Genomic DNA, 128,104 nt, shown 5'->3' on the forward strand with positions numbered 1-128,104 from the left:
AAGCCTGTTGGTGAACACTCTATATACCAGAGGAAACATACTCAAAACCTGTTGGTGAACACTATATATACCAGAGGAAACATACTCAAAGCCTGTTGGTGAACACTATATATACCAGAGGAAACATACTCAAAGCCTGTTGGTGAACACTCTATATACCAGAGGAAACATACTCAAAACCTGTTGGTGAACACTATATATACCAGAGGAAACATACTCAAAGCCTGTTGGTGAACACTATATATACCAGAGGAAACATAGTCAAAGCCTGTTGGTGAACACTCTATATACCACAGGAAACATACTCAAAGCCTGTTGGTGAACACTATATTATATACCAGAGGAAACATACTCAAAGCCTGTTGGTCAACACTATATTATATACCAGAGGAAACATACTCAAAGCCTGTTGGTGAACACTATATTATATACCAGAGGAAACATACTCAAAGCCTGTTGGTCAACACTATATTATATACCAGAGGAAACATACTCAAAGCCTGTTGGTCAACACTATATATACCAGAGGAAACATACTCAAAGCCTGTTGGTGAACACTATATATACCAGAGGAAACATACTCAAAGCCTGTTGGTGAACACTATATATACCAGAGGAAACATACTCAAAGCCTGTTGGTGAACACTATATATACCAGAGGAAACATAGTCAAAGCCTGTTGGTGAACACTCTATATACCACAGGAAACATACTCAAAGCCTGTTGGTGAACACTATATTATATACCAGAGGAAACATACTCAAAGCCTGTTGGTCAACACTATATTATATACCAGAGGAAACATACTCAAAGCCTGTTGGTGAACACTATATTATATACCAGAGGAAACATACTCAAAGCCTGTTGGTCAACACTATATTATATACCAGAGGAAACATACTCAAAGCCTGTTGGTCAACACTATATATACCAGAGGAAACATACTCAAAGCCTGTTGGTGAACACTATATATACCAGAGGAAACATACTCAAAGCCTGTTGGTGAACACTATATATACCAGAGGAAACATACTCAAAACCTATTGGTGAACACTATATATACCAGAGGAAACATACTCAAAACCTGTTGGTGAACACTATATATACCACAGGAAACATACTCAAAGCCTGTTGGTCAACACTCTATATACCAGAGGAAACATACTCAAAACCTGTTGGGAACACTATATATACCAGAGGAAACATACTCAAAGCCTGTTGGTGAACACTATATATACCACAGGAAACATACTCAAAGCCTGTTGGTCAACACTATATATACCACAGGAAACATACTCAAAGCCTGTTGGTGAACACTATATATACCAGAGGAAACATACTCAAAGCCTGTTGGTGAACACTATATATACCAGAGGAAACATACTCAAAGCCTGTTGGTGAACACTATATATACCACAGGAAACATACATTACTCAAAGCCTGTTGGTGAACACTATATATACCAGAGGAAACATACTCAAAGCCTGTTGGTGAACACTATATTATATACCAGAGGAAACATACTCAAAGCCTGTTGGTGAACACTCTATATACCAGAGGAAACATACTCAAAACCTGTTGGTGAACACTATATATACCAGAGGAAACATACTCAAAGCCTGTTGGTGAACACTATATATACCAGAGGAAACATACTCAAAGCCTGTTGGTGAACACTATATATACCAGAGGAAACATACTCAAAGCCTGTTGGTGAACACTCTATATACCAGAGGAAACATACTCAAAACCTGTTGGTGAACACTATATATACCAGAGGAAACATACTCAAAGCCTGTTGGTGAACACTATATATACCAGAGGAAACATACTCAAAGCCTGTTGGTGAACACTCTATATACCAGAGGAAACATACTCAAAACCTGTTGGTGAACACTATATATACCAGAGGAAACATACTCAAAGCCTGTTGGTGAACACTATATATACCAGAGGAAACATACTCAAAGCCTGTTGGTGAACACTCTATATACCAGAGGAAACATACTCAAAACCTGTTGGTGAACACTATATATACCAGAGGAAACATACTCAAAGCCTGTTGGTGAACACTATATATACCACAGGAAACATACTCAAAACCTATTGGTGGAATATAAATGAACTTTCAATGAACAAATTATGGTATTTTTTTAGACAGCTACATATTTCCAAAGGTGTTCAAATAATACATCAAATTTTCACTTTCTGTCATATTTGACTACTTCTACAGCTACAGCAAGATGAGAATCTTACACCGGATTGACTCTATCACACTTTCTCCCAATTGATTCTGAGCTGTGATTTTATCATAACATGACTCAATTCCCACATTGTTATTGTAATTAGATTAAAACTTGTTTTAATCATCAGCAAACTTTTATCGATTTTGCTTTCACTCTATGCAATAACTGATTTGTCAATTTTAAGATTTTTTCAATCTCAGTTTTTTATATTGCAACAAATAATCCATGTGACCTTTCATCATTGAAAATGTTCAGAGAAAAAAGGAGTGTAAATAAAGTGTAAAAGATCTATGATTAGAACTCATAAAAAGCTTTTCAAATTGTATGCTTCAGTCTATCTAATGTTTCCATTTACTGACTGCCAGTCTGATTGCTACAAAAAGGACTGCACAAAATCAGCCCTAATGAAGTCAAATGAAACTGTCTGTGACAGAGTTAACACAGCACTGAGTCTTGTATTTGCACATTTGTGATTAATAACGGTGTCTGGACTGAACCTTGTTGTCAATTCAACGTAGACACCTGCAATTAACGCTCTGTAGTTAAGCATTACTTCAGGCTTGAAAGTGGTTGTCAATTTACATTCTCACACGTCAATGTTAAGAAGGGATTGCTATTTACTTTGCTTTACTTATATTTACTTTACACAAAGCAGTTAAATTGGTATGACTAATGGGTGATCCGCATGCAAAAGATAACACCTCCTACTCCAAACAATCTCTTGATTCTGATACTATACATACAAACTATCAGACTGTCTAAGTGCAAAATAATTCAAGAATTTATATAATTTGTATACTGTAAACTTAGATATATTTGCTATCTGAAAATTTTGCAAATTTGTAGTCTTCAACTTGTTCTCAGAGAGTCATTTTTACCACTTTCTAAACCTGGTAAATTGACATAATTTGTATACTGCAAAACTAGATGTGAAAATTTTGCACTTTTACAGTCTTTGATTAGTTCTAAGTTTTACAACTTTCTGGTTCACTATTTATGTACAGAGAATTAATTTAGTCACTATTTATTTTCACATTGTTTGTTTTACAGTGAAATAAGCATAAATGTGTCTAGTAAAAATTTCCATGTTTACAATAGTTTCCATTCAGAAACTAGAACCATGGAAAGACATTTTTTTTACAGATGTCTCCATGACTAGGAACTATATCTATAATTATGAACCTATCAAGGGTTTAGTAGTCAGGTCATGAGACACTTAGAGCCATTCTAAATTATAATGAGTAGTTAAATATTCCACATCAACACACATCCTTGCCCTATAACATCTATCATGGAATAATCACTATCTAGCTATCAAAATCTGACAAGTCAGCAATTAATAAATTTTTCTGTTTTTTTTTTTGTTTATTTCTGAAGAATTTTTGTAGGAGTTAGACTCAGTTTTCCAACACACTAACCTGACAAGATGTTTATCGATATATTCTTGGCACTCTGCCAGGGACTCTTCAGCCATTGTAGTTCTTGTTAACAAAGCTGCCCTCTCTGCTTCTAATTCTTGCTGTAGACAGAAAAGAGAGGAAGATAAGTTCCTTTTTAAGAACCTTAGATGATTAGTTTGTGTCTAAGTTGTAGCGTTCCTGTCAGAGATTTATCTTTTTAGCAGCTTTAGTGATTGTGAGCAACATGTCAAAAATCTAATATGGAGACTTTATGTTCGAGAAATGAAAGGGAAGGTTGACCTCACATTGTAGAAGTACCGGGGGGGTAATGGCAATTTGCAAAATTTATGAAAATTGTCAGACAGATTGGCACCATTGCCATGGTAACATTAAACCACGACAGCTTGTTTCCTTTGCTGAAAGCTACACATGGTATGTTTTCAAAGAGAACCGACCACAGGCATCTTTAAGACCTCTGGCAATTGGATTGAATCTTTTTCTCAAGAGATATTATCGATTTTACTCTTAGACAAATATATGAGTAATCCATACAGCCAAAGTGCATCATAATATATAAATATACTAGTATATACATTATATATTTCACCCATATCACGTGAAATGGAATTTTTTGAACTTTGAACTTCATAGAACTATACCGTTAGTTGTCTGATGATCACAACAGCGTGAAATACTGTGTAATGGATCCTGTGTATCTTGCTTGATATTGTATATATATGTTAACGTATGGAGTGTATACATGATGCTTGGTAGTGCAGTTACCGATACTGTACATTATCATATACCCGTATACCTATGCCCGGATCAATCATTCTTGATGACGTATCACGAAATATCACTTCTGATATGGGACGTTAAACATTATGATATTCAAGTTAAACATCATCAGAAAACAACTTTCTGATTGGACAAAACACCTAGATGCCGAACATAAACAAAATGGTGGGTGATCTTTGACACTGCATGTTTGTGCAAGTCTGGTGTTTGCACTGAGCTAACCTGGTGTTAACATATCACAGGTGCAGGCATTAACCTTTCTAGTCATTACATACTGGTGAGCCGTTTATGCCAGTCTGGTGTTTGCACTGAGCCGGTTTGATGCTAGTCAAGTTAGAAAACAATTCTTGATCTGGACTAAAATGGTATGGTATGGATAATGAATGTATTTTTATACAACCTGATGAGAATGCCTTTTGTTTTGCTCACCAGTGATGTAGCCATGGTTACATCTTTAATGTTTATTTCAACAGTGATGCAAACAAAAATTCAATGCTTCAAAGAACAAATTTGCATCACTGTTATACATGTATTACCTACATGGTGTACAACTCTAGAGGGCGCTATAACCAGCCGTAAGCAAACATGACATGATTGCAACTCATGACAAAATTTCTTAAATCACATTCTCATCAAATATTCATATTTTTAGCCATTTATTTTTATATAATATTATCATAACTGATTTCCCCCCCCCCCCCCCCCCCCAAGGTTTTCACATTTTACTGAATGTGTACATGCATGGTTTTAAGGCTCAAATCAAGTCATGTGGGAAAAAATAAAGTGAATAATGGGATTATGTAGTTTTAGTCTCATACATTATTCAAAGTGAAAAATGATGGAACAATTTGTCTTGTTTCTCATCTTCAGCTATGGTGTGTCCTGATTTTTGCTCAGACACTGTCTCAGTATTGGAAACATTCAAAAAGCTAAGCCGTTACTATCAAAGCTGCACTAGCTGCAACTGGAATGTTTCTTTGAAAATGTATTGTTAGGCACCATGAACAGTTTTTGCTCTGTGTACATCTCTTTTTCTTACCTGTGTATTGAGCGTGAATTCCCGTAATTGTTTTCTTAATGATCCCCAATTAGCTCCCTCGTCAAAACTGTAAAATGTAAACAAATAATGTGTTAATATATGAATAGATAAAAGTAATCTTCTATTTCATTAGAACAGGGCACTTTTATTTATGCCATAGGGTGATGTGTACACATGATGATGCTGATGATGATGATGATGATGATGGTGATGGTGATGATGATGATGATGATGATGATAATAATAATGATGATGAAGATGATGATAATGATGTTGATTATGATGATAAACATGATGTTGATTATGATGATAATGATAATTATGGTGATGATGATGATGATGATGATGTTGACTATAACGCTGGTGATAGTGATGATTTTTACAACTATGATGATAATAATGTTCTTGAAACTGATGACACTTTACACTTACGTAACAGATTTCTTAGCATCTGGTCCTAGTGATCTGAGCTGTACTAAATCCTCTTTCAGTCTGTTTATTTCTCTTCTATTAGCTGATTCTAATTCTCTCTCTGACAGTCTTAGGTCATATTCATCAGGACCCATGTCAAGGTTGCTAATCCTCAGCCCATCAATTTGCTCTCGCATTATTCTGTTAAATTGGAAAATATTGCACTGATTTTTTGACATTTGTGTATGTACTGAACACATCAACTTATTTGCCCAAGTACTCATGATATTCTCTGCTGTACCGTAATACTCGCAGAAGTGAAGCAAACAAAAACACAACAGAAAACACAACAAAAACACAAGTGCAAGTATCTTTACTTTCCAAACACAGCAGCATTCACATGTACACTATAGTGTTCTCATCTTCATACAGGGACGCAATAATGTTTTCAGTACAAATGCACTACAGTGCAAATACCACTTAAGTATGCTTAGAACTCATGCAAGTATTAACCGAAACATATTAACTGATAATGATACTTGTAGAGGTAGCATGGTGTCAAGTCTATAGAAGTCAACTGGAGTAATCGGATATATATCGGTAACATATGACATACAACATATGACATATACACCTTTGTCTCACCTGTAAGCTACCAAGAGTTCTTCATGTCTTGTAGCAACCTTCTGTGCTTGACTTTTAAATGCCCTAGCAGCGTTGCTCAGTTGTTCTTCTCTCAATCGATGTGATCTCTTCAAATCTTTTAGCATGTCTTCAACGTATTTCCTCATTTTTGGATCATCTATGGTACCATCCCTTCCTTGCGGCATACCACTGCCTCCATCAACGAAATCCTGCCAACAAATAGTCATTTCGTCAACTGGTCATCAGAGATTAAAAATCTAATATTTGCAACAATTTCTACCTTTTTTTTTGAAAATGTTGACAGCTGTAAAAATTATTTAGAGTATTTTTGATTGATGAAGTTCAGTTTTATTACATATACATTCAGTTTTCAATGTATAGCTGTCAACAACACTGATCATGGAAGCAGTGAATCATTATTATATTAGTTGACAAAAATCATTATTCATAAATTAATTGATTAATTTAGTTACATATTCATTCATTCATTCATTCATTACAGATGTCTACAGGTAACCCCAATTACACTGAGACTCTTGAAAATAAATTCAAAAAAAGAAAAGTTATAGAAAGATTTAATGTATTTTCTGATTTTTATATCGAAGGTATAAGATTGTGGTTTACTGTGGTGTGTGTGTGTGTGTGTGTGTGTGTGTGTGTGTGTGTGTCTGTCTGTCTGTCTGTCTGTCTCACGTCTTGTCAGAGTTGCAGTATACTTGACTTTATTCATTGCTTTGTCATGATCAAAACTTTGAGGATTTACACTGGGAATAAGCACTCAGGAGTCATGAATATTCATTCTGCAAACATGAATATATTAGTTCTGCTGACTCCCATGAAACAATGGTCCACAGCAAAGATACTCTGTAAAGGCACAAGATCAACTTCATGTTTTGCAAGTAATGTACATGTAGGTGATGTAAAATCATGAAATGACTCTCCGGAACTCATAATTTATGAAAATGCAAATTTCCTGGAGTTATTTTTCTCTTTAACGAACAACTTTTCATATCTTTGTAACATTATATTAAACTTACTGCAATATCTTCTACATATTTTACCAATCTTGATCGATATTCTTCATTTAATTCTTTGAGTTGTATTTGTAATTTAGTGTTTTCAGTTTCTAAATCTCGACATCTACTGCCAACTCGAATCAGTTCCTATAAAAGAAAACAAGACATTTCAATCTCACATCAAACATGGACAAAACAGTCTGAAAAAGTGAAGAAATCAATTGTGTTAATATAATTATATAAACAGTCTCATAGCTACAATTCTCAGCTTTTTCTGCAGTAAATAGTTTCATTTTAAAGTTTTGTAGGTAATAATTGTAGGTAATCACAAATTTACTTATCAACTGGATAGGGTTATCGGTAGCCAAATAGTTAAACCAACTGCCTCTTAGAGGCTTACCATTATGGTCTAGGTTTGATTAAATCTGGTATGCTGTAAGTAAGAGGAGTGTCATTAACTTTGACTCTCTTGAACAAAGCAGATTTTCCCTGAGAACTTTGGTTTCCTCCTACATTAACACTGAACCTATGAAGGGTAACTCTCACTGGACTGGTTGTGAAACAAGCACTGAGATGTACTTGAAGAACTACATCAAAAAGACAGCCATTAAAATGAAACACAGAAAGTTCATGTAATACTTACTGTTGATTGCTCTGCTACTCTATGCTGACCTGCTCTGGCTATCTTTCTTGCATCTTGCAGCTCTTTACCAAGCGATATTCTGTCAATAACACACATGAATAATAATGCTACATTATAAATACACACACACACACACAGACACAGACACAGACACAGACACACACACACACACACACACACACACACACAGACATACACATACATATACAAACACAGACAGACACAGACACAGACACAGACAAGCGAACACACATGTGCACACACACACACACATACACACAAACAAATAAATAAATAAATAAATAAATGCAAAATAAGAAATGTATGCTCTTGGACTCTCTTTCACTAGCATTTGCATTTATGTTATTGTTTAGAGTATTAGTTAGCTGATATTATTTTTTCCATATCATGATAGATAACTCACAATTTATCCTCTATCTTTTGTTGGTCTTCATCGTATTGATTCCTCATCTTGTTGATCTCTCCTTTATATCTTTGAGATGTACCAAATAGCTACAAGAAATGTAACAAACAATTCATAACACAACATTTAACAGAGGAATCACTACACTTAAGAATACAGCAACTTGTCTTAAACTTGTCTTTTCTGTTGAAAAAACAAAGACCAATATTTGACATATTAAAATTAGAGGTTAAACAGGTACAGAGATTAAAGTTAAACAGGTACAGAGATTAAAACATTTTATATCAGTGACAAAGGGAACAATGCCTATTTACATATCTAAATGGGGAGATTTTTTAATATAAATTACCCTTTGTTGTTCTATTGTAATTTTGACTCTGTAGAAGATGTGATGACCTTTAATTTTTTGTCTTTGCCTGCTTTTTGTTCACGTGTTGTTTTCCAATAAAGTTCATTAAACATAAAAAAAAATTGTCTTTTCTTTCTGTATCACAAGCAAATATTTGGAACAAAGAACAAAAAGGAAATAACAATTCACAACATTAGAGGGAAGCATAGCACTCTACAACACATCAAACCAGTCTCTTTGAGTAACAAGCAAAATATTTTGAACACAGAAAAAATTTATCCTACATTCATCGAAATCAAAATGGCTGCCTAGTATTAATTAAGTAGAGAATATTAAACGATTGGTTTTTGAATCCTTACCCTTTTTTCAATTTCCAGTCTTTCCTTTTCAGCTGATAACAGATCCTCTGCCTAGATTTTGAAGAGATAGTGAAGTAAATGATAATGAGGATAATTAATCAGACCATATCATATCAAATTTAGCTGTAAAGTAAGGCTAAGAGCCTATGAGCTGATCAAGTGTCTAGTGCTGGAATCTGTTAAATGTTCAAGGATGAGTATATACGGTACATATCTGTAAAAAAATATCAATCATAGATTTACTACTACAGCTAGTAGCAACTAGTACAGTAGACAGTTCATGGTTAAGTTCTAAAGCCATACTACAAATAAACATTTTCAGGAAATGATAACATATCAAACACTCAGAATTTTTAAGTTTATAAGTTCCAGAAATTGTCACAGGTCAAACATTGTCTAAGTTCATATTTGCTATTACACAGTTATTACCTGGCTATGAGGGCACAAGCAGATGTCTATTACCATGACAGCTGTTATGCAGCAGCCTGAGGAAATAGTTGCTATGTAACAGCATGAGGGGTAGTATGACATCTGCTAGTGCCCGAATAAGGTCAGGCAATAAGTGTTATATAATATATCACATTCTCAAGCACATATTCTTTCAATAGTCAAAGCAATCAAGGATAAGATTTCTGTTTTACGTGAATCGTGCCCTTGGGTAAATAGTACATGAATAGTGCCCTTCTATGCAAAGTGAGGTCACTATGGGTCACTAGGCCATACCATGTGACATGATCTAAGCCAATCACTGAATGCTATATTATGGTAATAATATTTAAAAACAGACAATGACAAAGAAAATGACCTCCATGACACTGACAGTTACCTTTAACCTTTTTGTTGTAAGTCGGCTGACTATGGCTCGTATTCTTTCTAACTCAGCGTTAGCCTGACCGTACGTTCCATGTGCTCGTTCTATGTTCTCCTGTTGTTTAAGTAATGTGGCCCTGGCGTTTACTAGATTTAACAGTTCAATGCCTAACTCTTCATTCTTGGCAAGCTGTGTGGGAAAAACCACGGAAATGCAAGGAACACCCATGTAATTATTAGCTTATATTCACATGCATACTAAAAACATGACATGCATTATATGCAACTTGGTCTGAAGTGATATGGTCCACTAAAAACATGCACATGCACACATGGCGTACAACACCTGTCATTTCCGACAACATGGATCTATCAAGGATTCATGTCATTGTAAGTTGTAAAACATACATTATACTTTTATACTCAAGTATACTATGTGTATCCAAGATAAAAGATGTGATGCAACAATAGAAGGGGAGAACACATTATGCACGTTGATTACAGAATTAGCATGTTATGACAATATTTAACACCATATCTTAAATTATCAAAACTTACCTTTACTGAATAGTCTTAAGCCTTTTTGTCTTATTTTTATCTTATTGTACGGCATCTCCTTGTAAGACATAACTTTCAAAAGTTTGTGTCATTTTTCATTACTCCAATAACTTACCTTTCAACTTTCAACCTCATTCTGATTTGCCAGCCACATTGATCATAAAGGGTCTCTAGAGGGTGCACTCTATTGAACAGGGGCGCATTGGATTTGCCCAAACATGATTGTGATTAATCTGACGTCATTTCTCGAAACGAGGTTGTAAACAAAATGCTCAATCACGATCATGATTACTTACATGTAAACATTTTTTTAAAGTTTCACATATTTCCGATAAATTAAATGATTTTACATCGTCAAAATGATTACAATGATAACAAATTACCAATCAGACCGAACACAATTTATGTACATAATGTTTTCCGTCATTTCAAACTTGCCGTCAGCCACAGGGCACGATCCCCTAGTATGATTACATTGTCCGCCATCTTGTAATCACGGCAATCATGGTTTGGGGCATGATTACTATGATTACCAATCATGATTGTGATTGGTATTTATCAAACGCAAAATCATGATTGTGATTGATAAATCATGATCATGATTGTGCAAATCGAACGCGCCCCAGGTCTACCATAATCATGAGTACAAATACGCCAATAACTCACATTTCAACTTTGAAATTTAAAACCATTGGATTTCTTGTACAAAAAGTAGAGGGCGTACTCCATTCAACAGGTCTATCACAATCATGAGTGCAGATACTTCATCTTCAATAAACTCACCTTTCAAGTTGAACATGTACATTTGGATTTCTCTTACAAATGGTAGAGGGTGCACTTCATTGGACAGGTTGATTGTAATCATATTATTATCTAGAACTGCTAGACATGTAATAATCTTTATCCACGCTGGAAGATATCTTACCTCTCGTTCATGTTCTTTACTTAAAGCGACATAGTTAGATTTTAACCTGACATATTCATCAGCTAATTCTTTTCTATCTCGTTCCATTTCATCCATTCTTTCCCTAGCATCTCTGTATTTCTTGGCAGCCTTGTCCTTCTCAATACCAAGTTCCATCAATTCATTCTCAAGGGACAGAATCTGAAAACCAAACCAAATAAGGCAAAAAATTTGCATTACTTGCAAAAAAATGACACTTACAAAGATTCCTGGATACACCTGAAGGGCAATATATCCATCTTTCTATGTGATAGCAAACAGCAATTTTATCAACATGGCTCTGTATGGTGTCTAAGATTAAAGGGTTATGGGTCAGAGGTGAATATTTTTTTATGTCAATTTTTTGTTTCCTGTGAAGATTTACACATTACTGAACTAACTGAAATAGGACTGATCATATAATAACTGTAAGATTTGTAGCATAACACTGTAGTTACATTGTAGGTAAACACAGATCTTGGAGGGGACCCATAGATCTCGGAGGGGCCCCTCCAAGATCTATGGGTAAACCAAATAATTGATTCAAAGAGATAATTTTTGGGTGCACCCAAAGGAGAAAAATGAGCAAAAATGACTGTAATGATTTTAGAAATAAATATTTATTTCATGTTACTAATTTGTCACTTTTCAGATCCCCAACAAATCAAAGAAAGAAACTTTCTACAAATTCTACAGTTCAGCAAGTGTACAAACTATTGTAACAATATATCATCACCATCTGAATACCGTACTGTTGTTAGACAGCTAGCTTAGTGTACCTATCTCAATGTAAACATACAAATAACAAAAGGTGATTTCAGGTCACTGAGTGACTAGCTAAAATAAATTGAAAAATTAATAGTCATGCCTCATTTGGGAAAAATATGAACATTACAAATAATGCAGCTAATTCCTGTCAAAAATGATCAATTTTCCCTCAATTATGCTCTCACCTACCAAAATGGACTGGGGTACATCTTACAGTTTTAATATCCACATAATTTCTGTTTTGTGGCTACAAAAAAGCAGCTGCTACTCTGCTTCCAAGTTGTATATATAAAATGTAGGTTAATACCCTCAATACACTACACTATTCACAAAGTACTGTCTAATTGATAACACAGCTGGTGCTTGGTACATTAGGTGAAGTTCAACACCTCATCAAAGTTACAAGTCAAAAACATGCCCATTAAGACTAGTTTACTTTAACTCCAAAACATGCCTATAGACTCTCAAAAAACATGCCTGTAGACTTCTTTACTTACTCTGTTTGTCAGCTCAAACCTGGCCTGTTCTGCATCTTCTTTGATTCTATTATTGTCAAGTTGAAGGTCAACCAGTGTCTTTGACACCTGTAAGAAATCAGCCACATGTTCAGAAGAATCAGTTGGTTTTAAAACAAAACGGTCCATGTCCCCGCCACCGGCGACAAAGCTAGATGTACATGTTACTAAGACTGTACATATCTATCCACAGAAATGCTGGGGCCATTCGTGTAAATAACTGTGCGTGTTGTCATCATGGCAACAGGTGGTAATGCTATCACTGTACACAGTAAGTAACATCAGGGTAACATGACACCACATTTGAATTAATTACTATGTAAACAAAGTAAGGGGGATTCTACTCAAGGCCAAAAAGGCAATGCTACACATGAGATGGCAAAAGGTAAATCATTCATGGTTTTGTAACATGTGTTTTGAACAAATAAAAGTCACCAACTGTGCATATTTTGCCTTCTACTTATAAAATTGAAACCATAAAGGATATTACAATGTCACTTTATAACAGTTTCAACACATTCTCTAACGCAGTGACAAATCAAACTCACAATTTTAAGTCTATATACTATTGTAAAACCACTCAGATCAATAAAATAATGATTCATGCTATCAACAAAACAAAAACATGGAAAAAGCTTAATAACTAGATATTGAAGATATTGTATTATATTGTATTATAATAATTTATCTGGAAATATCATTAAAATTATCAATTTTATTGTTGCAACCAATTTCTAGCTACTGCAGGTTAAAGCATTTTTCTGCCAAAATTATTGCCAAAATTATATCACATGATTCCACACAATTTTTTTTTATTAGGCCTTTATATACATTGTAGTTGATATGCACTGCACCTGATAGAGCAACACAAGTATGTATGCTTGAACAGAAAGACCTCTTAACTTAATGTCAACAACTGAACAACACTTCGGTGGAGATTTCAGACCACAAATAGCTGTAATGGGGACAACCTTAGTATACAGTAGTCAAAATACTACTGTTATTGGTTGGTTACTATGGCAACTATAGTCAAAACAAATAAGGGTAGGGATTTTTCTGCAACTCCTGCTGCTAGCGTATGAAGTGAAATGTAATATATCATTATCTGAATACCCTAGAGTTGTTAGAAAGCAGAGTGTAAACCAATCTCAAAGTAAACAAACAAACAACAAAGGGTCACTTCAGGACACTAAAGCAACCTGAAGTAAATTGAAAATTAATGGTTATGCCTCATTAGGAAACGTCAACATTTATCAACCACTTGCAGAAACACCAGGAGTCTACAAAAATATCGGTGAACAAAACAAACATTACAGTAAAATGTAACCCCAAGACGCTATCCACACAATGTCTGTCAATTGTTTAGATTTCATTATGCTATCTTTAAAAATTCATCTGGAACATTTTATGGGTTTTCAGAAGTATGTAAGTTTTCAGAAGTATGTAAGTTTTTATACTATGAAGTGTTTTCAGAAAGTGTTTTTTTTTCATCTACCAGCTGTCAAAGAATAAACTGTAGAACCATATAAGCCGAACAGTAAACTAGCAACACCAACACAACATATAAACAAATCTTGGACTGTATGTATGAAAAGTCACGGTTTGTGGCTGTTACATTGTACATATAGCTACAAACCACTTCAAAACTCTAAGATAGTTGATTGAAAGTGTCTTACCTTAAGTTTTTCTTCCTCACTCATGATTAGCTTACTTGAAAGATTTGTTTTATCTTCAGCGATGTCCCCAAACTTGCTCTGCAAGGCTTCTAGTTTGCTTAACAACCTCTCGTTTTTGTCCTTGAGTTGAATCTATAAGAACAATGTTAGGAGAAGAATGAAAGTGCTCATTTCTTTGTTGCCGTGGGACGTTACCTATTGTCAGGGAGAACAATACTGTGAACAGTTATCTAGACTGCAAGGAATACAAATCACAGACTTACTGCGAACAACTGTAAAGACGCTAGATCAAGAGGTCAAACACTTCACTGCTGGAGTACTCTATTTCTATAAAGGGGTGGTAGAGTATATGGAAAGGGTGAACTGGTTTCCTGTCTTGTATTGGTTGTAAATGAAGCATGACAAAGGTAACATGTACGGTACTTTCCATACTCAACTGAATTGTAAACTTATCAAACACATGAGAATCTTAGACAAGCAGTTGAGCAAGTGATTTTCAAATTAAATGTTTGTTTGTTTTTTGTCTGAGACTGGTATTCTTTCTAATTTTAATAATATTCCTACTTATGAAATGAATCAGCAAAAACCTATAAGATGAAGTATGGAGCACAGAAAGGAACTTCAAAGGGAGAGGAGGCAAGTTTTTTTATTAAACAAACAAACAAACAAACAAACAAACAAACAAGAATTTGAGTAGAAAATTTATTATAAGTCGATAATGAGAATATAATGAATGTGTCATGTGACTTTAAAGACTGCAAAATCTGCTAAAAAATTTATGAGCCAAAAACCAACAAACCATCTAAAAATATGTGATTACCATGGAAATATTTTTATTCTGAAAGGTAAAATGAGACAGTGTGTTATTTGGTAGTCTTCTTGAAACGAAAGTAGAGAATATCCCAATACCTTTTACACAAAGACCTGGCAAGAATTTGTAAAGTTCCTATACAAATTTAATCTACTTTGATTTCATCGTGGAAAATATGTCCCCAGGTGTGATTTCATTCTTCAAAATGATACTCACATTTTCCAATGCTAGTTTTTTGTGGTCATCTTTGAGTTCTCCAACTGTGGCTTTGACTGAACTTGGTGATACTCCTAGTCCTAGCATGTCTTCCAAACTAACAATCCTGGCTCTGTATTGTGTCAACAATCCCTGTCATCAAAGTAGTCACATTGGAGTTAATTTTGAATAAATACATGAAAAGAAAAGGCTGTGATTTTTCTGACAAGCATATTCTCCAGTGATAATACATAAAATATGTAAAAATTCCCACTGCTTTAAATTTGGATTGGATATGATTATTATCAGTGTGCATAATCTTTACACCATATACCCAGATAAAAAGGTAGCTTTGTTATTGAAAGTTGAATATGAGGCAGCACCCCCCCCCCCTTCTCTCTCTCTCTCTCTCTCTCTCTCTCTCTCTCTCTCTCTCTCTCTCTCTCTCTCTCTGAGACTCGCTCCCTCACTCAGTCATTCACTCACAGTCACTCACTCACTCACTCACTCACTCACTCACTCACTCACTCACTCACTCACTCACTCACTCATTCATTCATTACATCCTGAGTGACTGACTCTCACAAGTACAGCAAGTTTGATATTTTAACTTACCTGTGATAAGCTATCATTTAACACAGGGAAGTTCCTGATCAATGCTAACTGACTGGACATACGTAACATAATGGACAGAGTATGAGGGTCTGATTGTGGTCGGAAATGTACAATAGTTGCTGTTTTACAGTTACCTCCCAAGATATCATGAAGTAAGCTGGTGAACTTTGAATCCCTATCAATGGAAAAACAACAATATTTATGCTACAACCAGTTTTAAAAGCATTTGCAATGAGAAACAAAAGCATTCTCAATGCACACACTGAGGGCACCATTCAATTTGAATGCAAGAGACTCAGGTGTATATTTTCAAGTTGATACACGTTTTATCAAATCACTTGCTTAAAATGGTAAGATTACAGAACTATGCAGCTTTTGATTAAAGAATTTACCTTGCAATATTGATGATAGCACATGTATGTGTCTTTAAAAAAATTATGTTTTGTTGTCAATCTTTGCAAGCTGTAAATGTTTTTGAAAACCAACCTGTAGTTTATAACTCTCTCTGGGTTTGGTGCATTGGCAAGGTTAGCTACTAACTGTCCAAAAGCCAGAATTCCTTTACTCAATGTTGGTCCTTCACGTAATCGGATCTGTTGAGAGTCCTCTGCTAGTTTCTCAGCTGCTGGCGTGTCAATAAATGTGAACTTTGACACATTGGGATGTGGGTTATCGCCATGACGCTGGAACACAGAACAACAGAGTTGCAACATTTAGATAGAAACAAATCTAAGAATTATTTCCTGTTGTTTGTTGCTGTTAAGATCTCGAAGAAGTTTGAAACTCGAATCAATTTTACCTGCAATAAAAGGCATTTAACATGTATACCAGAAATATTGTGACTATTGGAAAACATGTCAAATTCATCTAATTTTCCCCATCTCTGTGGCCAGGGTGCCACAATCTTTGTAGAAATATCACAACTTCACTTCAGACAATGATTTTCACTCTACTGAAATGATCTGGTATGTCATAGTAGCAGTATGTAATAGTAGTATGTTTATTAGAGTGACATGTAATCACATAACATATTAGTAACAAAAACAAGTCGAAACAAGGAATTACCCAGCCCAATGGGCTAACAAGTCACTACAATCAGTGTACAATATATACAGGTAACACTGTTGAAAAAAAAATGTTATATGTACTGTAATAATACATGTGTTTGGTCCATTACTTTTCTTAAGGTCCTCTGATGAATTGTAAGTACATTTTACACCCAAACTCCATTCAAACCATGGCATGTTTCCTTTAACTTGAAATAAACCACTTTCCCCAAAATGACATTGCATTGCATGCATGAGGGAAGACATATAACCATTTGCAGATGTTGGATATTATTTGCTATAATTACAATCAAAGCTGTACACAAGTACATGTGTTGTCTAAGCTTCTTTACAGGGAAATTGAAGTTAACTTGGTGTTTCACTTATGGGACATGACATTTCTTATACACAAACAGATACCTTCAACAGCAAAATGCACAATTATTATTGAGGTGCTGTACACATTTGGAATGTAGACACAGATAAGTAATCATGTTGCTTATCAGTAGCAAACTAAACAGATGAAATCACAACATTGTCGAGTCCATGTGTAATCATTTCTGCAATAGCCAGTTTCTACTGCACTTTAGAAGAATACCAATGCTTATCCAACTTTTTCAATGTGATTATGCAAATGATCCTGTTGTGTGTGTGGTGCCTCTGTTATTGTTAGTATGGAGTTGAAATGTGTCTATCTTTATCCAAAAATCCAAAAAATATTGTGTTCCATGAGTGAAATGCCAAGGTAACTTCATTTCTCCTGTAACTCAGATTACGCCATAGTACCAGATGGGATATTTTCACAAAGAAAATACCAGTGCCATGCATAATTAAAAACTTAAACACCCCATTACATTTAGAGCTAAATACACACTTTAATATAGGTTATGGAAATACAATATTTTCAATGTTTAATATGCCTTCTTCTATTATGAAGATGTCACTGTTTGTAATTTCTTTACTCACCCCTTGAAATATCCACTGCCACTGGAGGGCAGTATTGTCAAATTACAAATAAAAAAGAATAGAATAAGAACAATATACATATAGTGTATTTGAATGTGGTTACCCATGTGCACATTTGTACAGGAATTTTAGAAATACAAAGATCTAAAGATTTGAAAAGTTCATTAATGGGATAAGGAATAAGACGAGGTAATCAACTAACTACTCTTACTACTTACAGGGCAACTCAGAAACTATTCAGGATAACTCAAAAACTATCCCAGATAACTCAAAAACTATCCCAGATAACTCAGAAACTATCCCAGATAACTCAGAAACTATACAAGATAACTATACAAGATTGCTTGATTTTATTGAGACATGGCGATAGAGAATTATAAAGATATTTTAATTCAATATTTCTAACAGCTAAATGTTTCATACACTTCTAAATAATTCACTGTCTGAATTGCCCTGTAAGTGACGAACAACTTCAACAAATTTTTACAAAAAAAGGAAAGTTTGATTTAAATCACTTGACTATTCTGACTAATTAATACATTACCATTTGATAAATGTATTCAGTGTATTTTCAAACAAAAATTTAACTGATGACAAGTAGTAAGACAATGTGAATTTATTTTACGTGCTCTCTCACTAGAGTTACAACTACATATAGCTAATGAATACTTTCTTTAAAATAAAGTCTCTGTGTTACTTACAGCCATGAGTTCTACTGTTATCATAATAGTGGCATAACTATGAGCTGATCCGTGGTCTGTTTGGGAAATAGTCTTCTTACCCCATCCTTGACGGAATAATGCTGTTGCATCGGCAGCACTTTTGATTGGTGTCTTGAAAACATTCTGTGTACATAGAATGAAATTACAAATCACTACAGATAATTATCGAAGACCCAGTAATTACAACAGCACTGAGCACTGTAAATATTTGTTCATTCTTTTTGTTGTGTATGCTTCAATACGTTCATTGATTTACAAGCTTGTAATACTGAAAAGATAAACTTTCAAAATGTGACCAGGCAAGTCCAACTTGTTAGACAACTGCGCCTTTGTAATTTTCTTTGTCGGTGGCCGAGCGGTTAGCGGTTAGCGGTTAACCAGGTCTGTATGTAGGAAGGGTGATGCTCAGTTTGACCCTGCCGAACAATGCAGGTTTTCCACTGGCACTCCGGTTTCCTCCTGCTTCTTCAACACTGGGGCACTAGGGCCCTGCTCTTGCGGCGACCATTCAACAAATTTCCAAATTTATTTGGACGAATAAAGATTATTTTCTTTACCTTGACATGTGTTCCTTCATGAGCTGAGTTTTTCAAGGGCAGTGGGTTCCTCGATGAAGGAAGACTTAACAGATCTTTTATCGATTCATTATAAATTTCTACCATTGACATTGTAACTTGACCTTTCTGTATCTTCAACTTTTCATCATACATGTACGCTTCATCTGTAAGTCGTAAATGACATGTATGTTACATATGATGTACTGGTCCTTGCTGCTTTGCAATACTTTTGATAGGCTGAAGTTTTTAGGCAAAAGTTGATGACCAGTCAACCAAGGTGTATAAATGGGGACCTGGTAGGACAGATTGTTATGCTAAGGATTTACTTTCAAATTGGCTGTTCTACAAGCCATTTCAGTTAGAGGCAGTATGGATTGTATATGCTTATATCTTCACATGTGGTTCAAATACTAAATGAATAATACAGTGTATATATTTCAGAAAAAGTCTTAAATTTGGTCTGCTAGAATTTATTTATTACTTTTGGGGTCAAAATGGCATATTCCCTCCCTACTACGGTAAGTGGTAAACACAGCAAATATTATTAATTTCTTTATATATTAAAGATATGAGGTAACGATAATATGAAACATACCCAGAGGATGCCTTGCAAAGAGTCAGTTGATCTACTAGTATGGTGTAAATACATTTAGTATTATGCCAACATGTACAAATTCAATAAATGAGATAGACACTCGAAAAGAGGTTCACAAGTGAGCTCAGCCTGAATGCATCTTAGCTGCTATTCTTACAGAAACACAGAAAGTTATTTCTCCCAACTCTGTACTGAAGTCCCTCTAGACAGAGTTATGAAAATGGACAATATATTTGTTATTCCTCACAGAATTATTCCACCAATACAATGTACTAACCTGGTCTTCGGCCGTCATCTAACTTATCAAACAGGGCATCTAGAAATAACGGAACAATGCCGGCTTTGTTAGTAGTCTCTCCTGCTAAGGTGTAGGATTTGCCAGAATAACTCTCTCCAGCTGCCAGTACAGCACAGTTATAACCTGCTAGGAAGATATTCAACATAGGTTCTACTGTCTTCCTGTACACATCAAAGTTAGACGAGTCCTGCTTGAAGAGCATTTGATAACTGTAAACAAGAAAGAGATGAAATCAATCCTCATGTTAAAGTTGCTAGCTGTAAGTTAACTAAGGTATTATTTTTGGATCAGTTTCAAAAATATTCACTGATTTTTTTTTTTTTAAATAGCAATACTTAAACATTACATGTTAATTAGAGGTCAATTTTATCCAAAATTACTACAGTATAAACCAGTTGAAATTATGACCACGTTGGGGTTTGCTGATTTTAAGGTGGAGACTCAAAAAAATCAATTTTATTGGATTTACAGTACCTTCATCTATGTTATGTGGTTAGTGACATAAAATTGTTTATGTATAGGTGATTCAATACTATTCTGGGTGTACAGTATTATGAATATGTAAATTATATTGTATTGTATTGGAAATTTAAAAAAAAATGTAAATTATAACATTCCAGTTGCAGCTTGTGTACATGAAGCTTCAACTAAAAGTGTTGAAGTTACTACATGTACCTAGGCATATAGCAAAAAGAAAGGTCACTTTATTTCTTAGTCAATACCAGACTTCTACTTCATATTCTACACATCATCATGCATTGTGAGAGTATGTCAACTTTCTTGTTCTATTTTGACTGTCTAGATAAGAGAGTGGTAAAAAGGTACTAAGAATGTGAGACTGACACACTGACACAGTTAACTGTTACTGAGTTATCTTATACAATGATATCTGATACAATGATATAACTTTATAACTGATTATATGGAATACATCATCCATTGTAGTATTCTCAATGAGGGGGTGGTTGAGGGACACACTGCCCCTCTATATGTATGCACCACCCCTTTGCCCCACTACTACAATCCACATTCCCACTTATAGTTTTTGGTGTGAACGTCTCCATAGAATTCTATGAATGCTATCATTTGCATATAAATGTATCTTCTCAAATGAAGCCCACTGAGGTATATGAAACAAGTTGTTCATTCAATTAGTTTTTACACTCAATTAGTAAATGTCCAAATCAGTCATCCCAAGAACCCAGAATGTCTATTTTAGTTGACATAATACAATATATACAACAATACACTTAGACATTATTAGCCAGTAGTTTTCTTTGTTCAGTCAAGGACAGTTACATAAGCAACTAAAGTTAATACCTACCCACAGAAACAAATAAACAAAATATAGTATCTAAGAGACAAATAACAGTCTTATTATATCAGCAGATACGATTTATAAATCATCAAATGTTCCTAAGTTTTTGGCATTGAAACCATTAACTGTACCTGTCTGTTTTATATCTTGTTAAAGAGTTTCTCTCCAATGTCTATGTATGCGGTTTAGTGAATAACTTGACTTCAAAAATGCCACCATCTTCATTAATTCAAAATAGCATATTTATGCAGTATTCATGCTATACTTTTAATTCATGAACTACCATTAGTCTACAGTCCAGCCATTGTGTTTGAATCTGAAGATATCTTCAAACCTAATGGATAACCTCCAGACTACATGTAGAACTATCGGTACATTCATGAAATTACAGTAATTGTGGTACCATACACTTGGTTAGCCCAGAGATTTTGCTGTCTGGATTAACAAATGTTAGTCTCTAGGCTAGCTAACAGTCAGCACAAACATGTTTCAATCACCCAAGTTTGACATACTGGCATAATGTAATGGTGTTCCTTCATTTCATTACTTACTAAATGATTTAATTTGCCTTTATTTATTTTCTCTTTGCCTGACATTTTTTCCCCATCATGCTTACCTGTGTCCATGACCACTTTCTCTTCCCACAATCCTATGGTGGCCAGTGATGTCCAGGTTATGGGGTCCCTCACCTCGTATTGAAGGCCGTATACGGGCAATAGTTTCCACATTCATTTTGTCTTTTTATGTTGCTCTCAGTATATGGATTCAGAAAATGTTCTGTAAGAGACATTATACAAGAATGTTTTAGTTTAGTTTAGTTTAACAAACAAACAAACAAACAACGGACAAGTCTTATGTTTGTGGAAATATCCAGAATTTCTGATGAAAATTCTCAGTTTAATAGATTTGGTCCTTCTACATCATGTACATTGTATCACTAAATAAGTTCACTACGTGCTTCAAATTTGAAGGAAAATGCATGAAACCTGGAAGAGCACAATGCCAGTGATCACATAGCAACTGTACTATTAACTGGGTAACACTGACTGTGAAGTCATCATGGTTGAATGGTTAGAGTGGCCAGCTTTGATTCTGCAAGTTGAAGATTCGAGTTCCACCTCTGCCATTGTTACTGAACGGCTAAAGTCATTTGGCAAGATCTGAACCACCACTGTGCCTCAGTCAACCAAGTTGTATAATAAGGGACCTGGTAAAGTTGGAAGGTGGAGGTTGTGATGTGAATGCATTAATCCTGTGTGTAAAGTGGCTGCAATGGATTGTATGCTCCCCAGGGAGTTGAGGAAGTAATAATAGGTCTTTATGCTAGTATAGATCCATGCCAGGGGCAATACAACATGTAGTATTTGTAAAGTGCTTTGACTCAGTGTAGAAAAGTGCTATATGAAAACTCACGTTACTACTAGTATATCATTGTTGTCCAAGGAAGGGACACAATTACATCTTTTCACAATAGAGGTTTTCTGTATCCACACCACAGTAATATTTCTAGAGAAACGAATGCTTTGAATGATCGGGATGTATTCGTGGAGATTAATAACCTACCTGTGTAGACGTGTAGGACTATTGCTACCACACTATTTACGTTATCCTATCTGACATGATATTAATTTTTTGAGATGGATGTACGAAAATGAAAAGTCAGTTTAATAGCAAAATACTGTAGTAGCATTTGTTCTTCAACTTCAAGTCTACAGGTAGAGGAGTAGGACTACCAGATTAATAGATCCATGATAAAATTAGTCTAAAATATTCATACTCCATATCCATCCCTATCCCTATCGTCATTTACATGATGTAGCTGTGTATGATTGTCATGTATCATAGTGAAACATTCTTTTCAAATATTTTCAAAATGTCTTTGAGGCAGTGACATGATCAAGATGTCAATTTTTGGATGAAACTGGAATTTATAATGAATCACAGATATAAATAATTAAATTATATTTGATAAATTATCTCGGCATTTCGCTAATCACGAAAGTGATATTTTTTAGAATCCTACGACCCCTTAGACTTTATGACTTCGGCTAAGTCATAAAACCCTCAAACACACACATACACATGTGTGTGAAAATCAACATCCAGATACATGAACAATATGAATCAATCAATACAACAAATCACTGCGATCGAAAACGTACACTCTGTGCTGTTGTCAATCGATATTCAAATGTGACCTTGTTTGACCTCGACGTTTTAGCGACTTTTCTCGATTTATGAGCTTTGTTCATCGATTGAAGGTAACGCTTGTGCTTACCTAAATACAGAAGGATACTGGATACGTGGAATGTTGTTACAAGACAAAGTGATCGCAGTAATACATAAATAAATGACCACTGTTTACACTGATTGCTAGGCCGCCATGTTATGTTGCCAAATTGATCTGCGTATGCGCAGTGTAATCATATAGCGCCCTCCGTTGAAAGACATCAACCACCTGTGATAGTTTCTTTTGTTTACATTGTTGGGGATTAGCATGCCGACGAAATGTGATACGAAAACTTAGCAACGTCACAATCACATTGTTACAAATTCCATAAAACTGAAATATCTACACGTGTACCCTTTCAATATATCTGTATATTTATTGGTGAAGTATTACTCTGGGGATAACCATTACAGTCTTATTAGAAGTGCATTTAATAATGGAAAAACTAACTATGAATGACTCAGTACATATTCATATATACACGCATGCTCTTATAAATAAAACAAGAGTCACGATTTTTTTCATCTTAAAGTAGCAATGGACTGAAGTGCCCATACTTTCTTTTATTTTTTTAAAACAGAAATATTGACTTTTCAAGTTCAATTCTAGGTGAATGCAATAATATTATTTTTGCCAAAAACATGCGAATGGAAAGAAAAAAAAATCAATATTGGGAGAACAGCGACAGTGAGATTAAAGAACTGAAGACCAAATGTAAATAAATATATATACACATTTGTATTCAATCTAGGGTGTTAGGGTTAGAGTAGGGACTAGGCTTTTTAAATAGTCTCCCAAACTTGATTTGCATCACAAACAATGAATGGGTGGACACTGGCACTACATTTAACATGTTATGGATGTACTTAAGTTGCTCACTAGCATCAGCCAACAAAAGATCCTGAGGACAGTTCAATAGACAAATCACTTCTAAAAAGAACATTTTATGTATACATAAAATGTATAATCACGGTACTATATGTTAATGATCATTACATAAATTCAACTGACTGTACATAATGACAAATGAAACTGTCTTTCAAATTAATTATAATTCACATTTTGAATAAAATGAACATCCCATTATATGTGAAAAGGAGAGTTTCAATACAGTATGGAAATGAACAATATATATAATTCAATATAATTCAAGAGTTAAAAGCGGACTACAAAATGATACACAATACATAGACATCTCTACAAACACTGTTATGATGTCTTTTTCAAAAGATATCCTACTGAATATATTCTTTTTCTCTTCAAACTTTTTCATTCAATTCATAGTTATGGTTTGTGATAAGTAGACTATGATAAAAAAAAACCTACCACAACACATTCCTAGTATACAACAGCTAGATGACATAATAATGAACCCATCAATGTCATATGCTCTAGTTACTGTAAAGATAAAAGATTTGATAGTTTGGCCACTAGGGGTGCTATTCAAAAAACTACCATGACACATTGACTGTTACTGTACTCCTACAAAACAGACAACATAATAATCAATATGTCATATTCTGGTTACTATAATGATAATTTTTTTCATAGTTTGGCCACTAGGGGGTGCTATTCAACAGCAGTTATTAGCTGGATGTGTGGGCAAGAATCGTTCATTACCATAGTATAATTTGACAATCATCCTTTTTCAACATTTCATGGCAAATGCAATAACATTCTTACTTAATCCAAATAGTTCTGATCATTCTTTCGTTTGATTGTTTACATTTTAGGAGTTCACAGTGTTCGTTATTAAACACTCATTCTGTTCACTGTTTCTTTTACTGCCATACATTTAGCATGTGTAATGGAAAGTTTAACCCGTTTTCCCTATACTGGGCTGCCTGCATACCACACTACATTAACATATGGCTGAACAGGAATATGGCATTTACTCTACCTTTGCAACAGTTGTCTAGAGATGCCGCTGATCAGAAAGTCGTTTTATCACACGGTGGACTATTAAAACTGGCTTTGAAGGTGTCATAAAGTCCTCTCCTTATCACAATATCAAACTGTCATACACTGATACAAAAATAATAGTGGTTGCCTCAGATATCGCTTCACAGGATGTTTTTATCAGTTTGTTTATGTCTGTGACAGTTAGATGTATTGTATATGGCAATATGACTAACTTTCACAGACATAAACTACGATAACTGATAAGAACATAGCATAAACTTTCATCAGAGACACCCAGTGTTATTTCATATCAATATATGTCTGCTAGTCCTAATTGACTACTACTGATAAAACAACTTTCTGATCAGCAGCATTTCAAGACAACTAGTGCAAGGGTTGTAATTTATTGACTTAGAGGTTGCAAGAATCACATATAGGGCCCACTTTTATTTGATACATAAACTAGGATGACTATGGGAAGAATCTAGGGAAATTTTCACTTTTGCTTCGTTTCTTTCTGTCTGATTGTTTCTTCTTGACTACCAACTCTGTATGGATTTTGTCATCGGTTGTATCCATTCCCAGTAGCTTTCTGAGATGAAGATTCTCAGTCTTATACCTGAATAAAATAAAGAGATATGAACTTGGTGGTAAGTCATTCTTATGGTGGTGTCTTGAGATGTAATGATGACGGTTGATTACTTCAGCAGATGGGCGAGATGAAAAAATGACAAGTATATGAACAATCTACAATGAACAATGGACATCTTGTTGATGATTGCTCTTCATTCTCAAGCACTTGCCCACTTTCACAACCAAGTGACTTAGCAGTCGAGATAGATCTGCTGTTCTTTTTTGTGAATAAATGATACCGGAGATAGACAGAGTGAATCAACCTACTAACTAGCTCAGCTGTCACTGACAGCAAAGCTAAAAAGTTGAAACATTATCAATGCCACTTAAAATTTCAAAAATCACATATTGTGAAGCTCATTTAAATTAATGACTCGACTGGTAAGTGATTGAATTTGGAGTATCTAACCAGTTTTGAGTAATTTAGATGAATGTGTTTAGTATACATCTTTTGCGAATCTCACTGCATAGGAATAACATTAGCTGGAAGTTTGATTCCACACTTTTCCATACTTCTGGTTAATGTTATCTCTATGGGTTCCATGTACAAATAGTAAGATTTGCAATAGGTGTATTCAGCATAGCTTAGAGAGAGAAATGGTAAAGTGCATGGTGCTTGTATTCTAAAAGAAAGTATCAAGAGATGATATGAGAAAACCAAAGCACCAAGACTGTTCAGCATTATACAACTGTAACTTGTTCATGTGTTCACTATACAAATGAGTATACAGTTGACACAAAAGTGAACACTGACCTGTTCAGATATCTATCAATGTATTGATGGCATTCATCCACCTGTTCTTCAGCAATGTAACATCTTGATAACAGTGCTGCTCTCTCAGCCTCAAGCTGATGCTGCAATGAGAACAAGATGATCAGTTACTTCAAATGCGCTAGGTGCTAAGTGAATTACTTGCACCTAAGTGAACTGCATGAGGACCTCATACAGGACATGTCCTGCTAGGCTCTAATAAAACCCCTGCTAAGGATGAACAGTTTATATACATGCAGTGTATTAGTGGCTGACAACTGTTATTGGCCCTGTGTCCACTAATGAGTGTTATCGTGAACAAAAACGTGTTGATGTGCTCCATGCCTTTAGGTACATGTTATACTTGCAAGACAAGATGGATTGTTTGTTGTAATTGCTAATGTATCAAATTACTTAACAAGTAAGACTCTTCCTGAATAAAGTGCATGTTACAGTATACCTGTAAGCATAGAATCCAGTCATGTGAGTATTTTGCTCTCACTTTTCCCCTACCATGCCTGGCATTTTGCAAGCGGTTGTTTCCTTTAATGAAGCTTCAGCAGAAATCAGACACAAATTCTTATTGGGTTCTAATTTTTTGTACTATGAGGCAATGTCAGTAGTCTCACCACATGATCCATGATTAGAACCAACTCGGAGGATTGATATGATGTAAACATAATTACCATATTCAATCATTGCTGCGGGAAAGCATGATCTAATTTTAGGTTTGAATAAACAGCTGCTAGCAAAATGCCAGGCATGGTAGAGGGAAAGTGAGAGCAAAATCTCCAAAGGACTTGATTGTAGGCTATATACCTGTGTATTTAGTGTGAATTCTCTAAGTCTTCTTCTGAGTTCACCCCATCTAGCTTCATCACTTTTCTGAACACTATGATATAGATATAATGGCAATATTATGAGTAGGTCTCACTCTAAGTGGGAGGATGATAAACTTTCAATTTTCTATAAAGGTTAAATATCCTTGATTACTTTGCGAACTTACATTGTCTATACTTGTCAACCACATATTGCTTACAGGGGAAAAGATTTTCAGTTTCTGGAATACCTGCAAGCATCAAATTCTTTAAGAAAGCTTATATAGGTGTGAAACTAGACTAAAATTCAAACTGTATTTGTACTCATTTATTACTGATACAAGAAAGCAACTTTGACTCAGTCATCTGCGATGCTACTGATTTTATTTTTTATTACCACTTGTATGTCTTCCTACTTAAACAAGCTGAATAAGTTTTCAAATCTACAGACTTTATTCTAAAGTGAGTTTATAGAATAATGGTTATGATGCAAAAATGGACTGGGAGGGGAGGGGGGAGATATATAAAATTTATTTAGATGAATGTTATCATTGCACTGAGAAAACACATACTTCAGTTTTTTTTCAAAAAGAGTAAAACTAGATAAATAAATATGTACCTACTAATGGGACATCATTTAATTAGATATACTATTGTCTTGTTATTTAACTTAAATATGTAACTTAATTACACAAGTATGTAATTATTTCGTATGGCATACTTATTGTTACAAATACAATTTTTTTTAATCCATCCTTTTATGTTATACACAGACTAAATTCTATTTGAAACTTAGTTTGATCACTGTAAATAAATCATAGATACCTTTCAGCTAGTGGTAGAGGGATGGCAGCTATGGCTCTTACTTTCTCAAGTTCGTCTTTTAACCTGTTTATTTCTTTTCTGTTTGCAGATTCTAATTCTGGAACAGACAGTGATAAGTGATATTCATCTTGACCAAGTTCAATGCCTGATAACCGCCTGAATGCAATTTGCTCCCGCAGAAACCTAAAATAAAGAAAAATAAGCACACCGACACATACAACAGAAAAACAAAAGTCAAGCACAAATTTTGACTACAGAGGGCGATATTCAACAATATTGCTCTATAAAATGTAGACCCTGTCTTACCAAATATGTATTATGTAGACTTAGAAATGTCTACTGGTTGATCATCCAATTGCAACTGTTGTTATCAAAAATTTCAAAGCAAAATTTACCAAAACTGAACTGAAAGCTTTAAATAAGAGTGTAATTTTAATTTAAAATAAAAAACAACATTCTCAAGAACAGTATCTGAATTCCACCTGTATGCCACTAGAAGTTCTTCATGTCTGGCAGCAACTTTTTCAGTTTGTTGTCTGTATGCTCTTGCAGCATTGCTGAGTTGTTCTTCTCTTGTCTTATAAACACCCTTTAAATCCTCTAAGCCTTGATCTACTTGCTCTGTCAGTTTTACATTCAATTCTTGTTGAGATGGCAACTTAGAATCAACATATCTCTGAAAAGGTATGACAATTATAATGTCAAAGTAGGAACTCTACAGGCTAAGAAAGGAATACACCAAAATAAATATTTAAGTTTCTGTTAAATTACATAAAGAAGTGAAATTTATTCCTAATCTTGTTCTGTCATTTCTACTCTGGATAAAAGCATTATCAATCAATCAACCAACCAACCAACCAACCAACCAACCAATCAATCAATTAATTAACCAATCAACCAATCAATCAAAAGAATTTGTACAGCACCAAAATACAATACCACATAATGTTCTAATGGCACTGAACAGGAACAATAGTAGATCATAGTAAAAGTTAAAAAGCTCTTGCCAATATATGCGTCTTGATATCCTTCTTGAATTTATTCACTGTTGGTGATGAACGAAGTAGATAAAGACTACTTTTTGAGTTCAAACACTTGATATATTTCTGGTGACCATATTACCATTATTTAATTTAATGACACTATATTCTTTTTTATTGTGTATATTCCTATATTCTTTTTAATTATTCTATCTATATGTATTTCAAATTTTTTAGTTGAAATTTGACACATTATAATTCTCTGTTTATGTGAATACTCACAGCAACATCTGAGATATACTTGGATAACTTAGATCTGTATTCTTCATTAAATGTCTTCAGTTTAGATTGTAATCCATTGTTCTGACACTCTAATTCCTGAACTCTGTCAGTAAGCTTGACCAGTTTCTATTTGTGCAAAATGAAAAGAAGCAAGCATTTATTTGTCATGAGGTTTAGTTTTACCAACTCATCTCAAATCACCTAATTATCATGCCTATCAAAATCAAAAAATATATGACATAATGAGAACAGAGAAGCAAAACTGAAGTGAAAACAGAAAATTAAAGTCTAACAACAAATTTAAAGAACAAATGATTTGATGTCAAATCATTTAGCAATTTCAAAGTGTTACATAGATAAATAGGCAGAATATAGCTCAGATCTAGAGAACTGTCATGTAAATCTTGGTACCTATATAGTATTGAATGAGAATGACTCTGAAATGACATGCTCTTAAAACTGCATTGCATAATAATAAGTGAAGGGATTGAATAATCATAATTCATTTCTTGACTTGCCACAAATTGAAAGATTAGAAAAAAGGAAAACGTCTTTTTTTAAAAGTCTAAAAAAATCTTATGGGTTCAAATAATCTGTACAACTTACTGTGTTTTGTTCTGCAAATCTAAGGTGACTAGTCTGAACAGCAGCCCTTGCATTTTCTAAGTCCTTTGTAAGAGAACCCCTATGTAAGAATTAAGTGTTATGCACATGTAACAAAGTATTTTATTTAATAAAAACAATAAAATAATGAATCACATCAAACTATCATCATTTTACTCCATTCAACTACATTATGATATCAGCAACTATAATTTCTGTGATATGTAAGTCTAAACAGGTAGGTTTTCAATTTTAGTCTTTAATAGGATTGATTAGTGTGGTATATGTAACGCTAGACTATACAATAGTCATATGACCTTTATGGGAAATACCTGTATGTGATCCACACACAGTGTCTGTTATCAACAGATTTGTTAGTTTTCACTTTGCTGAAAACACATATAATGACAACATGAGAATGTAATCAAGTGAAATGTGATGAAACTTACACCAGATTCTCAAGTTCTCTCTGCTCTGTGTCATTCTCAGATCTCATGTTGTGTAATTCTTTCTCATAATAGTGTGATGTTCCAAACAGCTGTAAGAAAGATTATTTTACCCTTTCACTTTAGACTTCTAGTACAGGTACAACATTTCTGGTTATGGATTAGACAGTTATTCTGTTTTTGAAAGTTTGTAGTTTCTTGCCTAAATTTGTATGTAAATACTCATATTTCAAACTGCCTTATAGCATATCAGATGTGAAAATTTTGCCCCTTTGTGAGTTCTAATACAGGTGCATTTTAAAAAAAGGATACCTTTACTTTTACTCACATCTCAAACTACCTAATAGAAATTGGATGCAAAAGTTTTGTCACTTTGTCAAGTTCTAACACAGGTGCATGATTTAAATAAATAATATGTTTATCAGTTTTTTCAGCCTAGATTTTTCACATCAGAATACATTGTGAAAATGTGGCTAAAGTACATAAAGTCTCTCTCTCTCTCTCTCTCTCTCTCTCTCTCTCTCTCTCTCTCTCTCTCTCTCTCTCTCTCTCTCTCTCTCTCTCTCTCTCTCTCTCTCTCTCTCTCTCTCTCTCTCTCTCTCTCTCTCTCTCTCTCTCTCTCTCTCTCTCTCTCTCTCTCTCTCTCTCTCTCAGAAAAGTACAAAATCAAGATTGAAATGATGAATATAAAAATTTTTGATACAACTTGTCTGTTGTGAAACATACTCACTCTTTTCTCAAGCTCCAACTTCTCCTGTTCAGCACTATAGGCGTTATCTGCCTGAAGCAAAATGGTAGATAGAAAATATGACTACCGTAACCTGTTAGTTTGTTTTCCTAGATCAAATATTGAAATCAGAAAGTGTGACTCAGAACGCAAGAACACATGTGATGGATCGGAAATGAACTTTGGTGGTTGTTGTGATATTACAAAGTTTACACTTTTTATAATGATAATAATAATAAAGCCAATTTAAAATGTGTCTGTTCTCCAAAGTGCTCCGAAGACACAGAACTACTAACAAAATGAAAGAATATAGAAAGACAATTTGAAAACAAGGAAGGATGTACAGAGGAGAGTGTAAGTGAGTGAGAGTTAAGATTGAAATAGATAAATTTTGAGACAATTTGAGACATCACTTATTCACACCAACTACTCATAACACATGCATGGCTCAGACAAGTCATTTTGCCATAACATGTATATGAATATAATTTACATATATAATAAATACCTGTGTTTCATTGACTTGCACAACTCTCATGTACAGACTCCTGAGTTTTTCCTGGTCGTCAATGAGTTCTTGTTTCTCTTTTTTGAGATGGACTACTTTTCCATTTAATGTCTGACACACTTGTCTAATGTTTTCTATCTCCACACTCAGTTCCATCTCACTGTTCTCTAATACCAAACACTAGGAAGGTTCAAGGTTAATGTTAAAGATGTGACTTGTCAAATTACACTATTTTACTATCTTTTTAATTAGTAATACAGAGAATTACCTTCAAATCAAAATTATCAGTATCTGAAATAAAATATTACTGCTTTAAGGCACATCATAAAAATAATGAACATTTGATATCTTGGTAGGACACTACAACTTCTGCTAACACACTTCACATGCATTCCTATAGGCATGCTGATAATTAGTAGTCAACATTCTTGTTCTATTTTGACCAACCAGCATGAGGTAAAGTGCTATTGCAGGTACAGAAAAATGAAACATCATCTAGATATTTTTAATTTTTAAAAGTTTTATTTTTACTCCTCATGTTATCCTCCTTTTTTCGTTTGACAGTCTGATGCCAACAGTCTGCATGTTACCCTTATTTATTTGTGGGACAAATATCCACTTGTACCTAATCTGCTAGTCAGACACAAACAAACTGCATGTTACCTTATCAAGCATTTTTCTTGGGGACGTAAAATTGAATAGATCTTAAGAACTATATTTTTGAATACTTTAAGTGATATGAATATTACTCTTACATACCCTATTGGTCAGTTCATACTTTTGGTTTTCAGCATCTTCTGTCAGGTGATTATTTTCAATTTTGACATCAACTAACTCTTTGGAGATCTGGCATAAAAAACAAGTGTTACTAGGACAAAATCACTTTATAAATGACAATATCATACAATATCTTGTAACTATCAAATACTACTAGTACTTTAATTGGAAAATAATCATATTTATTTATATATATATATATATATATATATATATATATATATATATATAGTATTTGGTGGTATATGGATCAGTATTTTACACACAACAGTACCCATTATGGTAGCAAGCACATGTACTGGTAATTGTAAACAGAATTCTGTAAAACATTTCGATCATTTTCTGACAACAGAAAAGATGTGAAAAACTACTTACTGCAATCTTTTCTTCCTCAACATTGACAAGTCTGGTTGATAATTCCATCTTTGCATTTGCCAATTCTTTTGTTTTCTCTTGAAGTGTTTTAATTGTGTTAGCCATCTCTTCACTGTAAGTGTCATCCTCAGAAATATGTAAATTAAACATAATATGATGAAAACCTACTATATAATTATGTACATGTATAATGTACTAGGAGATAGACGAAAACAAACGTAGCATCTGGCAAGGCCACTAGAGGGTGTGCTACAACCTGTCGGAAATTAGGACTGAATGAACTGCAACTCACAGCCAGCCTAAGTTTTGCTTTGGTTTTCAATTACTATGTGCATTTGAAACATTATTACTTTGTTGGCTCCTGAAAAAAATTCACGTAAATTTGACCAAATGATTGTAATTTTTAGAAATATACCCTTTTCTTAGAAGACTTTCCTTTTACTTTAGAATGTTTTTCTTCTTTATAGAGTTTTGATAAGTGTTGCAATTTCTGTTCTAGACCATCAATTCTGTTTTGGTATTTAGTCAGCAAGACCTGTAGGAGAGAAATAAATGAGAAAAAAAAAATTAAATGTCTGGGAATTTTCAGTATATATACAAACCTAGCAAAAATGGTGAACTTATTTGTTTTGCTCAAAGAAAGAGTATATAAACAATAGACTGTGATATTGCTGGGTAAAAGCAATAACATATGTAAAATTGATCTCAAGGGATACATATTTATCATTTCAAGATCTGAAACACTGGTAAACTAATGGTATCACATGTCTAGCCAGAAGCAAATTGGTAGTCATGATACCATGCATATAGAAAATAAAAAGTAAAAAAATAAAAAAATGAATAAGTAAAAAAATGTAAGAAATATATTGGACTCTCATTAGACTTTGCATTACAACTGTTATAGTCTTCGTAAAATTTTGGAATATTCAAAATTTTGGCTCAATATTGGCTAAATTCACTAACAGTTTCATTGACAAAATGTACCCAAGTATTTTTCATAAACAGTATAAAATAAAAGGTGACAATAAACATAAAAACCTTACTTCAGCAAAGGTAGAATTAATCAGTGGATAATTCTTGACAGCAGCTAAGTTCTTAGCTAGAGTCAACAAAGATGTAGAAGTGCCATGAGGTTGGAACTGAATGACAACTGACGTACAACAGTTTCCACCCAGTATGTTATGAAGTAGGCTTATAAACTGTAGTTCACTAGAAGAAAGCAGAATTATAGCGTCAGGGATGTATGCAAGGGCAGATAGCCAACAAAAACAAGCAGTGTTAAAAAGTTCTTCACTTCAAGCAGTATATTTCCATCATTTGGTAGATTAGTGAGTCTCATTCCAAGATATATATCACCACCCACTTTTCACATTTTACCAGCTACTTTCATAATTAGCTACATCCCTAATAGAGTGTAATTAAAAACAAATAGAAGCCACCTTTAGACTTCTGATTTCAGGTACTAGCAATCAAACTTAAAATGAAGATAGACACCACATTGTTGGGAAGCAAAATTTCACAGAATACATCAAAAAACAATATCTCCACTATACAGACACAAAGTAATATTCTCTTACTACGTATGCAGTATGTACTTTACTTTACTTTTACTTCCATTAATTCATGAGTGCAATATATATGATATAATTCAATTTTTCTCCTCTTTTTCTTTGTTTTTCTCTCTCTTCGATTTTATATATGAAAGGCAACTATCATTCCCTAAATTGAAACAATAGTCTAGGAATCTAGTTCTATTTCCTTACCCATAATTTACGTGAGTATTACTAGTATCCTGTCCTGATCTTAGTTGCAAAGAAGATAACATGTTTTCCACCAACTTCACCTCAGAGACATTTTTGTCGATGTGATCCATACAGATATCAATGATGGTGAACCAGGATTTGGTTGAATGAATAAAATTATCGTGTATCTGAAAACAAGACGACAACAAAAATTATTGACAAAATATGATCAATTTTGATCCAAAGCAAATCAATATCAATATTGTGAGTTCAAAGATTTTCAAAGCCATTTAGGCCTTTTAAAATTTCAATATAATAACATAAACTGTTCTGACACAACACAAAATTTATAAGTTGTCTATGTTCATTCTTTTAAAAACTGACATTATGTTCTGCATCTTGCCATGCACACAAACAAGTAGTCACACACACACACACACACACACACACACACACACACACACATTACACACACACACACATTACACATGCATAAACTCATGCTCATACATTCAAAAGGCCAATGATAGGTTCAGAAAAGATTCTATTATTATGTATGCAACAGACTATTAAACTTTGTCATAGTGAAACTATATACATGTAATAAACTGTGAAATACTAAATTTTTGCTCGGAACTTATTTCCACTGTTTTTGCTGGTGTGGTTTCCACTAAAATAAATCCCTTGAAAATACTTTTTATTCATAGATACCATACAAACCTTCCCATATCGATGAAAATTACGTCCAGGGAAAAGAGCTAATTTTTCTTTTCAGTGAAAACAAAATCCCTTAAACATACAGTATTTCACAATTTTTAAATTTGTAAAGTAAATGTCTATCTATTCTTACAGCTTCTAATTCTACAAGAAAGACTGTAACAGTGTTCTTCATTCCACTAAATCTTCTTTGTGACCAAGCTTGTTTTAGCATAGCAGTAGCTCCAGATGATGTCTTTACAGGTATTCGCCTAACTTGCTGTATATTTATCAAAAGACATGTTGTGATCATTAGTAACAGTACAGCTAATTAAAATTAATATCCAAAATTCTGAATGATAATAAACATTTACTAAATTATAATGGAATCAGAAAAAAAATGAAAAGCTTGGGATTGAAGTAAAAGTTCATTATATAACATGTAGAATCTGTGGTTTGTGCTTTTACAATTAACCTGAAACAAAATGTCGCCTGACTCAACTAAAATCACACTAATACTACTACATTTTATCGCCTGGCTCACCACAAATATCCTACTAACACTGCTAAAATTCATCTTATGGCTGAACAAATATCTTACTAACATTGCTACATTTTATTATCTGGCTGAACAAATATCTCACTGACATTGCTACATTTTATTATCTGGCTGAACAAATATCTCACTGACATTGCTACATTTTATTATCTTACTGACATTGCTACATTTTATTATCTTACTAACATTGCTACATTTTATTATCTTACTAACAATGCTACATTTTATTATCTGGCTGAACAAATATCTCACTGACATTGCTACATTTTATTATCTTACTAACATTGCTACATTTTATTATCTGGCTGAACAAATATCTTACTAACATTGCTACATTTTATTATCTGACTTTCAATTTAAAAAAAATTTCCAGAACCATTATCTTTAAAATTACAAAGACTACCTTTGAACATGATCAAACATCAATTCTTTCCAAATGCTGTATATTTTATTTTGAAGTTATTCTAAAAGTTGAAATTTTGAACATTATAATGCCAATTTTGACACCTAGTTTGCTCCAGCCTTCACATACAAATCTATTACATGTATATAGTGTACTCACAGATGACATATCTTCAACTGATGACTTCTGTTGATGTGATTTATCTCTGATTTCTAATAAATCATTAACTTTATGTTTACAAAGCTCATATATTTCCAGTGTAGCCATTGGTTTCACCATCCTGCCTACCAATGTTGATGGAAAATATAGAAATAGATGAATAATTAATCAATTTATAAATATGAAATATATGTATAAATAAATGAATGAATGAATGAATGAATGAATGGATGGATGGATGGATGGATAAATGAATGAATGAATGAATGAATGAATGAATGAATGAATGAATGAATCAATCAATCAATCAATCAATCAATCAATCAATCAATCAATCAATCAATCAATCAATCAATCAATCAATCAAAAGATAATTCTGCATATATTCCCAATGTATACTCAAACCAAATTGCGATGGTTTGCAAGAATTACCTAGTTTCAACAAAGGGAGTGTAACTATAATTAGTAGGGGTACATGATTCACTTTTTGTTTAATCAAAAAAATGTTGAAACATGCCAATTAAAAGTGTAGTCATATCCTCCACACTCTGGTAACTTTGAAGCTTACAGAAACAACTTAAGGTAGAAAAACAACATGTATATGAACAGTTACGGTGTGAGACATATGACAACTTACTATTTTTTGAGAGTTTATAGAATAGTTCCTCACAGAAGGCAGACATGATATCACAAGTACCTTGACCATTGTGGTATTCTGTACTAGAACTAGAAGACCTCACAGCATCATTGAAACACAACACACTGCAGTTAAAACCGTGTAGGAAGCTGTTTACAAGTGGTCCTGCAACTGTGTCATACACTTCTGTTGTTTTATCATTTTCCTTGAAAAGAATTTGAAACCTTGGACAACGAGAGAAGAAAAACACAAAATTACACTTACTCTACAGTTTGGTGTGATTTTATCGTAACAGGACAGCTCTGGAAATATACGCTCTGAAAACTCCGACAACAAATCTCGCGCTCCGTTACGGCGCTGAGATGTATTGGATTTTATTGAGTGTAAATCAAGTCCATATGCAAGCAGTATCAAGTTAACCTGCATATATATCGCCATGCAAGAGTTGGGAGACTTAATTTAGGTATGGATATATTCATAGCCCTTGAACTGAACTGAACTGAGCTACGTGTACTCTTTCGGTGCTCAGGGATATTGACACTTTTGATGAGTGGCTCTGAGAACCTGTGGAAGCCAAGAGGAGCACTGCATGACAATTCGATATACTTTCAGAAAAGGCAATACACAGGTTTTGTTTTAATATCGAAAAACGATAACATCTAACAGCGTTAAGGTTATGCATTGTTTTTATTTACGTAACGTTATATCAGCTTTGATAGTTGTATTTTCTTTTGTAATTTACAAATCAAGATATCATCAAAGCTGTCATACTGGTGGTAATTTCTGACTTACTCGTGTCCAGCTGTACCATCTTTTGTCGCTAGCGTAGATTTTCGAAGTCTACGAACGCCACAAGCTTCTTCTGAAGACTGCAACCAGCCAAAAGTCTCCACATCCATTTTCAAATACTGTCGAGACGTAAACCAACTCAGAATTTTGATAGGATTGATTGCAGCAGACGATAATTTAGCTTATTTCTGTACCACCTAGCATGGTGGTAATGTGTAGTTTTGAGCTCCCTAGCGCAGTCTTCGTGCAAACTCACACTCGAACATTTTTTTTTGGTGGCGCTCTTTACCGGGCATGCTTGAGCATCAGGTGGTCAATATAACAGCTCCGTATTTTTTTTAAAAACTTCAATATTCGTAAAGAACGTATGGAACAATGACTTCTTATTTACACACAGTATAAATTAAAATTACAAACTGTTAGTCATTTAATTTTGCTCAATAAACTTGTTGAAAATGAATCTGTCCATGATAACTTCATGTGACTTTTTTTTGTGGGTTGTGAACACATGCTTACCATTTTTTTCTCTCTTAGAATATTATTACATTTGTCAAAACTATACATGAGTAGACAGTAAGATGGCAAGATCAGAAAACTAAACACTTAGCAGGATCAGTGAAAATGAGTTTTCATGGCTATCTATGCATGATGAGTAATGTAGTTAAAACGAAATCAGGCACAGGTTCAAGTTCTTTGAATTCTCTTTAATTTTGTAGGCAAGGACATCATGATGTAGTTACCAAAGTTACCATGTTTATAATATGCTTGTGGGTGGACTATAATACACTGAAACACATACAACACTTACGAGTTAAAATCTTTTTATTTTCTGTTTTAATATTCTATAACACTCCATGGATCAAAATAAAATAATCTTGACATCTATAATTCTTAATAGATATAAAATTCACAGTTATGTCCATCTGACAGTCACCAGAAAGATGACTAAACGCAATCTATTTAAATCATTCATGCACAGACAAGGCTGTGAACATTCCAATTAAAACAAAATATACACATATAGCAAAAAGCTTCCATTACCAAAATTGACACGTAACTGTCTGTACTTTGAAATAGCATAAATATTACCGTACTCTTTGGTAGGGAGTAAGAGTGGCTATATAAGTTCATTGATAAATAAATGAACCTCCTGATAGTCTAGTCCTATTGGCACTTTTCTACAATCACTATATCCTCTCCATGTACATGTAGAGTCAAACTGACAAATTTCACCGAAAAACTGAGTAAACTGTCTACTGGGGCAGCGCATGCTAGTGGTAATCCATCACAAACTGACAGGCAGTTGTAATTGGTCACTTCAATCAGACTATTACTCCAATCTGATTAAAATCCGATGTAGATGTCGGCTAATCGTTCATTGCTATTTTACCTTCATTATTTTGCCTGAATTGACCTTCTTAGTACATGTTTACATTTTTTAGCCTGATCGCAAGAAGGTCAATTCAGGCAAAATAACGAAGGTAAAATAGCAATGAACGATTAGCCGACATCTACATCGGATTTTAATCAGATTGACAATTACTCATTAATATTCAATTAGTACAACTGTTTTGACGTTTATATCAATGTTCCAATACCATTAAACTATTATGGGGGGTAAGTACAGAATCTTGCGCTAGAATAACCAGTTTGACTATACGGTGGAGTTGATCATAGTAATCATAACACATATAAGAAACTAGGCTAACCCTTCTGTTAGATTATTCCTTTTTTTCTCTTTAGAGCTGGGTGCAGTTATTTAGCATACAGAGATGTGTTTTTTTTTGTTATTACATAATAAAATTTGCATAAATGATAAATCAGGCAAAGTTGCTTTTATATAATAACATACATACATGGAAGTCACTTTAGTTTTGGAAACGCATGTATACAATACTTGGTTTAACATGCAACATTTTATGTGCTTCAAAAATTGTGATGGAAGAGTCCTGGGAATTCACTAAAAGATAGAATGCATTGCTATGTTGTGTTCCTCTTCATTTATAATAACCAGAGTGGAACCCACTACAGTGTATTCTAGAATGACATGGGTAGAACCCTGATTAGTAGGTGAAATCATAGGGCGGAACCAACTACTCGAGAATTACACAGGGAGAGTCTGGGTAGAACCCTGATTAGCAGGTGAAATCATAGGGTGGAACCCACTACTCTACAATTACACAGGGTAGAACCCTGATTAGTAGGTGAAATTTTGAAACCAACTACTCTAGAATTACACAGGGTAGAACCCTGATTAGTAGGTGAAATCATACAATGGAACCAACTAATCTAGAATTACACAGGGTAGAACCCTGATTAGTAGGTGAAATCATAGGATGGAACACACTGTTATAGAATTATACAGGGTAGAACCCTGATTAGTAGGTGAAATCATAGGGTGGAGCCTACTACTTTACAATGGGTAGGGAAAAACTCTGCTTATCAATGTACTGGCTGAGGTAGAACCCCGAGTAATATAGCGGAAACCACTGCTCTAAAGTAGCTAGGGGTGAACCCTGATTAGTAGTTGAAATTAGAGAGTGCAACTCACTCCACTATAATGATGTATCGGTCAACCAAGTGAATGTTTTTCAATTATATTTCCCATCACCCAATACCATAGCTTTGGATATACTTGTATGCAGTATTTTTCACTGAGAGAATGCTTGAACTCTCTGCAATATTAGAAAAAATCTAATGTATTTTCCCTCCACTACAACCGAGTTACATATAAAATAAAAAAGTAGTACAGTGTAGTTTGTAATTCTTGTAAATGAAAATTCATAACATGATAACTTGAATCCTGTCTTTACAAAATTATATCTAATCTAACAATTACAATCATAGTTTTTACATAATGTTTTATGCATTGTTATGAAATTCATTGAAATCTTCAAACAAAAATTCATGGTCCTCAAAAAATGGAAGTCACTAATCAGCCCTTTTCAGTTACACCAAAATTATCAATTATGAATATAGTTCATATTAAAGAAGTCCTGAATCTCAGTTGATTTACAAACACCACTTATTATTATCAAAGAGTAATATCACAGAGCACACTAGACAGGAAATATTATAACACCAGAATAACTCCCAAAAGTGCATCTTGTTTCAAAGTTCAAAAATGAGTTTTCTTTGCATTGAAATGTTGGACATGAAATCTATATTGTACAATCACGCTACATGAAATGAAGCTCACTTGGTTCATGAATATACGTCTTCATTTACTGAAATAATAAAATACTTGATATATGGCAGTTTGGAAAGAAACAATGGAAATGTAGTCATAGAGGGTGTTATGTACATAATGGCTTAAAAAGTGTCATCACAGATAGACAATTTGGCACACCTTGTGAAAACTACATGGATGTTAAGCTTTCAATTTCATTGGATTTCTGCATTCTATGAAGCCTATTACAATCATTTTATTAACAGATGTGTAGCACACACTTCAAACAACCCTCAATCTAATGTTACATTATGTTTGGCTTATACAATGAATACAACACAATAATACATTTTGAACCCAGTGTTCTTCAGTCTGGCCAAGAATTTCTATACTTGTATAAGAAAAAGAATCTTTGATTACCCGTGAAAATAAACAAACATCGCCCTCTATGGACAAACCAATAACTGCATAGTTGTATAGATAACCTCACAGTCAAATAGTCTGTATATTTAAAAATCTCTATGTAAAATAGCCTAGAAACAAAAAATCATTACAGGACATCTTATTCCCATCCATGACTTGGAACAAAGTACATTTATATGCCACATACCTCTGTCAAAGTTTTGGGCATTATATAGTTATAATCAGCCTCACAATGGAATATTAATGCTTATCTAGGCATTCTGTGTCTCTGTACTAATCACAGACAAGGAAAAGATTATGTCTTTGTACTAAACAGACGACATGCCTTTAAATAAGAATACTGAATGTAACTTTTAATTCATTTGGGCATGCTGCATTGTAGAATTCACAATAGAATTAATTCATGCTAATTTAACAAGCAAACTATATGTAAATGATAAAATCTTTTTTATTACTATTGAATGGCACCAACTTTTCTTTTTTTTTCATTTTTTACTATCACCTGCATAAACATATGTGACACATTTGTCTACAGGATGAAGTACACTGCATAATGTAATATATATATATTGAGGTGTTTAAGGGCTTGTGTCGAGGTGCTGCATATATGTTCTTGATAAGCTTCAAGTACATCAAGGCCTCTTTTCGTATGATGACTTGCATGCATACCCTGCATTGACATCAGTCAATTAATGGTTCATATTCACCATATAGTGAGCTCCTGGAATCAGAAAATAGAAGACATGTATGTTAATATATGTTAATATATGTTAATATATGTTAATATTTGTTATTTGAAACAGATAGGATGAAGTTTATTTGAATATTTGAACTGAAGAAACAATATTATATTTATCATATTACAAGACAACACAAATGTAAATTTTATGCGTGTGTTATATTGCACCCATCCATTTGCACATCTGTACTGAATACATACACACAAATATACATACATAACCTTCTTGTGTGTGTGTGTGTGTGTGTGTGTGTGTGTGTGTGTGTGTGTGAGAGAGTAAGAGATCGAGAGGCAGTGTGACACATACACACACAAATACATACCCAGACACAGACACACAGACACACAGACACACAGACACACAGACACACACACACACACACACACACACACACACACACACACACACACACACACACACACACACTCTGTATATATATACATACTTTGGACAGCAGCACATCCACCAATTCTTATCATCATCTAGTCTATAGAACCCTGACTCTGGAGCATCTGCACATTCTGATACAAACTGCTCTATATCACTCCTTGGTCCACCATGCCTTTGATATTCCTGAAAATTACATGTATAAACCAGCATAAAATATTCTATTTCAATAATGATAAATGTATATTTGGAAAAAGTTTATCCTAGAGGTTTCACCGTTGTAGCATAATGTATGTTTCAATTATTGGTTTTATTCTATCTCAATACATATTAAAAATGTTGCATTACAAAAGCTATTCAAACCAAGTGCACCTGTCTTTGAACATAAAACCATTTTTGAACAATTTTCATACCTTAAATCAACACTAAGCATATCATATCATATCATATCATATCATATATCACATCATACAAAGTAATCCAACCACACACCCTCAACATACACACCTACAAAAGTCTTTTGTTTTCAACACAAGTACAGCAATTCGGTGCACCTACCTTGATGGTCTCATAGGTATCCATGATAACAGAAATAAACAAACTAAGTACGACGTAAATAAATAAACTAATAAAGGTGTAGAGGAATATACGACTGTAGATCCAGACAGTTTGACTTTTGGCAGACATCTCAGCAAATGTAGCAAACATGTCATCGCCATTGACCAATGAAAACATACACTCTGCTGCCACATTCAGATCTTTGAACTGGAGAGATAAAAAAGAAGAAATATGCGTGTTATCTGTATTGGTAATGAACACTGTTCCACAGCTCCACTATCATAAAATTTCAACATTTTGTAAGTGTGTACAATGTATTTCATTTTTGTGGCAATGACATACGTATATACTGGGACATGAGTAGAACAGTGTCCACTCACTGCAGCTGATACAAATCAGGGTAATGCTAGGGAGTCTATCCTGTTCCTAGCCTATTAGAAACCCTAATCAGAATCCTAACTCCCTAGCTTAAAAATACAGATGTGTAGCTATGATGTTCTACCTACCAATATGGGTAGGGTGGCTTCATATACAAATTTTAAAATTACATCTGATTCATTGCTTTCAAATAGACTATAAATAACAGCCTTACCTTTGGATGATATGGACCGAGTACAATCCATCCACAGAAAGCATATCCCATAAAGAGCACCATAACACATACCATAAACCGTAGAACATTAGGTGACGCAACTTTCATTGTTGCAATCAGAATCTGTTAAGAAATTTTGTAAGTTACGTATAAAATGCCTAAAAAATATTGTAGTGTAGCTTAAATGCTGTTGTATCTGTGAAGCCATGAAAATGGGATAGGAGGATTATTCTTTCTCGTTTTGTCACTACTCATCTAGCCACTCGTAGTGACAAAGCCCCTTAGGTCACTCATATTTTCCTTGACTGAACAAAGACAAATATTGGGAAACAACATCTAAGTGTCAACTTTTCTTGACATACATGGATAGTGTAATTCTGTTCTTACGCTTGTACATGTACATTGGAGTAGAAAGAATAGGGAGGTAGAAAACAACAACACACCTACAGGTCACATGACAACATGCTTTGTTATCTAACATTTACTGTCAATTTTCTTGTGATGTTCATAGTTCATGTGACTCTCTTTCTATGACTGTACATTGAGGTTTATAAAAGCGATGGGGATTAGAGCTACAGATCAATACTTATATTAGACATCTGCACATCATCCTATATTTTGAAATCTAATGTTCTTTGTCAATTTTCTCTTAACACACCTGGATCATGGGACACATTTCTAACACTTGTACAAGAAAGGTGTCAAACTGTTGTTTTCATTATGAAGACAGCACAATGTTGACTTGGAAAGCAAAGTGGGTGTATCAGTATTGATTCCATGTAGTTGAAACCCTAATCCAATAAAACTCAACACAAAGTACACAGAAATGACAAGCTGACATAAATAGCTACTTCATAACGTCCTGTGTAATTTTCAAACTGTCACTCGTGACAAGACAGTAACTGGTACTGGGTGTAGATGACAGTGTTACTTCACATTGGTTTTATTTTGTTGTTGTACATTCACCTAAATATATAGACAAGTTTGAGTATCAAATACATCAAGCTTAAAATATCCATATACATAGATACAGTATTTTCCTTATCACCTGTTATTGCCTTTTTTCATCGAATGAACATTTCTACTCTTAGAAGTGGATTCCAAACTTTCCAAGAACATTCATTCTCATATTTTCATCTACTTTAATTTACATATCATTTTTAAGTGACTGTAGTTGAGATTTTTGAGGGTCTCAATTTCAAAATGTGTTTGAATTATTTTGGTACTGTAATATTTATATGATCTACTATTAATAAATATATTTTACAATGTAATTTAACTAATATAGGAAATGGCTGATTTGAAATACATTTAAGGTAAACAAAACACTCCAGGTTTATATCACTTATTCAGTGGTTCGTAGAAGACAAACTTACGTTGTACTTGGGGAAGAATCCCAGGTAATGGAGAATACCAAACCATACAAGTAGTGAACCTGTACCCAATGTTATGCTACATAAGTCATAGTTGTCTGCTACCTACAATGATACACAAATAAAACACAGTTAGTACCACGTCAGGATTTGCATTCGTGTCAGTCATCAAGTTTACCATTTGTTATTGTATACCATGATCAGCCTGTTAAATGAAAAATAGTTTGTCAATAAACACAATAATATGATGTATTATTTATTAGCTGTGGACACATCAAATTATACACTGACATTTCATTTCACTCACAAAATGAAAGAAAGAGCAAACAATTAATGTAGTTTTAGTAGAAACGGTTTAGTCATTATTGCATAGGAAAATCAATGACCTGTGTGTGTGTGTGTGTGTGTGTGTGTGTGTGTGTGTGTGTGTGTGTGTGTGTGTGTGCGTGTGCGTGTGTGTGTGTGTGTGTATCTGTCTGTGTGCATGTACTCTATGGCTGTACAATGTATCATGGTTGGGCTGGGAGTGTATGTGTACGCTGTGTGTGTGTGAGTGAGTTTGTCTGTGCAAGTGCTCTATGGATGTGTGGATGTCTGTATCTGTATGTCTGCATCGGTACATGTACTCTGGGTATATGGGTGGGGAGAGTGTTTAAATGTTTGATATTTGTGTAAGTGTCTGTGCATTTACTTTATGGATGTGTGACACTGTGTGTGTGTGTGTGTGTGTGTGTGTGTGTGTGTGTGTGTGTGTGTGTGTGTGTGTGTGTGTGTGTGTGTGTGTTTGATTGACGTATGTGTGGGAAAGAGGAGTGAACAACCTTTGGTCAATGACTCATTTTTTATTTTCACACATGATATATAGAGGTGTAGGTCTATATAATGACAGAGTGAGTTCATACCAAAGAACCATGATGATTTGAGAGAGAAAGAAATTCAAAATCACACAACTTTAACTTGAAACCCGCATAGCTGTCTTGTAACAATCGTTATACACGTAACACATAGTATACATTAATTTATACAAACATCATGGAACGATAAATGTAACACATATGATCACTAACAACTGAATTATTGTATATAAATGTTCACAATTTACCTTAATATGTTCATTACAAACTGCTTGACTTTGATACTGTTAATGAATATGTATACCATGGCATGTAAGTTTATAATATGGTAATCTGATAGAATACTATAATGTCATTTTAAAGCTGCACAAGCTGCAACTGGGATGTTTCTTCCCTTACGGAAATGGTCTATAGTATTCTTATATACCATTTCCGTAAGGGTTGAAACTGATTTGTTGGATATTACCGAAAGCATTCCTAAAAGATTAGTCCTATAAGATCTTATAGGATTTTGGCCCCTTTCTTAAAGGAATACTTTACAATTCCTATAGGAATTAGGATAGTCCTAAAGGAATCTTTTAGGACAGTCCTATAGGAACGATCAGTCCTATAGGAATCCTATAAGAATACTATAGACCATTTCCGTAAGGGTTAAGACAGGCTTGTAATATCATACACCCTGAACTGTATTAAATCACCTGTGGGTGGGTAAATGTATGTGTGTAGACGTACACCTAATATGATATAAGTAATCCAATCAAATTGATTTTGGGTCCACACCCTAAAAACAGCACCCCCAGTGAAATCACAATTTCAACTTGTTACTTTACTGCATATGGATAAAATCAACCTCTAATTGATATATACAATTTCTAATCATTGTTATCTTAACAATTTTCAGTGAATACAATGTTGGTTGTCTCATCAACAAAATAATACTTGCTTACAGCAGGTGCAGCTTTAATTTTCAATAATGAAATGATTTAAATACTTATTTTGTAAAAAAAACCATTGTGGGGTTATTTTGATATTGGAAAGTTTACAACACAGAGACTGATATGTAGATAATACATTATATTAATGTGTTTATGGTGGTAATCTGACCATGTTATGAGAATTACCCCTATACTTTAATTAAACATTGATCTGTTTATTACTTTTGAATGAAACCGTGCAATGCTGCAACATTTCACGACATCAATACATATAGGCAATCTGATTAAAATCTGATGTAGTGTAGTGTGATTTCTTTTTGGCTGTTACCTTTACTGTTGTTTATTCTTTTGTGAACACTCATTACGTACATCTGACACAATACCATGTTATCTCGAACCTAATTTCATATTTATGAGCAACCAACCAGAATCCGTCTTACAATATAAAACTCAACTTCGAAATTGAAAGAAATAGAACCACGAAACATCGATAAACTTGTTGTCTGCACTCTGTGCTCGAGCTCTTTTCAAACAAAGCTCACTGAAGTACTGTACTCATATCTTTTGGTGCATTACGTGTTCTCATTCATTCATTGAGTGAATTCACTCAGCGCTCTCGTGTGGCTCCTGAAAACCTATGGTATTGTATCAGATGTATGTAACGAGAGTAAACGTAACAGCCAAAAAGAAATTGTGCCATGTACACTACATCAGATTTTAATCAGCTTATACATATAGACAACATGTTATCATTATGATTAGCAGTTTGATCCATGAGTTACATGGTAGACATAAAAATAAAAATTGGAAAATGGTCACTATACTCTACCTTTACGTTTGGTAGAGAACACGTCACAGCTTCTATATTGGGTTTATATGTACACTAGGGTATGTAGATAAGTAGCACATTATTCAGATATCTGAGGATGTTTTTTTTATTAATCACAATGAGAAATGATACAAAAACTTAATGCTTGATTTGGGAAAAACAACAGAGTGGTAAACACAGTACACACTATACAGATGTAAGGTTGTTGATGTTGAGAAAACAACACAGTGGTAAACACAGTACACACTATACTATACAGATGTATACATGTAGTTCTCGATGGAAATCACTGCTGACATTGTCAGCATTGAACTATTGTTTGATATAGTTGAAAATGTCGCATATGAACACCATGGCTATTCCAATATGCAAATTAAACAATGACCTGGAGACACAAGCTATTTTTTTTGACCAATGAAAACCTCTGTTTATGGACATCTGATAAGAGTATTATATACCAATATGAACATTGGATGACAATGCCTCAACACTTATGCAAGTGCAAGATAATAGTTTATGTCCAGACTCCCCAGCTGTGATGACTTCACCATGGACATTGGTATCCCAACAGAAACAAGATATGGGTAGCATTTTAATTACCATGATGGTATACCAACAAAAATCACACAGGAGGGATTTATTTACCATGATATCCCAACAAAAATCAACACACATTGGATTTTAATCAACAATTACATCCCAACAAAAATCGACACAGGAGGGATTTTAATTTATGGATGACAAAAAACTGATCTAATGGTTGAAGTTAGTACATATTTATATGAAAATTTTGTTACGCCATAGACTCCGTACTCTCTTTCTCTTTACTATAACATAGTTTTAATACAACGAAAGAAAGTTTTGCTATTGGTGTAAGATTTGTCATAAAGTAAAGAGATGTCTACATGAATAAATTACACTGGAAATGAAGATCTTGTTCTTTATATTGAACTTGTACTCATTTCCTCAAGTTTTGGCCTTCCTACTTATCAGTATGTATTCACCATAGTTGGACTGAACTTTGTTTATCTAACAAACTCCCTATAGTGGTCCAAAAAACTCGCTATAATGGTCTGGACTCCATATGTACCAGGTACACTAAACAGTCACTGTAGTTGAACTGAACTTTGTTCTTGATAACAAATGCAAAGATTAAAGAGCTGCTACTCCAGAACAGTGTTCTCCCAACACAGAAATACATGACAGTCATTCCCCCTGTCTCCCCTCCAATATTGCCACATCTCATACCCCTTTACATTCACCCATCACTTCCTATTTCAGCATGTTACTCACCTTGTTTTCCAGCTGGAGTTTGAAGACAGATCCCAAGATAACCAGTATGTCACTGATAATAATAGTTACATACCAACAATTGACAAACTTCCATCTATCATGACTTCCTAAATCTTTATTATAGTAATTCTTGAAGAACCTTACAGTCAGCTGAAAATCAAACATTAACACAAAACTTGTCTAAATTGTACAAAATTTATGCAGCAAATAAAGATGCTAGAGAAGTATAATTATATTATGCACAAGCTTAATTTATCAAAAAAAAAACCAAACAAACAAAAACCAGGATTTTTTTGAGATTTGAACATTTTGACTCATATTTCTAGCCCTGTAGAACCAATGTTGTATGAATTTTCATTTTTAAGTAGATTCATGTTATTGTCAATTAGAGAAAAACAGAAAGTACATTATATATCCTGTATTCTATGTTCAAACATGTACAACTTGGCTTACATGTGGTATCACTATAATAGGTTGTGCACATGTACAATGTGAATATGGTATACAAGTTTGTCTCAATTCAAATACTTCAGCCTGAAAATATGGAATATATTATTTTCATTTTTAAAATCATTTGCTCAAAGCATGAATCAACACACGTTAGCTGATACCCAGCATGGCACATTGAAGTGTTAGTAAACTGTGTATGAATTTCTTTCAATTGAAAGACAGAGATAGTAAATTCAATGTAAAAATGATTTGATTAAGAGAATACGTGTATATTAGTCAATGTTACTCACATTTCTGAGTAAGCGTGCCTTGGCCAGTGATCTGATACATAATACAGCTGATACTAAACAGGTCAATATTATGATAACATCAAATAAAATCAGTAATATCCACTGTAGTTGGGCATCTGTGGATCAAATCAAATACAACAGTTAGGGTAGAAACATAAATCGTAGGTAGGCAGGCAGGTAGGTAGGTAGGTAGGTAGGTAGTTAGGTAGGTAGGTAGGCAGGCAGGTAGGTAGGCAGGCAGGTAGGTAGGCAGGCAGGTAGGTAGGTAGGTAGGTAGGTAGGTAGGAAGGCAGGTAGGTAGGTAGGTAGGTAAGTAGGTAGGTAGGCAGGTAGGTAGGCAGGCAGGTAGGTAGGTAGGTAGGTAGGAAGGCAGGTAGGTAGGTAGGTAGGTAGGCAGGTAGGCAGGCAGGTAGGTAGGTAGGTGGGTGGGTAGGTAGGTAGGTAGGTAGATATATATATACACACACACATTTTGATCAGAGTATTAATAACTAATATATATATATTATTTATTAATACTCTGATCAATAACCAAAGAGTCAAGTACACATAATTTTTTTTAAAGAATTTCATCTATTTTCTTTAAATATCACTTTTACTAAAAATAAAGATTAAAATTTGAGCATGAAGTTTAATATCTTCTTTTCTATCTTTGTCAATGTTTTGTTATCTAATCATCATATAACAATACTAATTCTAGAACAGGCTGCCTCATGTAAATATCTTTATCAGACAGTTGGTAAACACAGACACAGACTACTATACCTTAGACTTGCTCAAATCACCAGGCTTTTTTCACTCTAAATTTTTTTAATCACAAGTGCATTCTCTTGTGTGAAACAGTAACCTGAGTGAATGATTGTTAACAGTCGGGTGAATGCCTAAGCCAACAAACTGGAAAACAAATCTTAAAGTTTGAAATTTTCCTTTTACAAAGCTCAAAATATTTCAAGATATAAGACTGGAAAAGAATCTCCCAGGGACCGGTGTGGTGTCTATTACTACTTATCATATGGTTTGTACAATTAACAACTCCCCGGGGTTTTGTTTTGTTCGAATAAACGAAACGAAATGAAACTGACCATTTAACTGTTTATTCTGTGTTGGTAATCTACAATCTAATCAAATGACTGTGAATTGATACACTAGTAATTTAGAAAGATTAAAGTTACAAAGAGTGCAAAGTTCATAAACAATCATACCAGCTGCACTCTGTGTTATATCAAAGCACATTTTATGAATGATTGTAGAACAAAAACATCCTCTAAACTATATTGTATTATATCAGTATGGTACTCAAGTATTTAACACATGACAAAAAGGCTAAGTTTCAATTCTGGGTTTATATCGCACTGAATTTACTATCATAGCTAAAATGATGTAGGCTTGGAGTTTCACTCATCGGACATTATGTTTTTTACACAAAGATAGACATATTTCGACTCAAGACTAACAATAACAGAAACACAATTAACACAGCAGTTCTTGGCCAAAGAATTTGAAGTAGTGAACTGGCAAATGATCATTAAATCTTACCATTCTCTGAAAGAAACTTTCCTTGGCTGGCACCATCTAACCTACTGTCAGAATCCAAACTTATTAATACCTTTCCTGAGTGATCCTTATTATCAAATAAAATCTACAAAAAGAAAAGAAAAAGAAAACTCAAAGTCAGTATATGATTTCCAATATCCATTCACAAAGCCAGATGCAGAGACACTGACACGACAGAAACAATAACACGCAGCCCGAGTCAACAAGGATGTATTTGATAAAACCAATATTTAATTCAAACTTCTCAAAAAAGCTCAAGGATGGTGCAAAACTAGTCAAGTTGCTTCTGTTCTGAGCATCTGCTAATTTGATCAAATCAATTACAATAGATACATAAATGTATGATATTTTATTATTTGAAACCATGATACAGATAATACACATTATACTTTGCACGAGCCAGGTTTAACAATAAAATATGGAATATATACTCTGGTCATTCTACATCACTACAAAGCGCATCTATGTCACAACAACGCATGTCTACGTTATTGGCTATGCTGTGCTCAAAATATGAGTCAATGCTCAAAATTGGCGATACTTTCCCAAATTTGTTTTTTTTTATATTACTGGCAATGGTATTTTTACATTATTCCCCAATATTTTTCTTTATTCAGCCGTAAAATACTCGTGACCTAAGGGTTGTCACTACAAGTCACTAGACGAGTAGTGAAATGGTCCCCATAGGTCATGAGTACATGTATTATCCTAGGCTGAACGATGAAAAAAAGGGAAACAATATATAACGATATAATTGATTTTCAGGTCAATGTAAGTATTAGTATGACAAGACTGATGTGATCTTATGTAAAGTCATTTTTTTTAAAAATAAAGATGGTAAATACTTACCCTGAGATCAAACAAGTAGATCTCTGGTGGGTTGGCTATATGAAATGCTTTCAATGTGAATGACAAAGACAGGGATATCAGCCTGTAGAGTAAGAAACAAAATAATAATTGTATACAGATGTACATATATATGGGGGAATAGTGTTTGAAAATCTGTAATTTTCACTGTACTAAAACTGTTGCTACGAATTTAGAGTGAAATGGGTGTTGGAAAAAAAAATGTTTAAACTTATACTGTTACTTTGTTCAAGAAAACTCACACCTGTTCGAAGTTAAATCAAGAAGAAGAAAAATGAGGGGTCACAAACTTTTTAAACAGAGATCAAATTGATATCAAAATAAGTCATTTTAGAATCCAATATGGCCACCAAATTAACTCAATATCATGAAAACAAGATGGTGGACCTTTAAATTTCTTTTATAACATCAAACGAACCAGAAGTAAGCTTCCATATTGCAAAGACTGGAGAAATTTTAAGAATTATGATTTCCAGTGAAATTTATATCCTAGGCAAATTCTACCAACAGAAAATGTGTATCTTTAAGTGTAAGAATACATTGATGGTTTATTTTCCATTCCAGTTATTAACACATTCTGTAAAGACCATACATATCATTTCTACATGATCATGTATTTCAAATCCCATAACATCACATAATATTTTATATTCAGAACACACAATGTATTTCTTCTTAGTAAACAAGCATATATCTTTGGGATTTGCTCTAATAAAAGAACATGTTGTAAATAACACCCTGTATTTCCTAAATCACAAAATGGAAACAGTTACATACACAATGTAATGTCCTAGGATGTAAATGCTTAGTATTATTCTGATAATTCATAATACATGGTGTAGGTACAGGTACTGATGTACTTGTTTCCTGGTTATAAATTACATGTAAACCACAAATATTGCTTATGCAATGTCTGGTACACAAGCCAAGGTGTACGTGCTCTGGTACATGAACATTTCTTGTATCCAGTAAATCAAATATACAGCTTGGTGAGTAGCAAAGTCAGTTGGATATTTAAGAATAGAACCTACCTTCTCCATGTAATTGTGAGGTTGTTTGCTGGTAGGAATTCATTAATAGATTTATTGAGATTGGCATCACTGATATCTCTCCGCACTATGAAATTAGCACAATCTGAAATATGAGATACACAGGAAGCAACAGGTTACTAAAAGTTAGAATAGCAGTATGCAATGTCTAGTATAGTTTGCACATCACTGAGTGTCAGTTCGGTATGATACTTGCATATTGCCACAGGATAGCGAGTATTATGAAAATAATTCTTGTACTTGATAATATCTACGGTGAATCATCGTGGTTATGTTATTATGACATAATGGTTATATCATAATAATAAATATTGATCATTGTAATTTCTATGATTTCAGACATTACAGTGGCCATATGGATGAGGATTTGGGGTATTTATTTTAGATTTTTAATTTATAAAACAATGTTACCATGGTATCCTACTTGAAAAATCAATGTGAAACAGCATAGACCAAGTCTGTGTTTGTAACTCAATACATTGCAAAGATCTAAAAAAGTTGTAAAAAAAAGTTTATTATTGTATGTACAATAACAAACATTTTACACACTTATCAGTATTTTGCCATTTATTGAGTTACAAACAAGGACTTGGTATATGTTTATTTTTCAAGTCGGAAGCCATGATAAAATTGTTTAATAAATTAAAAATCCAAAATAAATACCCAAATCTCATCCATATGGACACTTGAATGGTTTCACCAAATCACAATATACATCACAGGTTTTGTATATACAATGAAGTGAAATTCTGGGAAATACAACAATAAGAGCAGAATCAAATCATTTTAGAATCCAATATGGCCACCAAATTAACTCAATATCATGAAAACAAGATGGTGGACCTTTACATTTCTTTTATAACATCAAACGAACCAGAAGTAAGCTTCCATATTTTTAAAAATGGTGGTTTATTTTCATGTACTAACCTTCTTTAGTTTCAGTATTGAATGTATAATTCTGTTCAAATTGCAGTGTTGAATATTGTGTCAGACAAACTTTCAAGGGTGGTAGGTATATTTTGCTGTAAGTTTGGTTGTTTTCGTTGTAACTATAGCGATAGGTACCAATTGACGTTTCTTCTATGGTTGCATACTGAGAAGACATTATTGATAAGAGAAAATCACATTATATATACATGTAAAAGTTTGATGACATACATGGTGTTTACGTGATAAATTTGTTTATAGTTCATACACCTGGCCAGTGGTAAAACAAGCAAACAGAGACTTTGTCAAAAGTAGTTGGATTTAACAGGTGAAACATTATTTGCAGGTTTCAACTTTTGGTTATGACACCATAGTTGGATTGTATATGCTTGATTAGTGAAATCTTGAAAGACCCTGTACAAGTTTGGTTACACAACTCATGGTAGATTGGTAGTGTTACTTGTGTTTTCAGTGACTAAGCTTTGAAAAATATCCACTGTATTAAAAATATTGTAGAACTTTGCTGTTTTCCCTACCAGGAAATACATGTACTGTGAATTTTTTGGTCTAAAACTGGTAACCACAAACTAAAATTGTTAAACTATTTGCACCTATGTACAATGAACAATTGAGGTTACAAAAAGACACATAGCAACTATTATTAGTTCGACATTTTCCTTTCTTCACGAAAGAAGTAAAAAGTTGCTGTTGGAAATGGTGACTGTTTTGTAGTTGGTAAAATGACAGCATACAAAAGAATTAATCTGCAAGTAACACTGAAATTTTCAAAGTTTAATAAGCTACCAAGGTGCCATTTTATCTCCCAAAATCATACGTAAGTTGATAGCAGTAATTATACAAGTGCAGAAATTTAAGTAATCAATACAAGTACAGAAATAAATTTGAACAAATTCTTCGATATGTAATTCACTCAATATGAAAATACAAGAAAAGTGTTGCAAGACAGTCAGTAAAATGTCTTACCCGTTTAAAAGTGAAATTGAGATAGGAATAAAAATCATCAACTTCATAGACTGCATAGGAACCTGCACTAGTAGGATAAAAGACATCATCCATGGTGGAATCCCAGGATTTTAGGAGTAAGTGTTCAAAGGTTTCTAGATTCTGTTGTTGAAATGTGATGACGGAGAATTGGTGCTTACCAAACAGAACCAGCTGTGAGTAGAAGGAAGTATGATTTATATAGATACATATGGGGTGGGCACACACACGCACGCACGCACACAAAATACTTTGACCAGTAATTACATGTTTGAATATACAATGTATGAGAAAGGACAAGGCTGAAACTTGTAAGGTTTCAACCTGTGTACAATGTATAGAAATTGAAAGCTAACAACATGAGCAATTTGATGATTTCATGCATTTTACTTGATTAAACGATATTTTCTTGCTCTTGCAAATCCCCCCCCCCCCACATCAACCACCACCACCACCACCACCACCACCACCACCACCACCACCACACACTTTCATTCATAAACACTGTCATTCATTGCCCATATCAATGGGTGATGTACTTGTGAAGGATTTAAATTACACTTTGTATTGCCAAAATCTGCTGACAGCTTTGAAAATTGTCTGAGTTTGAATTTTTGATGTCCATGTGACATAGCTGTCATTACAAGAAATAATGTCTTTTGCCACTGGTAATTCACTTGAGAAACTTTCATTTCTATTGTACAAACCTGTAAAGTAACCATTAGAATCTTGAACAACTGTAGAGCCAGTTTCCATGGTTTTCTGCCTTTTGCTCTATACTTTTCACAAGGGTTCATGAAGTAAAACTTCAACTTTCTCCTCATCCTGTCTTCCACTGATGTCTGGGAATTGATTGAAGCCCCGGAAAGCATGGAATCTTCCCTACTGGTGTTCCGCCGACCCATACATGTACTTCCATAGTTTGTACAATTGTTTATGTCATCTAATTCTTACAGAGAACAATGAGAACGTGAATTAGAAAGCTGAGTGAGATCAGTTGATTGGAAATTTTAATGTACATACTACAATGTACATACGTACATGTACCCTACAATGACAGGAACTCACTTAGGTACAGTGGAACAAGACCGTATAGTGTCATGTTTCACTTCTGAGGGACTGACATGGTCTTCCACAGTAAGACAAGGTCATGTTTACCTTTTGAGACCGACTGCATCTTCTCTATGACTGTGAGTCAATAGTCTTTGATACTACCAGGACGGGCAACCTGTTACACACTCCCAACAAAATCCCATCCAAATAAATTGTTCCTGGCTATCAAGTGAATGATTGGAACTCAGGTGAGCAGTATTATAATACTACAAAATGTCTCTGTATAACACTCATCCAAGGTTAAGACACTCCATTACAGAATTCTATATCTGGGATTTGAACCTACAACTTCCCAAATAGTAGCTCTGTACATGTATATTACTGTCAGTGTCACAGTGGTGCATTTGTCCAAACAGGTATGTAATGACTGAGATGTAAGATGAGCTGAATGACAACTGCTACGGCGTGATAATTTCACAACCTGCCCCCATCAACTAACATCCTGTGATATGGAAAACCTTGCAAATTGTATGTCATGTGATATGAACAATTGTAAAGAGATAATCAATACAAGGTCATCAAGAACAAGGAAATTCAACTGCCTGTTTTACATATGAATTGAGAACAACACAAAATTACAAGAAACACTTAAATTGTGTTAATGATGTCTTTTCAATAACAAATTAAAGGGATAACCTTGTAATTTATTTATTTATTTATTAATCTTAAATATACAGACACAATTTCAGAACATTAGCAGTGTTCTCCTAATGGAACCTGTTGCAAGATTACGTACATGTACACAGAGAAAATAAACAAAAAAAGAGACAAATTAGGACAAAAAGTTACAAAATGCACAGTGTACATTAAAAGATATCCAATTACATTACCAGACTACATTCTTAAAGATGTCTTTTACATATTGATGGGTTCGGCACTGATCTTATGGATAGGGGTAGATTGTTCCATAGAACAGCAGCACTGTAGTGAAATGCCCGTTTCCCATATTCAGTTTTAATTTAACTGTGTGTAGGGATGTATATGTTACCTTTTAATACTGGCCTGTCTTGTAATTTGCATATCTTAACCTTCTGCGAGGCACATGTACAAACATGATGACTTCTACCAGTGTTACTTTCCCAGATTTCTTTTGATATTACTGGCAATGGTATAATTATATTATTGTTGAATATTTTTCTTCATTCAACCAGAAAATACTTGTGACCCAAGGGTTGTCACTACTTGTTGTCTAGCGACTTGTAGTGACAAGGGCCCCTTAGGTCACGAGTATTTTCCTTGGCTGAATAAAGAAAAATATTGTACTAAATGTACTTTCGATTACAATACTGACTATGATGTATAGTTATACGACAACAACAACAACAACAACAACAACAACAACAACAATAATAATACATAGACAGAAATTGGATGACGAAAAATGCATTTAACAAGAATACAATGTTCCCAGCATCGGAAGTGTGATATGATTTTGCAAAGGGGAAGTTCTAAATTTATCCTGATGTTATACAATGTACAGGCATATCAGGTTGTATATCTCTCTCTTACAATCTATGTACTATATTTCTATTGAAGCCTTCCTCATTACAACTGTTTACAAGGATGGCCTTGCTTTAACAGTATTAATCATGGTTGTTAGTATTTAATTTACACACAAATGAATGTTTGTTATAACATTACATTTGATATAATATTCATGTACTGATGTCTTAAATATCTGAACAATTTATTTGGAATTTATGCCTCTGCACTTAAATTTGGAGTCACTTAATTTTAATAAATTTACATTCCAAAGTACCAAATAAATTCTTATCCATCGTCCATCTGGCTGGGAAGAACTATGCTCAACATAATACATATTTAAAAAATGAAATGAATAAATTCTAAAAAAATAATTATGTTCAGTAAATGACTTATAATGTATACATAAATAATTTGCATATTAATGTCAATAATTAAGAAGTGATATTCGGTACTCCAAAAGGTGATAATCTTTTGCAGGACCAAACAATATTTCATCAGTGATATAAGGCAAAATGTCCCATAAAATGAATTAATCAATTTAATGTTGCAGTCTGAGCAGGACCTACACGGCAGTCTGAGACATGCCCAGTATGTGCTAGTACAACCTCAATGACCAGTACATGTAATAAACATGAATGAATTTACCGTTTTTACCTGTACTATTAGGTGAGACAATTGTAATATTAACAGATTAGCAGATAAACTGTCTGGTGATTGACTCATTAATTGAAATATAAAAGTGTGAAAAAGAAGTACATGTAATGCAAATAGCTTTTAAACTTTTTACTTGTAAAACATTCTCACAAGAGAGCACGCCCCTTTCTGTGAAGAAAGTGACATGGCATCACTCTGGTGAAACAATGTCACGTGCTATATTCCCCCATTGTATACATGCGGAGGTGGTGCGAATGGGCGAGACGTTTAAAAACAATAGCTGGCGTCGATCCAAACGCGGAAGAAAACAATAACATAATGATGGTCGTTGGAACTTTAATCACAATCCTTTATCTCCTGCCTTTTCCGACATTTTACTACATTACTGTCTGTGTACCTATCCAAATTCACAACGCTATAACGATGGATGTATTAGGGAGAGTACACGATATCATAACATAATTACATTTCCACACCACTATGTATTTGGATCCTGGAGAAAGTTATCAAACCTGACTGTTTTGAAACACTCCCCTCTTACGCGTGTATCACTGCTACACTATCCGATCACAGATGTACGAGTACTGAGATCCGATAGTGTTGTTCTCAACGTTTTATAAACTTTGATCGGGTATCGGGAGTTCAGATCAACATAAAATTCTTTTCAGCGTGTAGTATTGTTTTCTTGTGAAATGAAATATACCGGTCTTAAATTGTGTTTGCACGGAATGTATCACTGAGTCGGAGTGGTACGGTAATTAAGAATACATACATATGTAACAATGACTACAGTTTCACACATACCGTAAGAAGTAAACCGGACCCACTCCATTCACATCATATCATTATCTAAATTGTTTGAGTGGACGAAAGTAAGCAATCGGAAAAAAACACACGCAAGACAACGTACCTTCACGTTCGCCACAGTCATCAATACCCGTACCCTGGCATACATCGTCGTCGGGCCCGGTTGAGTGAGCTTGCCGGCGATTTGAATACCCCCTCGCATTCATTTGATCATCTGATTACCGTATATTCGTGAATACTAACTGAATACTGAAACAACTACGTCTTGATTTTAAGAGAAGTGATGTTCTAAAGTCCAAAAAAAGTATTGTCCGTCAATGTGATCGCTCAACATCCATCACATGTCATGAGTGTGGTGATATGATCTCAGCTGTGTTGTCACATGAACGGTACAGTAGACACTGAACAAAACATTATTCACGCACAGTACTTTGGTTTATTCCCAATATCTATAAAATATTCGGATTTTTTATTTACATGTTAAAGTTTTATTGAAAAATAATTAAATTATATATAAATGATAAACATGTCATATTTTGAATGCTTTGATTTAAAAAAAAATGTTTAGTACTATTTGAAAACAAGGGCTAGAATTTTACGCTTTAGTATTGTATAGTTCAAAACTCGTAAACTGTGCATTCGTCAGTTCATTTCCATTACCTGTAGATTATTGTATAATAATATCACTAGAAATTATCAAAATGTATATATATAAGATAATGATAGCTATTTAAATATTTTACGTACTTTATTACGTATATTTAATTGAAAAAGTTATGTTTATTATACGAATGTACAGTCTAATTATTCGATATTACTATTTTGGTGTGAGCTAGCTAACATGGCTGCGCAGGACGAATTGGGTGAGTGACCGAACTTGTCTACATTTTTTGACGGACTACGAAAGAGATGATTTTAATCAATAAAGAATTAATGACTTAGTTTTAGTGTGTATCCATAAATAAATATTTTCTGTCGAGTGAATTATGTCATAAGTAGATATTCAACAGAATACTGTTGCCGGTGTTCGATGACACGTTTGATTCAGAATCATGCACAGTGAAGTGAGCAAGAACATGTATTATTTGTGCATGTCACGATGTGTACGTCATTTCATAAGACATTTTTAACATACCTACACACACCATACATTAACGTTGGTCAGAAATAATGTTTCTAGCAACGTCTTATATTTACATTTATATTTACATAAATATTATATCATCATATGATAATTTCTCTTGTTGCAAATCATTAATTTTAGTGAGAAAACTTGTGTAACTTCAGTTTGTAAGGAGAAGAGTGTGTCTTCTTAACATTTTCTGTAGCACTGTTTCAAATGCATATTTAGTGTAGTTTACGTTTTTTCAATGCTAAAACAATTCCCAGTTTCACTGCCAAATTTGTTAATGCATCCGTTAAGATATGAATACATCACGTCATAGGATACAATGATACGGCTCATACATTTGATGTCTATGGTGAAGTGAAATTCCTTCAGTCTTCAAGTTCAACTCAACTTTATTAGCTAACGCATATAATGAATGGTTAAATAAAATGGTCAAAAGAGAAGAATTGGATAATTTGAAGTACTTTTCTTTTTTGTTATTGATTTTAAACAAAGATGTGAGGAAAAATAGCTGGACTGACAGTATATAGTCAAGGTCACATGTATATCAATCAGTGTAATGTCAATGGATTAAAAAATAAAAGCCACCTGTAAAAGTGATTCAAATTATACATTATTTTCCCGCAATTTTTGTTGTGCAAGTTATTCAAGTATATCTACATTGTATTTTTCAGTGGCATCTAAACTTTGAGTTGTACCCTTGCTCCCAAAATATCTATATTGTTTTATATTCAATTTATGTATTGTTTCTCGCTTTCAGAATTATTGGAGAGAGTCTTTCTGCGAGTTGGATCAGCAGAAACAGATGAACAACTGCAAAATGTGGTATCTAAATTTTTGGCTCCAGTGCTACTCAAGCTATCCAGCCAGCAGGAGGGGGTACGGAAAAAGGTAAGAACAATGTCATAGATCTGTGTGTTATGAATCTGACATTTCTGACAGTGTTGTTATCTTTGGAATAACAAAATTAAGATCTAAGTTACATACAACATTGAAAGAAAATGGAGGAATGTAATTGCAGCTTCAGCATTATCACTTCAGTTTTCTCCCTGGAAAATGATTAATAGAATTTAGAAATTATATATTTTTTTGTTGAGAATGAGATCTATGATGTTATGACTTTGTACCACTTTCTTGCAGGTGATGGAACTTCTTGTACATATAAACAAGAGAATCAAGAGCCGTCCTAAGATACAGTTACCTGTAGAACCTCTACTGCTACAGTATCAGGTAAATTATTTGTACATGTACCATCAAAGTCTCTCACTCTGTCTTAACACACACACACACACACATACACACACACACACACACACACACACACACACACACACACACACACACACACACACACAACCATTGTAATTTAATGTTAAATGTAATAATTAAGGCTTTGACTGACAAGGAAAGGAATTCAAGGTCCTCGGACTTGAGATATTATATAGAGAATCTCTGTATGAGTTATCTAAATTGATGCATCCTCTAATTATGTGTATTCTGATTAACAAATATTTCTTTTTTTGTAGGATCCAGCTGCAGTAACATTTGTTACCGTAAGTTGATAAATTACAATTTTTGTGATAATTGGAATATGATACATGAGAATGTGTATCTTCTATGTATTATTAGAACATGAAAATCTAACAGTAAGATTTCATTCATGAAATACTTTCAGAGAAATATAGTAGTAAGGTAAAAATATTAATTTTTAGAGTATTGGTTTATTAGTTTTAAAAATGAAGGACGAAAATGCAGTATTTTCAAAAGAAAATAGCTAGAAAAACACTGAAGAGCAGAGAAAGTATGCAGTTCGTATCCTTCTGGTATCTACCATCTTTATCACAAGGGTTTGTAGTCTAACGTACGACATGACATGCTGTACCACCCTATCAGTCAGCACTCAGTGATTTAAGAAGCCTGATAGGTGACCAAAACTTGCCAAGCAGAATATTTTTGTTCAAACAAATATATGGTGTACATGCTTCTTGGGGCCTGGATAGATAGGTACTACCAGTTAATGCTTGAGCTGTATTGTGTGAAAAAGTTAAAAATGTTCATTTGGTAAGTAACATTTGAATGTGATATTTTCTATTTCAGAATTTTTCAATTTTGTACATCAAGATGGGTTATCCAAGAATGTCGACAGAGAAACAAGCAGCACTGGCACCAACATTGATTCAGTGTATTGAAGGTAAACCAGGTGCACAACAAGACAGGTGAGATATGGTCATTCTGCCACTGACATCATTCATATTTTATTACATCATAGACCCTCCCTACAATGTGGTGGAGGGTCTGTGATTACTTGCACCAAAAGATAAAATCAGAGCAAAGCAAAAAGACTACAAATTTCACCTAGCTACACTTCGAAAGTCATGGTAACTAAAATTTGAAGATAAATCTCAGACCACCAATTTGGTGGGCTGACACTACATGTACATCAATACATGTAGCAACTTTGGATATGGTGTTTAAAACTATAATTTATATAATTTAGTGATAGGATACCTTGTGAATTTAGTATGTTTAATAAAACTAAGCAATAAACTGTAAGTAATACCACCATCGTTATTCTTTTGATAGTTTGATGCAGTTGTTAATCCCAGCCCTTAGTAATTACAAGTACCCACCAGATGCTGACAGGAGAAGAGTTATGTTTGGACTGAGTGAGAAACCCAAGACAGCCAGATTACTGTTAGCTTTCATGTTGGACTATCTACTTCTACCATATACATTTGGGTAAGTGTAATATCCAATGATGTAGGCAAGTTATTTCTTAAAAACAATAGAACTCATTGAATGACCATTGAGATTTTGGTCTATGATGGTCTATTTGTCATCTTCAGATTGACTTGGCTAATTACAGCAGACCAGTGTAAACTAAAAGTAGATAGCATAAAAGTTATTGTGAAGAGGATCGTTGATTGTGATTAATCACATGATTTACAAAGGTTGTAACACACAAGCAGTAACATAATTAATGTTGTGCCTTATTTTGTATAAGTATATGAGGAATGTCTATCATTCAAAGCCAATGTAAAAAGTGTTATGAACTGTTACTATTAAATCCTCCATTACAGAACTACTAGCCAAGATAGACCTGGTAGTGCTGCACCACCAGGCCCACCTGGAGCCCCTGGAGCCCCTGGAGCTGCAGGCCCATCCGGGAGATCTCGTCCTAGTTCAGCTCCTGCTAATACAGTGGCTGCTGCAGCAGTGAATCCAACACCAGGACTTAGTCAGACTGCTATGAAGAGAGTACTTGGAGAAAATATCCCTGAGCCTGAGCAGATTGAAAGGGTAGGGTCAAGTACAATATACCTGTGATAATCAGTTATGATGCAAAGTTACTTTCATGTTGATATGGTATAGTATAACATCTAGAACACTCACGCCATACTGCTTTTGAAATTTAACTACCCTAACAAAGTTGAAACTGAGGTTTGCAGAGAAGAGGTCAGCTGATATCATGGGAGATCTAAGCTATTTGTGACCACAATGGAAGTATGGCTCATACTAGTTTTATGCAGTATCAAAGAGATTATGAGGGAGTTCTTCTTGCAGTGAATTCTCATGATGGTCATAGAAAGAATTCTCCCAAACCATGATTGTAGAATACTGTCACGTCTGCCAACATCAATATATTGTATGATAACTAAGGAATATTAGAACATAGAGAAGGTTGCATAACTACATTGTACAAATGTCCAGATTGTAAAAGAAATTATTATTTCAATGGTTGCATTTCTGTATAGAACAAAGTTGGTATTCTAAATTTCCTTGGTGCTGATGTCCTACCAGAGGAAGATGTAGTGTGTCATTTGATTGTTGGCAGCTCTGATACTAGACATAGTGTTGCGACTGCTGCTGATTTAGAACTCAAGAAAATGCAAAGGTAATGTTTTGATACAGTACTGATAGGTTGAGGGGATACAGCACTTGTGGGGTGGGAGTGGATACAGTACTGATGGGGTGGGAGTGGATACAGTACTGATGGGTTGGGAGTAGGGATACAGTACTGGTGGAGTGGGGGCTACAGTACTAGATTGGTGGAGTGGGGCACTGGTGTGACCTGATTGGACTATATATACATCTTCAGATAGAGCTCTCCTTCACATGGTGACAGTGCTTGTTCTGCACTTCAACAACAACAAGCAACTATAAATGAAAGTAAACGAAACTTGACCAAAAGAAATCAAGGCATGGTTTTCCAAAAATTTAAAATGTGATCTCAGAATCAACATTCTTTTCATATGTATGCTCATTCCTGGAACTGACAAGTTGACAATAGCCGATATATTGATAGGGACTGACACTTCTCTCCTTAACACTTGTCAATCATTATCTCTTTACAGTGGTATAGATTGGAATGATCCTCTGATTGTCAAAAATATGTATGCAATCTTCCAGGGTACCATCATTGTCAAGGGACAGGTAAGAACAAACACTTGATGTCAAAAAATATATATGCAATCTTCCAGGGTACCATCATTGTCAAGGGACAGGTAAGCTTTATGTACTAATTAAAAATTAATAAAGTTTGATATTTTCTTGTTGTTCACAAGAACACATGAAACCTAGATAATACCATTTGTCTATATCAGTATTTTTATGAATAGTGTGTATTGCATTATCAATAAAGAAAACTAAAATATTGGGATGTTTTCTCATTTTTCTACATAGAAAACACAAGTGAAACCTGAAGAGAGGAGAACACCAGCCAGTACCAGAATCAGAATGAAGTTGTTTCCATTTCTTTTGAGATCCAAAGAGGCATGTGAACAGTTCCCATCCTGTATCCAGGTATGTGTTCAGTAGAGATTCTAAGTTGTGTTTTGAGATGACCACTATAAATATCTTTACAATGCAAAACAGGATAGAGGAATGTCATATACATGTTACACACCTCGTAAATCAATGTTAGGCAACTCTGGTGAGATGAGTAGCTATGGAATGCCATGATGCACACAATAAGGTAAATATGTGAATGGTTTGTGCAACACAAACAGAAATGTGATCCAAATTTGGAATGATTTGGGTAGCAGACATGTTATGTATTTGTTGATACAAAGAAAGTTGTGATCTCATGATGGTATAATTCAGTCGACATTTGAATTATTTGTCATTAATGTGTCTTTACCCCTATGACATATGAATGCTGGTGTACTCAGTATTTGCAGTCATGTTTGCAATGCTTAGTGGTTGTACTTTCACTCACTACACTCATGAGAGTGTAGCAGAAAACATTGCAAGCATGAGTGCAAATGCCTTGAGTACCCGCACTGGTACTCACATGGCATGGGGTTCTGTTGTTATCACATTATGTTTATCCAAAACAGAAAAACTGTAAAAATCGCAATCATGCAATTTCCTTTACAAGAAATGATCATTTCTTTTTCAGATTGTGTTTGACTGTTTATTTGGTAACAATACCAATCCTAAACTGAAAGTGAATGCTGTACAGTTTGTTCATCATCTGTGTCTCAGCTGCAGTGATACCAAGATAACTCCAATGGGACCTGTACTTATGTCAGGAATGATGAAACTCATTGCAGAGGCAAAAGATGTAAGTTGCTTCTATGGTAACTAGAAAGTAATACTATAGAACCCATGCTTATCTTCATACATAAATTGCATCACCTGAGGGCACTTTTTCATCTCAATGCCATCTTTTTAAATGGAAAGACTCCCAAGTATACAAAAACGAGTTTTAATTACTAATCAGTGTGCCCTCTAAGCTAATTTGACACGCCATTGACGCACACAATATCTAGTGACTCTCCAAATTTGGTGTTCCCCTACCTCTTACTATGTCTCACAAGAAATGTCAGTTTTTATCATTTTGAACCAAAACAGCAAAATTAGAGGGCACACTGTTACTAATATGTTACTATTAGATTAGGCAATTTGAAAAAGTGTCTGTTTTTCTTTCATTATATCACTATGATCTGTTAATTTCAGAGCAACCAATTGAAGGGACTTGCCTATGTTGCTGTTGGTAAAATTGCAAGGTGAGGAGTAATCTTATATATTTTCTAACTCTTTTCATCAATACAGCTTGGCTTTAGATGTACCATATGGTAGAACTCTGGCTAAATGGGAAAAAAAATTAAGGCATTATTTTGAAGAAAAAGGAGTTTATCATTTGTGGCAAAACTGAAGTCATTGCAAAATAAAAGAGGTTCATTAATTTACAATGTCATCTATATGTTGTTGTTGTTGTTTTTTAGGAGAGTTCCTAGTCTAGTAACCAAGGATATAGGAATGATACAGATCTTCTTTGATGCAATGTGTAAGGTAAGGGCAACCAAATATTTGAATTTTTTTTTGTATATAGCCTTGCAATAACCTATTTCCATTGTGTATACATGTAGGTATTATTTAAGAAAACTGAATTTTAAAAATATTATTAACTAGTGTTTTGACCCATATACCTTACTTTTAACCCCAATCCTGCCACAGCCATCACCTTTTAGTTTATTTGAATTTGAGGGCTAAACTTATCTTTACCGTGTCAGACCTACTGTTTTGTATGTAAAGTTTGTTTTTATATTTATGTAATTAAATGAAAATTATGTTACATTAATTATATCAGGAAGACAAGGAAACCCGATTACATGTTCAGGAATCTCTCTCTATGATGGCACCAGCATTGAAGAACTTAGAGGGACCTAATGTAAAGCTGATGGAAGAACTTGTTATGAGTAATATAGAAAATGTAAGTTGAGTACCTAGCTTACTGGGGACAAGCATGACCAGCATGACATCATAATAAACCCAGAATGCCACACTGGAGTCTACCATCATTTTATTGTCAAATATTTCAAATGTTGTGCTTTCCATAAGATGACATTTTCATGTCACCATAACTGTAGTACCAGTGCTTCTGCCAAACCTAAAAAAAGTTTATTAAAAAAATGATGTATTGTATGAAATATGTTTGTCTGCAACATATGTTCATATTTATAAATTGGATATTACAAGTTGGTTCAGTGGCTCTGTAATCTACATCATGTAGTGTATTGTATATAGTGTTCAATTTCTTTCTTTACTTTGCAGCCAGAGGCACAAGCCAGGGTGATAGCAGTCCAGTATGCTAAAGCTGTATTCCCACCACATCATATCCCATCGAGATATGTGCTGCTACTTGCTACTGGTGACATGTGAGTGACATTCAAATTCTACTAGTGCATACAATAAGTATCATCATGGGCCATTTCTAATGATAAACCTAGACTGCATTCTTGAGATATTTATGACCAAAAATGTTCATCAGCGTGGTAGATTGAATGAATTACAAAGTTATCATATACAAGCAGTTTAGTTTCATAAATAGCACTAAGCTTTTAACCTGTCCCAGTTGACGACTCTCACCAGAATGATAAATATTTATAGTTTGTTAGATTGGAAATTTAACTGGAATTTCTATTTTTGTGTACAGTAAAGAAGACATACATTCTGAAGCTACTAGGGCTTTGAGGAATCCACCCAAAGCAGACAAAGATGGAACTAAGGAATGGAAACCATTTCCTGGTTTTACTGAAGTAGTCAACTACATCAAAGATAAGGTAAATAGGAACTTTATATTGTGGACACTGTAATCTATTTTTTTCAAAAATTTGATGATGCTGAATCTTTCAGGCTAATCTTGATGGTATGAATTATGAAAGATGTCCATATAATTTGTGTGTTTATGTATATTTGTTATTTCAACAGGCAACCCAGCGAGTGAAAGGACCTGCCAGACATGTCATTGGAACTACTAATTTGGCATTTAAACCAGAAACTTTCAATGAGGTAGGACAGTGTGTTGTTACATTGGTACACGAGGTTCAATCTTAGTTATTAAGGAAACAAAATGTAGAACTCGGCTTCGGGTCACTTTCAGTTTAAGATGACATGCTCACGTTGGAAGTTTATGGATTTGAACTGAGCACTCAGAGAGAAGCCCTACTGAGACTATAATTAAACCATAGACAGTGGAGGGGGGGGGGGGCCTTGGTTTGTTTGACATCATTCTCTGTGTCCTCCTCGTTCTTAACATATTCATCGTCGTAATTTTCGTCACAACTGTCTTCAAATTCTGATAAATCAGAAAAATTGATGTCGGCAAACTCTTTGTACGTGTTACTGTCAGCCATGATGAAATGACACTTCTCGCAAATATAACATCACTCAAAATGCGAGAATTGAGCCTCATTTACATAGTATCGTTACTGTTAACACGAGGAAGCGTGATATTATGCTAAACCGTCAGTTGAGGATCGTTGAGTTAATCTTGTTCCCGATGATATGATTAAAAAGGTGATAATATATTCCAGACAACCCTGCTTGAAAGGAAAATACTGGCTTTCCTGTCCTTCTCCCCTCCACTGTCTATGATTAAACCAACATCTATTCAATAGCTTATCACTGTTATATCAATGTGTCACGACAATAATTTTAGTTGGTGTCTATCTTTGGAAACTGAAGCATCCATCACCAGAGTAATGTAAGAGTGAACAATTCATCATTGTGAACACTGTTTTTTTTTTCTCCCCACACGAAAAATCATGTATGACATATCTTTCAGTCTGTTGCAGAACTTGACAATATGCTTTGCTTAAAATTAGGCACAATACTACCTATTACTGAGTTAGATTTAAAAAAATAAGTTTATTACCACAAAAATATTTATTCTGTATTCTCTGTTTTCCCATCCTAATCCTATAGGTATTACTATACATGAGAATGTGTTTGGCACATGCAGCTGGACTACCACTTGACTCTGATCTGAGTGAACCAAGCATAGAGCAAGCACCAACCATTAGTGTATATGTCAACCAACTATTGAAAGCTGGTAAAGACCCATCTAAAGGACCAATACAGACATATGTTGACATGGCTAGACAGTTGTTATCTGCCTCACCTAGTCATACAGCTACATACTGTCTACTGGAGATCCTATCTGTGGCTTCTAGCAAGCTGGCTGTACAGTTTACAGATTTACTGGAATGGATCAAGGTATGGTTTGAGAGTGCTAAAGTTAATGTTGAAACTGAACAAATTGATTCAAAACAGGTTTTTTTTATAATTAATATTTATATTCTGATATTTTCATTTTGTATCTGGTAAAACCTGTACTAGCTGTAATTGAAATGTTATGTTTTTGATCAGACAACCAACAATATAATATAATATATTCACTGAAAATTGTTAAAATATCAATAATTTGACATTTCAAATGTTAATTAAGGTTGTCAATTGTCTCCCTTAGTGGTACAGCAACATATATAAATCATGATTAGCTTGGCATTGCTGATTTGTGGGGGTTGACCCCAAAAGTATTGCAATTTGATGGGATTTATTGTTCCATATTATGTGTACAACAAATGCACACAGTTATATTAATGCCCAGGTAATTCAATACTGTTCAGGGTGTTAAAATATTATGAGAAGGTCATTATATATAACAAAATAGTTTTAAAAAATGTTCCAGTTACAGCTAGTGCTACTTGAAATAAACAATCCATTTCAATTCATGTTCCTTAGAGTCTTATCAGATAACACCACTCAATTCACTTTTAATCATACTGCCATACTGACAAATAATCTAATGTCAAAAAAGAACCACTTGTTAGTGTTTGGTTCTGTGTGATTTCAAAAATAAATTGATGTACATGAGATACTAAGTAACCCCCACCGACCCCACCCCTTCATTTCAAGACTGTCATCCATCATTCATTCATTCAGCAGTAAGAGGACTGTTATCAGAAGAGTGACATGGGTAACAAGTGCTATCACATCACAGCCATAGCTTGCAAGTGGTGCTAAAATGCAAAATCCATGAATATGCAAATGAATTGATAAATATGTAAATGAGATGACACACTTTTTTCAGTGAATGCACAAATCTGAGTATTACCTTTGAAGTGTGTGAAACTGTGATGTGTTGAGGTTCTGCATCTTACGTTATTCTTTTATTGCTGTCTTCTCCAGGGTTTGATGTGTTCTTCCCGTGAAGAGATGAGAGAGAGTGCATCTCAAGTGTTTGCTGTGGTGGCATGTACACTGGATTATAGTCAACTACTGAGTGTTGTCAAACAACTGACAAAGAATATCAAAGACCAGGTATGCATTGTTATCTATTCTAATTAACGGTAAAATACAGGTTTTCATTTTGTCAGCGCAAAACTTTATTTATTTATCCCCCACTAGAAATCCTAATAACATGTTAGTTTTTATATAGCACTTTACTGTACTGTGCTCAAGGCACTGTGCAATTATAACCCCTGGCATGGACCCATAATACCACAATGGTCATTACACTTACTATACTCCCCAGAGAGCATGCAATCCATTGCAGCCTCTGTAAGTGCATATGTTATAAGCATTCCTATTGCACATCTATCCTAACAGGTACCTAATAGGGAACTTGCAATCCAGACTGAGCATGCTCAGATGCAAAGGACTATGGGATTATATGTGGTTGTCGTAATACCTAATCTGGAGCTACTGATAAAACAAACCCCCCACAATGGTCAGGTTAACTATGAATTGATTATTTGTGGTAACAAACAATGTATCAACATTGTTTACAATACTAATTGATTAGTATTTATTATCACATTTCCCATGATGCAACATTCAACATGGCGGGTTTGCAAGTTCCCTATTATACAGTTGGGTTGACTAGGGTACAATTGTGGTTCAAACTTTGCCCAAAGACTTTCGGTAGCTGACAATGCTGATGTTCAAGCCTATCTTTTGTATGTTTTAAACAATAGTGTATGATTTCACCATATATACAGAGACTGGAAACTCAGCATGGATCTCTACTAGCATTAGGGTACTTGATTGGTAGATACCTGTACAAGAAAAAATCTGATGTCACAGTACAAGATATGGAGACTGATCTAGATGAAACTGTTGTATCTGAACAGTTGAATGAATGCATTGCTGATGCTGTCAGAGTCATTGGTAAATTGAGGTTCATCATCGTTTTGCACACACTGAAATAGTGACACATATACATATGTACAAACGTACTCATACACATACATATACATATGTACAAACGTACTCATACACATACATATACATATGTACAAATGTACTCATACACATACATATGTACAAACATATACACATACAAGTTCACAATGAAAGATTCTGATGTGGTAGGAAAATTTGACACATCAATTTTGTAAAGTTAAGAGATAAAAATCATAGTATTACCATATTTGAATGTTATTTTTCACCAAGCCTTAATGATAAATGAAAACCAAACAAACATGTTTTTTGTATCTGTGATTAGAGATTTTCATTACCAGTAGTATCTATGAAGCGAGAGTCCATCAACATCCATTCTAAAATTTTGCTATTTGTTATTAGTTGGCATGATGGATGACTCCCATGCTATGCTGAACGGTGGAGCCTGTCTGGCTATTGGTGAAATCAGTAGGAATGGAGAACTACCCTTGGAAGATGGACAAACAGAAAGTGCTGAACCAAGCAGTGATGGAAATGATAAGAAGAGATACAAACAAGATGGAGGAGATAAGGGATGTACTAAACTACTGGTTGTTGATAAACTGGCTGCCAAGATCTCATCATCCAAGGAGGCCAATAAGGTGAGTTATAGGAATCAGCTGAGATTAGACTTGCAACATTGTTACCATATACATGAAGTAATATTGTGAACATGCAAACTAATTACTTCAATGGCTTGACCCATTCATGTGCCTTTTTGATGAGAGAGAGAGAGAGAGAGAGAGAGAGAGAGAGAGAGAGAGAGAGATAGAGAGAGAGAAAGAGAGAGAGAGAGAAGAGAGGGGGGGGGGGGTAAGGGTTAGCAGAACACCAATTTGTGGTGTATTACAAGAAATGGCTGTGTGTCAGTGATACGTCAAATTGGCGTAAAGGGCATACTGTTGATTATTACATATGTGCCAAAGATTACTTGCACAGGTGCACACAAATACTAATGGTATCTTCACTACAGTGTAATTTGAGAACATTATTGCATCTATCAATATATTCTTCTGTATCCTATACAGAATTTTATAGATTAGAGCTTAGTTCTTCTGTATGTACCGATATCTGATTATTGGTGAAATAGAAACTTTTCTAGCAAGTATAAAATTAGTTCTTCTGTATGTATCTGTTTACAGGTAAAAGAGAAAGCGTGTTTAGCTCTAGGATACTTACCAGTGGGTACTCCTCAATTTCCACATACCAGAAGAGTCATCCAAGGTTTATTAGATTCTACTAAGGTAAGAAATGAAAACTGATTTACATGTGCTGTGTGTTAAACTACAGAAGCTACAAGTGTTCACTTTTTTAGCTCGCTCTTTTCTATTACAAATTTGGTCAGAAATTTCTTCCAAGTCCTGTTGTAGGACCCTTTACAGTTGAAACTTTACAAATCTGGTCTTGACCGACAACAAACTGTTGTTACAGTAGTATTTCATAGTATATTTTGGATAAATGGTGATTCATATTTATTTTGCTATCATCTAGGAATTTTAGATTATCCAGTGGTGTGAACAATTTATCACCATGCACATAGAAATTATGCTGTTTCAGATTTTAAGGAAAAGTCTAGTCTGACTTATTTCTACATTTAGGACACTTTCCCTAAATGCAAAAAGTGTCAAGACAAAAAAGAGAGATTGTGATAGATGTAATGTTGTCATCAGAGGTGTTCCCACAAACCCTTGCATGAAGGCCTCGAAATGATTGAATACATGCCAAGTGTAGTAGAGCTTCTTTTCAAGATTTCAAAACTGAGTCCTATAATTATATGTAAGTTGATAGCCATACCAGTAATGAATAAAAGTGTGCTAATGGCAGAAATAAGCCTGACTGGACTTTTTCCTTTAATTTTTAGTGTGAACCTGTATTTAAGATTTGTAAATTTGAATCTGTTCACCTCAGAAAAGTATATGTACATGTATGTATTCTTGATTTGGCTTGACGGACCCAATCTAATATAAATTCTGTGTCTATCGCTTTCTCTAACACCAGGAAAAACAAGTTAATCTACACTTTTCGGTTGGAGAAGCATTAAACAATGCAGCGTTGGGTTCCAAGTCATCAGCTGGCAGAGACTTGTGGACTGAAGAGGAGAAACCATTTACTGTGGATGAAAATGACTCCAACCCTGATGAAATGGAATGGTTGCTAGACACCATTCTAACTAAGTATGTGACAAACCAGGTACCTCATGTCAGACAGGTAGGTTGATGGTGAACTGTGATTTGCATGTGTTTGGTGTATAAACAAGAATATTTTGAGTTCTTTGTCTTTTATTAGAAGTGGTTCAATCCTTCTCATGTACTTTGCTTAATAACTTGTCTAGTCTAATAGTCTAAGGGTATTGTATACAAAATATGATACTCTAAACACAGGTATAAATAGTGCAAACAAAATGTCGCAGGACAATTTTAATGTTTGTCAACACTTAAGGAATGTGATGAGTTTGATCACTTAGCGATCAGGCATACTTCAGCAAGTAGAATAGCATAAAGTAAGTGAAAATAATAAAAACAAACGTCATGGGGAGGGGGAGGGGGGACTACTTTCACTTACAGCTCCATGGACCCTTACAAAAGTGTACAACGTTCAACAAGAAGTACATTACACAGATGAAGGTCTAGCTAGAATGAGGATTGAAATCTATGTGTGAAAAATAGTGTCTGGCAAAGGTATAGAAACAAGTGGTTTGGAGCAAAATATGTCCCTGTTTAATCACAATGGCTTCACTGCTAACATACTAGTAATCTAAGACTGTGGATTTAAACAATGGGTTGATAAACTTCAATTTTGATGTGACTTTGCTTAAATTACTGTTTATTGTAGGCTAGCTGTGTTTGGTTACTGTCACTTGTCAAGAAATCTGGATCTCATCCAAAGATACAGGGTAAACTACAAGAGATGCAGATAGCTTTTATGAATATGTTGACTGAAAATGATGGTAAGTAGAAAAATAGAAATGTTGAATGTTTTATTGATTTTGTATACATTGTTAATAAAACTAATAGTAAATATAAAGAGAACAATTTCAAGTTATTTGTGATCGAAGGAAATATGTATTTGGAAGATGATTTTTTTTTGTAATTATGAAAACTTTCAGAAACTGTTTAGAAAAAATGTCCTTTTTTTGTTTATTTAATAGAGTTCACTCAAGACGCTGCATCTAAAGGGTTAGGTTTGGTGTATGATCATAGCAGTAGTGAGAGTAGACAACAGTTGGTATCATTGTTAGTGGATACTCTAACTACAGGTAGAAAGTAAGTATTTCGACATTCAACCACTCTCCCACCCACCCCCACCACCACCATGACATCCACAGTCTTCAACCCCCAATGACATCCACAGTATTCTTGTACCAATTGATTCTTGGTGTCAGATTTATCAAGTCCTATTCTAACAGTGAGGATACAATTAGAAAAAGGAGACATGACTGCACCTCTTCTAGAACTGTCTACCCTCCTAATGTCACACACTGCAAATTTGAGATTAACAGAAAGACAAAAGAAACATATATTACCTGTGCATAACACTAGAGGGCAGTGTATAAAGTGATTACCTCATAAATTGTCAGACATCATAACGTATTCAAAAGGATGCAGTCTAGAATTGTGAAAGTTCCTTAGTTATTTGAATTCCACATGGATAGCAACTAGCAATATTCTGTGGTATGCTCGATATACTGTCCTGTACTTATACTTGTTGAGGCTTATTGGGAGTACCGGTAGTTGGCTAATCAAATGATAAACAACTGTTGTCTTTTACCTAGATCTACACAGACAGTAACGAGTGATACACAAGTCTTCCAACAGGGTGCACTAGGAGAATCACCAACTGGGTAAGTTAAAGTTGTACGAGTCACATAAAACATAATTATAAAACAGTTCTTTTCAGAAAACCTTGATGGTGAACTCGTGTGCTGTATTAATGTATAATTATAGATATTGTAGAATAACAGAATTTGTTTGGTGAGTTAACATAGATGCTGATTGATGGGTACTTTAATACATGTACATATTGATAATATAGTACACACACATTTAGATAGCAAAGTATCTATATCATTTATTATGTAAACACAGTATTAAACTGTTGTTGCTCTGTGGAGATATGTATGTACACATACACACACACAAACATGCAGGCAAACACAGATAGACACATAGACCCAAACATGTGCACAAACATGCAAGTGTATGATGAACACACCGAGACATACCAGTGACCTCCATACCCACACACACACACACACACACACGCACGCACGCATGCACGTGCACACACGCACGCACGCACGCACACACACCTTAGACACAATATATAATCACAGTATAAAGTTGTTGCCAACAAACAATTCAATGTTTTAGTAATCTATCTCCAATTTATATCAATCACAGAGGTGGCCTTGGTACGTACAAGGAGTTATGTTCATTGGCCAGTGATCTCAACCAACCAGATTTAGTGTACAAATTTATGCACCTGGCAAATCACAATGCAATGTGGAATTCACGAAAGGTAAGACTTATGACTAGTCTTGTTTCTCATTCTTTAACAAGAACATTGATTACATCATACCTGGAATGAAATAATCATATATCAAAGTCAGCCTTATCAATGTCATAAAAACTCTAACAACTATCAGACAACAAAGTCACACAAATACATCCATTCACATGAAAAACAATATACACTATATTTATTATATTAGACATTACTCCATAGTCACCGTGTTTCACAACAGTTTTTCAGCGCTATCACTATACAAAAAGTCATATTTGACCATGTCTCTATTTTCGTGATCTGAGAATAACAATTTGCAAGTCAGATATTACACTAAAAGCCATTAAAAACACTCTAAAGCAACTAAAACTGCAGAAAAGCTCTAAACCTCTTAATTTCTAAGCTAAGCTATTTTCAAACAGTAAACGAATGTACTGAGCTATTTTCAAACAGTTTGCAAAGTTGTTTGGCCCTCAAGTTAGTTTATAGCAATATTACATAACCCTGTCAAAGATGAAAATGATAATTGGAATGTGAAAGTGACCCTCACCTGTTTCTCTATCCATTTACCAGAATAACTAACAGTCACTACAATCTTGCACATTATGTAGAAAACTCCACATTGAAAGAATAACATTGTACCATTACAGATGAACATTGAACCAATTTGAACAAGTTTTACGTTACAAGCCTGTCCAAAATTACGTGTTTTATGGTGATTTTATGATGTTCAAGGGACATAGATTTGATTTTTTTTTAGATCATCCAAAAGAATCTGTGAGTTCTTCAACATTACATAATCTAAATTAAAATAAGTAGAATTATTTTGGAATTGGCTGAGATTCATTTATTTTACGTGTGGAAAACTTGAAAATAACGACTTTTTTTAAAGGAGGCTACAATAGTCATTTATTGTGGTCTTTAAAAGCTACTTCGTAGTGATGATTCCAGTACCCAGACTGTACAACAATTTAGCTTTCTGGTAACAGGTAAATGTATTGAGATGATGCATATATCTTTAGTGTGAAATGTAGAAGAATGAAAGACATCAAAATAGTTCAACTATATTGTATTCATCAATATCAGTAGGCCTGCTACATAGATATTAAATTACTTTCTTGGTATTTTAACCTTATTTCATACCAATGAAATAAATGTCCACACCCTATATATGGAAAGAAGAGAAAATATCAAAATAGCATGTCACTCTTGAATTATAACTGCAAACTTTAGAAATGGAAAAACAAAAGATCACACGTCAACAAAGGTTGAGATTCACACAAGTACACGTTTCAAATGTTCAAAGTTGATATTTGCCATTTCAGACCCTCCAGATATCTTTTATAAGATATGTGGCTCTACTGCACATGGAAAACACTCTCAACCAATAAACAAATAACACACTTTGGAGCTTGAAAGAGTCAACTCCAGTCGTATATTAAAGTGAAAAATGACATGTCTACCCAACAGCGCCATCAGTGGTATGAAATGGCTACATTTCAAAGTCATGCATTTATAAAATAAATCAAAGAAAGATTATATTATGAATTAACTCTTACAGTGTATTCTGTTCACTTATTAAGGGATTTTACATGAACAGTGGGGTTATTCAAAATGATTGGTTCCAGACTGATTTTAGTACAGTCAGTTGCGCTGCAATGCTGTTGGCATTATTTTTAAGTCCCATTGTTTTCATTCAGCTTTTAATTGAGTCCAGTACACTCAGATCTGGTGCAATACCATTGGCGTTATTTTTAAGGTCCATTGATTCATTCAGAGTTTTAATTGTGTTTAGTTAGTCAGTTCTGCTGCCATTCCGTTTATATTATTTTTAACTGCCTAAAGCCAGCAAACAAACAGTTTCACAAAGCCTGTCGACCTGAACAGGCAAAACGTTATTCGTACAAGAACATATTATTATTATGTTTTACCAACCAGATGAACGTGTGTAAGGACATTATTTTTAAGGTTCACTGGCACCGTACATTTTATAGATGACAGATTTTGATGTTGGGTCATCAAGAGCATCAGAAAACATAAGATAGAGACTATTACCAATTTCAAACACTTCACAATCTGCAGCAGCAGTTGTTGTTAATCTCTGATACTCCTCAAATTTACCTTCCACCATCTTGTAGACGATGGAATCAACTTGGTAGGTTTTCCCGTTTTGCCAGTTGGCAATAGCTAGGAATTGTTCTCCGTTGATTTGGAAAGGACATGCCATCCGTGCTCCAGATGTCGGAATGGTTTGAAGTAAATTGAAATGATCACCTTGCCAATAGTAGATGGGTGAGTCTGTCTCATATGCTGTGTGGCCATTCTGACGTATAACGTCAATTAAATAAGTTTGACCCCGCAGGATGAAAGGAACTACAGCGTATGAACCACCAGGGATCGGCAGAGTCTCAAAGTACCGGAAATCTTGAATGGTAGCATCTAATTTGTATATCAGTGAATTGACTTGATGGAGGCCTTCTTCTTCAAATATAGCAAAAGTGATGTAGGTTTCGTCATTTATAGTAAATGAACATGCATGTTTTGTATTGCCAGTCAGAATACTTGCAAATGGAAGGAAGTACTCTCCATTCCACATTGAAATTATATTTTCAGTTTTTCCCAGGCGGAAATTGGTACCACTGTTAACCATGAGTAGAAAATGCTTCAAACCTGATTGAGTCTTTGCTGTGAAATAATGCCAGTCAAAAGCCCCATTTGTTGGAATGTTTTGGTACAAATCAAATCTGAGACCATCCCATTTATAGATAGGGGAGCTAGCTTTATATGTATGGCCCTGTTTGTACTTTGCCAAAGCAATATAATGCTGTCCCTCAATCTCAAAATAAGCAACACCCCTAATTCTACGGATGTTGATGTCCTGAAAATGTACAAATAGCTCTCCATGCCACTTGTATATAACAGTCTTGTGGATGTCGGGAACTGCCAGGTAAACCGTATTGTTGATTGTGAAAGATTTGATCCGACGTCCAACCACAGTTGAAATGTTCTGAAAGTGGTGGAAAAAACCAGGCTTGATGTCTTTAACTGAAAGTTGAGGACTAGAAGCATCTGAAAATGAACAGAAAATCATGGCATTAAGGATATGATGGTGGAAGTTCATGATTGTTGAATAGTTAAATGGATGAGTACCATTTTGTTCTTAAATGTCCTTTCTACACCGACCTTCACTCCAAATACATTAAACCATAATATTGGAAGAAACCATCTGTGTTCAAACTTGTACAGATATTCTCTGTCCGTAATGTAAAGCAAACGTATAACTTAGGACAATTCTTGAGACATGCAGGAAATTTAAGAATCATGTAAGGTATTATTTGCAATATCTATACTTCTGGGTTTTTTTCTGTTTTTTTTTTTTCATTCTCCATGTATTTTCCTGTGTACAGTCATGTAAATTTTTCTTGGTTTTGTATGTTACTGATGAGCAGTAATGCTCAAGGTGAATAAATAACTGTAAAATGACTTTTAATCTGCTTACTGCAAGTTGGATGTCACCACTACCATTTGCTTCAGGCTGATAAAAGTTTAAATCACTTATGCCCAAGTTAACCTAGCTGTATAGTAAATGGGTACCTGGTAGAACTGAGATTGTTATCATTTATGTGAAGGATGCAGAGTGTAGTGTGCCCTTTGACATGCTTCCTAGGGAGTTAAGGAAGTATAAATTTGTGGTAACACATTTTATAAATATGTGGAGTGTTATTTATTTATTTTAAGCTAGAGAAGTGAGAACTTTTGGCAGTATATGTATTGAGTATTTTTAGTGTGATATCCACAACTATTTTGATCATATGAGACTGAATGTTCATGGACTGTGGGTTCATAGTATCAAATGAAAATTTCCTCTCTTGGCTGCATTTTTTCTGTATGCCTACTCTTCATGTGTTTGTTGTTGAAACATAGAGACTGTTCATAGCCTACATAACTGCAAATGAATTGTAGTATTTTCTTATATATATGTAATTTTGAAAATTGGGAAAGAATTCTAGATAAGAATTGCAAATCCGGTTGAATACGGCTGAGATGAAAAAATGTTAGTGCTCATCTGTTACCAGAATGTATTTATCAACTTGGTCTATCAAAGTTGTAACACACTACACAGGAAGTTCACCTTTAGTTTGAATCTATCCTCACCAATATGACTGATTCCCAAGTTACAACTGACCTCTAGGCGGTAGTGTATTCAAATAATTGCTCTCTCATTACCATCAGGACAACATAGCAAGCTCTTATGCATCGATACATCTGACATATGATATCACTGCCATCATTGGCAGCCATACGTGGTTGCTAATTGGTTGCTTGCAACAACTTGTAAACAGGATGGTATTCATGTTCTACAACAATACTTTTTCCCATAAACTAGTTGGACTTTACGGTGGTTGAACTATATGCAACACATTACATCAATGATATTTTACTCCTTCCCAAAGTTACGAGTATGTTCAAGATTATACGATAGTATGTTTATGTTTTTATTCGTTGATAGCAGTCAAAATCCAATATGGCTGCTACTGATTGCAGCAATGCATTACTTTAAATATTTGACTGGAAGTAAAAAGCAATGAAGGGTGATAGTGTCGAGTAACACTGCAAAGGAGTGTGGGTAATTCATAGCAGGACTGAACAGTTCTCTGTGATATTTAGTTTTATTTTTCAAATACAGTAAATTTAATTTTCCAGTCTTGACATGCTAGTTTCTGTTAAACTTATTCCTGCTACTACTCCACAGATATGTCTGCCCACGTGTGATTTAATACTGTGCAGGATATATAACTTCATTCACCATGTCCAACAAAACAGCTTCAAAATACTTTCTAGTCACAACTAGTGCACACATACATGTATTTTCCCTGCATACACTTTTTACAAATGTAAGTGCTTCAATTTTTTGTATAGGTTGTGTGATCACAAAAGAAAAATCACGAGCACTGTTTTTCCTTTACTTTATATCAGTGGCGTTAAAAAAGTACAAAAACTTTTTCATTTTATGAATGCCCTGGATTTGTTGACACCTAGTTTTTGCACACACACAAAAAAAAACTAAATTTAATAGTAGCCTAGTTTCAAAGACAGTCGTACGATATATGTGTGACCGTGCAACCTACCTAACCTCAGAGGCACAGTTATTAAAGTGTCAAGGATTCCTTTAACTGTGTACAATCAGTTGATAAGTTTGACAGAATTTAAATACTAAAAAAGTCGCTGACGAATAGCTACGCATTTTAATTTCTTATCTGTACAGTTTGCCACTGAATGTATGTCGAGGGTCATGAGAAAGCTTGGTTGTCATAAGTGAGTAGATAAGAAGAAGGAAGATGAACTGAGAAGACACTATTTAGGTTCTAATCTTAGTATGTACAGACTGTAAATAAATAAACACTCGTACAGACAGCAAAGTTGACTGCTATACAAGATAAGCAAGGCTGATACACTAATCTGTAGAGATATAGGCTGTGTTTGCCAACTTCTATCGTTTGTTCTCATATTAATCATCAGCAGGGTCAAAAGACAAACAAGATCATTAATCACCTGTACTTGAAATCACGCAATTAGCATAAGTTGAGTTTAGGGGAAATTTTTTGTTGTTAACCATCACTTGCTATTGGTAGAACTGAAACCTGGTTTTCTCTACATGATAAACAGTGATTTATTAGAAATACTAAACAAAGTCGAGGAAATGCTAGATCAGTTACTTGTTGTTGCACATATTTATTTTTGGAAGCCATTAAAGTAAACTCACTCGAAACTCAACTTGCACCTCTTTAGACGTTAAAAAAATTCCTCCATTTATTGCACAGACTTGGAGTGTTGTAAACATGTGCTAAGTATAATTTAAATACATGCATCAACAGATCAGCAAATAGTTGTTTCAAGGCATTATTTTTCATAGAGTAGAGACGCATGAAACTCAATTTGCGCTACTTTTAACATTAAAATAAAGATGTAATTAATGCGTAGACATGGAATGTCGTAAACACGTGTGCAATGTACCTTGAATACTATGAGGATATCAAACACTTATTGTGAATATCAATTACCTAAACCATCTCATTCAACAACATCATTATGATAACAGGAATGATAAGATTTATTTTAAATGTTTCACACAGTCTTATACTACGGCAGCAGATATTCTTAATTTTGTCAATAGTCATTAATTTGACTTCGTTTGATAAGCCTCTAGATTGCCTACTCAAACTGTGAAATGATTTCAAATATATGCAAATGACTATTTGTGTGCCACATCTCTGATAACGATTGGCTAATCATTAGCTGTTACATGATACATGTACTGTGTAAAAGCATGATAGAATCTCTACATCTTTGTCAATCTGATGAGTAAAATAATCGCAAAGTACATGTACACACACAATTACCGTGAAGTGCATTTTAATACCCAAGTACGTATACAGGCATGGTGTTATTCTGTTATATTCAATTTTTTGACCAAATTTTTTGACCCAAAAGTTACAATATTCAAAATGTTGTGGTCAAGTAGTTAGAATGGCTAGGTTGGAATTTGCAAGTTGTCCTGTTTCAGCCTCATGACTGCCATTTGTTTCTGAAATGGCTAACATCCTTGGCCAAGATTTGAACCATGATTGTGGCACCAATAACCCTGCTGTATAATTGAGGACCTGGTAGGATAGAGGTTGCAATGTGTATGCTCCCCAGGGAGTTGATGAAGTTTGTGCCACTATAGGTGCATGGCAGGGGTAATAATTTTAATGTGCTTTGAGCACAGAATGGGAAAGCGCAATATGAAAACTAACAATACCTTTATAATATTTATTGTGCATGAAGAAAGAAAGAGATATGAAATAAAAGTGGCAAATTCACTACAATTGCAATGTGAATGCTTTAATTCTACGTGCTTATTCAGAGGCTGCAATGGATTGTATGCTCTCCAGGGAGTTGAAGAAGTATAAAGGGCTGTTATGCTGCCATTGATCCGTGCCAGGGGTAGTAATTGTGAGTGCCTTAAGCTCCCAGGAGGAAAGGCACATCATAGATTTACGTTATCATTATTATTAGTAGTAGTAGTAGTGTAGCTATTAGCTAAAGTCCTGCAGCTGGTATGCTATAATATTATCATAGTAGTACATATACATACACAGCCTTGAAAACAGTGGTATACAGAACATAGGGAATGACTTTATTTTTTTGTTACGTAGATGTTCAACAATTTTTTGCCTCTAGTGATGCAATTGTTAAATATAGTATAATTTTTTTATCTTGCAGTGTTACTGTAAAATGACTTAGGTAAAATCTAGTTGTGTTTTAGTGTCCCTGCCACTATGTGAAGTTCAATTGGGCAATTGTAATCTGAATTTACCAGATTTGCCATAGTGAGATATTCCCAAAATTTGATAACAGCCACTGTAAATCAGTAAAAACATACGTTATTATAATTGATAATTAAAGCAATTAATTTGTACAGATTTGTTAATTGTTAACTTACCATTTATGTTGTGCACTGTTTGATCCCGTATAGTTTGTAGATATTTTTCATTATCTTGCAAGGCCACTTCTTGCTGCTGTATCATGACACTAAGGGACTCCATACGATGTTCTAGTCTTTGCACTGTAGCCTGCAACTGTGCCAAGTTTTGTGTCTGTGAGATGATGTCCTCTTGAAGAAGTCGAAATTGAAGTGTGTAGTCTTCATCATTATCTTGTAACAGATGCAGTCTACCTTCCATACCAGTCTGCAATTCTTCTATGTCTTCAAGTCGTACATCGTGTTCCACAGACACTGTTTGGAGATTGTGTACATTTTCTTCTTGTGAGCCGAGGATATATTTCAGTGCGTCGATTGCACGTTCTTGTTTTTCAACTCTGTTGGTCACTTCGTTGACATCTATAACAGTCTCTGGTTTTTGACATGTTTCATACTCACTATTCAGTATGTAAGTATAGACACACTGGTTAGGACTTAAACAGTTAGTGACAATGGTGCAGGTTGTGGTATCGTCAGGTGTGAATTGAGATATCTCTGATGCAGCCACTGTACAGAGACAGATGGTCAGCATAAACACCAGTGTCGCAATAGCCATTTTGTTGGCGGAAAAAGTGGACTTCTGTTCTCTCATCCTTTCTCTCCAGAAATGATGCATCGGACCAGTTTTATCTAGCAATATATTATAATTGTAATCTTTTGTGAAATCAACTAATGATAACACTTGAAATATTGTTTTGCACACCAGGGGTCTTTTATTCAGGTTCTACTCACATGGAAATGCAGCTTTTTAAAGATAAGACGGAGTTGGTGTCAAAACTTGTAGTGAAATCAAACAACTTGATGAGCACTTTTATTTGATGGAGTTGTCCACAACTGAAGTCAAAAGTCATGCGTCCTTGCACACTGGTTTGATGTTATCACACATTCTTGTATCTCCCTGTATTGAGACATGTTTTATCCATATACTGTGGTTTCCTTATCAGTGTTTGTGAATGACTTGACACCATTCAGACAGATAACTGCGTTCCACAGCATTTCTAGGGATCTAACCAATCAAAAACACCTTGAAATCTGTATACGTTTCTGTAGAAAGTTCATCATGGAAAATTACTGATATCTCAATCTTTTCATACGAGTTGATAAATCAGCCAAGATAAATCTTAACAGAATACAAATATTTACTTCTATATAACTTTGAATTAATCATTGGTGCTCAAATAAAAAAAATGGTAATTTGCAAGAAAATGATATGAATTAGTCTGGTCTCCCTTTATTCTGCTGGGGGGGGGGGGGAGACATGCAATCTTTGTAATCTTATAAATATATTTTGATATCTTTCTTAACAAAAGATGCTGCTGAACTTATTTCATTTTAGTTAAATAGAAAAGTCATAGCAGAAACACAATCCCTCTTATTTGTGTCAGAAGCTGTCACATCAGTTTTTGTTTTTTGGGGGGCATTTAGCGATTATTACTGTATGCATTCTTTGGCAGCTATTGCTGAAACTATGCTATGTTTACCGTTAAAAAAGTACAGCAAATTATCATTCAAAGCCAAAAGTTGAATAACCCATAAATTAGCAGTGGGTGGGGGTGGGGGGGGGGGGGGTTGCTAGGGTGTACATATATCAACTGTATCACACTGTATGTGAGGGTAGGAATGTAACATTCTAGGAACATACTATTTTATACAGATATTGATACAGGCTAGAAGAAGTGGGTTTGGGGTAGGATACCAGGACTGTACCACTTTGTGTAGGGTGTTTAAAAGCAGATACCACTGTGTACGGAGGAGGAGAGATTTGGGAGAATAGGACATGCAGTAATTTCAGTGTTTAGAGATCTGAACTATGCTTTAACTATTGGTGACAAGATGTATGACCTAGATTAAAAGAAATTGACAGATTGATTAAATATGTTTCTCTACATTTTTTTAATTTTCAGGGAGCAGCGTTTGGTTTTAGCACTATAATGGCACAAGCAGGTGAACAACTGACCCCGTATCTGCCAAAAATTGTACCCAAGTTGTACCGTTACCAGTACGACCCTAATCCTCAAATACGACAATCCATGTCAAGTATTTGGAATGCCTTGGTCTCAGACAACAAGAAAACAGTAAGTCACAGAATGAAAAGATGTATTTGTATCTAGAGTTTACTATCATACAAGTAGTCAACAACAAAAACAGTAAGTCACAGAATGAAAAGATGTATTTGTATCTAGAGTTTACTATTTGCAGTGGTCAAGGCCACAAATCACTACCAAGTTTACATAAGGCATGTTGAAATAGATTAGATTTAAAGGCCAGTGTTTCAATCCTAGGTTCTTACATTAGTGTTATCACATTAGTAAAACCATAGGGATTTGATAGGATCATTCTTTTCTTCTGGACCAACTTTTTCTATAGTTCTGCCAAACAACTGGTTTTCACACCTAGATTTAATTCGTAATCTGACATGGGCCTTTGATTTACATGATATCTATGATTTTGTTGTTGTTGTTGTTGTTGTTGTTGTTGTTGTTGTTGTTGTTGTTGATATATATACATACTGGTCTTTTTGTATCTAGTGAAATAAACAATTTAAATAAAATTAAAAAAGGAGAAGTCGGGTGTGGTAATGAATCATTCAAAAAAATGTCTTTTCTCTTTGCTAGATTGATACGTATCTGAAGGAAATACTTCAAGATTTGATGAGTAATTTGACCAGTAACCTATGGAGAGTTAGAGAATCCAGGTTTGTACACAGTGCTCATACACCTGACTGTTCTATCTATAGCATACATATCATAGCAGTTATCACCGATGAAGTAGTTGAAAAATGCTCCAACATGAACATGTTCATGCAACTTCAGATGCAAAAATGAGCCAACACCATTTAGGAAATGTTGTAGTCACAGAACCAACAAAGGGTTGTGATCTTTTAAAGACTAGCAAACAAAACATGCTACCTGATTGGTTATTGAAGACAGCCAATCAGGTGTAGTGTTTTGGGGCCTGCATATCTATACAGCTTTGAATGCTTAAACTTCAAGGGGAGAGATGAATAGTAGCGAAGTAAAAAAACCATCAACTATGCAAGATGGAATAGTGCATGCTTCTAGTGACCTTGACAAACTGTTAAACATCTTTACAGAGGTTGGGATGGAGGATTTTTTATGTACAGATTTGTCTAACTGAGTATTCTTGCTTATTTTGTTTTAGCTGTTTAGCTCTGAGTGATTTATTGAGAGGAAGAGATTTAGATAATGTTTTAGAGTACCTACCTGAAGTCTGGGAAATCTGCTTCAGAGTCAGAGATGACATCAAGGTAATGTTTCTCTAAACAATTCTAACTGTGATAAGGGGTCAATCTACTATTTTAAGTATGATAAGGGGTCAATCTACCAATTGTGTTAATATCTCAATATAGCTGATAAGTGGTCAACCTTTACCAATTCTAACTGTGATAAGGGGTCAAATTTTACCAATTCTGTGATAAGAGCTCAATCTTTACCAATTCAAGCTATGATAAGGGGTCCATCTTTACCAATTGTAAATGTCACAGAGGGTAAATCTACCAATTGTAACTGATAAAGAGTCAACTTTTTACCAATTCTGTTATGTTGAAATACTAATAAATGAACCTTTCAAAATCTTGACATGTCAGGAATCCGTGCGACTAGCAGCAGACAGTTCTCTGAGGTCATTAACCAAGGCATCTATCAAACTATGTGATGTCAGTCGTGGTAAAATTGGAGAACAAGCCATCAGTTTGGTGTTACCTGTCCTCTTGCATGGACTACCTAGTAAAGTGGAAGAAATCAGGGCTATATGGTGAGTTGAGAGTGAAAAACAGTAAGACCTTTCCACTACAGTGCACCCTCAAGCACACTGCCATGTATTTACTAGAAAGATGATCTTTTAACCTGTTTCTCACCTAATGAAATCACTGTACTATTGTACCTCACAGTTCATAAGAATTTTGAATTGTTACAGAAATAGGAAATCTTGTGATTGAGGGGGGGGGGGGGTGATAGCAGGTAACCCAACCTTCCCCATCATAACGAATTATGGTATTATATCACAATGGAGGGAAAGGAAGGGAGGGGCACAACAACCAGTAACAGCATCTTCACCATTATGATATGTAAATAGTGAGATGCGTTGTCGCTGATTTATATTTCCTGCTAATACCATACATGTACTTAACCCTTTGTGGTGATGACTTGATGTGGTCCATTACATCACTACATTGATCCCCATATTATATTTTCATATAAACACTCGCATTCAAACCAGGTCACAGTGATCGGTAGCCTGTAAGGTACGCCTTGACGGCCTATGAGTGCTAGCTGACAAGCATGGCACGACACAACACATTGTATCTTCAAGTTCCAGAGTAAGTGGCCATGGCCAGTTGTGAGGGACAAAGAGAGGTAACAATTTTAAGTTTACCAAGGCTGAGAAAGTCTGACTGATGTATCATAATCCAATCTTTATTGCAGTCTTCAAACTCTGGTTAAGATCAGTAAGAACGCTGGTAAATTACTTCAACCACATATAACCCAGTTAGTTATAGCATTACTGGAATCTCTAAGTGGACTCGAACCTCAAGTTATGAACTACTTGGCATTACACGTCAGTAAAAGTCAAGAAACCCAAGAAAAGGTTAGTGTCTCAAGATTTTGGCATAATTGTTTTCACAGAGATAGGTTACACAAGAGAAATTGATATATACAATCTAGCTAACTTTATTTGCTTTTCACCATTGTTTTCTTGAATCATTGTGTTGAGGAAATTGTCAAAACTCCAATCACATTTTCATTCTCTCAGCGTCTAAAGATCTTTTGTACATATATTGGTACATCCTTTACCAGATTAAAATGAAAAGGGTTAGTATATTTAGGTATTAGGAATGGGTGATTACTGATATCTTTTTAGTTATTTCTTATATTTTTTGTTCACAGTTGGATAATGCTAGAATAGCTGCAAGTAAATCATCTCCAATGATGGATACAGTTAATTTTGTAAGTATATGAGAAAGTAGTACTGTACATTTAGTGTCATTCTGATATCAAGAAAACTGTAACATCATAACGAAATTAACGCCATTATGAATTTACTGTGATTGTGTGTTTAGTGTAAAATTTAAATAAAAGATTGATATTTTGTTCATTTGTACCTGGGCCCACATTATTTAAATTCATTGTTACTGGTCACACCCCTGAAATTGTAAGCATGGCCATTGCGCTCCCCCCCAAAAAAAAAAAATAAAAAAAAAATAAAAAATAAAAAATAAAAAATAAAAAAATTAAAAATGGGGGGGGGGGGGGGGGGGAACAAATAACATAGGAAGGGATAGAAGAAAACCAAAGTCATGTGTATTACAGGAGATTGTACATTGATGGGTTGTCAAACTGACATAGAGGGTGCACGTGTCATTGTGTATTGCTGTGTACTGTGTATATTGATTTATCTGAAAGGCCCACTTTGAATTAAGATTTAACATGTAGGTTTATGACCCAGGATTGAAACACAGCCCTTTAAATTTAAACATACAGTAGTGCTGTGCAAAGATAACATTGATTTATACGTCTATTTATTGATATGTATATTTGATTACCTTCAAGTGTGTGCAATATGTGGACAGCACAGTACTTCCTGAGCTGGTACCCAGACTGACAGAACTTATCCGTAGTGGTATCGGGGTTGGTACCAAGGTATGTAGTTTATACAGTAAATTTATTCTCATTTCATGAAATTGATAAGCATATGAAATGTTGATTGTTATGTAACATATTACTCTTGTAATCGAGGCTTCAGTTTGCTAAGATAGACACAAACTGAAACTATTTATGTTTGATGTGGTAGATTATACAAGTGAGTAATAGCAGTTCCTCAGTTGTGTGATTCTAATCACCCTGTGATCAAGATAGTGTAAACATTGGAAGTCCCAAAACAGTACACTGCAAGTTTGTGGCACTAAAGCTTTCAGAGAGCCACCTACTGAGACTATAAAGAAACCAACATCCATTCAATAGCTTATTGCTGTTGTATCAACATGATGACAATTTCGTTTGTGTCTAAGTAAACGGAGACCTTAATTACAGAGTAATATGCATTGCAGTATTTTACAACATACATATTAATTGACCTATCAGAAAGCTTGATTTGTACAAGTAACAGTGTCATTTTAGAGAAGTCATACCTTGCTGTGATTACAAATTGAAGCCTCTAACCCTAATAAATAAACACTGAAATAAATTACTTTCTCTGTATGCTGCAGTGTAACACTTGTTTATAGCATTCATATAAAGTGTAATATATTGTTTTAGTTGGTTTATTTACAAGCCTAGCATGTGGCCTTTCTAATGTGATCAATTAGCAAATGAAACAGTATACATTTACAATTGATATGGATGGTATAAACGATTATGGTATATACAGAAAACGCTTTACTTTGGTGTTATGGGTTGTACAATAAATCACTGCGTTGGTATGTTATGGATTGGCCTGGAAAAGCAATAACATATTATCATCATTATAAATTAATTATTTGAATGTTTTATACCTGTAGGCTGGCTGTGCTAATTTCATCATTATGTTAACCCATCAATGTGCGAGAGATTTACAACCTTTTGCAGGTAAGATTGTATTAATTTGACTTTTTAGTCTCTTTGTGTACAATGACCACCTGTAGTGCCCTTATTGGCTTTTACCCCATTCTTGAATATCTGAATGAATTGACAGTTGTGAATTGGGTCCACACCTTATTACTTGTGTTTCAACAAACTGTTTACCCACAATTTACCACTCAAAAAAACTGAAACTGATGAGGTAAACTTTGATAATTCCATTTGTAGGTAAATTGATGAGTGCGTTATTGAACGGACTCAATGACCGTAGTCCATCGGTACGTAAAGCCTATGCATCTAGTCTTGGACACTTAGTGAAAGTGGCTAAAGACAGCAGCACAGAGAAACTCGTCATTAAATTGAAGACCTGGTATCTGGAGAAAGAGGATGAGGGTATCCGAGTAGCATGTGGGCTGACTCTACAGGCCATGGCTAGACAGAATCCTGATATTGTGAAGAGACATGCTGCTATTGCACTTCCTTTGGCCTTCTTAGCTATGCATCAAAAGAATGCAGATACAGGTAACATACTTCACTCTTTTTTTGATGTATTTCATTCACCCAACATAAATTAGATAAAGTAATACCAACCACCACATATTCTATAATCTTGGTTTACTCCAAAAATAACCATATATGGAGCACTTACTACCCTGGTACCTTTGACATTTGGGTGATTACTTGTATACATACCAACACTTAGAATATACAAGGTTGCTGTCTTCAAATTAAATTGGGATGTCCTTTTGTTCCCAATGTTTTGAAGCATTTTACACTCGTCCCTGCATTTCAAATGCAATTGTTAAGGGTAGTAGTCTGACTCTTCCAACTATAGCATGGCAAAAAATTAAGAAGGAACTGGATATCTCCAGTGAGGATAATCAGAGATAAAAAATGTGTTAAGATAAATAAGTTAACATTTATAAGCAATGGATGCAAGCATAGACCCACAGCCAACGGTTTATGACACAAGTGACCAGAGAGTCCCATAGGGAGCATGTATGTCTTCAAGTCTTGGCACATTGAGCTGTGAGGGTACTGATAGCCTTGTAGATATGAAAATCAAGTTTACACTCTGGGAAATGGGAAACTTAAACTAAAGGAGCACAAGTTAATGATTATACAGTTCCTGAGAGGTACTAAATCACATATGTTTTAAGAAGTAAGATGACCATGTGTATTACATATTACACAGACTCTTAATGAAAGACAATATACTTTGTATGATAAAAACCTGTTAGGATGAAATGGCCTTTGTCAAAATCAGTTGAAAGTAGGTGATGTTTGTGGGATAAACCCTTTGAAGAAGAGAATCCTCACACTAGTGAAAGCGTGGGATGGATATTATGAATTCAACTTTTCGAAGTCTAATTGTAATACTTTGATTTTATTAACCATACAGATGACAGTGACACTACCCAGACTGTATGGGAGGAAGTATGGATAGATTCTACACCAGGTACAGAGAGTGGAATACGACTGTATCTAAAAGAAATTGTAGAAATTACTGAACACATGTTGGAGTCTCAGTCATGGCACATGAAGGCACAGGCTGCCTCAGCTATGAGTACCGTAGCTACAAAGTTAGGATCAACTTTGAAACCTCCACATTTAGGTATTTTACTGAAAGCATTGCTGAAAGGATTGAGTGGAAGAACATGGGACGGTAAGGTAAGTCACTATATTTTATTTTTCAATATTTTTCATTGTTCAGCCATTGAAGGAAAATATAAGTGACCTAAGGGGTCTTGTCAATATGAGTTGATAGACTTTGCATGGTATTATAGAAGTTGTCATAGTCCGCCCCCCCCCCCCCCCCCCCCAGTGTTTTTCTGTGGTCAGTTATGAATATTGTAAATGATGTAAGGTGCACATTGTTACTGCAAGTCAAAGATGAGTCATGATATAGCCCCCCCCCCCCTCCCACCTCCCACCTCCCACCTCCCACCCCTTACATCAAAACAAATGTTAATCCTCTTTCTCCCAAGGAGGGTCTATGATTAAATTAGATACCACTACTGTCCCAATATGGGTATTTGCATGTGATAATCAGAGCAGACATGTGGATAATCTCCTAAGTAAACATGCATATAAGGGTAGTGATATTTTTATAACATGCTACATGAACATTTATATGATGAGAGGTGTATTCAGTTTTGTAGTTGTGACTGTCATCAGATTACATTGCAAATATAATTATGATCACATCTGATAAAACTGAAGCAGTTTTTTGATGAGTGAATACATTGTCATATGCATTGCTCACATATCATATAAGCTTCATTTGTTTTGTTATCTCAAATGTTCCAATCTGAAACAGTGACATGGTAGCACATGAATGTGTAGGCAATATAATATATACCATGACATATAGATTAAATCTATATGTCATGGTATATATTATAACTTGTTTGTGTATTTGAAATGTCTGTATATTGTATAATTCACATGAGGTGTGGGTATTTGTCAGAAAGTGGATACTCCTGTGATGTTAGCTGGCTGGATCATAAAAGACTGTTCTTGAACCAAAATTTCAGTAGTTGGCTCATACATGTAACTTGTAAGGTGTCTGTCTCTGATGTACCCAATCAATTTCGAAATGAAATGGTGAAATGTTGTCCTCACAACTGTGTAAAAAGCAATCTGAATAATTAATCTTTAGACTATAGAGATCAATGTATGAAATAATGAGATAATTAAAAACACCAGGAATGGATATTAAATTATTTGTTTTTTCATAGGAGTCACTTCTGAAGGCTGTCCAGTCAATTTCTGTTTCCTGCAAGTAAGTAAATCATTTTCTCAATATCTATCCACCTTTCAACTAATTGCAGCTTACTTTGGAATCCCTAAGTTCACAATTGTCACTGAAGTTATCAAGTTTGTATTCAGTCGTTCACATGAAGTGCATTCGTGTGATGAAATAAGAGCATGAAGGTAAAGTCTAATCTTAGGGGTGCACCATAGTCTATCATGAAAGGAAGGTGTTTGTATATTGCTGTATCGGATTGGTAATGTGAATATCTAAATAGTAGTTATATTAACCAAATGTGAAATCACCACTGTGACAGTAAGTGGATAGACTAGAGACACACTGTAATAAATGGATTGATATAATACTATAGAGAACTTCCAAGTTAAAATTATATAATCAATTGTTTACATCTGAAACCAAGTGAAATGCATAATATTTATGCAAATGATAATAATGATGATGCACCTAGACACACTGTAATAAATGGATTGATATAATACTATAGAGAACTTCCAAGTTAAAATTATATAATCAATTGTTTACATCTGAAACCAAGTGAAATGCATAATATTTATGCAAATGATAATAATGATGATGCACCTAGACACACTGTAATAAATGGATTGATATAATACTATAGAGAACTTCCAAGTTAAAATTATATAATCAATTGTTTACATCTGAAACCAAGTGAAATGCATAATATTTATGCAAATGATAATAATGATGATGCACCTAGAGCCCACCAAGGAATGCTCACTGGTGCTTTGCAATAGATACTTTCAAATAAGCTCTCTCTAAAAGGTAATATGTCTTTTAGCCTTGACTTGAAAGTCTCAATACTGGGTGCAGAGCAGACAGTGGTTGGCAGTTGGTTCCAAAGATTGTGATGGAGTAGCTGAAAGATTGATCTCCATAAGACTTAAGTCTTGTTCTGGGAACCTTGAGTGGTGTTTGATGACTTGAGTGTAAAGATCTTGTAGGGTTGTTAACTACGATAAGTTCACCAAGATATTGTGGGGTGAGACAAAGTTGTCACTAAAAACTAGGAAATAGAAAAATAAAACATGAATATCATGTTTCTGTTATGTAGAGAGTTTCTACAGACTCCCCCAGAAGATACAGCAGATCAACCATCTATGAATGAAGTATTGGTAGCCGTACTTAAAGAATGTAAGAAGGAGAAGATTACATACAAGATTGTAGCATTGAACTGTGTAGCAGCCATTGTAGAAGTCCAAGAAGTTGATAGATTTCAAGAGATTAGAGATATTGTTTTTCCTTTTATTTCAGAGGTGAGTTGATGAAATTCACTGGAAATTTGCTCAAAATAAACTAAAACACTTGTGAGCTGTTATGGTCATTAACAAATTTGCAGGTTTTGAACACCAGTTCATGCAAAATAGAGAAATGCATACTTACACAGAAAGTACATGTTATGACAACATTTTGTACCACATAGTATTTAGTTGCAGCACACCCTGTTAATTAGCTGTATACAAGAACATGATCAGGTATATAATACTTCTTCTTCTGGATGTTTGCTATTACACAGGACAAAAAGAATTCAGACAAAGAAGATGATGATGATGAAGATACAACAAGGAAAGACAGGGAAAATAAACTAGAATTAAAAGCTTGTGGTTTTGAATGTCTTGGAAAAGCCTGGCCAGCTAGTAAGGAAACACAAAGTAAGTGATGAATTACTCAGGATTGTGGTAGATATAAGTAGATATTGTTCCTCTGTAATTTTTGTTCAGTCAAGGAAAATACTTGTGACCTAAGGGGTCTTGTCACTATGAGTATTAAACTAGATGAGTAGTCACAAACCTTTAGGTCACGAGTATTTTCAGGGTGATGAAGAAAAATAGTGGGGAATAATTATACCTCTACAAGCATAACTTCTGAAAGAATTGGAAAAAAATAATGGCAATTTGGTACATTTTGACTCTCATTTCAGGCACTGCAGAACCTGTGGTGTAGACATGGGCTGTTGTAACATAGAACAACCAGGATAAACAATCTGTATTTTATGTTCATGACATTATCTTGGCTTGTGTATAATATAATATTATTGTGAATTGAATTGTAGTCACACATATTAATAGTCATGAATTTGTACACTAATACATTGCCTGTCTGCTAAGTAATGCTAGGCTTTATTGTAAGTGCTGTAAACTTCTACAAAATTACAAACCAAATTCTTTTGATTTTAATGTCATTGCAGATATTTACCAAGAAGAATTTTGTAACTTGCTTAGTGGTGGGTTAAAAGTGAACACGATCAAAATACAAACCAAGATTATCAAATCCATGGAAATATTTGTAGATAGGTAAGTTGAGTAATTATTACATATCTAGGTACCAGTGATTACTTCCAACGTTTTTGTGTAGTATTGAAAATATTATTACATACATGTACACAAATTAGCCTGTGAGTGCCCTATGTACATTGTAATGTAATGCATAGTTATACTTTGTTATTTTTTATTACAAAATCAGTTGTTTAGTATAAATCTGTGTAATAATAACAAAACCCAGTGAGTGTAGGTGCTTTACGTGGAACAGTCACAGACAAGCCACAAGTACTCATGAAAATACCTCAAGTTACATTGGCATTCGCATGTCATGGTGTTCTGTTCAAAATAATATATACGACATTTGAATTTGGTCTTTGACTTGTCTCTAGAGGGCGCACTTTCGTTTCAATGTACATACTGAATCTTTTTTCCACAACAGGCTGTGTTTGCTAGATGTCAGTCATACAGAGGGAGAAACTAGTGTTTTAAGTAACTTATATCAGCAATTTATACCTCCTTTGTGCCAGTGTCTAGGTAAGAATATACCTTTAACTGTATTGTTGACTTTCTGTGAAGGCAAACTTGCAAGCTGTAATGGCAATTAAAGGCTTTATTGGAAAAAATAGTTGTTTGGTAGAAATAGAGTACAAATCATTGAATGTTATCCATATTACTCCATTGATAGTACTAATGCAAGAACCCAGGATTGAATAATGTGCCTTTAAACGAGCAAGCAATGAAATTCAGTTTGTAAATTGTAGCACCAATATTCCAGAAGTGTAATTTTGTTTAAAAGCAGGTATTGACACTGAACATTTTTTTCAGTATATCATAGTGTTCGATGTCAAGAAATGCCAGAGTAAAATTTGAAAAATTTAATGTAAGGTAGACATATGTACATAGTGTATACATAGAATGCAAATGGACATGCGTGTTACATTAAAGAACCGTTACATAACTGAGGAATTCTACTTGTCCCTCAGGACAAGTACATTTTAAAACCACTTGCCCAAAGGCTTCAAATCACTTAAGGTGTGTCTCAAAACTTCTGTTGCAATCAGAGCTCAATGTATGTAAAATTTTCCACATTACATTTCATTTTGTTATTTTGATCATTGAATTCTGTCCCCCCAGGTTATGCTAAATACGGTACTTTAAAACTTGATGCTGTCAAAGTACTAGAGAAGATGGTTTTAAAAGTGAAAGGTAAGTCACTTAGAAATTTCACAACCACCCACCTACCCACCCTCCCACTCACTCACTCACTCACCCACTCTAGCACTCACTCACTCACTCGCTCGCTCACCCACTCACTCTCTCACTCATTCACTCGCTCGCTCACTCACCCACTCACTTGCTCGCTGACTCACTAACTCACTCACTCACTCACTTATTAGTCCCCGCGGACGAAGTCCGGAACGGGGACTTATGGATTGGGTTCCGTCTGTCCGTGCGTCCGTGCATCCATCCGTCTGTCCGTCCGTGCGTCCGTCCGTCGGTCCGTCCACAGCTGTTTCTTGGAGATGCCTGGACCGATTTTTTTCAAACTTGGTACAGGGGCAACATACTATGGCATACATATGCACGTCAATTTGTTTTATGATACGATCCAATATGGCCGCCTAGCAACCATTTTGTTTGCGAATTTTCCCTGTCTAGAGCCATAACTCAGACATGCTTTAACAGATCTCATTCAAAGTTGGTATTAGGACAGTGTTCTATGACATACATGTGCATATTCATTGTTGTGATGATACGATCCAATATGGTCGCCTAGCAGCCATTTTGTTTGTGAATTTTCATGTCCAAAGCCATAACTCAGACATGCTTGAACAGATCTCATTCAAAGTTGGTATTAGGACAGTGTTCTATTACATACATGTGCATATCCATTTTCATTGTGATACGATCCAATATGGCTGCCTGCCAGCCATTTTGTTTGTGAATTTTCCATGTCCAAAGCCATAACTCAGACATGCTTAAACAGATCTCATTCAAAGTTGGTATTAGGACAGTGTTCTATGACATACATGTGCATACCCATTTTCGTTGTGATACGATCCAATATGGCTGCCTGGCAGCCATTTTGTTTGCGAATTTTCATGTCCAAAGCCATAACTCAGACATGCTTAAACAGATCTCATTTAAAGTTGGTATTAAGACAGTGTTCTATGACATACATGTGCATATCCATTTTCGTTGTGATACGATCCAATATGGCTGCCTGGCAGCCATTTTGTTTGTGAATTTTCCATGTCCAAAGCCATAACTCAGACTCCATTTTCATCGTGATATGATCCCCCATACCCAACCAATCCTTTATTGTTGGAGGCATATTCTATGTCCAACAAGCACACACAACATATCTAAGTCTGTTTGTTTTAGGTTCACAAATGTTGTTGCGTGATCAGAGTAGTGATAATTCCTTAAAACCCAATTATAGCGGGGACTATGTCATTCTCAATGACTTGTTTTGTATTGATATATGTTACTTTGATAGTGTAATAAGGAGACATTTCAGTACCTTCAAAGCCAGTTTTAATTGCCATTGTCCACCACTGATAAAACCAGTCTGATCAGCACCATTTCTATAGAACTACAGACTGGCACTGAGAGAATGATAGATAGATAGATAGATAGATAGATAGATAGATAGATAGATAGATAGATAGATAGATAGATAGATAGATAGATAGATAGATAGATAGATAGATAGATAGATAGATAGATAGATAGATAGATAGATAGATAGATAGATAGATAGATAGATAGATAGATAGATAGATAGATAGATAGATAGATAGATAGATAGATAGATAGATAGATAGATAGATAGATAGATAGATAGATAGATAGATAGATAGATAGATAGATAGATAGATAGATAGATAGATACAAAGATTAATCTAGCCAATCAGAGAAGAGGGTATTACAGACTAATTTGCACGTATAGTAACCTTAGTTTACAGTATGTAATTTACCATGTGCAATGATAGTGCTTATTAGTTTGTGTTTTCCTCAGCATGTCGAAACTATGTCTGTCAATGTCGTCATAATAGTCATAATATTCTTGTTTTCAGATAAAGAAGAGAGCAGTGTACTGTCAGCAAACATGAGAGACCAGCTTATCAAGGCTTTAGAAAACACGTCCTCTGAATCACATCCCCAACTCAAAGACAATGCAACTAAATTACAGAAAATTGTGACCGAAATCCAACTTTAAGTCAACATAAATCCTCCTACTACAACTAGTAACACTAAAGTAAAGCACTTCTGTCCATGCTACACTCATTTATAGCATCTATATTGAGTCTAAAAGTATACAGTTTCGATTGGTTTAATTACAGGCCGAGCATTTGGCCTTCCTAATACGGTCAATTAGCAAATGAAACAGTATACTTTTACACTTGATATGGATGCTATAAACGATTATGGTACGTACAGAAAACACTTTACTTTGGTGTTATGGGTTGTACTTACTTATATTTACCTATTTAAGATTCAACTCTGATTTAAAACATTTAGGAATTAATTACCATAGTATTGATAAAAGTTGTTCAAAATATTTTACACAAATTGCCGAGCAATATAGAGTCACTGGAATAAGTTACCGAGACTGATTAGAAACTTTTACCATGTAAACTCTTTGCAAGGTAGCGTTGATTGCTAAAAGGGTTGATGAGGTATATGTTCTGCAGAGTTTTGAGATTGTCCTCTTAAAGTAACACTTAAGTCACTTTGTGTGTACTGTATAGAAGATTTAGTGAAAAGCATATGTTAATAAGAATATTCAAGGAATTAAAGTGGAAATGAGAAATGATAGATAACCATTAGTTCTTGGGTGGAGAATGGTACATTTTGAAAGACATCATTTCAACATGTTCAGTGTTGGATTGGAAAAATAGAGTAGTAGTCACAACACAGATCTCACCACACATTGACGACCCCCCCCCCCCCCCATTTGTACATACATACATACATACATACATACACACATACACACATACACACATACGCACACATACATACATACATACATACATACATACATACATACATACATGATGTCCACACAACACATTGCAGTGCAATAAAAATTATGATTCAACATGGAACATCATGACATGTTCACTTCAGGGGTGCTGCATTGTGGATGGTCAGTTTATATTACAAGATCACAACTTTTATTCCAAATTCATTTACTTTTGATTTATACACCGAAATATTTAATTAATTTCAGTAACGTCACTTATACGTTAACTGTCTAGTATTTGCCATCAGGTTCTTCATATTTTTTTTACATTTGATATGTAAAAACATATGTCTTTGTTTTGTCATTTTGGAGTGGACTAGTGTAGAAACTCTACGTGTGGGCTTGTTTTCTACGATCTCTCTCCCTACTGTATACTCAAATGGCTTTCTTTAGCACAACATTCCATTATACCACCAATTGGAGCATTGATATAAACGTGATGACATTATCTCGTTCTCGTGTGACTTACTTTAAGACTGCAGGTAGAGTTTGTGGTACACTGAACGAAGTTTGTGTGTAGAGAAAACGAGCCCACACGTATAGTTTCTAGAATAGAAATGAACTTAAAAAGCTCATAACTTGACATGCTTCATAAACATATACTAAGTCTATTATTTTGTGGTCAGTTGTCAGTAATGACTATAAAAGATAAATTTTGATCATTATTTTTGCAAAAAGAAGTTTGAAATAAGTGTGGAAGGCGAGGAAGTTGGTTGCTATTTCAAAAGATATTTGATTTTTGTATGATTTGATTTGATTTAATCTAATTTGTCAAGGATATTAAAGAGTACAACAGCACAGTTTCACAATACCAACTTGATAAACTTATATCAATCACAAACACATAAATTAATCTGAAGTGGTTCACTTCTATTTTTATTATAATGCATGTTCCAACATAAATAGTATACATTCACTTGGTCAATAGCTCATCAATAAAACAAGCTCTAAAACAGAGCATGGCATTAGCCACTAACTTTGTCCAGTCTTTCCTTGATTTTGTTGCCTAAAAGTTTGTGTTATGCAAAAAGTTTGCGACACAAACAAAACACAGACATTGGAAATACAAAATTTGGGATAATGTAGCTACAACATGTTAAAAGCAAATTATCACCGTTTTTATAATAGGTATTTACAAATATTCAAAAAATATAGTCACTGGTGATTGCATTGGAAATTTAGCTCAATCACTGCTGATGGTATTTTTTAATATTCATGAATACCCAATAACGTCGTTATTTTGTATTATGACCATCCTTGAATAGCATATTGTCATCCTGGAATAGAATATTAGCTCACAAGTGTCTGTGGTTAACCTGGTATTTGAAGAGCAGGCTGAATATCAGAAACACAGACCCAACAATTGTCAAAAAGAGGATACCAGTTCTTTTGTGATTTATCTAAAACCTCTGGTATTTACAGAAAAGTAACTGTCATTTCTAGTTAGAAACTTGACAAAAAAGACAAAATAATGTGATCCTTATAACTGTTGTATATGGGTTGATATTTTACAAGTCATCACGGATAATTCATACATAGGAAATTCACATCTTCAAAAAATGAAAAATAAATCTAGCTGTTACAAATTATTGTATAATCATATTGCAGTGTTCTTGGTGTTGATGACAATGTCTTTCCTCACACACACAAACAAAACGATAAAGGAAAAAACCGATAAAAAGTATAACATCAAAGATTAGTCAGTAACGATATAGGTACATATATACTGATCAATTGCTTATGACTACAGACACTATTTAATCTTCAAGTTTGTCATTTTGTTTCAAAGACAGTAATACCAATAACAACAACAACTACTACTACTACTACTATTTCACTGCCATATAATACTTCTGTATCTTCACTTTACAAAGGTTTTCCCTTGTTATATTACAATTTCACTTTCAATGTAGTTTGTTAATAGTATCACTGGGTGTTAGATATAAATATTCATTCTGAAAGGCAGTCGCCTCGGACAAATTCACAGACGTATATCCCAAAAATGTCCTGCTAAATCCATGAAATGAGCTCGTACCAAGGCTGTAACCGTCAGTTATACTCGGGGGGGGGGGGGGAATTAACCGCAAAAGTGAGATAAGTTAAAAGGAAAAAGCCATTTATGTGCACTTTCTTTACTCCACGTTTCATCAAAGATATTGCCTATTAATTCAATGATCGCTTCATGTTGTGCATATCAGAGAAAATACAGCAAAAGACGTATCACAATGTTATATATATCCGTTGATATTCCACTAGACATTGATTTCCATGCTGCCGTTCAAAATAGTACTGCGCAATTGTATTCAACAGCCTGTTGACAGAAAATAAACACAGATATATAATAATATTCTACAAGTGAGGAACAATCTTGAAGAATGACTCTTGTACTCTGCATAACGACTTAGATGAAATATAACTATGCGTAATATTGGCCAGTTTTATGCAATGGATAGATAACACCTTTACACCAGAGTATATGTAGATGTTATTGAATACATATTGCCTGGCCATGAGGGCTATAGCACCCGTTTATTACACCCGAGGGACTGTGAGTTACCAGAATCACTTCGGCCTCGGGAAATAACATGTGATTCTGGTAACTCACAGTCACGAGGGGGTAATGAACGGGTGCTATAGTCCGGATGTAGGCCAGGCAAAATGTGTTTTATAATATACCCCATGCCATGAACTCGCGGTGGCAGACGACATCGTCAGAAGCTGCCATTTTGACCTGCTGCGAACTTTTGGTGGTCACGTGACCATGTAATCGTTGCTGGAAGTATTTCCCTAGGGAAATAGTCATTCTATTTTCCTATCACGTGACTGATTCTAGGGAATCATGGCACAGCATTATCACTAGGTATATTATAATCCCCATTATACTAGTATTATACCAGTATATTGATGGCGCAAATCCAGAGAGAAATCGAGAGATCTGATTGGTCTAGACATCGAACTTGCGCGTCTAAAATGCGCGATAATGCACAGTTGGCACGCATCCAAATTTTGATGTTCACTGTTCGTCTACGAACGTTGCAGACCGTGCAGGGATGGGGGCGCAAATGAAACCAGAAAACATTGCGTCATATCTTGTTTCCGATATTTTAAATATACTGGTATAATATAATAGCGATAAACCACCCCTTGGAATGGTATACCACTCGGTTTTGACCTGTGAACTCATTATATGCACTCGCTATCGCTCGTGCATATATTTCGTTCACTGGTCAAAACCTCTTGGTATACCATTCCCAAAGGGTGGTTTCTTGCTTAAATGTTCGCTAGACTCGTAGTGGCAACCCTTAGGTCACAAGTATTTTCTGACGAATGAATGAAGACAAATATTGGAGAATAACATAATTACACTAGCGCCAGTAATGTCAAAGACAAATAGGGAAAGTAATGACTATTTTGAACGTTTTGACTCATATTGCGAACACTGCAGAACCAGTGACGTAGACACTCGTTGTCGTGACTTAGAACTACCAGGGTATGTATTCCATATAGTTTGTTCATCGTGACTCGTGCATTGGATAATAGCTTTATGTGTTTATTCCTAGATCTCTAGAAATTTCATTGTCTTTTAAAGGATCAACCTCCATTATTAAATGATTCCGTAGACGATACCATGGAATGTCAGTTGCCATGTAATATTGTATACATACAACGTAAAAGTTGTAAATGTAAATTCTACTTGAATCTGGACGCCACGATAAAATTGACTTACCGAGTATATAAGCAATTGTTCGTATTGTAGCGTATGAAAAAAGCGCTATTGGATTTACAGTCTATCTCATTATGCATAGTGCTGTCCTCTAAAGACTAGTAAACCTCAGTTTGCCAGAATCACTCAAAGAAGTGATCAGTAAAACCACAACGTCTTCCCTTTTCACACTATGAAAGGTGATCATGTCATTGCCAGAATAAAAAGTATCCAGGACTAATCTATTATAATAGCACAAGCAAGTTATAGGCCACGCTGATATTATTACAAGAATTTAACAATTGTTGAATGACACATTGAAAAGCTTCAACAATAACAACCTATAGGCGATAGCTGTATTATAATAAATTAGTGAATGATCAAACTAAGTAAAATTTACATAAGTCATTTGTCTACAGTAGTGTTTGTCTGTATCAAAGGAGGTACTGTTGCCGACACACAGATGTCATTGAACAACTTCCATGGTTGAAGTAGGATATTGGTTATCTTCTGTCAACCGGTGTATAATTATAGCTATCTCAGCAAAATGATCACGGGTGTTCACTTTAAAATGTGTTACTGTCAGAATATTATACTTATCTGTCATTTTATATTGACATATGAAGGCTTTCGAACGATGGCAAAAGTCGTTGTCCCATGCATGACCACTGCTCTCCCTAGAATAAGAATTACGTACTTTAAAACTTGAATAAATACATACAGAAAGACAGCCATACATACATACATACATACATACATACATACATACATACATACATACATACATACAGACATACATACATACATACATACATACATACATACATACATACATACATACATACATACATACATACATACATACAGCCATACATACATACATACATACATACATACATACATACACACACACACACACATACATACATACTTACACACATACATACATACATACATACATACATACATACATACATACATACATACATACATACATACATACAGCCATACATACATACATACATACATACATACATACATACATACACACATACACACACACATACATACATACACACATACATACATACATACATACATACACACACACACACATACATACATACATACATACATACATACATACATACATACATACATACATACATACATACATACATACTGATATTGGAATTATGCATAGACACAATGACATGACAACTGACCAGCCTTATATATTAGATTTATATTTGTAAATCCGACAAAGGAAATTAAATGCGGTTTGTACATAAAATTTAGTGGTTCAATATAAATCATTCGATTTCAGATAATCATGTATGAATTCATCCTGGTTAGAAAATGCCAAGGATTACGGTGCCTGGAGTGGAGTATGGAGAATGTCAATAAGGAACTCGTAGAATATTACTGATCTGGTATACGACGAGGCTAATATGGAATACGTAGAAAGTAAAAAAAAGGAAAACCGAACGTACAGTTTAGTTTATTAGTGGGATGTCAATATTTTGGTGTCATGTTTTAGTACAATATGGCATCCATGCTAAAAATGTTGCCTTAGCACTACTGATCACTGCCCACCTTCATAATTCATTTTTAAGGCTTTGTTAGCGCAAAACGACTTAAATGAGTTTTGTACTATAAAATCGTAAAAATGTGCAACTAAGCATTGTAATGTCGAGCACAATTTCAACTCAAATATGTATTAAAGAATTACCATCAGAAAGAAGATCCCCCTGTGAATTATGCCACGTGATTTGTACCTCAAGCGTGTACATTTCAATTGTGAGTTATTTTATGTTTACACCTAAGTTATCTTTAAAGATGTTCTTCCTACTTAGACCAAATAAAAAAGTTCTTTGGTTCCAGTTACCCGACCCCACCTAGCTTTTCATGACGACCCTAATCTTTTTATTATGTATTCGAGAAAAATAATAATAAAATCGCGAAAATCGAGAAATCTCGCAAGCAATAGGGGTGTGCAGAAACTGACATCAATATAAAACTATTCTTCCAACCTGTAATGGCTGTACATCTGATAGGAAGAAATAAACAAAACAGAGACCATTTGGAAAACAATGGAAAACCTGAACTAGACACTCACACATGAAAAAAAATATATTAAGATAAATTAAAAAATCTACCTACCCTACCTCTTGTAAAATTGACTGTAATCGGAACCACACAATTTTCTTACGCCTTACCATAGGTGTACACATTCCTGACTGTAATTATTTGGTTCCCCGGTGGCCCATCGCTGATAATCATTGGATTTTATACGTCTACCATTTACCCACTCGTAATTTGTAGGTTGATCGAAAGTCAATCCATCCACGAATCGAAGTCCTATCCATACATCCCCAATGAAAGAGTGGACCCCCAAGAGCCAGGCCAACAAGGCCGCTCCAGTCTCGCTATCCGGAATAGTCACCAGCATACCACCGGTACTTTGGCAGACGGCATCCGCAACGTCCCATGATACTTGTACTGAACGCACTTCATATCGCCAGCAATTGTAGTATAGACATCTATCAGAGACTACACAAACCAAAAGATAGTATATGTCATGTAATTTCAGACCTAGTCCTGGAGTGAAAGGTATGGTTTAAGTTTCAAAATGTATTATATTCCTCAAGTCAACAATCTCTTACTTCGAGTCTTATTGTCATGTTAGACAAATACGTATATCTCCTACGTATATCTCCTTTTTATTTTTATCAAGACCCAACCGATCCTAAATTTCGTCGATTCAACAAAATATTTTTTTAAACGCCACCTCTACGACCAGATCCGTTAAAGGTCACGTCATTGATGGTAAGAAGATGACACAAATACGTATCTAAGCGAAAATTATCAGTTGTCACTGAAATTTGGATATAAAGTAAAGACATTATAGTTTCCCTTTGACTGTGATTGTCATTTCCAAGGCTATTTCCAAGATTATTCAAAATACGGTTCAGAATTGAAAGCATCGCCAACATGTAAGTGTTACCGATTACAGAACACAATTTACTGATATTCAAAGTTTTGATGTGGCACGAGATCACAGGGATTTCTCAGCTGTCATGAAGTAATATTTCTAACAAATGTTTGCATTTCGCGAATAGCATTCTTCTGAGATGATAACATTAAGTTATTAAAAGATTAGTCTGGATGACCAGCCTGTGATTCTACCCAAATCAGCACACATTCCTGTGCTCCCTCCTGTGTTCATATAGACATGATTATGTTGATGGGTCCCTCATCATATAGTTTGAAGGACTGTCAGTGGAGTCCTGGTTATATTTAATGAGCGATGACCACAGGCCTTTATTACTAGTGACATGCTCTGTTCAAGCTTTGCTCACCATGGGGTTGAACAATAATTAACACCTTTCGTCAGGGTCTTGACTATACTGTGAGTGAACGTATAAATTGTAATAATACTGTATAGGAACTAGACTATTAAAAGATCGACACTGTCAACTAATGACTAATTACAGGCAGCTGGAAGAACAAAGACGTGATCACATTGTTTAGCTAGTTTTCATATTTGTCAGTATTATTTGTATTAAATTAAGGCAACAACACTTAGGTTTATTCATTAATGGTGTTCATGATTTCATCATCCAATCATTTGAGTATTGTCTAATTTATGTTTATAAAAATTTAAAGTTGGAATCAAGTATGGATTCGCTTAGAGGAGAGAAGTGAGTGAGTTAAAGGCAAGGCAAGGAGCGTGTATCTGTGCCCTCGCTACCTTTAACATGATCCAAGTTAACCATGAACATTATATGTAGTCTGAGTTCATTCCTCAGAATCCCTTAAATCCTGGTGATCCCGTGTACAAGTGGAGTTATGAGAGTGGTTCTACCGTAGTATAGTTCAATGATCTGCCAGCTAGGTGCGGCGATCAAAAAGTAACACAGATCGAGAATTAACGTTAACATTAGAGAACCACCCCATTTGTTACATAAGCTCATTATTATCATCATTTTTAAAGTGCTACGATGAGATGGATAAGAGAGAAACCGACATGGTGACTTACCATCGGGTCTGATGTCCATACTTTTCGAGACAGTCATCGATGTAGGACGAACTGTAATCTGGAACATCTTCGGGGAGTTGCTCCTGACGACAGATGCCGTTGACACAGTGGACTCTAGAGACGGGGACAGGTGGTATAAGGGAGTTGTTATTACTTATGCCGTAGGGTTAGGAATGGGTAGAGGGGGGGGGGTGAGGTAAACCATAAATTCTGCATACAGAGAGGGCTACTGAAAAAAACAGGTAAGGGAATATTTTGTGTGCAGTCATATACATACACTATTATTACTCGAGTTAATATATTTACTGTCTTGTTTGTTTTAGCTTATATAAATAATAATAATAATAATAACAATAATAATTTATTGTTTAAAGATCACTACACAAACATGTCTCAGCGGTCTGAACATTACAAAATGAGAAAGACTAGCAAAAGAGCAACAACAACAACCAGATTTAAACTGAATGCCTCCCGTAAGGGAATTACTAATTATGCAAATAACTCATTAAACTAAAAAAAAACTATGGTAATAGGCTTTGTTTTTTGGACAAGTGTGCTTTCTTAGGTTAATGTATGTAAGAGTGTATGATACTGCTTAATGCAGTCTTAAGATATAGCCTAATTACCGAAAATCATAAATTATGCAAATTATTCATTAACACTGTAAGGTACATCAACTAACTTTATAAGACATACACAATTTGTTATGGTTAATGTATGTACTGAATTGTATTGAAATTGAAGTATGTAGTCGTAAGTTATAGCCTAATTACCAAGAATCATTAATTATGCAAATTATTCATTAACACTGAAAGGTACACCAACAAGCTTTACAGGACATATGTGATTGTTATGGTTAACGTGTGTACTGAATTATATTGGAATTGAAGTATGTATTCTTAAGATATAGCCAAATTACTGAAAATCATTAATTATGCAAATTATTCATTAACACTGTGTACGGTGCATCAACAAACTTTATAGGACATATGTGTTTTCTTATGGTTAACGTATGTACTAAATTATGTTGAATTCGAAGTATGTATTCTTAAGATATAGCCTAATTACCAAAAATAATTAATTATGCAAATTATTCAGTAATGCTGTAAGATACATCAACGAATTTTATAGGACAAATGTATGTTGTTATGTTTAACGAATATACTAAATTATATTGAAATTGAAGTATGCAGTCTTAAGATATTGCGTAATTAGTTGATTTAATTAATATGCAAATTTCTCTAATTAAACATTAACAGATCTGGCTCAAAACCTAACCAGGTCTAGCTATTACCCTAAAGATTATATATCCCAAATTTCATTACAATTAAGCCAGCCGAGTTTTAGAAAATGATGGCACAGACACACAGACAGACAGACACACACACACACACACACACACACACACAGACACACATTCCCCTTTTAATACCTCCCGTACCCTTACAGGAGGTAAAAATCTAGCATAAGAATACAATGAATATTTTTAAAACGTCTCTAAAAACAAAATCGGATTTAAAAATTAGCAATCAATTTAAAAACATCAGCAAAAGCATTGTCGGAAAATATACGTTTTAAGACTCTTCTTGAAAAGAGCAAATATCTCAAGTAGTCGAAGCTCAAGCGGTAAACGATTCCACAGTTTAGGAGCATACACACTGAAAGCCCTGTCCCCATACGTTTTAGAAGGTTGTTTTCCGTGATATACAGGAAATCCAATGAAGAAGTAATATAACTGTTCAAACTATTAGGGATGTTTTCCTAAAAGTTGAGTTCATGTAAATTGCACCACGCTAAGGTTTGTATAAGCCCCAGGAGCGAGATCAATAGTTCAAAGTTGCTAGATTATTTTAGTTAGGCTCAGACCTCCGGCTCCCATGCTTCTAACTAAATTGGTCGTAATTGATAATTGTTTCAGCCAACACAATCAATTTCAAATTAGTATTACTGTTTACTTGTGTAAATATTACCATTAAAAAGACTATAAATAAATTGAAAGTATAATGAATTGCTTAATAGTAGTTATTATGTTGCTATCCATGATTAAGTGGCATTTATAGTGAAAGAAACAAATATTATTATTTTTTAAATGAATTTTGTTATTTTTGCCATTAGCTTCTTAAACCAATGCAATTTTGTCAATACTATTAGTAGGGGAGGGTAATACATAATGCTACACCCTCTCATGCCTTCAAAACGGCTTCAAAGGGGTACTAGTTCATTGACGGTAGATCAAGAAACATGTAGATTGATCACTAAGTTCAGGGCAGTTTGAATTTCATTCACAAACTAATATTCGTTCATTGGTAAACTTTGAAAAAGTGTTCTGGTGTTAGTAAGATTGAAATTGAAGTCAGTTCTTTACACCATTTTAATATATTTATGAGTGCAGTATTTCTGATTTTGGTGGAAATTTCAAGCAATTAACCACCTCCTCGGGATGATATACCCCAAGGTTTTAACCAGTTGGTTAACCAGTATTCGTATGTCTTGAGTGTTATTGAATGAGTATAAGTAGTCAATTGGTCAAAAGCAACAGCTATATCATCCCCAGGGGTGGTCTATTGCTATGATATTGTACCAGTACATTGAACTGTGCAACTATGAAAAATAGCGCCAATGGCATTTTAGCACAACTGTAATTTTAAGAAAATGTTTATCCACATGCCATACTCGGTATAAGTAAGTAAGTAAGTATTAAGTAAGTAATTTTTCTTATAGTGACATGAGGTAATATAATACCTCCCAGCCCTTCGGGCTTATAAATCACCTTGAACAAAAAAAGGATACATTGACAATATAGAGAGGTTATCGTGGAAAAAAGAAGTAATTGTACATACCGTTTGAGAATTTGGCTGTTGCTATGGGCATGAGATATGGTCATGTTGCTAGACATATTTGCATACATCTTTCGAATGTTCGTTCACTCGTCTATGAATCCCTGATGTTATCTTTGTGATATACCGGGAGACGATCATATGGCTATTGCAATGGGCATGGTCTTGTTGCTAGGTATATTTGCATACATTTTTAGAATATTTATTAATTTGTCTATTAATCCCTGTTATCTTCACAATATACATAATCATTCGGCTGTTGCTATGGGTGTGGCCTTGTTGCTAGACATATTTGCATACATTTTGAATGTTAACTTGTCTAAGAATCCGTATTATCTTGTGAAATACACCATCTTTTTACTGTTGCTATGGGCGTGGTCATGGTTGCTAGGTATATTTACATACATTTTTTAAACGTTTACTCACTTGCCTACCAGATGTTGTTATTTTGGTTGTTGCTAAGGACGTGGTAGTGGTTGCTTGGGCCAATTATGTCTAAATGTTTTAAACGAAATCTGCAGAATAACACTTCTAGAGACATCTAACCAAATTTCATTCTTATTGGCCAAGTACTTTTGGAGATATAAATTTGTGACTAAAATTCATATTTTTACACCTAAATTGCATATTGCCAATGCGATCATTATATGCTCAATACTACACCCCAAGATGCACCATCATTAAGTTTCAGCCCAATCTGCTCAGTAGTTTGGGAATTAAAGACTTTTGACAAAAAGAAACATTTTAGCCCTAATTTGCATATCACTGATGGAATCATCATGTCATGAACAAATCTTAATCTACAAAGCCCTAAGAAATTTCAAACCAATCTGCACAGTATATTTGAGTTTAAGTTTTTGACCAAAAATTGCATTATTGTACCCAAATCACACACCTGTGATGTGATCATTTTGCTATGAACAATTTCCCAACACAAAAATAATGTCCCCACCAAAGACCATGGCAATCGGTCCAGCAGTTTTTAAGTTTCAGTTGTTCACACACACACACACACACACACACACACACACACACACACACACACACACACATACACACATATACAGACAGACAAACAAACAGACAAACAAACAAACAAACAAACAAACAGACAGACGCTTTTTCATGCCTATAGTACTAAAGTTCAGTTGTGCTAAAAGCTGTTGCTATGGGCGTGGTCTTGTTGCTAGACATATTTGCATACATATTTGAAATCTTTATTAATCTTTATTAGGCTTTGGATATCTCATTTATTTCCTTACAGCTAGGGTTAAATGTTAGCATTCGGCATAAACAACTTATTTGTAAGGATATGGCGGCCAAGATGGATGCAGAAGACATCATCATAATTAGTATGCTATTCTCATTCAGGATTGCTTGGAGTCATGTAATCTGTGGTAATCACTATTCTTGAACAGTTAGTGTGATGTCTAGACTAATCAGATCTCTATTTGCATCACCAATATAGAAGTACAATGTAATACCACATACACGAGTTTCTAATGGAAGATTGCTTACTGTACTGCGAGTAAGTTTTACTGAGCAATGTTGGCGAGTTTCTCAAATTTTAAACGTTTTATCGACAATACCTTGTTATCCAACAAATTCCCACCTTACCTCACCCTTGTTTTTAAAGCATCCATTTCACACACCCCACACACACCCACCACAGCTAATGACTACTCCCTAAACTTGTTAGTAACTGTATACGATTTATAGACGTACGCATGGTGGGCCGCATAGACCTGACGGGAGATGGTGACGTGGTTGGTACTGTAGATGTAGTTGCATCATCGATTATTTTCTCGTCATTTCCGGTGGTAGTCTTAGTTTGCACAACTTGGTCATAAGATACACCTAATACACGTAACGAAAATATGTAAAAGTAAGTTTCAATACGATGACAACATATAATACTGATAGCAGAAAATAAATATTGTTTTTGAAAGCCCACCTTACTTAACCCTAGTTTTTAAAGCATCCATTTCACACACCCCACACACACCCACCACAGCTAATGACTACTCCCTAAACTAGTTAGTAATTGTATACAATTTATAGACGTACGCATGGTGGGCCGCATAGACCTGATGGGAGATGGTGACGTGGTTGGTACTGTAGATGTAGTTGCATCATCGATTATTTTCTCGTCATTTCCGGTGGTAGTCTTAGTTTGCGCAACTTGGTCATGAGATACACCTAATACACGTACCGAAAATATGTAAAAGTAAGTTTCAATACGATGACAACATATAATACTGATAGAAGAAAATAAATATTGTGTGTGAAAACACAATTATTATGACAAACACAATGTCATAATGAAGAGTATAGTATAGGTACCAGTGTCTGGTGCAGTCTGGTTATTGACAAGTGTTTGCGGTGCACTGTGCAGTCATATTTGTAAAAATTGCCTCAGACATCATCGCAAGCACAATACGAATGAAGATATGTGTGACCTATCCAGATATTCCAAATAAAAGAGTAGAGCTGCCTTGTCCAAGTCTACAAGTAACAAGGCAGCTTCTGTCTCGTAATCCGAAAGAGTCAACAGCATACCACCGGTATTTTGACAGTCTTTGTGAGCAGTTTCCCAGGGAACGCATTTCATATCGCCAACAATTATAGTCTACAGAACTCTTTGAGACTACACAAACAAAAGTGATATACATGTATTTCATGTAATTTCAGACCCGGTCCTGAAGTAAAATGTATGGTATTAATGTTATCATGTAAAGCTTTAAGTTTCAAAATGTATTATATTACTCGAGTCAACAATCTCTTACTTCGAGTCTTATTGTCATATGTTAGACGAATAAGTATGGTCCTTTCTATTTTTATCAGGACCCGAACGGTCCTAAATTTGGTCGATTGAACAAAATATTTTTTTAATCGACGCCGTCTATGGCCAGATCAGTTAAAGGCCATGCCATTGATGGTAAGATGATGATGACAAAAGTACATATCTAGGCGATGATTATCAGTTGTCACTGAAATTTGGTTATAAAGTAAAGATATCATAGTTTTCCTTTGACTGTGATTGTTATTTCTAAGGCTTCAAGACTATTCAAAGTACGATTCAGAATTGAAAGCATGGGCAACTTGTTATTTATTTTCTTTAACCAACCGACCGACCCATCATTTTAAAAGTGCTACGATGAGATGGATGAGAGAGAAATCGACATGGTGACTTACCATCTGTTCTGCTGTCTCTACCTATCGAGGCGGTTATCGATGTAGGACAAACTGTAGTCTGAAACTTCTGCGTAGAGTTGCTCCTGACGACAGATGCCTTTGACACAGTGGACTCTAGAGACGAGGAAAGGTGGTATACGAGAGTAGTTACTATCTATGGCCTGAGTGTAAGAGGAATGGGGCGGGGTCAACATAAATTCTGCATACAGAGGAGGCTACTGGAAAAAAAAACAGGAAAGGAATTTTTGTGTGCTATCATATATACATTTTGAACCTGAATATCTGTTGAATTTGTAATGGTTTGATTCCTTCCAGTATGTACGGTATGTAGATGATGTTGAGAATAAGCTATATTATAAATAACGTACAGTTCGACATAGGTGGCGTTCAGGTATATAATTTGGACAAGTGTGTAAAATACCAACAACCAAATTCGAAGTGTTTTACATACTTGTAATTTCAAGACAAACAACACCAACTGAAAGCTAGAAGGTAATTATTATCACCATTTAGGTTTGGGAGTACTGTTGGGAAAAGAATTTGTTTTAATTATTGAAAGATTGGAATTCTTTAAATAGTTTCCTTAAATTAAGGGGAACACCACTCCAGGAAATAGAGACATTTTCATGCAATGTGAGTTCTGGATCATGGACAGGCATTTCATGATTTTACTTCACATGAAATGACTTGTGATTTCAGAGAAACATTAAGTTGATCTTGTGCCTTTCATAGCGTACCTTTGCTGTTGGTCACAGTGCCTCATGGGAGTTAACAAAAATGATTATTCATGGAGAACGATAGATGCATATGTTTATTAGAACTGTTTTGCACTGAAGCGAATAAGTACTTAGGAGTAACGAATATTAATTGTTACCATCATGAAGCCTGACATTCTGTATGTTCCATTAGAAATCAAAACATACATGTAGCCTTAAAAATTGACCATATACATTACTGCAGTCGGGCCATATATCTTTTTAATCTATTATTATTTTAAGAGACCTAAAATATCGCCAGCGGTTCAAATGCTATCCCCCTTGAAGTCTTCCGAAACTTTTAAGTTTCCCCCAAATGACATCTGGAGTAAAATAAACCTCACTTTTCTTCAATTTCACCACTGCTGCTATAAAATGTTGGATCATATCAAACCAAATACAGACCATTTATTTTACCATGAATTAAATATTAATATGATAAAACTGTTTAATTGGCATCGATTATATATATTTAAATCCACTATCAATATATCCTAACATTTCAATTTTCGTGACGTGCCTATATGGATGAAAAATGGGTATTTTGTAATACTTGAAAAAAAAAACGCAAGAACGTAGACCGAATTCAAGTTTGTCACCCAATAAATCATCAAAACAAAATCAGATGTTTTAAAAATATTTTTATTGTACTTCAGGACATGATTTGTAAACAACTGAGTAAACAAAAGTACTTGTGATCTAGTCTGTGCACACATCTGTCGCCTCTCCATATATTGAAATGTCACAGTACTTTACGGTGACATTTTTGTGATTACCTGTAATTGATTACAGTGGAATATTTTTGTTAAGCCAGATGATTACACATCACGTCATCGGTGCACATTTCAACAACAATGTTGACTGCACAACCTTAGAATATTTGATTCCAAAAGAAGAATATCAATTCCTACGTACCTTTTCCGAATTCCAAATATGACAGTGCTATACCCATTCCGATGGATAACAAGAACAGTGACACAAATATCATGAGAGCCAATCGGCCACGACGACGAAGGTAGTTCTTGACCTCTAGTTCTGTCATAATCTCAAGTTAAATTAATCTATAATGTTCACAATACACCAACGAAGTGAAAATTTCCACTGACTTATTTCTGTGAGTACGCTAACTAATCACAGTCTTCGTATGTGTTTGTGTGACGTCATTTGACGACATGGCTACCTTTAAAACATGCCCTGAGGTTGACAATGTGACTTCGCTTCAATTATATTCATAATATTAGATCTCAATTACATTCATAACATAAGCTCAACTCACAAATTTGCAATAATAATGGTAATATTTGATCATTTACTCTCATATCATCAAGGGTTTTTAATAGTGACAATCCCCCCAAATGGCACAATAGTATGGACAGCTATCGTCGGATTTGTTACCTATGGGATATATATATATATATATATATATATATATATATATATATATATATATATATATATATATATATATATATATATATATATATATATATATATATATATAATCCGATGCAACAGTCACACAGTTCTTTTATTTTACAAATTGTAATTGAAACGGTAGAAAGAAACAAGATTACATCCTGCTAGGGCTTCACAAACACATCCACCCGAAGACATGGGCTTGTGGACGTGCCAACGGATGAAGCTATCAATGTTTAACGTTTTGGAATGACCAAAGTGTATCCGCAAGGCCTACATTATGCGAGTCTCACGTGTGGGTTAGGGAGGGATGTTAGTCGTCGGGAACGTTGAAATGAGGTGACTATCTTATGATTCAGGAGATGGTTCACGAAACCAGAAAGCAAATGAAACATGGATCAAAGCCATTGGAGAACAACTGTCACGTGATATTATTATTCATTAACGAGGGTAAAAAGAAGTGAGTCGTAGCCAAACTCCAAGGATTCAAAATATAATTTAATTTTAACAAATTTAATTATAGATTATAAATCTAAATATGGTCCATTTTCAATGTCTATCTCTCCCCCCCCCATTGGTGTGGTTTTATAGTACACACTCCTATCATGTGAAATGAAATATTTAGAAACACATGCTCACTTAAAGAAACCAGATATAAACTGAAAGTTCACCTGAAGATTAGTTTTACAAGAATGACATGATCTATCATTTAATTGTTTAATCATACTCAGTGGTTAAAATACAAATGCTTCATGAAGAATATGTATTGAAGAATTAATGTATTTGTGTCAGTGTTCTTTTAGATAATGAGGTACATATCATTTGTTATTTTTGCTCATAATGCTAATAGGCAAATTAGTACACAAAGATTTCATTCAAAATATTAAACTTTGCCATTGACCATGTTATTCAACCGAGTGCTTGATATATCGTGGCACACGAGGAACCTTTGCAAAAAAATATGCAAATTAAGATCTTTAATATGCACGGATTTTGTTACAAAATATGTCCGTTATTTTTTTTGGTACTTTTGTATACATTGTAGTGCCTAACGAGTGAAAGAGGGGATCATGTTAGTGTACAACTTTGCTTTGCAGTGCATGTGCTTGGTTGAATCAAAGAGGGCGTCCTTTGCATGATGAACTAAGTACATTGCGACCATTTCCTATTTATGATTATCTATTATTATTGCCATTTCTCAAATCGTACGTGATTTTAAGTGATGTCTTGGCGATTAGTGTGACAGGGATGTACCACGTCAACAATTACTTTATGAAAGCAATGTAACATTCGACCGACACGAAATAAGGTTCAAAAAAGCAAATATTATTTATGAAATATCTAGCTTAAATAAAATATAATTAGACTGTGACCCGTCCTAATTTAAGATTAGGGACGAAAATGGTCATGTAACAATTTGCTGCAGGGCTCATAAAAAACTGAAAGTTTGGTACCATCCTGGTGTTAATATGGAATGTTGGCATTTGAATCATGATAAGTGTGACATATTCTACTATACAGTGATGAAGATTTGGCAAAGGCGAAGATTAATGGCTCAACCTTTGCCATGGACCAATCTCACAATTTCTGTGAGATAAAAATTGTGAGATAACATCAACATGACAATAACTACACGATGTCTGAATGACCCTGTTTCATCAACTAGACTATAGAGGGTTTTCCATATTTCCCCAAGACACCATAATCGATTAGGGACCGGACAGAATTTACGGCAGGGGGGGGGGAGAAATTGGGGGGCCATGAAAAAAATGGGAGGCTTGAAGGGGGGGGCATGAAATTTCTCATGGTTTGAAAGGGGGGGGGGGCGCGAAATATTGTCATTGAAAAAATTAATATGTTAGAAAATTTAGCATTGCATGAGATAGCACTTGATATCGCCTTTAATATTGAATGTCTACACTTTCATTTATGTATTAAAATGGAAGTGTGTACGTTTGTATGTACCTATTTAGTGAAGCATAAAAACACTACTCAAGATTAATTTGATACACCCTGAATTACTCTTATATACTCCAAGTTCTTCACACACACACACACACACACTTACACACACACATATGTATACATACATACATACATACATACATACATACATACATACATTTTAGCACTGTGGAAACAGGTTCAGTGTGTAATTACCATCAAGGATACATATGTATATATATATATATATATATATATATATATATATATATATATATATATATATATATATATATATATATATATATATATATATATATATATATGGTAATATACTAGCATAGGGTCTGTAATTTATGTGATTAAAAAGTGACCTTTTGGTGAAAAATGTAAATACAAAAACGTCTGGCCAGATTAATTTAGATAGGTGTTTTATTTCTTTCCTTGACACTATTCTTGAGTTTCACTCTCAGACTCACTAGAGTCTGAAGATGTGAGGCAAGACGTGTCTTTCTTTCTATCTAAAACCAGTGAAATTAAACTATTTTCCTCCTCAGCATCATCAAATGCATCTATCTGTACTAAATATTGTAAAGCATTTAGATGTCTGCGTGGTGTTAAGTGTTTTTTCATCAGTGACTTTGCACTAACTTTGGTAGTTGCCTTCTGGCCGTATTTTCCTACAACCTCATCCACAAGTTGCTCACTAAATACTAGAAAACTGTGAGTAATACACATCTGATCACTGTACAGTGTATTGAATACAATTCTGAATTTGCTGTCCCCATCATGAAGTCACAAATACCTGACACTATAGGTTTAAATATGTATGGTTTTGGAACTGAAATCATATTGATTACATCTAAGTATTCCACAACATTCTGAATTTCTTTGCACTTTCATGAAGTCACAAATGTCTTACATCTACATGTGTATTGGTAATGCATTTGGTGTAGGAAAGTGAAAGCTATATTTTTCAGACCTCAGTGTGCATAAAATCCTTAGTGTGCTAGTACTTCATGACATCACAAATGTCTTACATTAGATAGTTATTGTGTTATGAGTATAAATAGATATTTGAATACACTATGTAGGTGATGTGATGTCCTTAGATACTCCCCACAAATGTCCCCACTACAGTTTTTCACAAATCACGCATGTGAATGTGTGTTTACTCTGTGTCTATGTTTCTGTGTATGTATAAGTGAATGACAGTTAAAACCACCACATCAAATGCCTTGGTATTAAGTGATGACTACTTATGGTGTCTAGTTGGGAAATAAACAAGATTATACCACATGTGTATGATTACATGTATGGTCAAAATGTTTTATTTTATTTTGTTTTCTAAAAAACTTCCTCTACAACTACTTGTTGTTTGGGCTGAAATAGTAACATAATAGTAGTACCAAAAGAAATATTACAGTTGTGCAGGATATTGTGCACTTTTTTTCATTCTTTTTTTTGGAATTTTTATACTTTTGAAAGGGAGGATGTGAAATTGTGGTCACAGTGGATGGGGGGGGGGGAGGAAAAAAACCAAGTCAGAGATAATTTCTCCCCAGCCCCCCCCCCCCCCGCCGTAAATTCTGTCCGGTCCCTTAAATACCGCGAATACTTTTAACTTACCTCAGTCGGACAAGGCTGTATTCAACCATAGACTCTCCACCACTCGAGGGTCTATGATTCAACTGTTCACTTTACACAAAATCTATATCTGAGAAGTATACTGATAAACTAGTTAAAGTAATTGGTGATATCATTTTGATGACTGACTGTAGATCATCATAGGTTAAATCATGATGGACTGGCGTGTGAGTTGTACTTAATTGTAGTTACAGACTCAACAACCCCCATCCACCACCACCACCACCACCACCACCACCACCACCACCACCACCACCACCACCCCCCCCCCCCCAAAAAAAAAAAGAAAACAGCACAAATAAATTGTGAATATATCAATTTATTATGCCATACCCAAACTCCGGTGCTTACACAGATAAAGCTGTAAGTTATATATAACTGTTGAATTTCATTGAAAAGGGGAAAAAAAGAGATCAAGATCTCTTGTTGTCGGGCTGCTATTTTACAAGTGATTATGATGAGCTAACGCAAGGTTACACATTACATGCGTGGGGTGGATTGGTAGGTGCTCACCCTGTTTTGACGTTGGCAGTAGGGGGGTCATCCTGTTTTGAAATTTGTGGATAGGGGGTCATTGTGTTGTGGATTGTGATGGAAGAAAAAATCCATTTCTACAACAGCATGTAACCTTGGCTTAACTGTAGTATTTGCTCTTGTCCCTGATTCTTACATACATTCTTTAATATTACTTCATGTAAACGTTCAAACATAACTATACATCATACACATACATGTATTACCTAGCTACTACACTAGCTACAGAGCATGTCATTGTTTATTTCAACCCTATGTAGTTACATTTTACATGTTGGTGCTGGCTTGTATTTAGCTTTCTATAACTTATAACTCATCTTTCCTAACGTGTAAAACGCCTCGGAAATTAAACTTCAAATTTTGCAGTTAGTTTTCCTCAATAATATTACTACCCATAGTCAGTTAAAAACCAAGTAAACATGGGAATGGTCGTGCTAACTTAAGTAGAGGTCAAAATTATATCAGATTATATCAACATGAATTATAGTTATATCAACATTATATAAGATTACATCAACATGAATTATAGTTATATCAACATTATATCAGATTATATCAACATGAATTATAGTTATATCAACATTATATCAGCTTATATCAACATGAATTATAGTTATATCAACATTATATCAGATTATATCAACATGAATTATAGTTATATCAACATTATATCAGATTATATCAACATGAATTATAGTTATATCAACATTATATCAGATTATATCAACATGAATTATAATTATATCAACATTATATCAGATTATATCAACTTGAATTATAGTTATATCAACATTATATCAGATTATATCAACATGAATTATAATTATATGAACATTATATCAGATTATATCAACATGAATTATAGTTATATCAACATTATCTCAGATTATATCAACATGAATTATAGTTAGATCAACATTATATTAGATTATATCAACATGAATTATAGTTATATCAACATTATATCAGATTATATCAACATGAATTATATTTATATCAACATTATATTAGATTCTATCAACATGAAATATAGTTTATCAACATTATATCAGATTATATCAACATGAATTATAATTATAGGAACATTATATCAGATTGTATCAACATGAATTATAGTTATATCAACATTATATCAGATTATATCAACATGAATTATAGTTATATCAACATTATATTAGATTATATCAACATGAAATATAGTTTTATCAACCATATGCCATTTACATCTAAACTTGCAGTTGAACACAATATAAAAGATTGTCGTGTCATGTTGGCGAACTCGCTTGTATTACCAAGTTATATTCCGTAGTATTTCATAAGCCATCATAAATTACTGTGCTGCCCTTGACAAACAATTCTACATCTAGTCATCTTCAACAGCCTGGTGATAGAAAATAAACACAATTAATATACTGGAGAAAAAACAATTTTGAAATATAACAACATTAAGCAACAGCTAACATATAAAGTAAAGAAGGTGTTCGTGTTACCATGGTTACTGTATGAATAGAGTTATAGGGCATACATTAATTTAAAAGTAGATGTGGGTGTTACTGTATGAACAGAGTTAGTCTTCAGTGGCATGTAGTGTCCAATAATAGCAAGTAGGGGTGACGTTTTGATGTAATTCACATCAATTTAGTATATTGTATCTTCTTAAATCAGTTATATTCTGGTGAAAGAATATAAACTACTGACCCACTACAACATAACAATACAAGGGTATGACTACACATAGATCTCTTCAAGGGCTTTCACATATACAAAGAGACAAGACACCACCACCCCACGGCCCCACCCGTACCCCACTATATAGATATAAGTGATGTCGCCATATTATTTTCGTTGCCTTGGAGGAACTGCAGGTGTAGTTGAAGGGTGGTAGCCTGGATTCATTGTGATTGCGTAGATGCTATCGTGAATTATATCCTTCAAAACGAAAATATAAGATTCATTTCAGACATTCCTTAATTCCCTAATGTTCAACATAAATTTTGATCAATTTTAAGTGTTAGTATTGATGAAGGTTGGTTACAATTTCACCAATGACATGACAGCTATACCTAAATGCAGTGGTGATGTATTCATACAATATTTGCCGTAGATTTACCTAACGCAAGAAAAAGATTGTACATACCTGTAGTTCTAAATTGACAAATATAGGCTTTCTCGGAATAACAATGGTCATTGTCCCAAAGGTAATTTCGACTACGCCTAGAAAATATAAGACCAAGCCTTTAAGCCTCAAAGAAATATATATGGGAGTTGTTTCATATACAGGGGTAATGATCAAAATACCACAAAGTTATTGATTGGGGGAGGGGGGCAAAGGTTAAGCTAGGGTCCCCCACTGGATAATGAAATGAAGGTAACATGATAATATTGGCATTACTTCTGTTTACCTCAAACATTGAATATAAAACACCATTTATCTCATCACTGTACATGTCCTGTAACAGTCAATTTGTTGAATGGAAAGTACAGTGCTGATAAAGCTGCTATTATGGTTCATTTTTCTAGCCTGTAGACAAGTACCAATGTAATGATATCCTGTAACAAACAGTTTGTTGTATGATATACATATTTCATAATTGGTTTTAACTACCAATAATACTGGTGGCCAATTTTCATACTTCAAATCTGATGATGCTAGGTTGTCATCATGGCGATCCATATCACCAGATCACACTTATAATCTGCAAGGTATTGCACGATTTTTGCATTTGATTCCTGACTTGACATTTGTTTTTGCTTACACTTTTATCTCAGGTGACTTAGAAAGCAAGTGATACTTTATGTTGCTAATTAGTTATTGAAATACTGTTAGTATAGTTAGACGAAGAAACTGCTATCGAGTATGTAGAATGTTAAGCATTACATCAACTTTAAATGCGTAACGCATTGTTCCATCTAGGAAACTACTACTAGTGCATTTGGAATAATGGCATTGTGATTATGATATCTATCTCTCCGACAAATACCTTAAATCGCCCTCAAACGTTTACAACCTGTCATTATTCATCATCAAATTTCATGTTATGCTACCAATGTTGACAGCTTTACCAACATGGCTGCCTCTTTCAAAGTTGCTGAATGATGGTTCAATATAAAGACGTTGACACATCTCCAAACGTAACGCATTCGGTATTTAAATAATAACACATGCCAGCGAGGACAATTCGGCTTGGGCATCATCAAAATTTTGGTAAAGAGTGCCATCCCTTGGACAAGCACTAACTTGTGATATTGCCCAAGTGCGTGTGTTATTGATTTTATTACACCGTCCACTCATTCATCCTCGCATTCATATGTTCATCACATTTGTCATCGCTAGTAAAGGTTTCCCCTTCATGGTGCATTTCTAATCTGTACTTGCAGATAACCATAAAATGGGGATATGGCATTCTTTGTAGGAGCTCGAGTGTCCCCACCTTAAATTTGTAGTTATATTTATTCAGATTTTCAGCAAGAAATAAGGGGCGACGTCAAAAGATCGATGTTTACAAAAAAACTTAATTGCTTTAGTTTGGGGGTGGGGGGGGGGGGTTTGGCCAAAATAATTTCTCAACCGTCAAAAACGATTTAACGCCATACTTGGCAAATTTAGTACGATTTCAAGGCTGCTTTTACCTAAAACACTGCGTATAGTCGGTCCGATTTATCAGCGGTACGCGGTTCAGCTTTCAAATTTGCTGCAAAATACGTATTTGGGAACGAGGTGGGTATCCAGAGTGTGCGTACGCACATTTCATCAGTTGGCGTCGTCGAGACACGAATTCGCGAAGGGTTCGTACAATTTTCTGGTCCATATATGTTCTCCTCACATAATTTATAAATGCCCTTCGAACGACTTTCAGAAACTAACGAACAAGATTTGGGAGTTAAATATCAAAAAACAGCAGGGCAAATCCCGGGCCAGTGTACAGGAAAGCGCAACGAAGTTGTGGCATGCCAAATACAAAAATGACCGACGGTCATTAGCCGAGTTCATGTCCCAGGAGGTCGAGTCGAAACAATCTATTTTGAAATACGTTAAAAAATATGTTTGAAAGTTAACGAAGTCACAGTGGGTACGTGATCAGAGCCGATCGTTCAATCGTAGTGGTAAATTTTAAAGGACCTTCACGATAATTGATTTCAATAGACTATGTGGAGAGGACGTTGCCAAAATCCACCTACGCGAAGGTTCTAAGTTAGGCCATAACTTATAACGTGAAACTAATACGAATGTAAATCCGGAAATTACCGATGAGATGTCATGTTTGATGTGACCTCTCAACTTGGACTAAATTGTCGTAGATAGCGTGGTATTGCGGATGTTTATTTCTACAATCGCAACAAGTTGATCGTTCGACTGATGTTGATTCAATCCTTCGTGAAAATGAAAAGTTCGATCGCCTGAAATAATTATTCAGCAATAGTTTAGCAATTTCAAACAGATTTATAGATGTTTGTAGATGATAGTTGGAACATGCATGTGAAAGCCGTGGCCGCCGCGTCAACGTGTTCATCACTGTCGTGGTGCGATGTCACAGTCAAAATCAACGGAAACGTGCGAATATATACGACTCGACAGAAACAACTTGAAGGCTAAAAAGCATGAGAGCTGGTAAATACAATTTCTAGTTGAAACTATGTTTTGCAGAGACAGTTAAATGTTTTACAGTTTGAATTGCAATGTTACTACATATAGTTCTTTACTCCAGTGAAAATGGTTACTTCATCCGATCTAATCTTTGGAATGGCCTTTAATGGGAAGTGGTATCCTGCTGTTTGCAAAACATCTTGTCAAGTTTTATGAATCAAATCTATCTGTACAATCAATTTAGTCGAACTAGTTAACAAAGGCGATTCCTACACTTCCCCGACCGGCCCTGTATTTTTCAGTTAAACAAAAATCATCCGATCAAAGTGTTGCCGATGAGCCTACACCCAGTCACGAAATGTCTCCCATTTCAAAAAAGAAAGTGAAACCAGACATACCAGTATTAGTAATCAATGTGACTTGACGTGTAAATTCAGTGTTGTTGTGGTCTGTTGGTTTTCAATAAAAGTATTTTTCTGAGTTCAAAAATGGTTTTCTATTTTATTTATAATTCAGTATTATATTGGTACGTTGTTTGAAAGTGGAAATATACAGTATGAGTCTGAAACGATTTTCAATTTTAGGTCAGTTAAGTTAGATGGGGGGGGGGGGGTCTGGGACCTAACTTAAGCAATTAAGTTAGATATATTATATTGAACTTTTGATGTTGCCCCTAAGCTTGTGTGTTTCACTGTAGCGATTTTGTCATCTCGGTCGCGCAACACTGAAAAACATGCGCGGAATAAATGCGTACCGGTCGAAATAATTCCAGCGGACAGTAGTGCCGAGCTTGCCTCTCCAGAGGGCGCCGTGATCATTGCGTCATAGAACTACGTCCATCACGTCTTGGCGGTTTAACAAATCCTCAATGGAAAGGACGTTTTTGTTATAAGCCCTACAGGTTCGGGAAGTCAATTGTCTACTTTAGACACGATGACATGTTGGAATCGAGTTGCAGATGGCAGCCAACAAGGTTAAATGTTTGAATGTAATCTAAGATCTACGAGTTAATTCAGTTATGTTCCTTCAAGGTATTTGACAGGGAGATAAACATCATAGTCATACATTTGTCTTGGATAGTAAAGGTGATACTAATGAGAAATGTATGGTCACAAATTTATGGAAGAACATCCCATGTTTAATGAACTTTGGGTGTGATTTCAAACACATACGTACATATTATCATGGAATTTACATGCCCTTAGTGTCTGATCTGTGAGTTACTTTTGTTATTAATGGTGCTTTTCCATGTTAGTAATGCCGCGGTAATCAGACAGCGTGGATAGTTTTGATTGGTCCAATAGACATCGTGTATGTACTAGCTAACAATTTTCCAATAGTATTTTTCTCTAGGTGTTTCGATTGATATGAGTAGCATGTCGAAATCCACCATAAACATTAATCCTAGGATCCTAGTTGGAGTTGATGTGGTTGAGCTTACGACATTTGTTGCCGTAAAGTTGACGTCTACACTAGGTGAAGACATGGCTGATTTCTGAGTGGTATTGCTATTGGCAAAGTTATAGTCGATTCTTCAGTCCTGTATAGCCCAACTCCCCACTAGTTTGCACACATACACATTTCATGCAGTTGTCTGCCACACTCTTTATGTGTCAGGAATATGTGAGGACCCAAAGTCTGCCTTCCATCGACATATGGCCCCTCTCTTGTGTTGGCAGCTTTTTAAAAGTATTATTTCACTATTTTTCGGCTACAATATATTTTAATAACAAATAACTTTGTGTGTCATTTATGATATATGATTCTTAAAATTGTTGTAACTCACCATAGCTGCACACACGACTGGTTATCATAATCATCTGGTTCTCCAGTGCTCCAATTTTGATAATCACCTTGCTCTATACGTTTTTCATTTACCCATTGGTAATTTGTAGGTTCAGAGACATCTGATCCATGCCCGAGGTGAAGTCCTATCCATATATCCCCAACATAAAAGTATTTGTATTTGACCCATGCAATCACAGCATTGTTTGTACTGCTATCTGGGATAGTCAACAGCATTCCACCAAGGTTATAACACTCCCTGTTTGCACCTTGCCAATGAAGAGGTGTTTTGTGCATTACGTAATGCCAACAATTGTAATCCAGGGTTCTATTAGAGACTGCACAAACAAAATATATGATAATTATGATATGAGTATGAACAAACAAAATATATGATAATTATGATATGAGTATGAACAAACAAAATATATAATAATTATGATATGAGTATGATATGTGTGTGTGTGTGTGTGTGTGTGTGTGTGTGTGTGTGTGTGCCGTGTGTGTGTTTGGATCACTTGAATGGGTGAAGATCATGGTAAAGATAGATTTAAGAAGTTAAATTTTTAGAACTTGCATTTAATCCTAGATTTAAACTGCATCAATTCCATAAGGTCAAAACCATTAATTTTTGTGCCTACACACATTGTTAGGCCTACTTGTACAACAAAGTGTGTGGGTTCCGATTACGCTCAATTTCAAAATAGGTTGGGTAGGTTTTGGGGTTTTTTCATGTGTTTGTGTCAGGTAGTTGTGTTTGCTGTTGTTTTCCACATGGTCTCTGTGTTATTGGGTGCTTCCCATCAGATGTAGTCATTACAGATTGGAAGAACAGTTTTACATTGTCATTTTAAAATGATGTCAGTTTCCGCATCCACTTTTTCTTGTGAGACTTCACAAAAAGATGTTTAGGGTCGGCAGTGAAAACCTAGATGGGGTCGGGTAACCAGAACCAAACAATTTGCTTGGCCTTATGATGCGTAATTCTTAAATATAGCTATTAATACATTAAATATATGAGAAACTCTATGCAATTTGAAGTTTGCATAGTTTACATATTGTCTAATTATGAAAAAAAACATTTAATTATGCAACTTAAGCAGTTTTCTTACAAGTTACACCATCTTGCTTTAAATGATACATGCACTTCATTGCGATCAATTCATGTACCAAATTATCTGAAATATAAAGCTTGCTCTCTAAAGATGTTGTCTAATCATCAAAATGATTATTTATGCAAATTACACATCACAATTAAAAGTACATAAACACCAACATCAAACATGTGTGTTATGATTGATAGATGTACCAATTTAAATGAAATTTGAAGTTTGAATTCTTAAAGTATAGCCTAATTACCTATAATATTTAATTGTGCGAATTATTCATTGAACCTGTAAGCTCCATCAACAAACTGTAAGGACATATGCACTTTGTTATGTTTAACATATGTACTAAGTTATATTAAATTTGAGGTATGCATTCTTAAGATAAATTCTAATTACTAAAAAACCCTTAAATATGCAAATATCGAATAATTATTTATTGGACGTTTACCAAAATCTTATTAGTGCTTGCCATTTCAATATGAAATGTAGCAAGGTTAATCCAAATCGATGCGGCAATTTTTGAGATATCGTGTTCACAGACAGACAGACAGACAGACAGACAGACAGACAGACAGACAGATGCAACTATTTACCAATTTCAGACAGTCAGCGTACAATAAAATCTGACTTTGAAGTGTAGCATTTCTTAAGCTTCCCAAATCTCAGAACCGTTGCCATATGTCTGCCATTGTATAGATAAGATAGAAATTATCAAGGAGGCCTACTGTCATGACTATAATTTCCACTTTAGCGAAAAGCATTTCCGACAATGTGTCTATTTCGAATGTAGTGACTGGTGTCGACTA

General features: G+C 34.7%; 4 protein-coding genes across 6 annotated transcripts in view; 1 reads left to right on the plus strand and 3 right to left on the minus strand.

Moving 5' to 3' along the window:
• The window catches only part of LOC144436568 (uncharacterized), a 40,635-nt gene extending 16,521 nt beyond the window's left edge, over positions 1-24,114 (minus strand). Inside the window, exons 1-21 of one of the 2 annotated variants that reach the window (XM_078125387.1) lie at positions 24,002-24,114; positions 22,340-22,500; positions 20,385-20,614; positions 19,513-19,676; positions 18,935-19,078; positions 18,234-18,254; positions 16,708-16,904; positions 16,222-16,396; positions 15,628-15,759; positions 14,601-14,732; positions 12,907-12,993; positions 11,624-11,803; positions 10,157-10,330; positions 9,331-9,381; positions 8,623-8,711; positions 8,199-8,277; positions 7,577-7,702; positions 6,540-6,748; positions 5,916-6,095; positions 5,484-5,550; positions 3,665-3,765 (exon numbers count right to left, since the gene is read on the minus strand). In XM_078125387.1, the coding sequence (XP_077981513.1) occupies positions 3,665-3,765; positions 5,484-5,550; positions 5,916-6,095; positions 6,540-6,748; positions 7,577-7,702; positions 8,199-8,277; positions 8,623-8,711; positions 9,331-9,381; positions 10,157-10,330; positions 11,624-11,803; positions 12,907-12,993; positions 14,601-14,732; positions 15,628-15,759; positions 16,222-16,396; positions 16,708-16,904; positions 18,234-18,254; positions 18,935-19,078; positions 19,513-19,676; positions 20,385-20,614; positions 22,340-22,455 (2,654 nt within the window). In that variant the 5' untranslated portion in view covers positions 22,456-22,500; positions 24,002-24,114. The remainder of the gene's footprint in view (positions 1-3,664; positions 3,766-5,483; positions 5,551-5,915; positions 6,096-6,539; positions 6,749-7,576; positions 7,703-8,198; positions 8,278-8,622; positions 8,712-9,330; positions 9,382-10,156; positions 10,331-11,623; positions 11,804-12,906; positions 12,994-14,600; positions 14,733-15,627; positions 15,760-16,221; positions 16,397-16,707; positions 16,905-18,233; positions 18,255-18,934; positions 19,079-19,512; positions 19,677-20,384; positions 20,615-22,339; positions 22,501-24,001) is intronic. The other variant, XM_078125388.1, reaches the window with a different exon arrangement.
• Positions 24,115-30,352: 6,238 nt separating this feature from the next.
• LOC144436924 (kinesin-like protein KIF3B) lies at positions 30,353-38,675 on the minus strand. The gene is made up of 14 exons (XM_078125790.1): positions 38,569-38,675; positions 37,777-38,000; positions 37,140-37,264; positions 36,173-36,298; positions 35,344-35,510; positions 34,624-34,789; positions 33,996-34,115; positions 33,581-33,706; positions 33,188-33,274; positions 32,429-32,608; positions 31,924-31,974; positions 31,197-31,285; positions 30,751-30,829; positions 30,353-30,358 (listed from the first exon to the last, which is right to left on the minus strand). The coding sequence occupies exons 1-14, from the start codon at positions 38,673-38,675 to the stop codon at positions 30,353-30,355; spliced, it is 1,653 nt and encodes a 550-aa protein (XP_077981916.1).
• A 726-nt stretch (positions 38,676-39,401) lies between these two features.
• On the minus strand, positions 39,402-60,265 carry LOC144436174 (mucolipin-3-like). Of its 2 annotated transcripts, none has more exons than XM_078124883.1 (14): positions 60,020-60,265; positions 56,565-56,800; positions 55,840-56,031; positions 54,856-55,021; positions 53,911-54,013; positions 52,862-52,943; positions 51,995-52,097; positions 50,459-50,574; positions 49,719-49,868; positions 45,811-45,912; positions 44,435-44,557; positions 43,843-44,049; positions 43,343-43,470; positions 39,402-42,878 (listed from the first exon to the last, which is right to left on the minus strand). In XM_078124883.1, the coding sequence occupies exons 1-14, from the start codon at positions 60,120-60,122 to the stop codon at positions 42,839-42,841; spliced, it is 1,851 nt and encodes a 616-aa protein (XP_077981009.1). In that variant the 5' UTR covers positions 60,123-60,265; the 3' UTR covers positions 39,402-42,838. The 2 variants fall into 2 exon arrangements, with proteins under 2 accessions (XP_077981009.1, XP_077981010.1); XM_078124884.1 differs by lacking the exon at positions 60,020-60,265 and adding an exon at positions 57,016-57,028 and having other exon boundaries at positions 56,565-56,806.
• A 488-nt stretch (positions 60,266-60,753) lies between these two features.
• On the plus strand, positions 60,754-99,678 carry LOC144436150 (proteasome adapter and scaffold protein ECM29-like). Its single transcript, XM_078124851.1, has 44 exons — positions 60,754-60,779; positions 61,806-61,936; positions 62,186-62,275; positions 62,572-62,598; positions 63,143-63,261; positions 63,629-63,784; positions 64,126-64,345; positions 64,801-64,940; positions 65,401-65,479; positions 65,729-65,848; positions 66,447-66,611; positions 67,007-67,056; positions 67,276-67,342; positions 67,641-67,763; positions 68,105-68,208; positions 68,487-68,613; positions 68,762-68,842; positions 69,758-70,048; positions 71,024-71,155; positions 71,836-72,004; positions 72,419-72,657; positions 73,198-73,299; positions 74,054-74,263; positions 74,888-75,002; positions 75,204-75,318; positions 75,828-75,896; positions 76,456-76,573; positions 85,988-86,158; positions 86,699-86,778; positions 87,246-87,351; positions 87,691-87,857; positions 88,529-88,691; positions 88,991-89,050; positions 89,654-89,743; positions 90,601-90,667; positions 90,887-91,180; positions 92,061-92,329; positions 93,400-93,443; positions 94,507-94,708; positions 94,969-95,104; positions 95,641-95,746; positions 96,153-96,247; positions 96,848-96,919; positions 98,794-99,678. Exons 1-44 carry the CDS (start codon positions 60,758-60,760, stop codon positions 98,934-98,936), a joined length of 5,646 nt encoding a protein of 1,881 aa, XP_077980977.1. The 5' UTR covers positions 60,754-60,757; the 3' UTR covers positions 98,937-99,678.
• The last annotated feature ends 28,426 nt before the right edge of the window (positions 99,679-128,104 follow it).

This window comes from Glandiceps talaboti, chromosome 6 (assembly GCF_964340395.1).
Source record: "Glandiceps talaboti chromosome 6, keGlaTala1.1, whole genome shotgun sequence".
Classification (NCBI taxonomy): domain Eukaryota; kingdom Metazoa; phylum Hemichordata; class Enteropneusta; family Spengelidae; genus Glandiceps; species Glandiceps talaboti.

Coding starts and splice junctions, on each gene's coding strand:
- LOC144436924 (XM_078125790.1), bottom strand. CDS start 38,675: ATGGATGTGGAGACTTTTGGCTGGTTGCAGTCTTCAGAAGAAGCTTGT. Junction 32,609..33,187: donor AGTATGAACTGACCAATAGG/GTATGTAAGAGT, acceptor GAACCTTCCTAG/TGTTTGGTATTAGAGAACAG. Junction 30,830..31,196: donor AGAGAACTTGAGAATCTGGT/GTAAGTTTCATC, acceptor ATTCTTACATAG/GGGTTCTCTTACAAAGGACT.
- LOC144436174 (XM_078124883.1), bottom strand. CDS start 60,122: ATGAATGCGAGGGGGTATTCAAATCGCCGGCAAGCTCACTCAACCGGG. Junction 44,558..45,810: donor GATTCTTCCCCAAGTACAAC/GTAAGTTTGTCT, acceptor ATTTCTTAACAG/ATTCTGATTGCAACAATGAA. Junction 44,050..44,434: donor TCGGTCCATATCATCCAAAG/GTAAGGCTGTTA, acceptor TTATCTCTCCAG/TTCAAAGATCTGAATGTGGC.
- LOC144436150 (XM_078124851.1), top strand. CDS start 60,758: ATGGCTGCGCAGGACGAATTGG. Junction 66,612..67,006: donor TCATTGCAGAGGCAAAAGAT/GTAAGTTGCTTC, acceptor TGTTAATTTCAG/AGCAACCAATTGAAGGGACT. Junction 96,920..98,793: donor GATGGTTTTAAAAGTGAAAG/GTAAGTCACTTA, acceptor TCTTGTTTTCAG/ATAAAGAAGAGAGCAGTGTA.